This window comes from Pteropus medius, unplaced genomic scaffold (assembly GCF_902729225.1).
Source record: "Pteropus medius unplaced genomic scaffold, Ma_sr-lr_union100, whole genome shotgun sequence".
Lineage (NCBI taxonomy): Eukaryota > Metazoa > Chordata > Mammalia > Chiroptera > Pteropodidae > Pteropus > Pteropus medius.
In genome coordinates this window covers 5,549,949-5,694,127 of record NW_024348533.1, presented here as the reverse complement: position 1 = coordinate 5,694,127, position 144,179 = coordinate 5,549,949, and the positions used below count along the sequence as shown (strand labels likewise).

The following is a 144,179-nucleotide window of genomic DNA, read 5'->3' as shown; positions in this document are numbered from 1 at the left end:
TTCCCACTCACACAGTCTCAAGGGCCTTTGGACACTATCGCCAGCCATCTGAGTCTGTAACAAACACCCAGGGTTGAACAAAGCCTGGCAGGACCATTTCATCAGGGCTAGGGAGGTTTTATGGGATCCCTTTGCTAATTAAAATTCACTCTTTCAGACAGCTGTGATCTTTGGTGTCTTACGCACCTGAAAAATATATCTTGACATTTAAGCCACACTCACTGGGATGGTGCTAGTAGCAGTAATAAGCTACAAATTCCAATCAGAATGAAAATGCTAAATTCTATGTTGGGGCTTGATTTGAAGGGCAAGGACACCCAAACTCCTAAGGTTTGTCGTTAATCTGTCAACACCCAGAGGAACCACCCCTCTCCCTGTCCTTGGGATGATGGGGCCATCAACCCAAGGCCACCGCCCACTCCTGAAATTTGAGGCTGAGATAACAACACACCACCTTTTTGCTCTGTTCACTTTGGGGTGCGGTCGTGGGCCAGCTGGTGTCTGCACAAGCATACAGTTCAGAAATGCACTGGGCCACACCAGGTCAGGAGGCTGGATGAACAGTGCCTCCAGCTCTGCTCCAGACTCAACCCCAAGCCCACAGTGGCAACCAGCCACCACCTCTGCCCAGGGTCCTAGGGGCCCCAGACAGAATCCAAGAGCCTGGGAGCAGTGGAGAGTTTCTGAGCTTGCTGTCGGTTCTCTGCCCTCAGGCATCCCTGCCCTGGGACCCTGGCCTTTCTATGATCCCACACAGCAGGAAGTTCCCAAGGTCCAGTCCCCATCTCCTCCTAGGTGCCCAGGAGGGAGCACCCACGGCAGGGCAGGGGTGGTCTGGAAGTGCAACAGAGCTCTCTTCTGTCTGTGAAGACCCAGGCTATGCACTTCTGACTAAGGTGGCTTTGAAGGATGTCTGAAACATGGGCCTCAAGCATACTCCCCCTTCATGCCTTTGCAGGTGCTGTTGTTAGATGAAAATGCCCCTTCCCCCACGCCCAGACCAGGTACTTCCCCTCACTTGCATCCCACCGGCCACAGAAGATCACCTATTTCCTCTCTGTGGTCCCCTGGTATGGACATCCCGATGGTGTGTCCCCCTGGTCTACCATTGTCTGTCCCTGCATGGAGGGACACAGAGTTGGCTGGGGGTGGGGAGCGGGGGAGACTAAGATCGGAGACACAAAAGGAGCTCTGTCCTGGAGGTTCAGTGAGAAGATCCGCCAGGGCCTCCCAGTCGTATTGGGCCCAGAGGACGCAAGGGACCGAGGTGGTCTTCTAAATGAAGAGGCTGTTCAAGGAAACGCTCTCTCTGTTCTTTCTGCTTCCTCTAGGACAGCGGTCACCAACCTTTCTGGAACCAGGGACCAGTGGTCCTACGAGAATCTAATGCCTGAGGATCTGGGGTGGAGCTGAGGCGGTGAGGCTAGCCCTGAGGAAGCTTCGCTTGCTTGCCCACCGCTCGCCTCTTTCCATGCGGCCTGGTTCCTAACAGGCCACAGCCTGGTACCGGTTCCAGTCCGCTGCCTGAGAGTTGAGGACCCCTGCTCTAGGAGAGCACCACAGAAGGCAGGTCTTGCAGACAGTCAGGGCAGGCCCAGGAACAGGGCAGGGGTAACAGCAACAGAGAGGGACACTGGAACAGGGACCCTAAGACATCAGCAATGCTGGTCCAATCACGCTGCTTCCTACTCTATGCTCTGGGTCCCCTGGACATGTCCCATGAGGCCACACAGGCAGATGTGGTCACGGCCACAGCAACTCCAGGCAGGCAAGATGAAGTGGTCAACTTTTAGCGTGGTCGCTGCTGGGGAGCTTCTTACAGCCTCTACTTAATATTCTCTTTAACTCAAGACATCTCGACTGAGACCGACACAGGGACACCGCACAGTGGAAAGCTGTATAGTGGGTCTGGGGCACCAGCCTGAGGCTTCGACTTTTCTCTGCTCTGTTGCCACGTTTGGGTTGGAACTGAGGCTATTGGAACTGTGACATTTAGAAGTCCCTTGCAAAACAGTCACTGGCTTTGTTAGGCACCCCATATTTTTTTGTTGCTTCTGTAAATTGATTTTTTTTCATTGTTTTTTGGAGCATAAGAAAGGCAATTGATTTGTATTTATTGATTATATATCCAGAGAGCTGCTAAACCACATTACTAATTCCAGCCATCAGTCTGTAAATTTAGAGGTGGGATTCTATTTATACAATCATATCATCAGACAGCCGTTGCTATTTCATTTCCTTCTTTCTAATTCTTATACATCAAATTTCTCTTTATTTTTTGTCTGCGCTGTGAGACCTCTGGGACAGAACTGGGTGAAAATAGCACTGGGTAACTGATGTTGTTTCTGTTGATTAAGGACAACCTCTATCCCTTCGCCCTCAAGGGTCATATTTGCTGTCGATTGTTAGTGTATTTCCTCTTCTACTCTTAATTTGCCAAGAGTTTGGTTTCTCTTTAAATCATGAGTGGCTTTTGAATTTTATCAAATTATTTTTCTGCACTTACTGAGGATAGCCTCTGCTGTTTTCTCCCTCGGCCTATTAATGTGTTGAATTCACTAGTAGACTTGCTAATGTTAAATCAATATTGAGTTTCTGGAACATTACAACCTCGGCATGCATTGTACGTGTGTGTGTGTGTGTGTGTGTGTGTGTGTGTGTGTGTGTGTGTACGGTTTAGATTCAGTTTGCTTTTTACTGAGAAGGTTTTGTATCCTTGTCCAAGAGTAGATTGGCCTATAATTTACTTTTCTCCTGATTTTCTTATCTAGTTACAGTATCTACGTTTTTTTAGTATCATAAACAACTTAGAAAATTTCCTCTTTTTTCCCAGAAGACGATATATGAGATTAAAATGATCATCTTTTAAAGTTACCTCAAACTGTTGTTTCTCTTATAAAAAGTTGTTTACTACCAATGATTTCGTTTCTTTAAATATTATTGAACTATTCATTCAAGTTTTTTATTTCTCCTTGAGCCAATTTTGTTGAATTGTATTTTCTAAATGTTTTTACATAGTTTTGAATTTAAGGGCATCAAGTCATTTATATTAAGTTCCTACTATCATTTTAATCTTTGCTGTATCTTGAGTAGACCTTTTTTGTGTGTATGTGCACCTTTTTTTTTTTACAGCTTTATCAAGGTATATTTCACATACCATAAAATTCACCATTTAAAGTGTACAATTTGGTGGGTTTTAGCATATTGGCAGAATTGCGCAGTCATCACCACTGTGTAACATTAGAACATTTTCGACATCCTTAAAAGAAACCCCATCTACATCTAAGTCATCCCCTGTTCCCACTACCCCCTTACCACCTGAAATGGCTTTTAATATGTTGTACGTTGGTTCAAAATTCAAAATGGCATTAAAAAGTATAAAATAGGTTTTAAAATATACAGAGAATTCTTACTCCCACCCCTCCCAATATGTAGCCATTTTTGTTCACTTTCTGTGTATTTTTTCTGTATCTTTTTATGCAAATGCAAGGAAATACATTTATTCCTATTTTCCATCCTTTCCTTAGAGAAAGATAACATAATTTACAGTGTTCTGCACGTTCTTTTTTTACTCACTATATCCAACAGCTCGTCCTCATTTTTTCTTACAGTAGTAGCTCATGTTTATTTAAGCAGTTCCCTCTTGACAGACCCTTGGCCTCTTTCCAGTCTTCTGCCGTTACAAACAATGCTGTAGTGTATAGCTTCATTCAAGGTCACGTCAGACGTGTGCATATCTACCTGTGGAATAGACTCCCAGAGGTAGGATTGCTGGGTCCAAGGATAAATGCATTTCAATTTTTTATAAGCAATTAATTAATGCCAACCTGCTCTTCACAGGGTTGTACAATCTTGCATTCTCCACAATCAAATCTGTCTCCTACAGTGACCTCCAACTCTGTCCTTTCAGATCTTGAATTTTTACCAATTTGATTTGTAAGAAATATTGTCTACGTATCATTTAATTTGGATTTCTCTTAAGAGTGAGGCTTAGCATCTCTTGATGTTTAAGGACCATTTGTTTTTCTTTCTCTATGAACTATTTCTTTCCTTTGCCAATTTTTTTATTGAGTTCCTGGTCTTTTCCATACAAAAGAAAGATTCTATTTAAATTATCTATTGTTGTGTGTGATGCTATGATTTATAATATGAAATATATGTTGGTTCTTCATCTTTTCTTGCAAGCTCCTAAAACCCTTGGAATTTCCTTAGTGATAACAGCAATAAAGGTATCTTTTTTTACTCATAACAAGCCCCTTCCAACCACACTTGAGTTTATGCTAATGAACTGGTAGCTGGGAGTAAATAGTGCCAAGGTAACCTACCTTGTGATTAAAGGGTTAGAACTTTCAGTCCCTCCCCCTGACCTCCTGGGAGGGGAGACAGGCTGGAGGGTGAATTAATCACCAACAGTCAACATAAGACATGTTAAAAGCCATTTCGGAGGAAGGGGTAATGGGAATCTCCAATTTATATTACCAGTGGACCTGAAGCACAGATGGTAACCTGGACTTGTGACTAGCATCTGAGTGGGTTAGGGGGTGGGGGTCAGTCTTGTGGGACTGAGCCCTTTACCTATAGAATCTGATGCTATCTCTAGGTGGATAGTTTAAATCATTTGCTTGGTGGTGTAGATATAACCCCCACATTGGAATTATTGATCAGAGCCCTTACCATGTAACAAACCACTCCAAAACTTAGAGACTTAAAAGAACAATGATTTATAATTCCTCAGGATTCTGTGGGTTGAATGGGTTCAGCTGGGTGGTTCTTTCCCGATGGCAACCAACTGGGCTTGATGCAGGATGGGGCAAATCCCCCCGGGTGGGGACTCAAGCCCTACACACGCCAAGAGAGGGTCTTTGGCTTCGTGCAGGAAAGAATTCAAGAGCAAGCCAGAGTTAGAGACAAAGAAAAGTTTATTAGAGAAAAAATAATGTTCCATAGACAGAGCGTGGTCCCCTCTCAAAGTCAGAGAATGAGACCCCTAGCGTCTAAAGAGATGAGTTCATATGTGTTTTTTGGGTTTCTGTGAAAGAGTACTGATTATAGGTAATAAAGAATGGAATGAATGATTGGGTTTATCTTTAACTTGTGCAGGTACAGCTTTTCCTGTTTTCCTGTTTTCCTTTCAGGATGTGGGTAAGCATTAAAGGTATGGGTAAGCAGTTGTTAGTAATCTCAGCAAGAATCTTCCTTTCCTGTGTAGGTTCCCTGGGGTCTGGCCCTATGGCTGATCACCAGGTTCTGAGGCAAGTAGCAGGCTCTGAATTCCACTTGGTTTAATATTTAGCCAATCTGTGTAGTTCTCATGCCTCTTCCCTATATTAGGCTTACTCACTAGGCTGTATTCACATGGCAGTGGGGCTGAGCTAGACAATCCAGGAAGACTTCATGCAGTTGTCCAGTGCCTTCATGCTCTCTATGCGGCCTCTTCAAGTGGCTAGCTTGGGCTTCTTCACAGTATGGTGGTCTCAGAGAAGTCAGCCTTTCTGCATGCTGACTGCCTTTCAAGAGGGAGGAAACAGAGGCTGCCGGTCCTCATAAGGCTTGGATTCAGAAGTCATAGAACATCATTTCCATCAGTCACAGAAGGGCACAGGCCAGCGCAGATTCAAGGGACAGGACGTAGACTCCACCCTGGATGGGAGAAGAAGTGGAGGGGTACAGGGAAGGAAAGAACTGCTGGTAGCTGTCTTTCAAGGCTATCTGCCATTTACATCTATGTTAAGTAGTTTATCCCTTTGTGAAATTAGTGAGAAATATTTTTGCCAGTTTGTCCTCTTTGACTTCGCTCTTGCTTATGTGTATGTGTGTATGTTTTTTTTTTAATTTATTTTGAAACCATTACGGGATCCCAGGAAGTTGCAAGGATACCCATCACCCCATTTCTCCACTGATAAAATCTTACATGACAATAGTATAATATTGAAACCAAGAAAATTGACATCAGCACAAGGTGTGTAATTTCATCATGTGTAGAAGCTCATGTAACCACGGCCACAATCATGACACAGAATGGTTCCAGCACCACAAAGCTTCTTCTCTAGAGCTTCTCCATTAGTTAGACCTACCACCCTCTTCTCTCCACAGGCAACCGCTCATCTGTTTTCCACCTCTGCAGGGACTTGAATGTGGCCTCCAGAAAAACATGCCCAACTTCTAATCTCCAGAATCTGTGAATATGACCTTATTTGGAAAAAGGGTTTTTGCAACTATAGTTAGGGTCTCAGCTCTCTGGTACTGTCAGTCTCCCGGGGCACTGTCCTCTGTCTCTCTCTGCCCCAAGTCCTGTGATTGCCGCTGCTTCCTGGAGGCAGATGCTATTATTGCTGCCCCTTAGGTGTCCTTAGAAGAGAAAGGCACAAAGACACAGAGAGGATAGGGCCATGTAAAGATGGAGGCAGAGATTGGAGTTAGACGTCTAGAAGACATAGAACAGAAGGCTCTCTGGTAGCCACCAGAAGCCAAGAGAGAGGCATTCTCCCTCAGAGTCTCCAGAAAGAGCCAACCCTGTGACACCTTAAGTTCAGATCCTGACCTCCAGAACAGTGGGACACAGATTTCTATTGTTTTAAGTCATCCCATTTGTGGTCATTTGTTAGGGTAGCCCTAGGAAACTAATATAATCTCTATAATTCTGACATTTCGAGAATGGCTTTTTTCACTCAGCATAATTCCCTGGAGATCCAAGTCATTCCATGTAACATAGTTCATTCCCAGGTGTAGAGCAGCATCATTTCTCTAACCATTCACCTTTGAGGGACATCTTGGCTGTTTCCAATATTTGGCTATTATCAGTAAAGCTGATCTGAACAACCGGGTACAGGCATTTGGTTGAACATCAGTTTTCATTTCTCTAGGCTACATGCCCAAGAGTGTAATTGCTAGGTCATGTGGCAAGTATATGTTTAGTTTTATAAGAAACTACAAACTGTTTTCCAGCATGACTGTATCATTTCACATCCCCACAAGCGATGTGTGTGATCCAGTTTCTCTGCATCCTCGCCAGCATTTAGCATTTTTATTTTAGCTGCTCTAATGGATGTGCAGCAGCTTCTCATCACATTCTCCATTAGCATTTCCTTGTTGTCTGGTGATGGCGAACACCATTTCATGGGCTTATTTGTCATCTGTATATCTTCTTTGGTGAAATGTCTTATTGTGTCTTTTGCCCATTTTCTAATTGAATGAATTTTTTGCTGTTGAATTACAGACTTCTTAGTATATTTTAGATATCAATCCTTTGCCAAGTATATGCTCTACAAATATTTTCTTCCAGTCTATAGTTTGCCCTTTCATCTTCTTAACAGCATCTTTCACAGAGCAAAGTTTTTAATTTTGATGAAGTTCAATGTGTTCATTTTTTTTTCTGGATTGTGCTTTTAGTGTCAGGTCTAAAAATCTTAACCAAGATTTTGGTCCTGAAGATTTTCTCATGTTATATTCTAAAACTTTAATACTTTTACATTTTACACTTAAATCTATAATTCATACCTTGTCCTAAATCTTACACTTTATAAAAAAGTGCCTTGACCTAAATCTTACACTTTATACAAAAATTAATTCAATATTATTGACTATATTCCCTATGCTGTACTTACATCCCCATGACTATTTTGTAACTGCAAATTTGTGCTTCTTAATTCCCTCACCTTTTTTCACACATTCCCCCAATTTCCCACCCATCTGGCAACCATCGGTTTGTTCTCCATATCTATTAGTTTGTTTTTGTTTTGTTTGTTTGTTTATTTTGTTCTTTAGATTCCACATTTAAGTGAGATCATATGGTATTTGTCCTACTCTGTCTGACTCACTCCACTCAGCAAAATACCCTCTAGAAGTGATACATATATGCAATGGAATAAATAAGAATGAACTCTATTTTCTCTTAAGGTTCTTTTAATTTAGTTTTCATTTCTGAAATGATTCATAGTTCCTTCTCTTTCCTAACTTCTACCAGTCCCTAATGTTCACTCAATATCTGCTGATTTGGCTATTTCTACCATGAGGTCTTAAATTTCTGCTTTCTGGTCTTTCCTTATAGCTGCAACTACTTCACTGAGGTTTGTTTATTATTCTTATTAATATATGTCAGAAGGTTCGGGTACAATCTATCCCCGCGTTTGACATTTTTCTGATGTATTTTCTTCATTTGCAGAAAAACATTGTTCCTTTTCAAAGTCGTTATGGAATTCTTTCTGAATTTTCAGCTATATCTATTATGTTATTGATGCTTTATTATGTTTTATTTTCTTGGACCAGCTATTTGCAGGGAGATCCTGGTGTTGGAGGTGTTGAAGACATGCCTACAGGGTCCCCTCATCTGCGGCTATGAAAGACAGTTTCTTTCACCTATGCCTCTGCAGAGCCAGGCCACCAGTCTGGAAGCATTCCTCTCAAACTCACAGATATGTGGAAATTAAATAACACACTCTTAGGTGACCAATAGGTCAAAGAAGGAATCAAAAGGGAAATCAGAAAATACTTTGAGATGAATGAAAATGAAGGCACAACATACCAAAACTTATGGTATGCAGCTAAAGCTGTGCTTAGAGGGAAATGTAAAGCTGTAAATGCGTATATTAAGAAAGAAGAAAGATCTCAAATCAATAACCTAATGTTCTACCTTAAGACACTTGTAAAAGAAGAGCACACTAAACTCAAAGTGGGTTCTTTCCCAAGCCCTGAGCCCCTCCAGTTCCTTCACTAGCAGCTGCTGTCCCTAAGGGATGTTGCCTTCCAGGGATTCACTCTCTTCCCAAAGGAGTGCTTCCTAGGTTGGCCACTTATGGACCCCCTCCAGGCCCATCCACACCTTCTCTTGACCTCCTTCAGCCAATTTTCAATCTTGCTCACAACAACTTCTCCTCAGGCTGGGACCCTCTCCTTCTAGGACCTTCCCCTTAGACTCCGCCCCACTACCCCTGCTTCTCTGCCAGTCCTGCTGCCCCTCTGTGACTTCCTGTGCATCTTCATCTGGTTTTAAGAGCTTCTGGCCACAAGTAAATGTAGTTTGAGGCTTGGAACTTACTTCTGTCTCCTAGGTTCACTGAGGTGCGGTTTTGTTTTGTTATTGGTAGGGGGAGGTGTGGTTCAGGCTCCTCATTGCTCTGTCTGATTTTTAGAACTGAAAGTGGGAAAGTCTAAAACTAAGCTGATGCCAAGCTCCTGCGTGAGCCACCCCAGGTGCTCCATGGAGCTTTATTACCAAGTAACTCAGTCTTGACCACGACTCATATAAAGAGGCACAGGGGGCTATCTCAGCCCATGGTATTGGGGGGCCCCTAGGTTGCACTGTTGTGGCTTTCTTACCAAGGAACATAGGCTACTTCCCCCTTGAATATTCAGTACATTTTTACTGGGATTACTAAACTGAGACACAACTTTGCAGCTCAGTTCTGATGCTAGCCACTAAGAGCTGGCATCAGACTCGGAGGTGAAAGCACAGACCCCAACAAGCTTTCTCTCACTTGAGACACCCCCTTGGGTTCAGTAACTTACTAGAGGACTCAATACTGGATTACAGTTTTATTATAAAGAATAAAAATCAGTACCAGCCAAATAAAGAGACACATAAAGCAAGGTCTGGGAGAGACCCCAATACAGAGCTTTCATGTCTTCTCCCCTGAAACCAGGACACATCACACTCCTGGCATATTGAGGTGTTCACCAACCAGGAAGCTCACCTGGGCCTCAGTGTCTGAAGTTTTTATTGGGGTTTCATTATATAAACATTATTGATTGAATCACTGGCCATATGGTTAAACTCAATCTCGAGCCCATTTTCCATCCCCAGAGATCGGAGGTTGAGCTGATATCCCACAGCTCAAAGCCCCAGTCCTCTAATCAATCACGTGGTTGATCTTCCTGGCATAACCAGCCCATCCTCAGTCATCTTGTTAGCATAAATTCAGGTATGGCTATCAAGAACAATGAAGACACTCTCGTCACTCAGAAAATTCTGAAGGTTTAGCAGCTTCATCCCAGGAACCAAAGACAAAACCCAGACAAATTCTTTATTATAGAATATAAGGACTTTGGATAAGTGTGCCCAAGACAATGAAAGGCTGAAACCTCTCATCAGAGCAGCTGAGAGGACCAAGAAAGAGGATCTGGGAAAGAGATAGGGAGGCCATGTCCATAAGTAGCAGCATAAAGAGCTGTCAGGATACTTGTTCCTCCAGCCTCATGAGACAAACCAGAATCAGGTGATTCCAGGCCCAGAAGGCAGGCTGTTCACTAGGGAAAATGTTCTCCCTGCTTGAAGCCCTCCAAGAAAGTGATGAGCTAGCTCTGGGCTCCCACAGCATGGGGACTCTGAAAGACTCTGCTCTAAGAAAGGGACCATGTGACTTGTAAGGGTCACAAAAAGTCACAGGGCCCAGCTCAGTGCCCAGACCTCAACGCACACTCAATAAACACTTTGTACTTTGTCGGTCTATGCTAACTGTCCCTCCAGCTCTGGGAGTAATGGAGGAGGGAGGGGCAATGGGGGGGCCACCACCATAGGCAATAGGGTCAGCAGTAGATCAAGTAGCAGACATTGCCTGCAAAAGCCCCACTGGGAAGAGCTCACTGGCTGTCTTTCCCCTTCATGCCTCCTCTCACTGTGAGCTGGGTCTGCACCTCTTTTCTTCTCCCCAGGGCCAGCCTCCAATCCTCAAACTCCTGTGCACAACCCCAAGAAACGCTCCAGGACAACATCTGCTCAACCAGACACTCACCAAGGTGAAACCTAAGCAAAGCGCCAAAGACCCTCAGCCTCCACTTTGGTCCTTCCTTCCTCAGCATCCTCTGGACCCCTCTCAGCAGGGCCCCCCACCAGGGTGGGCTGAGGTGAGGTGTTTCCTCCAGCTCTACCAGCCAGGCCAGGGAAAAAGAGCACCATCCTCCTGGCAGCCCCACGTCTGTCCCTCCACTGCTTACCTAGACTGGCTTCCTGGTGCTCCCTCTGGACTCACCATGCATAAGCTCACTAAGATTCTGCAGAGCAAGGCTCTCTGATGTCCCTTCTCCTGGTTCCCCACTTGTCCTGTCCTCTGTGTATGGTGTCCCCAATCTGCCCTTCTCCCCCCATGTCTGTGATTTTCATACTCTCCTTGGGTGCTTCTGCCAAGTCTCACAGCTTCGCATCTTACCCAAATGCTAAAGACCCTAGGGCCTATTTCCCGTCCAAGCCCCTCCCCGTCTGTGCATGGAGACATAGAAACTCTTAACTGAGGTTTCCTGGGGGAATCCTGCTTATGGACGACTCTGTCAGCTCATCCTGATGGTTCCAGGCTGTTTGGCCCTCACAGCCAGCCCTCCAGATTTCAGATCTGCCTGGGCAGCCATACAATCACATATGCCTTATATAATCTTCTCTCTCTCTCTCTTTTCTCTTCTCTCTTCATATATGCTGATTCTGTTTCTCTGGTACAGCCCTGACTGATATAATACCTAATATCATTAACTTAAACTTATTCTCCTTCTGCCCATACCCTGGTGCCCACCCGGGCACCCTCCCCATGTCGTCATCCTGAATTTCAGGACCTACCATGTCACTGCCCAAGGCAGAAGCCCAGGGATTTGATCTGACCCCTCCCCTCCCACTTCTCCTATGCCCAGGCCACTAGCCGGTCCTAGAGTCACTAGAATTGGTTCCCAGCCCTCCGTCCCCACCCCTACCAACCACCTCACTGGACTCTGTCCCTGTGACAGCCTTCCTTCCCATTCCACCGTCCCCTGTGCCTCACCTGTGCACGGCCTGGAGCCCACTCCCTAAGCTGGTGGCTCTGCCTATCACTCACTACCCTTTTTACTCCAGCGGCTGCCCCATCAGTTCCATGCCTGGAATGGGCCTTCCTCTCTCATTTCTGCATTTTCTTCAACCTTCCCTCCTCCCCAACCACTTCATCTGTCCAAACCCAGATGTCAGGCTATCACCTGGCTGGCTGCTTGCCTCCCTGAATCCCCAGCAAACTCGGCTCCTGAGGGCGAGGGCTGGATCTGTCTTCACTCAGTTTCTATTTCAAAGCTAAAAAGTGGTAAGTGCTCAAAAAATATTTGCCCAAGGAGTCATCAAATGAACTGACTTGCTCTCTCTTCCCTCTGTCCTTCTCCTTTTACTGGTCATAATACAAAACCAAAGAAATGTGTTTAATTAGTTTTGGGCTTACCAAAGGGAATTGCATTGTCTCTGTTCATGACTTAACCGCAGATGATTAAGACAAAGAGTATTTTGCCCCTTAAGAAAACTAAATCTGCTTTGACTCATATAAGGATTTAAATTGTTTTATTTTTTATGTCCCAGTGGTGCTTGATACTAAAAAATGTTCCACTCTGGTGATTCTTCAATGCATCCAAGAAAATGGGTGGCCCAGGCCACTTCTTCAGGATCTCAAGCAGTTAAGATAAACTTCGACCCAGTGGTCCCCGCCCTTCATGCCTTCATGACTGAATTGGATGGAATCCACTCAGAGCATTTTCATTCCCAAGACAGAGTCCTTGTCCCGGACCACAAGTCTTTGTCTCCATCCCTATCATGGAGTTCTTCTGAGTGTTAACTCCCCAGACAAAGCCCTGATCCAGCAGGATCACCCAAGGGCAGAGTCCTGAGTCCAATATCCTCTTTAGGCAGAGCTCAGAGAGTCCTGTGCTTGCGGAGCTGGCCAGTCTCAACACCACAGAGCTGCAGACACAGCAGCTAGAGCCTGCTGACATGGAAACAGGAGGCACGTGCTGAAAAAGCACAGGCGACCTTGGACATGACTTTGACATCCTTCTCCATTTCAGATCCCTCATTTCTCTCCCATGACTCTGAACTTCTAGGAACCCAGAGGTAACTTGTCCTCACTGGAAAACTTTGAGTGATGAGTACAGTGGCATTTGGGGGCTGCAGCAAGGAACTACAACACATACAGCTTTCTGGAGTCAAGTTAGGTAAATAAAGAAATCAGATGAAACAAAGATGGACAGATCACGAATTCTAACAGCCAGGTACCAGTGACATCTGTGAAGACAACGCTGTGGCACCTTTAAGGGGATAAGCCTCTCTTTCCACTACCCCGTGCAGGGAGCTCAGCTGTGGAAATGGGCTTCACTTCTGAGTCTAGACTGGCTGTGGAGAGAGCAGGCATCTCCTGGTACTTTTCCACCCTCGCATTCTGCATTCCTGACTTTCAATTGCTTAGAGATAAAGTCTGCACTTTTTCTAAGCACAGAACTTTAAGGCTCTCTCACACAGAGATCAGACTTATAAAAGGAATAACAAAAGACGTCCAAAAGCGCCAGGAGCCAGGAGGAGCACAAGGGCGGCTGCCAACAGCAGAGCAGGTGAGCCCGCCCCAATCCAGCGAGCCACCTGGCCACCTTCCCGGGGGGGCCTCTGTGGCCACTGCCATGGAAACCGCAGACAGCATCATGGCTCCTGCTCCCTCAAGGTGTCAGGCAACAGTGTGGGCAAGGCCACTCAGCAGGGGTAGAAACAGCTAAGCAAAACCTCGGGAAGCTGGCCTTCTTGGGTCCGCCACCACCTCTTCACAGTGTCTAGGACAAGGGATTACTCTTTAAGGACTGCCCCTTTCTCAAGGTGGGAAATAATATTGCAAGATCAGAGGATAAGAAACCTTGGTGAAAAGAACCAGCCAAGTGCTGAACTTAAAGTGACTCCGAGTCTCGATTACTGTGCGTTGAATGGCAATGATGGGGACAGCCCTTAAGAGGCCTAATGGAAAAGGGCCTTCTTGCCCCTTCCACTCAGAGAGCATAACAGAGGAATTGCCCCTCCTGACTGTGGGGTTCTCCCCTAGAACCTCTCCACTTGATGCAATGGACAACTGCTAAATAGCCACATGACCCATCTTACTACCACAGCAAGCCACAGCAGGGACGTGTACGAACTAAACATGACATCTTTAGTCTCCTCCCCACCCGGCACAAACCACTGGAATTAAAATCTGCCTTGATGGCTAGCTCTACTCATCTCCTTCCTCCACCATGAAACTTTCAGTAGCTACCCGATGCCTGCAGAAAAAATCCAAAGCTCTCGGTGACTGGCAGCCCAAATTCTCCACAATCTGTCCCTGATCTTCCCTCCCACTGCTCAGCAGCTTGCACCTGGACCCCAGCCACCCTGCACTCTACACCATCCCTTCAGCATTCTGGGTTCTCTTCAACAATTCCTCATCTGGCCCACCCCAACACAAGTGTAACACATTGTCTCTTGTGAGTGGTTGCACTTGGCGCTAATACCCGAGAACAAACACAAAAATGCGAGGAAGTATTTGGTACTAGAAGACAAGAAAAGATTAGGAGAAAGAGAGGTGCTCTCAGACCTTGCTGGGAGAGAAAAAGATGGTTTCAGCACTAGAAAAGAGAGCTGGCAAAACCTGCCAAAGCTATAGATGCACATCCCCTTGTCACAGCAGTGCCACTTCTGGAAATCAACTCTGCAAACACCTCTGCGCACACACAAACAGTAGACGTACAACAGTAGGCATTGGAGTGGTCCTTGTAATAGCAAAGATTGGAACCACACCAAGTGGCACTCAGCAGGGACTAGGTGATGTACATTCACCCTGGGGACCACTAAGAGCTGTGAACATCACCAAGGAGGGTGTCTGTGGGCCAATATGAAAATATCTCCAGGATGTATTGGTAGGTATATAACATGCCACCCTGTTCAGGAAGGGAAAATGAAAATATATATTCATGTATAATTTTATAAGGAAACACTAGATGTAGAGACAAGAATTGAATAAAAATGATTACCTAGAGGTGGTAAGAATGGATAGGGATAATTTTTCATATCATTGATTTATGAATCCTGTAATGTTTAGAAATTAAACAATATTTTTAAAATTAAACATAATTTTTAAAGGATTATACCTGTGCAAGCGTAAAATATTTTTAAATTCAGTGACCACGAAAACATGTAAAGTCAGGCTTTTTCCCTGCTCCAGAAAGTTTCCTCAAACGAAAATATTTGGTCCAATTGATCTTTGTGTCTTTAGGACCCAATGCAGAGTAGGCATTTGACAAATATTTGTTGATTAGATGGCTATTGTTTTGTGGAAACTGACAGCCACTGAGAAAATGCCAATTAAGGCACCCATGCGCATAGTCCAGACTGTTCACTTTATTTAACGAGAATCACCATAGTGATAAGAGACAAGTGAGAAATGACTCTGCGGTTGCCAAGAGCAGCAGCCTGAGGCCGATAGGCCCTCTGAGGCAAAGCCGGGCCACACCCGAGAAAGGGCTCGTCACTGGCTTGACCTCTATTCTGTAGGGAGATTTTACTCTAAAATTTTATTTATTTTAACAGTGAATGATGGAAATGTTTAAATCTGCATTAGCTCTTAAAATGTGTAGCTAAAATATAAGAGATTTGGTGTTCTTGCCATTTTTCCTTTGCTGATTAAAAAAAAAAAAACAGGAAATGAAATCTGGTTTATATATAATTTGTCACACATGTAATACATCCAACTTTGTAAGCACTCCAAGTCTTCATTAACTCTGCTAAAATATATTTACATTAAGAAATCTCTCAGCCCTAATGTCGTTAGTTTCAAACTTCCAAACTTAGTTGCTTTGCTAAAAATGCAGATCAGAGCCAGATGGAGGACCAAGAACCCCCATTTGACCTCCCGCCTAACCAAAATTCCATAAGTGACAGAAAAGACTTATTTCATTATAAGAAGCAAAAACAGGCGGCATGGGGGGGGGTGGGGGGAAGGAAAGAGAAAAGAAATCCATAATGGCATAGAAAAATAAGAAAGATTATCATCATTGGACCGCAGCATTTGTCCCCTAGCTAAATCTGAGCATGTGAATATGTGGTCCAGAGAGGCAAGGCCATACTCCAATGTCCCAGGAAGAACAGGGAACTCCTGTACCTCTGAAGAATAGAGCTCGCTTCACACCAAGAATCATCAGAGACAATTATGATAAATAAAATCAGTGAGCTAATAGGAATTCTTAGATTTAAAGATTGGTAGAAGACCAAGAATCTTCAAACATTTGAGAAAAACCAACATCAGTGATAAAAATACATCAAACATAATATGGAAGAACTACAACAAAAGGAAACCAATAGAGAAAATAAAGAAGACATTATAATAACTATAATTTCCATCTTCAGAGAGATAATGGAGATTTCATCCATAAAAATTAATTGCAAATAGTAAAATCTGAAGATTAACTTCAAAATCTCAATAGATGGGATGAATACCAAAATAATCACAGCTAAGGTGACATTAGTGACACGGACAATCAAACCAAGGAAATCTCCTAAAGCTGAATGTGAAATAACAAAGAATTTTTAAATGTGGGTTAAAAGTCATGAGATGTGGAGGATAGATCCAGAAATTCCAATATCTGCGTAACAGGAATTCCAAAAAGAGAGAGAAGATAAAATGGGAGTGAAGAAGGACTCGAAGAAATAATGGAATGGCGGGTGGGGATTCCGGAGCTGAAGAAGCATCAGCCTTCAGACTGATAGAGTTTACTAACAATGAAGCAGAGTGAATGAAAAGTAAAGTAGAATTTAAAAATCTAGGCACATTTTAGTAAAACTCTAGAATACCAAGGATGAAAGGAAAATTCTGCTAGCTTCCGAAGACAGAAAATAGGTTCTCACAAGAGAATGAAAATCAGCTTGATACCAGACATCTCCATCATCAACCCTGAATGCTAGAAGATATTAGAGCAATCTCTCTTACATTGTGATGGGGAAAAAATCACTTTTAACCTAGAATCCAATACCCAGCCAAACTAGCATTCAAGTCGGGATGCAAAATAAAGGCATTTTCAGGCTCATACCACCTATAAACTACCTCCAAAGAATCCAAGAAAGAAGAAGATACATAATGCAATAAATAGTGGATGGGGAAATAGGGTAAAAACTTAAAATTGATGCGTTCAGGTTTTTAAAAAGTTAAATTCAATCTGGAATTAAAATATCAAATGAGGCGAATGAGATAGGGAACTGGTTGCAAAGCTAATAGGATCAGCAGGGAGAGAAAGGCAAAAAATCACACTCTGAGGACATGTGCCACTATCTGATCCCAAGGCCTGCTGCACTTCTGGAAACAACTTAACTTGGGATTTTTAATAAACTGTACTGATTCGCCGAATAAGTGGACAAGTAAACCAGTTTTATTCTTTTAAGTTAATGAAAGTATTTATAAATTTTAGATCTTTGAACTCAGTCAAGGGCAAGAGTCAGGTTGGGAGTACAACCAAAAGATTCATTTAAACAATAACATATCATTTTCAGTGAGTCAGCCGCAGCACTGCCTCGGATGAGAGAGATCTTGTCTGAGCAGGAACTATTCAGAGAAAGCAGTATCCTGACAGGTTCTCTTAAAGGGAGAGCTGAGTTGCTAAAGTATGAAACACAAGAATTACTAATATGTATATATATATTATATGCATTATATTATGTATATTATTCATATGCCAAAAAAATTAAGCTAAAAGAAATCTCTCCTTTATCCTTCCAACTTAAAATGACAGGAAGCAGAGAGTGATAGACTGAAGTATTGGTCACAATTCTTCATCCCTCCCCGCACCTGCACCCTCATTGTGGGTGAGGTGCTTTCCCACCCCTTAACTTTAGGCTCAGACAACAGGATGTTAGCAGGTATGACACAAGCAAAAACTTGAAATGTGTTTGTGCGGTCAGGTGTGCCCTCTCTCAGGGCCCTGCCATCGCCTGGAGGTGAGCATGTCCCTGCTAGCCCCAGAAGGCAATGAGAGCCCCAGAATCATGACATGGAGCCACATCAGCCAACCTGCAAAACTTGACTAGGAAATTAATGTTTATTACTGTATATCATTGACATTTGGGAATGGTTTGTCATGCAGCAAAACTGTGGCAATAGCTAACTGGCTATTGACACTGGGCAGGTGTCAGGTGTCACTGCAACAGATGTGAAGAGTGATTCCTGAGTCACTGCCTAGTAACATGGCTTCTCTCACTGTAAAGAGAACATTGCACTCCAGAAAAAAGTCGCCACTTTCCAGGAAAGGGGTGGTGACAGGGGCACTCTCATATGCCGCCAGTGGGTGGGTTAATGGGGACCTTTTAGAGAGCAACTTGGGAAGAGCTATCAAGATTCTTAAAAATGCTTGCATCTACTGACCTAGTAATTTCACTTCTGGATATCAATCTTAAAGGAGTATCCTGAATAGGAAAAAAACGGTGCTGTGGTTTATAATAGAAAGAGTCATTTACTGCACACTTACTCTTCTAAGGTTTTCACATGCACCTCCTGTGAAGTTCTGCAGAGGCCCAGACAGATCGAGTCACCAGCCCTCTGGCTCCAGGGCCCCTGGTCCTAATCACTGTCCTACACTGCCTAAAACAGCCAAAAGAAAGTTGGTGAGTCACTCGTGTTCTGGAATGTCACACAGCCATTTGAAAATTAAAGTGCATGAGCATTTTTTAAATACTTCAACAATAGATTATGCTATAAGGTTATATAGAAAAAAATAGAACACAAATTAACTGCCTAAAATCCTTAGTATCAGGCAGGATTTCGATGCATCAGCAAAAGTAAATAAAGAAGTATAAAATCGAATCTGCAAATTACAATTATGAGATATTACTACATTACATGCTAAGATGCCCACATTAAAAGCCTGACAAGACCAGGTGTCTGCTAGGATGGCGAGTAACTGGAACACTCATCCGTTGTTGGTATAAATTGATACAAGTGTTATAGAAAACTATTTAGCAGTTTCTCATAATGTTAAACATTCTTCTACCTTATGACCCAGCAATTCCGCCCTAGATATTGACCCAAGAGAAGTGAAAACATGTGTCCACATAGATCCTTGTACAAGAACCTTGACTGAAACTTAATCTGTCATAGAAAAATTAGAAACAACACCGATTTTATCGATAAGAACATGGATAAACAAATTGTAGTGTATTCATCCGGTGGAATACCACCCAACAATTAAAAAAAGAAACAGTTTACTGATGTATGCAAACACACGGAAGGTACCTCAAAAACAGTGTTTTCAGCTAAAGGAGCCAAAATTATCATGAATTACTTTGTGATAATTAATATAAAGTTCAAAACCAGAAAGAAAAAAAAAACCCTAATCTTTTAGAATAGAAATCAGAATAGCGGCTGTCTGGGAAGCAGGGAAGGGTGGGGAGTGGTGTAGACTGGAAAAGGAGAGGCGAGAATTTTCTAGGCAATGTCCTGTATCTTGACTGGGATGTTGGCTACACAGATATATAAATAGTTCTCAAAAATCATTGACCTATAAACTTAAGACCTGTGCATTTGACTGAAGTATACCTCAATTTTAAAATGTGTATGTGTGGCATTGGCTACGGCGTCTTGCTGAAGCCGTTGGGCAGATAGGCCCATCTGTGGGGTTGGACAGTCCCCAAGACGCAGCAGGCTCTGGGCAGAGCAAGCTCGGCGAGCTCATGGAACGTCTGGAACACCTTTCATGGGGTTTGGGGTCTGGCCACACTTCTAGATTTTTTCAGGGCCCAGCTGCACCATGGGAAAGAATCTACTAGGGGAGGAGGCCGAGGAAGGCAAGTAAGCAGAGGAAACAAAAGGGCGTGTGCTGGAGAGAAGTGGACACCATGCAGGCCCACACGGTGCCTGAAAATAGTGTCAACAAGGACAACAGAGTGAGCAAAGATCCGTCAGGGGAGCAGGAGCAGGGTGCCTCAAGGCCAGGACCATCTCACAGGAGGCAGGCAGTTCCCTCCACTCCCCACAAAGTCCAGGAGGAACGGAGACAGGAGAACTGAGGCCTGTGGGTGGCAGGAAAAGGCACCTGGGGGCACACCTTAGCTAGAGCTCACAAGGTGACAATCAGGAAGAGAGTATCAAGGGAGACAGCCACCCCAGCCGCCAAGTTCACGTGTCAGTGTCAGTGGCATTTGGATGGCTGGCTGGTGCATCCTGGGACTCTGAGCTTATTTTCAGAACACATTAACCATGGAGAAATCTGTGCAAAAACTCAACAGGGAGAAAACACGGCAAGCTATTAGTAGCGATTGTCTCTCATCTCTTGGCAATAATATTACAAGTGATTTTCCCCTTGTCTGTACATGTTCTTTATAAATTTATAAGAAAAGAAAAACTTTGAAACATGTCTATGGACCTGTGATTACATATTAGAATAGTGATTGTCAAACATTCATGCTTCAGGATACCTTTCTATTCTTAAAAAACTATTGTAGCCCCTAAAGAACTTTTGTCTACTCATGTAGATAGAGTTCTATCTATCAATTTTAACTGCATTAGATATGAATACTGAGGAGATTTCAAAACATTTGTCTAAAATAGCAACAATAAACCCATTGCATATGAACATAAATAACATTTTAATGAAAAATAACAATATCTTTGAAAAAGTTAGGGAGAAGGGTGGCGTTGTTTTACATTTGCAAATCTCTTTAACGTCTGTCTTAGTAGAAGACAGCTGGATTCTCAGATCTGCTTCAGCCCTCAATCTGTCGCAATGTCACACATCATGTAGTCTCTGGAAAATTCCACTGTATGCTCATGGGAGAAAGAGTGAAAAAAGGCAAAAGACATCTTAGTATTATGAAAATAGTTTTGGCCACACTTTGAGAACTACTAATATAGAGTATAATCACAACTAAATAAAAATAGACAAGTAAAATTTTTGAATAAAAGTGTCACGATGCCACTTAGTGGTATCTCTAATGATTGCAGTTCCTGGTTACCATATGTGTGCGTATGCATGTGTGTATGTGTGTGTGTGTGTGTGTGTGTGTGTGTGTGAACATGGAGGGAGGGTTCTCATGGGTCATGTGTGTTATGTGGTATGTTGTGTGTACATGTGACTCATGTATGTTTGTGGATAGAGTGGAGTATGTACATGTGTTGCATGTATGTGGTGGTGTTTGCATATGGTTATGTGGTGCATGTGTGTTCCTGTTATGCTGCAGGTAGTGTGTGTGCATGTATTGTGTGTCTGGGGGTGCATGCATATGTGGGTGTGTGCATGCACATGTGCATGTGTGTGCTATGTGTTTAGGACTTGCACATGGAAAAAGGGAATTACCAGTTCCCTGCCTTCTGTGTACGTGCCTGGTCCTGTGTGGGGTGCTTTTCTGTTAAGAAAACCTCTATTAAGTTACGCAGCAGGGAGGTACGAGTCCCTGAGAGACTCAGTCCTCTCCACCAGCTTCTTGAGTCAGGCATTGCCTCCACTGACAAGGCAGACTTGGAGGTAGAGTTCCTTACTTCCATGGCTAGTAAGTGGTGGGTCCAGAATTCAAACCTGAATCTCCTATTCAATGAAGAATTTAACCCTTGTACTAATAATTACTTCTAAGTTATAAAAAATCATCTACATGGTGTGATCGGAAATGTGTAAAAAGGCACACAAATTTCTCGATACAAAGAAGAATATGACAGCATTGCCTTGTCATTCTCTCTGCTCCATTACCCTTTCCACTGGTGTGTGTACACATTTTAGGCAACGTGCATAATTAGAAAGACATTAACTAGCACCCACTGGGCACTAACTATACACCAGGCCCTATGCAAGATATTTTCACATTCAAGGATAAACATAATGAGTACAAATTCTCAGTCTCAAAAGTGACATGTACAAACAACTCTCGGTTTCTCATAACTCAATTTTCATTTCTGATTCGTTTCTTTAAATGAAATCTAGTCCCTTGAAAGAAAACTCAGCCCCATCTCTGGTCACTTGGACACTTCAGGCAGATTCATCCCACCCTGTCCTGCCCCTCTCCTTGGGTGCAGCCTGGCTTTAGAGGGTTGATGCCCTGTGCCCCTTCCCCAGCACCCTCCCACGCCACGTGGTGGGCTGGTGTCTTTGCCCACCAGCATCTACTAAAGGTCCCCTGCAGCCATGCCATAGACAACATGCAGGGGGCGGCTTGGTGCTAATTCAACCAAAAAACATATACATAGATAACCTAAGGACAGGGGCCTGGTCCTGTTGGCCAGCTTGCTGTCTTCCCTCGCCTCCACCCCGGGAGAAGGAAGGATTTGCCTCCGTGCCTTTGGGCCAGTGCCCCAGTGCTGCAGCACAGGTCTGGAGGGCCAGGTCTCCGATGTGAGTAGGAAAGCAAAAGCCACAGGCTGTAAGGGCATCCATCCTCAACAGAATCCCCAGGGAGGTGATGAAGATGCACGTTCCTGGGCCCCAGAGATCTGATGCAGGGGTCTAGAGAGGAGCCTGAGAATCTGCTTTTCCAAGAAGCTTCCAGGCAATGTTACTGCCCCCAATCCAGGACCACACTCAGCAGCACTTCTCTGAGGACCCAGCTGAAGGGAAGGGGACAGAAGACAACAAAGCAGGGGGCTCCTGGAAAGGCAAATTTCAGAGTGGAAGAAAGATAGCATTGGGAATCCTTAAGGAGACCGATATACAGATTACAGATATAGAGTAGATACGGGTTATGGATATAGATATAGATACAGAAATAGATTGGATACAAATGTAGTTTATAGATATAGATAGATATAGGTATAGATGATATAGATATAGATATAGATGATATAGATATAGATATAGATAGGTATAGATAGGTATAGATTAGATACAGATATACATTAGATATAGATGTAGATACAGATTTATAATAGATATCTGTTTTTTTGTAATATCTTCTTACTCTCCTTCAGAGTTGTCACTATAGTTATTTTTTAAATTTTTACTATAATTTTAACTTTATTTATACATTTTATGCATTTATCTAATTTATATTCTTTTAAATATATTACATTTTATTTATTTTTATTATTTATTTTATACACATATACATATCTTAATATAAACATATATACATATTATAAAATTCAGTAGATGCAGTAAGAAATAAAATGGATGCTGCCAACACGATCCGAAAGCTCAAAAAGAAAAACTGACATTATCGTAATTATCATCCCCACCTTGTACACACCCCAAACTCTTGCCCCCTCACTACCTTGAACTCTCTTGATGAAAATTCAACTGCATTAAACCTGACTCTTCAGCAGGAGGAGGCCGGGAAAACCACAAGCCTCATGGACCTGACAGGCTCCACTTTAATTCCTGACCACTAAGCTCAAGAGGCCATTCGTCCTGCCCAGGTCACACTGCACATCCCTGCCTGTCCACTTCCCCACACCCCAGAAGGCTGTTTCACACTTTCTTTTCTCTCCAGGCCCCTCCACCAGAATCTGCCCACCTTCTCCACCTTCACCCATTGGCTGAGATGGGATGTCCAGGCTGCTAGCCACAGCCAGTCCCTCTTCGTCTATTTGAGGGCACTATCCTCTCTCCTGCATTATTAGTTGCCATTCTACTAGATCTTCAACAGCATCTAAAAATGCTGTTTCTCCCAGCTGAAATGAGCAAACGAAAACACCTGTGTCTTTAACCTACTTCTGCTGCCAGCATCTTCCTACTTCTTCTCTACACTTGTCTGTAATTCTTCCCTATCTGCCACCTTTCTTCAACTCATTTCAAACTTTGCACATGGCTCTGATAAGTTGTTCTTCCCAAGGTTATAGGTCACTTCTACCTAGAACCCATGGTCAGTCCTCATCATCCCTCCTCCTTGTAACATTTTCCTCCTTGGGTTCCGTGATATCTCCTAGTCCTCCTTCTGCCTCCCTGGGCATTCCTTCTCCATCTCTTTTGCTGATGCATCCTCTCCTACATGACCTTCATTTCTCCTGTATCTACCCTGGCTTCCTTGTTGACTTCACTCATCCATATCTCCTCCTACTCCTTCCCAGCAAGTGGAAGACCACATGTGATTGGCTTGGCCAATGGACTGTGAGCAGAAGAGATAAGTCACTTCCCAGCAAAGCCTGGCACATGACTCTCCAACTGTCTTTTCTCCTGCTGCAGCTATTTGAAGAAATCCTCATGTTGATGTGCAAGACCGAAAACCAGAGCAGCCCGATTGCTGAGTCACTCTGTGAAAGACAGCTGTCCTGAAAGTGAACCCAAACTTACCTCAGCCTTCATGTGACTGAACAATAAACTTCTGTGTGTCCAGCCACTGGGATTTGGGAGTTATCTGTTACTGAGACAGAAGCCTAGCCTATCCTGACCAATAGTTATTCGTTCAGTCTTAAAACACTATCTGTATGCTTATAACTTCCAAATTTAGAGTTTTAGTCAACTTTGTCTCCCAAACTCTAGATTTAAATATACAACTGCCTACTCAACATTTCCACTTGGGATTTTAGACATCTCAAACTTAACATGTGCAAGACCATATTCTTGATTTTACCTGCATAGATTTTACCCCATAGCATTTCTCATTTCGGCTGGTGATGACTCTATTAAACAGTCCACGGCTACCACCCTGATCCCAGTCCCCATTACCTGTTGATAAAGAAGCAGCTTCTCTTAGGTCTCCTGCTTCTACCTGTATGATCTATAACTGTGCAATCTATACCTGTACAATCTATACCTGTACAATCTATATTTGTACAATCTATTCCTATACGACCTATTCTTATACCATCTATACCTGTACCATCTATTCCTGTAAATCTATTCCCATACAATCTATACCAGTATAATCTATTTCTAACAAGTAAGCCAGAGAGACCTTCGTATAACCTAAGTCAGATCATTTCGTTCTTCTGTCTCAAAACCCTACAATGTCTTCCCATTTTAGGCCTACAATATTCTAGAGGATCGAGAGCTGTTACCCATAGGAACACCCCTACCCACTGTGCACCAGTCACACCAGTTTCCTTGTTCTTCACCCAATGTGACAGGCACACTCCCTTATTAGGGACTTTGCACAAGCTGCTTCTGAGAATGTTCCTCCTCCAGGTGCTACAAGGCTCATGCTCTCACCTTGTTTCCTTAAATCACGTCTTCAAAACATCCCATTTCAAATGCAGACTGTCCCCATTCACCACTCCCAGTCCTCTTTACCCTACTCTGCTTATATTTTTCTTCCTTAGGACTTATCACCTTCAAATGGATTATTAGAATCTACTTCTTTGTTTATCATATGTCTCCTCCCACTAAGATGTAAGTTCCCTGAAGGCAGAGTTCTTTTTTTTTCCAGCTTTTAATTTTTTTCATATTAGTTTCAGGTATACAGTACATTGATTAGACATTTATATACTTATAAAGTGATCCCCCTGATTGCTCTATCTGGCTCTACACACAGCCATTACAACACCATTAACTATATTCCCTATGCTGTACTCTATGTCCCCGTGACTATTTTATAACTACTAATTTGTACTTCTTCATCCCTTCACCTTTTTTCCCAGCCTCCCAACCCCTCCCCTCTGGCAGTCACAAGATGGTTCTCTGTATCTGTGAGTCTGTTTTCATTTAATTTGTTCCTTCTGTTCCTTAGATTCCAGTAAAATCATATGGTATTTAACTTTCTCTGACTTATTTCACTCAGCATAATAACCTCTAGGTCCATCCATGTCATTGCAAATGGTAGGATTTCATTTTTTATGGCTGAGTAATATTCCATTGTATATATAAGCCACAACTTCTTTATCCATTCATCTACTGATGGGCATTTAGATTGCTTCCATATCTTGGCTATTGTGAATAGTGCTGCTGTGAACATAATGCATAGATCTTTATGAATTAGTGTTTGGGGTTTTTTTTTGGATAAATACCCAGAGTGCGTTTGCTGGGTCAAAACATAGCTCCATTTTTAATTTTTTGAGGCACCTCCAGGTTGTTTTCCATAGTGGCTGTACCATTTTGCAATCCCACCAACAGTGTACAAAGGTTCCCTTTTCTCCACATCCTCGCCACCTCTTGCTTTTTGATTTATTGATGATAGCCATTCTGATAGGTGTGAGGTGATATCTTACTTTGGTTTTATTTTACATTTTTCTGATAATTAGTGATATTGAGTATCTTTATAAAAATGTCTATTGGCTATCGGTATTTCCTCTTTGGAGAAATACCTATTCAGGTCTTCTGCCCATTTTTCAATTGATCGTTTGTTTTTTTGTTGTTGAGTCATATGAGTTCTTTATAAATTTTGGATATTAACCCCTTATCAGATATACCATAGGAGAATACCTTCTCCCATTTGGTAGGTTTTCTTTTAGTTTTGTTGATGGTTTCTTTTTGCTGTGCAAACACTTTTTAGTTTGATATAGTCTCATTTGTTTATTTTAGCTTTTGTCTCCCTAAGGCAGAGTTCTTAGTATTGTTCCCAACTGCCTAAATTTGGATACACAATATTTGTTGAATACATACATAAATAAATAACTCCCCAAACACAATAAAAGATAAATAAATCATCCATGAAAAGAAAAGCAACATGGAGAACAAGCAATAAAAAACAACAGCTTTAAAATGAAAGAAAGAAAAGATAAAGAAAAGCGATAATACAAGATACAATACATGAAAACGTCCCTTATCTGAAAAAAAAGACTTGAATTTTCTGATTGAAAATGACAAGCTAAGTACCAGGCAGAATTAGTTTTTTTTTAATCATAAATATAGATATTCTGTGTGAAATTTCGAACTACAATGATCAAAAGAAAATCTTAGAAGCTTCCATAAAGAAAGAACACCATACTCACCAAAGAAAATCACACTTCCAACATATTTCTCAGAAAGTCCACCATAAATATGCCCTTTCTGGGGAAATTATTCAAGAATGTATTCTCATTAACATGAAAATTAAATCAGAACAATGACCTCAAGATAAAAGAAAGCAAAGTACAAGAAATCCGGTGAATGATAGATCTAATAAAAATATAACCTACTTTATGAAATGATTATCACAAACTTTCCGCTAGGAACCTGGTGCTATCTGATCCATCAGATCACAAAATTAGGCCTATCCAGGAGCTTTCTATCATAACACAGGAGTGGTATATACAAGATGGGCCTAGGCGGATCCAGGAGGCCCATTTAAACTACCCATGGATCAGATCCCACAGGACCTGTCCCTGCTACCTTGCTGCCAGTACTATGGCCCACACTCATGGCCTCATGCAGAATCTTTATGTCCATGAAATGAAGAGGAACAAAGCTCAACATGCCAGGACCAGCCCGAAGTGGACAGTCACTCAGGAAAGGCCCTGAAAGACAGTGATGATGAGAGACCTCCTCAAAGGCAAAACTTCCAGAAATGTATTCCATGGTCCATGTTGTGAAAAGAAAGATGGCCTGTGACATGGATCTTCCATTTTGAGTTAATATTTGTACACAGTATATTCGTGGGCAGTGGTTAGTTGATTAGGGACTTGGAAAGAAGCCGAATATCCCACAGACGAAGTACCCAGCAGACATCACCCATCTCCTGCAGAGGATGTACTCATGACCTTCTACGGTGTCAGTCAGCCTCTTCCCCAGATGCCCCAACATTTGTTCACTAGCTCTAGGTACAAAGTGGCCATGGAAGAAGGTGGACACCCTCATGTGGACTTTCCTTCATTGAGGCTGTTCTGCTCACAACCACTGCTAAGTGCCCAGCCTGCCAAAGGGAGATGCAATGATGGCGCCACTTTCTAGGGAGAACACCCAGCCCACTCAAGGTGATTACACTCGGCACTTCTGTCATGGAGGGGATGGCAATTTGTCCTCACAGAGACACATATCTTGAGTATGAATTTGCCTGCCTTGACCATAATATTTTGGGGGACTGCTATAATCATGATGCCAAAACTAAACAAACAAGGACATGTTTTCTAAAAAATAGACAGAAGGAGGCAAAGAGTAAAAGAGAAGGAAGGAGAAAGGGAGGGAAAGAAGGAAAGAAGGAAGGAAGGAAGGAAATCACCTTACAAACACAAATGCAAAATTTCTAAATAAAATGTTAGTAAATAGAATCCAGTATTCTATTAAAAGAATAATAATTATAACCAAGTGGAGCTTTTTTCAAGAATATAAGGGACTTCCGGTCAAGATGGAGGAGCAGGTAAATGCTGTGCTCACCTCCTACTGTGACCATATCAAAATTACGACTAAACTACAGAACAACCATCACTGATATTCACCTAAAGTCTAGCTGAACAGAAGTCCTATAACTAAGAACATACAGAAGAAGCCACATTGACACTGATAGGAGGAGCGGAGGTGTGGAACAGGCAGGTCTCACACCCATGAGTGGCAGTTAAGAATCAGGAGGGATATCTCAGTTGCAGAGATTGTCACTGAGGAGTGAGAAGTCCCAGCCCCACACTGGGATTCACAGCCTGGAGCTCAAGTGCCAAGAATAGGAGTCCCCATAACATTGAGCTGTTGTCAACCTAAGACCATGGACTGTGGCTCCACTGGGGTTCATGCCCCAGTGGAGCCACAGTCCATGGTCTATGGCTGTACCACCCTGAACAAGCCCAACATCAGATCTCAGAAGCTAAGCAGGGTCGGGCCTGGTTAGCACTTGGATGGGAGACCGTGTAGGTATGGTATGTTTTTGCAGAAATACCTGCCAAAAAGAGATCCTGGTAGCTACCTAGACTCAAATTTATAAACAGAGCCTAGCAGCTATTTCTAAACAGGGGCCTCTCATGCAAGTCACACTTCAGGAAGAAGCCTGCACTGAGCTGCCTGCCACTTGCATTGCACTGCCTGCCTGCTCTGTGTTCCAGCAGTCTGAGCCTGCCCTTGTGAAGGAGTTCCTGGGATTGCATTTCAGCCAGTAAGACTGAAATTTTTGCCGTCCAATCAGAGCTGCATGGTTATATACCCATTAACCTCTTCACTGACCATTCAAAGTAGCTCCATTCCAACCAATCACTACAGTGTCTTTTGGACCAATCAGTGTGAGATTTGGAGTCTTCATGTGCATGAGAATGGGCAAATCAGAGGCAAGGGTCAGAGACTTCTGTCTATACGAGTCAGCTCCTCTCTGCCTCAAGACACAAAATTTCCCTTTCCACCAAAGACTGAGGACTGAGTTTCTCCAGCTAGAGTTGAAATGCTGAGGACGTCTCCTGGGACCAGAGCAGAGCAGAGCACAGTGGAGCAGACCAGAGAAAAACAGAGCTCTCTAGCTGGAGAGGGGGTCTCACAGCCGTGCTCTATCACAGTTGAGCTATTTTCACTTCTTCACTGCACCCCAGATTAGGGATTCCTGTTGGTGTGAAATTGGTGCCAATGACCATCAGCTGACACTGTGAAAACCAGTGGGGACTGCATTCAAGTGAGATGGGGCACTGCTGGAGACCTAGGCACTCCTCTTGAGGGGTTCAAGCACAGGCTTGCTAGCTCACAAACTCCAGAATTTTGCTCTATGTTTTCTTCTAAGAGTTTTAAAGTTTTAAGTCTTACATTCAGGTCATAGATCCATTTTGAGTTAATATTTGTACACAGTATTAGGTAAGGGTCCAACTTCATTCTTTCGCATGTGGATATCCAGTTTTCTCAGCACCACCTGTTGAAAAGACTCTCTTTTCCCTATTGACTGATCTTGGCACTCTTGTTGAAAATCATTTTTCCCTATTGACTGATCTTGACACTCTTGTTCAGGGGATTTTTCTAAACTCTTTTCTATTCCATTGATCTTTATGTCTGTCTTTATGTAAGTAGCACACTATTTCGATTACTATAGTTTGTAGTAAGTTTTAAAATCAGAAAATGTGAGTTCTCCAGCTTTATTCTTTTTCAGGCTTGTTTTGGCTATGTGGGGTTCTTCGATATTCTGTGAGTTTTAAGATTTTTTTCTATTTCTGCAAAAAAAAATAAAAAACCTTTGGGATTTTGATAGGGATTGCATTAAATCTGGAAATGGGATGTGGTTCCATAGTGTAGTGGTTAGCATGTCTGCTTTATACACAGACGGTCCTGGGTTCATGCCCCAGTGGAGCCACAGTCCATGGTCTATGGCTGTACCACCCTGAACAAGCCCAACATCAGATCTCAGAAGCTAAGCAGGGTCGGGCCTGGTTAGCACTTGGATGGGAGACCGTGTAGGAAGACCAGGTGCTGTAGGCATAAAAAATAATACAAATAATTTTAAAAAATCTGGAGATGGCTTTAAGTAGTACTGACATCTTAATAATATTAAGTCTTCTAGCATATGAACATAAGATGTCTCGCCATTTATTTACATCTTCTTTAATTTCTTTCAGAATGTTTTATGGTTTTCATTATATAGTCTGTCACCTCTACGGTTAATTCCTAAGTATTTTATTCTTTTCGATGCTATTGTAAGTAGAAATTTTTTCTTAATTTCCTTTTTTCATTGTTATTTTATAGAAACACAACTAACTTTATATCCTGCTAACTTGATGAATTTGTTAGCACTATCAGTTTTTTGGTGGAATCTTTAGGGTTTTATGCATATAAGATCATATCATCTGCAAACAGAGATAATTTTACTTCTTTCTTTCCAATTAGGATGACTTTTATTTTGTTTTTTGTTTTGTTTTGTTTTGTTTTGTTTTGCCTAATCCTCTGGCTAGGACTTCCAGTAAAATGCTGAATAGAAGAGGTGAAAGTGGGCAATCTTGCCTTATTCCTGGTCTTAGAGGAAAAGTTTTCAGTCTTTCACTACTATACATGATGTTTGCTGTGGGTTTTTCATATATGTATTTTCTTATTTGAGGTAGTTTTTCTTCTATCTCCAGCTTGTTGAGTTTTTTATAATGAAAGGGCATTGAATTTTGTCAAATTATTTTTCTATGTCAATTGAGATAATTATGTGATTTTTTTTTCCTTCATTCTGTCAGTGTGGTGTATTACATTGGTCAATTTTTATGCATTGAAGTGTCTTTGCATTCCAGTAATATATCCCACTGGTCACAGTGTAGAATCCTTTTAATAGGATTCTTGTGTAATTTATTTTGCTAGTATTTTGTTGAGAATTTTTGCATCAATGTTCGCAAAGATATTGGTTTGCAGTTTTCTTGTAGTGCCTTTGGCTTTGGTATCAGGGTAATGGTGGCCTCACAGAGTGAGTTAGGGAGTATTCTCTCCTTGATTTTTGGGAAAAGTTTGAAAAGGATTGGTGTTAGTTCCTAGATGTTGGAAGAATTCACCAGTGAAATTATTAGATTTAGGGCTTTCCTTTGTTGGGAGATTTTTGATTACTGACTCAATCTATGTACTAGACTTTCTATTTCTTCACAATTTATTCTTGGTAAATTTTATGTGTCTATGAATTTGCCCATTTCATCTAAGTTATTCAAATTTTTTGGCATTCAGTTGTTCATAGAACTCTTCTATAATCTCTTTTATTTCTTTAAAATTGGTGATAATGTCTCTACTTTCATTCTTGAATTTAGTAATTTGATACATGATTTAATTTTTGTAGCTTTATAATAAACTTTTGTGTCATTCCGATTACTCTTCTTCATCATGATTGTCCTGGCTATTCTCAGGCCCTTACCTTTCTGTTAAATTTAGAATTGGTTTGACAATCTACACCAAAAATCTGGGATTTTTATTGGAATTGCATTTTAAAAAAATAAACCAATTTGAAGAGAATTGACATCTATATGATATTAAGACTTCCATCTGCTCCGCTCACTCTGACTGCTAGAAATAATTTATCTGCTTTCTGTCACTGTAATTTTTGCCTTTTTAGACTTTCATATAAATGGAATCATACAGTATGTAGTCTTTGTGTCTGGCTTATTTTAACTAGCATACTGTTTTTGAGATTCATCCATGTTGTTGCATGTGGATCCTTTTTTAATGCTGACTAATATTTCATTGTATAGATATACCAAATATACTTATTTATTAATCAGTTAGGTCATTCCCACCTTTTTGTTATTATGAATAAAGCCTCTCTGAAAGCTTTATTCACAATAATAATATTAAATAATAACAATATTAAATAAATATGTACTTAATTATATTAAAAATTATATATTACATAAAATTAATATATAAAAACAGATTATATATTATATAAAATTAAGGTATATAAAATATATAATTTAATATATAAATACATATAATAGAAAACTATATAATATAATATAAAATATATAATATTATTATTATGAGTAAAGCTAATATGAAAACTTTACTCACAATAACGAAAAGTATTTGTGTGAACATGTTTACATTTCTCATGAATAAACACCTAGGCCTGGGATTTGAGTCACATGTAAGTGTATCTTTACGTGAAACTGCCAGACTGTCTTCCAAGTGGCTGCACCGTCCTATGTTCCCACCAGCAACATATGAGGTTCCAGTTGCTTCGATCCTTTCCAACACTTGGTAGTATCAGTGTTTTTAACTTCAGCCATTTTAGAGAGTGTGTAGTAGTGTCTCATGGTGGTATTTACTTGCATTTTATAAATGCAAATGATATAACTACCCTGGTTTTATTTTTTATTTTTTTCATTAAGACTTTTAAAACTTTTTATTTTGAATAATTTTAGATTTACAGGAGAGTTGTAAAGATAATACAGAGAGTTCTTGTATACCTGTCTCACAGTTTTCTTTAATGTTAATATCTTATATAACCATGGTACAGTTGTCAAAACTAAGAAATTTACATTGCTTCAATACTATTAACTAAAATACAGACTTAATTCATATTCCACCAGTTTGTCCACTAATGTCTTTTTTCTATTGCAGGACCCAACCCAGAACACCACATAACATTTAGTCATTATCTCTCCTTAGTTTCTTCTAATCTGTGATGGGTTTTCAGTCTTTCCATGTTTTTACGACCTTGACACTTTTGAAGAGTACAGGTCAGATATGTTTGTAGAATGTCCACCAATTTGGGTTCCTGTGGTGTTTTCTCATTATTAGAGAGAGTATATAGATTATTGGGGAAATACTAGAGAATTGTGAAGTGTTGTAAAGTGCCCTTCTCATCACATGATGCCAGAGGATACATGATATCAACATGACTTATTAATGATGATATTCACCCTTGATGCCTTGGTTTGAGTTGTGCCTGCCTCCCTGTAAAGTTACTCTTTTTCCTTTCCACATTCTATTGATCTCTGTCACTATATCCAGTGCATACTCCAGGGGGGAATTACACTCCACTTCCTAAAGTAAGGTATATCAAAAAATATGTGGACATATGTTAAAAACACTACAATAATTAATAAATATTATGATTGAGATATCTGAAAGTAGGAAAACATCTTGTTTCTCCTTAAAGTTTTACCAACTCATTTTAGCATTCATTTGTGGGTCTTGTATAGCAATTATTAACATGGTGTTTAGTGGTGATTTTCTATTTCCCTCATTGCTTCTACATTTATTGTTTGGAATTCCTCTATTGGGGAGAGTTGTTCTTTCCTCTTATTTACTTATTTATTTATGTATTTATTTATTTATTTACTCATTTATTCATTCATTCATTCAAATATTTATCCCTATCAATATGAACTCATAGATAGTTATATTTATTCTTTGAGTTACAACCCAACACCATTGTTATTTATCTGTTGAAATTGTTCCACCTTTGGCAATCAGAAACACTTTGGTTTCTTCCTGTGTCGTTTTGGCAAGTTCACATCTTTGAAAAAAAGACATGTTTTATTTCCTGGCACCATAAGATGCTCCATCTACATCTCATATTTTCCCTGCCTCAACCTTACAGTCATTTCTCCAGATTTTCTTTTGATCCATGTTTACATAATATCTTATTTCATTCTTTTACTTTTAACCCATTTTTGTCTTTATATTCAAAGTGGTTGTGTAGTTTGTTCTTGCCAATTTTTTAATCAAACATGAAAATCTGTCTGTTAATTACTATTTGGTTTCTATTGTCTCATCTGCTCTTTATTCTTCTTTGTAAATCACTTGAGTCCATAAGAAAATTTTCCCCCAAAAGGCCCACAAGGGCATATTAATAAATGTTTGGAGTCCAACGGTCCCACAAAATGGGAAACAAAACACACAAATTTCCCCATCCCAGAGTCCCAATACACAGCAACTTTATATGGTGCTGAGACCTCTGGGAGGTAGAAGACTGTGTTTCTAGAGGTTGAACACATGTCTGTGCATAAGAGAGGCAAGGACTCCTCCTCCTCCCTCTCCTTCCCCGTACTTATTTAATGTACCTACTTAAAACATCGCCCTACCCTGCTCTTTGTTGTGTGTGGTAAAAAACACAGAACATAAATTTACCTTCTTGACAACTTTAATAACTTTAAGTGTATAGTACAATATCGTTAACCTTATGCACATAGTTTTACAATAGATCTCTAGAATTTTTTCTTCTCGCATAACTGAAACTCTATATCCATTGAACAAATCCCCGCTTCTGTCTCCCCTAGCCCCTGGCAACCACCATTCTACTTTCTGTCCTTATGAGTTGGATGACTTAGATAACCTCCAATAGGTGAAATCATGCAGTATTTGTCTTTTCGTGACTGGTTTATTTCACTTAGCACAACATCCTCAAGGTTCATCTATGTTGTAGCCTGTTTCAGGATTTCCTTCTTTTTTAAGGTGGAATAATAATATTTCATCGTACATAGATTGTATATATACATATGTAGATTGCATGTCTACATACACACGTATATTGTGTATCTGGTATGTGTCCATTGCGTGTATATACCATATTTTCTTCATCCATTCGTCTGTCCCAGGATACCACATAACATCTAGTCGTTAAGTTTCTTTAGTCTCTTCCAATCCGTATCAATGAACACTTGGCTTGTTTCCACATTTTGGCTATTGTGAATGGTGCTGCTACATGGAGTGCAGATATCTCTCAAGGTCTTGATTTCAAATCCTTTGGATATATACCCAGAAGTGAGATTACTAGAGCACATGATAGTTCTATCTGAGGAATCGCCATTCTGTTTCTTGTAGCTATGGTACCACCCTTACATTCTCATTCACAGTGAACAAGGGTTCCAATTTGTCCACAACTCTGTCAACACTTTCTATCTTTTTCTTTTTTGTATAATGGCCATCTTAACGGGATTTGGGTATTATCTCATTGTGGTTCTGATTTGCATTTCCCTGACAAATGCAATGTTGAGTATCTTTTCAAGTATCAAATGTCCATTTGTGCATCTTCTTTGGAGAAATGTTCAAGTCTTTTGCCCATTTTTTAATCTGGATTTGGTTTTTCTGCTATTGGTTTGTAGGAAATCCTTGTATATATTGGAAATTAACCATTTTATCAGATAAATGGATTGCAAGTATTTTCTTCCAATCCATAAGTTGCTTTTCCATTCTGTTGTGGTTTTTTTTTTTAGGGTATAGAAGCTTTTTAGCTTGACGTAGTCTCACTCATTTATTTTTGTTTTTGTTACCTGTGCTTTTAGTACCATATCCAAGAAATCATTGCCAATACCAATGTTATGAAGTTTTTCCTTTTTTTTATTTTAGGAGTTTTACAGTTTCATGTGTTACATTTAAGTCTTTAATCCATTTTGAGTTAATTTTTGTGTATGGGGTAAGGTAGGGGTTTAGTATTTTGTTTGGTTTTTGGTTTTTGGCTTTCTCGCCATTTGTTGAACAAACTATCCTTATCCCACTGTGTGTTTTTGACACCCTTGTCAAAGATCAATTAACCATATATTTGTGGGTTTATTTCTATGCTCTCTATTCTGTTCCATTGGCTTCTATGTCTGTGTTTATGCCAGTACCATTCAATTTTAATTATTATAGCTTTGCAATATATTTTGAAATCAGTTGTGATCTCTCCAGCTTAATTCTTCTTTCTCAAGAAGATTTTGGCTATTCTGGGTCTTTTGTGGTTCCATATAAGTTTTACCATTTCTTTTTCTATTTTTTTGTAAAAAAATAAATAAATAAAGTATTATTTTGGTGGGAATAACATGAGTCTCTAGATCTCTTTGGGTAGTTGCTGCAGTCCATGGAGCACTGGGCGAACAGTGGGTGTTGGAAGAAGGTTCTCACTAAGCTTTGAGACTGGTTCTCTTCTAGAAAATTCCAGAAAAACAGAGCTTTGAATCCACAGGAGTTGAGGAGTGAAGCTTCTAGGCACCACCCACCCTCAGCCATCCCCAGGTCCCACGGGAGCAGAGGGCAAGAGGGGACTGTAGGGGGATGAGGAAAAGGACTCCCTGGGTGGGACTGGGTGGGAAGAGGTGCTCCCTGGCCAGGAGCCCACAGCCCCACCACACTCCCCCAAGTCACAGGAATGCCAGTGACATGTTCATTCTCTGGAAAGACAGAAAGAAGGCCATATTCAGGAGTACATTTGCCTATGAGGTCTGGGTAGGAGAGAGAGAGAGAGGCAGAGTGGCGGAGGGTACACAGGTTCATGGCCAGCAAGACAAGTAAGACATCCCTGTTTGCACTGTCCCACCAGCAGCCCCTTTGCCCCTGAAAATATGGGTGGGAGAGGATAGACACCTGAGACCTGGGGCAGTCAGGCTGGCTGCAGACCCCAGGCCCAGAGGGTGGGGGTCCCTAGGCCCAGAGGGTGGGGACAGGGATACTCTCTGAGGCCTTTTGGGTGCCCCCCAGTGTGAGGGGAGGGGTCCAGGTAGGGGCTGCTCTGTGCTTCTCCTCCAGGCAGGTGGAGGATGGAGGGCTCCACCTGCTGACCACTGACAAACGGCAAGGCCTGATCTACATGGGCCCCCAGCAGCCAGGTCAGCCTGAGTGGTAAGTGTGGGGGCTGTGGGACTAGGAGGCCAGCGAGGGGCATAGGGGCTCAGAGGGGTGGGTGTTGGCAAGGGGAGACCTCTACCCTAGGCAGCTCAGGTGCCATCACAGACACTGCAGGCCAGGGGCTTGCACAAGAGACACTTTTTTCTCACAGTTCAATGTGCCAGCATGGTGGAGTTCTGGGAAGGGCACTCCACCTGGCTAGCAGATGGGCACCTTCAACCTGGGTCTTGATATAGTGAGGAGGAAGGTCTGGTCTCATTCTCTTCTAAGGGTATCAATCCATATTGAGGCCCCTACTCTCCTGGGATGAAGATCTAAATGTCACCAACTCCAAAGGCCCCATCTTTTAACACCATCTCATTGCCACTCCAAAGTATTGATTCAGGGGACACAAACAGGCACTCCGTGGGAGTCAGTCTCAGCCTGCGGGGTGTAGGCTTGTGAGAGGAGTTAAGTGAGAAAATGGGGCTAGTGGGAATGTGTGAGGGTGGGTGGGCAGACTGTGGGGCCCTGGGTGTCAAGACCACATCAGCAGGTGTCTGAGGTGCCTGCAGCAGGGGTGAGTGGGGAAGACCACGGCAGAGAGGATGTCATAAAGTGAGAGGCTGGGAGTGGGGCCGATTGTCCAGTGGGTGTAGAGCCCCCACCTCCCCCAGGCCTGAAACCAAGAGAGGTTCTGCCCAGGGATGGAAGTGATAAGGGTGAGGAGGGGCAGGAACTCACTTCCAGCACCAATGTGGGGGTCACCGGAGGGCAGGAAATTTCCTGGGGAGTCTCAGTCGAGGTGAGCAGGTACAATAATGCAGCAGGAGGTACAGCAACCCAGATGGCCAAGGGAATTGGTCAGGCAGAGAGAGCTACCCAAGTGATTCTGCCTGTGACCCACCTCCCAAGCCTCCCTGGGGACACACACCTGCCTGGGAACAAAGAGGGAACAGAATGACCTTTCCCACCAGTTGCCATCTTTCCCTTAGCAGCATCCCTTGCCTCTCCATCCTGGATGCTTAGAGGGCATTTCGGTGGCTATGGGGTCTTGTTGTGGGAGGCAGGGGGCAGCCCCAAATGGCCAGAACTGGAAACTGATGTGATTCTGCTTCCCAGCCGCAGGCAGACAGAACATGTTTGGCCTCCTGTTTATGAAGAAATCTGTAGACCTGTGTGAAGCTATGGAGCTCCCGAATGGTGTGGCCATTCTCCCACAGGATGGTAAAATATGGCCAGAAGCCTTCTCAACACCGCTCCTGTCCCACATGCCCGTCCCATTAGAGTGCTGACACATAGGGAGAAAAATACATGGAACGGTGACAATGTCACCTCTGTAAAGATTTGAAGCCACTGGTGCAGGCACATCCATGTGCTTCCCTGTGCCCAACTTCTGGTCTTCAATCAGCATCGGGGCTTGTCACCTTGGCAGTGCCCACACAGGGAGTGGGACGTGGCTCCCAGAGCATCTCTGGGTCTCTGTGCTGTGGTAGGAGGACCAGAAGCTTTATGAATTTGCCCTCTGCAACTCTCCAGACTAGACTATGTGACATCTGGGAGAGCCGGCAAATGGGATCAGGGACAGATATAGCTCTTTTACAGCAGCCTAACCCTCTACTCGCCTCTTTCATCTCCCACAATCCCCTGCTTTTGGTGGGGGCTTGGCCTGTGGTCCTTAAGATCCCTTTATGATCATCAAGAGATGGGGAAAGTAGAGCACATGCTGACTGGGCAGGGAGATGTCAAACCAGGCCCCTTTTACTGTGTCCTCCAGACAACATGGCAGAAAGGTATGGCTGTCTCTCAGCTGCTGTGAAATAGACCTTGGGCAAAATTAATGTCATCCTTGACATGTCCCTTCTCAGTGCTGAGTCAATGCCACCATTCTCTTCATTCCCTGACATCTTACACTTACTCAGGACACCATTATTCACCAAATATGAATAAGAACCTGTTACATTCTAGGCACCATACTAACTGCTGGTGGGGAGTAAGTGACACAGTTCTCACAGAACGGATGCTTTATTCAGAGAGGCGTACGCTGATGCGGTCACCCGAGCACAAAATTACAGACTCAAGAAATCAATCTAAAGGGTCAAGTGCACAGTCCAGGTTGGGGAGGAGGAGTCAGGGAAAGCTTCTTGGAGGAAGTGCCATGTGAGCTGAAAAATGAAGGGTGGTGGGATTAATTGAGTTATGGTGAGGTTGGGTGAGCAGGGCATCCTGGGAGAGAAAACAGCCTTTGAGAAAACCGACAGCATAGTGATGGAGAGTAGGAGCCATTTGGAAGGGCAAGTGATGGATTGGGGGAGGCAGATGAGAGGTGGTCCAATACAGGAGAGAGAACACCAGCCCAGCAGGGGTGGGGCTGAGTCTGGAGTGCCTCTAGGACATCCAAATGGACATGTCACGTAGGGAGCAGAAGTTCAGAGGAGAGATCTGGGAGATGGACATTTTGGAGCCACTGATATATATTTGGTACCATGACAGGCTTGGATAAGGTCACCTAATGAGAAAAAAAAATGGATTGAACCAGTCAACTACTACTGTGTAACAAATAACTGAAATCCCTGTGCTACCAACCAACACATACTGATGGAGCTTTCCACTCTGGGTCAGCAGGGGTCAGCTAACGGAGGCCGTGCTCACTGGGCGGCTCAGCTGGGTTTGTTCTTGCTGTGTGAGGTTGGCAGCAGGTGGGTGGATTGGGGTTAGCTCAGTTGGGGTGCCTGTGCTCCACAAGTACCTCTTCCTTTAATTGGCAACTAACCAAGGCACATGTGTCTCACGACAGTGATAAAGGTACTCATAACAGGCACTCTGTCATTTTTGCCTCATTTTTTTAGTCAGCAAGTCACAGTGCTAAACCCAAAATCCAGAGGCAGAGAGATGTCCTTTGCTTCTCTAGCGGGAGAAACTGCAAAGCCCTTGGCAGAAGGCACAGGTGCAAGAAGGGGTAGAAGCCCAGGCCCCTGCATGCAGTTAGTGCCAGCTTTCAGTTCCAGCCACCATACTTTCTATTTCTTCTACGCATCATCTTGCATCCAGGTTCCCCAATTCTCATCAAATAAGGGGTTAGGCTTGAAGTAGGGATCTTGTGATCTACATCCCCCAGAGGCTCCTCTAGATCGCACACCTTGGAACTACATGGGAAGTTAGATTCCCCATTGTCAGCAGCACCTGTGGTGGGACAGAGACATATGGCTGCAGTCCCATGAGAGAGAAGAATGGGGACAGAGCAGATGTAGTCCAGGGCAATTCTGCAGCCCAATGGGACAATGTTGTCTGGGGGACTCCCTGAATATCATGACTTGGAGTGGCCCCAAGTCTGTTGTTCTCTGAGACTGCCTTTCTTTTTCACTTATTCATCACTTGCTTTGGCCACTTCTGAAGGAGACATTGGGACACTGCAATGTCCTCAGCTGGTTTCCTGCCTGGGGAAAAGGGGGGTCCAGAGATTTTCACCCAAGTGGCACCATCTCAGTCAGGGCTTTTGCCAACACGACTCTTATAAACACTTTGTGGGATTTCCATGTAGTTAATTCTAACTTAATTCAGGTGCCAAAAGCCCCACAGTTGTGTAGAAAAGGACCCTCTTTCTCTCTATTGGATTATTAGAAATCTGAGGCTTTCAGTTTGCTGACAAAGTGCCTTGGGCATCTAAAAGCCCATTTGTCCAGCTCTGGATTCTACCTGGCACAAGTTAATCCTTCCAAGCATTCTGAGGAAAGCCACCACTAACACTGTCTGAACTTGGTGTACTCCCTGAGGCCACATCTGTCTGCAGCAGCTGAGTCTACTTAGTCCCATGTCTTTACTTCAATTGCTATGTCTTATATCAACCTCCCATGGGGTTTGCTTTGGAAATGAGGGCCCCTGAGATTTTGAGGGCAATCGTCCATGTGGGGCTCTTTCTTCTGGGCATCCTCACAGGGACACAGGTGCCCACACCCACGGACACAGAGACACACTGACAGCCCAGCTGGGAATCAGAAGGGCAGTGCACACTGGGGTGATGAGGAAGAGATAAGAAAGAGGGTGGAGGCAGCTCTGCCATGGGGTAGGGACATCTATTCCCTTGGCACCATGCCTGAGGCCATACATGGGACAGAAGAGATACCAGGCTGATTGGGAGGGAGTCCCCAAGTGCCCAGATGACTATGTAGGCCAGGGTAATCCCTACAGCACCTCAAGTGGACGAACTCAGGATCTTGTGTCCTCCACTCTGGACACCTGGATCTAGGAGGATCCCCCTGCTGTGGAGGGGCTTCAGGAGACCAGGCCTCAGCTTACTTCTCTGTAGATAGGGTTGCATAGACAGGGTGTCATCAAGAGTCTGTGGAAGAGTCTGTTGTCCCTGGTTCACCATCCTTCCTTGACCTTCTGTGCTCCAAAGCCTGGAAAATGCTCTCTAACTCCTTAAGATCCTTCTGTGCAGAGGGTAGCATCGGGGCTTGTAGCCTGGGGACATGGGTAGTGCAGAATGTGGCAGAGCGTTGGACCACTTACTCAAGGACCAGGAATGAGACCATCCTTGTTGGAAAATCGGAGTCCTCATTTGGAAGTAGGTGAATTCATTGCCCTGCTGGGGTGAGGAAGTCTCATGAGTGAATAGACCACAGGACAGTGAAAGGAAAGAGGAGAGAAAGAGAGGCTTCTGGGGTCCCTCACATCCCCCTGGGGCCTGCACGTCCAGACCCTTCGCCCCCACAGTCCTGGTGGAACAACTACCTTGAGGACCCAAAACAAAAAAGTGTGTTTTGATTTCTGGTTTCACTGCCTGGGGCTGCACTGCTGGGGCTGACTACCAGGGACTGGCTGTGTCCACTGTGCTCAGGAGGGCAACTGGAAAGGGAAGGGTCACCCACAGTATGAGCTGCTCAGAGACAGGAGAGGTCTCTGAGATCCTCCCAATATTCACTCAGCTAAGATGTCCCCCACATTCACCATGAGCAGGGCTGTTAGGCCTCGGGCAGTGCTGACAGGACCCACATGGTCCCTGCCCTTCAGGAGCTCAAAGTCCAGAGAGGGAAATGGACAAAATCAAAGCAAATTCATGTGGGTAAGAAGAGCAAGTGATGTAGTGAAGGCCAGAGTGCCCAGGTGGGTACAAATGTTTCCAGGGTGACATTTATGCTTTGACCAGAAGGACCAGAGGAACTGCCCTGCACAAGTCTGAGAACAGTGTGCTAGAAAGCGAGGGAGGAGTGCAGGGCTCAAAGATGAAGAGAATCGGAGGCAGAAGAGAGTTTCTCCAGAGGGGAGGTGATAGAAAGTCCAGACTGGCCGGAGAGAGGCTCAGGAGCAGAGGGGGCCGGGTGAGTGCGGCCATGGAGGTGTCTCCAAAACCAAGGTCTAGGAATGGCCAAGGAAGGCCACTAGCCTACACCCTGCCCCAGCAACTCCCCAGCGTCCCGTCCACGCTCTGCCTACAGGTCACCAGCTCAGGCCTTTACCTGGAGTGTCATATCCACATGCCACAGCCTGCTCCTGCTCCCTCCAAGCACAGAGCCATTCCCCTTTGTCAATAAAACACATCGAGGGCAGCTCAGTGCATCACAGGGACCACTCTGAACAAGGTCCATCCGGGTGATGGTCTCAGTTGCAGCATCGGGATCCACTTGAGCTTGTGTGAGCAGAAGCCTTTAAAAAACACAGAGGGGGCTCAAAAAAGCTGCTGGGGCTCAGAGCATGAAGCTCAGGGGTTTGGAGATGGACCAAGTACCCAAACCACATCTAAGGCTCCACTGGGAGCGATCTCTGCCCCTGGCCCTGTGCCAGCTGCTATCCCACATGGCCAGCACATCCAGCTTCTGTGAGAGAAGGGGCTCCGAAGAGACAGCCCTCATCTCCCTCAAAGTCAGGTCGGGAGGTCACTTGGTCTGAGGCTATCAGGTGAGGCCACACTCAGCAACCTGGCATTTGTCTGTACAGAAACGGAGCCCCAAGCAGAGAACATCGGTCCTTTATGGGCCAACTTTCCAGGCTCCACACAGAGGAAGAGAGAGAAGCCCCTGATTGCAGGGAGAGCAGGGTAGAGCGGGGAGGATGGAGAAATTTGAAATTAGCCACCTTGGGCAGAGGGCAGTGCCTTTTATTTCTTTCAATTATAGTTGACATGTGATAGTATATTAGTTTCAGGTTAAAGCACAGTGATTAGATATTTGCATAACTTACGAAGTGATCTCCCCCATAAGACTAGTACCCACCTGTCACTATACATAGTTATTGTAATATTACTGATGATATTCCCCATGCTGTACTTTACATCCCCGTAACTATTTTGTAACTGCCAATTTGTACATTTTAATTCCTTCACTTTTTTTACCCAGTCCCCCAACCCTCCTCCTATTTGGCAATCATCAATTTGTTTTCTGTATCTCTGAGTTTATTTCTGTTTTGTTTATTTTTTTGTTTTTCAGATTCCACATATAAGTAAAACCTCATGGTATTTGTCTTTTTCTGTCTGAATTATTTCTCTTAGGATAACATCCTCTGGGTTCATCCATGTTGTCAAAAATGGCAAGATTTCATTCTTTTTTATAACTAATATTCCATTGTATATATCTACCACTTCTTCTTTATCCAATCGTCTCTCACTGAACACTTAGGTTGCTTCCAAGATCTTGGCTATTATAAATAATGCTGCAATAAATGTAGATTTCTTCTTAGAAATACACAAAAGTGAAATTGCCAAGTCATAAGGTAGTTCTATTATTAATTTTTTGAAAACCTCCATACTGTTTCCCATAGTGGCTGCTCCAATTCACAGTACCACCGACATACACAAAGGTTCACTTTTCTCCACATCCTCGCCAACACTTGTTTGTTGATTTACTGATGATGGTCATTCTGACAGGTTTGAGGTAACATCTCATGGTGGTTTTCAGTTGCAATTCTCTGATGATTAGTGACTATGAGCGTCGTTCACATGTTTATTGGCCCTCTTTATGTCCTCTGAAAAAAAGTCTACTCAGATCCTCTGCTCATTTTTTAATCAGACTATTTTTTTTTTGTTTTTGTCTTAAGTTGTATGAGTTTAAGTTTATTTTTGATATAAACTCTTTATTGGATGCATCACTGGCAAGTATTCTGTGCCATTCAGTAGATTGTCCTTTCATTTTCCTTCACTGTGCAAAAACTTTTTAGTTTGATGTAGTCCCATTTACTTATTTTTTCTTTTGTTTTCCTGTTTGAGGAAATTAATCCAAAAAACATTTGTAAAACCAATACCTTTGCAACAAAAAGAATAAAATACCCAGGAGTAAACCGAACAAAGCATGTAAAGAACCTATACACTGAAAACTATAGGACATTATTAAAATAAATTGAAGAAGACACAAAAAATGGAAAAATATTCTATGTTCATGCTTAGAAGAATCAACTTAGTTAAAATTATCTATTACCCAAAGTAATATACAGATTTCATGCAATCCCCATCAAAATCCCAATGGCAATTTTTTTTTAAAGTAGAACAAAAAATCATCGATTTATATGGAAGCACAAAGGCCTCCAAATAGCCAAAGCAATCCTGAGTAAAAAAAAACAAGGCCAGAGCTATCACTCTGCCTGACTTCAGACTGTAATACAAAGCAACAATAATCAAAACAGCATAGTACTGGCAGAAAAACAGACACACAGACCAATGGAACAGAATTGAGAGACCGGAAATAAACTATCATATACATGGGCAAATAATTTTCAACAAAGGAGCCAAAAACAAATGAAAGCCTCTTCAATAAATAGTGCTGGGAAAATTGGAAAGCCACATGCAAAAGAAAAAACTAGACTGCTATCTGTCACCGTACACCAAAGTTAACTCACAATGGATCAAAGATCTCCATATAAGACCTGAAACAATAAACTGCATAGAAGAAAACAGATACCAAATTCATGGACTTTGGGTTTAGAGAGAGTTTTATGAATTTGACTTCAAAGACAAGGAAAGTAAAAGCAAAAAAAATGGATGGGACTATATCAAACTATAAATCTTCTGCACAGCAAATGAAACCATCAACAAGACAAAAAGGTAACCATCCGAACGGGAAAATACATTTGCAAACAACACCTCTGATAAGGGCCTAGTATTCAAAATATACAAAGAACTCATAATATTCAACAATAAAAAAAAATCTGGTTAAAAAATGGACAGAGGACCTGAACAGGCACTTCTCCCAAGAGGACATACGAATGGCTAGCAAACACATGAAAAGATGCTCAACATCTCTAGCTCTTAGGGAAATGCAAATCAAACCACAATGAGATATCATCTCTCACCTGTTAGAATGGCTATTATCAACAAGACAATTAACAAATATTGGAGGGGTTGTGGGGAAAAAAGAACTTCATACCATACACTGCTGGTAGGAATGTAAATTGGTACAGCCATTGTGGAAAACAGTATGGAGGTTTCTCAAAAAATTAAGACTAGAATTACCATATGACCCAGCAATCCCTCTTCTGAGTATTTACTCCCAAAATTTGAAAACATTTATTTGTAAAGATATATTCACCACAATGTTCACAGCAGCATTATTCACAACAGCTAAGACATGGAAACAACCAGTGTTTTTCAATAGATGATGGGATAAAGAAGATGAAGTACATACATACAATGGAATATTACTTAGTCATAAGAAGAGATGAAATACTGCCATTTGTGACAAAATGGATGGATCTTGAGAGAATCATGCTAAGTGACGTAAGTCAGAGAGAAAAAGTTGAGAACCATATGTTCTTACTCATAGGTGGGATATAAAACTGAAAACAACAGATTAACATGACAAACAAACTGAGACTCATGGACACGGATAACAATTTAGCGGTTTCCAGAGGGAAGGAGGTAGATAGAGGTAAAGAGGGTCACATACATGGTAACAGAAAATAAATTTAACTTTGGGTGGAGAACACACAATACAATATACATATGACATATTATTGAATCATACATTTGAAACTTATATGATTTTATTAACCAATGTCACCCCAACAAATGTAATAAAAAAATATCAATATCAGAGTGTTCATTGTATATTTTCTTCTAGGAGTTTTATGGTTTCAGGTGTTACATTTAAGTCTTTAATTCATTTTGAGTTTGTTCTTGTATATGGTGTAAGAAAGTGGTCTAGTTTCATTTTTTTGCATGTATCTGTTCAGTTTTCCCAACACCTTTTATTGGAGAGACTATCTATACCCTGTCATGATTCTTGCCTCCTGTCATAGACAAATGGACCATATAGGCATGGGTTTATTTCTGTGCTCTGTGTTCTATCCCACTGATTTATGTCCGTTTTTATGCTTGTACCTATCCTTCTTCTAATCTGCTGTTGAGTCCATCGAATGTATTCTTCATTTTGGTTATTGTATTATTCATTTCTGAGTGGTTCTTTTTAATAGATTCTGTATCTTTTGGTAAGTTCTCCTTGAATTCATCTATTCTTCCCCTAAGTTCATTGAACATCCTTATAACCAGTGTTTTGAACCCTGCATCTGGTAGATTCCTTGCCTCCATTTTGTTTAGTTATTTTTCTGGAGCTTTGTTCTCTTCTTCCATATGGGACATGTTTCTTTGTCTCCCCATTTTGGCTGCTTCCCTCTATTTGTTTCTATGGGTTCAGTAGATCTGCTATGTCTCCTGGTCTTTGTAGAGTGGGCTTATGTAGTAGGTGTCCTGTGGGGTCCAGTGGTGCAGTTTCTATGGTCACCTGAGCCAAGCGTTCCAGGTCCCTTGTGTGGGTTGCGTGTGCCCTCCTGTTGTAGTTGAGCCTTGGTTACTGTTGGTACATCATTAGGAGGAGCTGACCTCAGGCTTACTGGCTGTGAGGACTGTCCATGACTGCTCGGACAATCTGATGTGCAGGTGCCGACCCCATGGCTTTAGATTCACTTTAGCAGGTTTCTGTTGCCTGCTGAGTCCATACTTCTGGTGTGTGTGGAGTTAATTGAGCAGATATCTGCTGCATCCTGAAGCTGGCAACTGAGCATATTGGTTCTAGGGCCTCTTGAAAGGGCCTCTGGTGCAGGCCAAGCTCAGCTGCTACCTGTCCCAGCCAGGGGCCATCTGGTATGGGGTACAAAGTGATCTGCTATTCATAGACACTCGTCGGGGGCAGGAGGTGCCTGGAAGAGGCTATGTTTCAAACTGAAGCCCACTGCCACTGGTTCTAGGGGCCACTTACCAAGAAGTACAGAGCATGCCGAGAACACCTGCTGCTTTTTGGGGGGTCGTGGCCTTTGGGAGATTTTAGGAAAGTCCTCAGTGCAAGCTGAGGCTGGCTGTTTATGTGGAAAAGCCTCTGAAAGAAGTTTAATTCGGGTGCATAAACTGGGTGGAGCAGGGTCTTCAGCAAATCACCACGGTGGAGTACATGGTGTTAGTGAGGTTAATAAAGCATTTGGCACCAGGTTTGGCACCCACATGTGCTGAGTGTGAGGGCGGGTGCTCAGCAAAGGAACGATGGCATCTGCCAGCATTCCCACACCTCAGAGACAGCTGCCCTGACCCCTGCCCCTCCAGTTCTTTCCCTGGAGCTTGTCAATTCAGCTCCTCCACGTATGTCCCTGATGCTTTTCTAGCTGCTACCCCCCTGTGCTGGGGCTCAGGATGAGTGAGCTTGTGAACAAGGGAGTCTGTGCATGGTCCCTGTAAGACCTGCAGAGCTCAGGTTTCCAGCAGCCTGTTGTCTTTCTCTGACACAGACCCCATTGGTTTTCACAGCCAGATATTATAGGGGCTTCTCTTCCCGGCACTGGCACCTTGGGGTGGGGAACCTGGTGTGAAACTGGGGCACCTCATGCCTTAGGGGAGACCTCCAAGACTGAGATATTTTTCCAGATTCTTAACCATTACATGTGAGTGAGGGACCAACTCATTCTGCATCTCCACCCCTCCTAATAGTTTTGACGTGGCTTCTTCCTTACATCCTTAGTTATAGGACTTCTGTTCAGCTAGTCTTCAGGTTAATCTCGATGAAAATTTTTCTATAATTTAGTTGTTATTATGATGAGGTCATGGGAGGAGGCGAGTATGTCTCTATCTTGGCCATGACTGAGCAGGAAGTAGCCCAGAAAATAAATTCTGAGAGCAGTGCCATTTAATTGTTAGGGGGACGAGCTCTGAAGTCAGCCAGACCTGGTGACCTTGGAGTGGCTTTACTCTTCAAGCCTCAATTTCCTTACCTGTGAAATGGGGATAACAGCTGACCTTACATGTGGTGTGAAGATAGGTTCAATGAGATTGCATATGGAGTACCCCTGCATATAGGTAGAGCTCAATGGCACTGGAAGAAAAATGGGCCGGGGTCTTTGATCCTCACCTGGCTTGCAGACTGCTCTGTAATAAACCCTCATCTCTTGTAGCCACAGTACTGAGATGGCTGAACATGAAACCCAGAATCTCCTTGGGAAGGCTGAATGACAATAAAAATGAATTCTCAACATCGCAGGCTGTCTACTATTAAAGTGAAGGTGCTGGCTGGGTAGCAATGGGATCCATGTAATTAAAATGGGCACATCTGGGAAGACCCTGAATAAGCTGAGGCTACTGGTCCTTTATCTAATGAGAGTTCCTTGCTGGTAAAAGCAGCCACTTTCCCCATTTGATGTTAACCCTGTCTGACCTGAGGGAACTATAATGACTCCCTGCTGCAGCTGCCTTGCAAGACACTCCTGATTGTCTGCACAGCCCACCCTTACCACCCTCGGGAACAACTTCACCCAGAAAATAGCAACCCAAGAACAATAGCATATTCCTGGAGGAATGGCAGAGAAGAGAATCACCGGAAGAATTTGAACCAGACTCTTCTCATCTATTTGGTATGTGCAGAAGACAATGTATCCTGGGAAAAGGCTGTGGATCACTGAAAGCTTAACCAGGTAGCGACTCCAATTGCAGCTGCTTTGCCAGGTGTGAATTTATTGCTTGAACACACTAATTCATCCCCTGGTACCTGGCATGCAACTCTTGATCTGGCAGATGCCTTTTACTCCATATCTTTTGGCAACAAAAGTGAGTAATACAGCTTCACTGCTCTACCTTAGAAGTGTATCAACTTGCTGCCCTATCTTATAATTTAGTTCACAGGGATGTTGAACACATTTCCCTTCCTCAAGATATCAGACTGGTTTGTAACATTGATGACTACATGCTGACTGGACCCAATAAGTAACAAGTAGCAACTAGCCTAGTCTGGGAGATAACACCCAACTTCAGGGGTCTTCTTTCTCAGTGAAGTTTCTAGGAGTTCAGTGGTGTGGGGCATGGTGAAGTATCCCTTTTAAGGTGAAGGTCACATTGCTGCAGCCGGCCCCTCCTACAACAAGGAAGTGAGGGCTACTTTAAATTGGGAGGACACATATTCCTCTTTGGAGTGTAGTACTCTGGCCCATTATAGTGACTCAAAAAGCTGTTACTGTGACATGAGACCCAGAACAGAAAAAAGTCTCTGCAGTGGCTCCAGGCTGCCATGCAGGCTGCTCTGCCACTTGGGCCACATGACCCAGCAGATCCCATTGTGCTTCAAGTGTCGCTGGAAGATAGAGATGCTGTTTAGAGTCCTAGGTGAGTCACAGAAGCCTTGAGATTTGGGAGCAAAACCCTGCCATCCTCTATGATAACTTTTCTCCTTTTGTGGAATGACTTCTGGTCAGCTACGGGCCTTAGCAGAGACTGAATGCTAATCATGGACCCCTGGTGACTATGCCACCAGAGCTACTTGCCATGAACTGGATATGATCTGAGCCACCAGGTCATGGAGTTGAACACAGAGGGTAGCACTCTGTCACCACATGGAAGTGGTGGATACAATATGGGGCTTGAACAGTCTCTAATGATGTAAGTTACATGACAAAGTGGCCTAAATACCCATAGTTCCACTCCTGCTATAGTGCCTTCTCTCCCAGCCCGCACCTGTGGCCTCATGGGGACTTTCACATGACCAATTGACAGAGGAAGAGAAGCTTGGGCCTGGGTCACACGTGGTTCCGCTTGGAATGCAGGCACTGCCCGGAGGGGACAGTGCAGCATGACAGCCCATTTTAGGAATGTTCCCAATGGACGGTGGTGAAGGAAAATCCCCTCATTGGGCAGGACTTCCCACAGTGCACCTGGTCATTAGGTTTTCTCAGAAGGCAAAATGGCAAGATATGGGATTATATACCAAGTCAGGGGCTATGCTCAGTGGTTTATCTGTATGGTCAGGGACTTGGAAAGAATATGATTGGACAATTAATGAGAGGAGGGCTGGGGTGAAAGTACATGGATAGACCTCTTTGGATGGACAGAAATGTGAAGGTATTTTCATTGCATGTGACTGTCCACCAAAGGGTGACCTGAGCAAAGGAGGATTATAATAATCAAGAGCATAGCATGACCCGTCTGTGGGTACCAGTCGGCCTCTGTCCCCCAGCATTGCTCTCATCGCCTGCTGGGGTCATGGACACAGCAGCCATGGTGGCAGGGGTGGTAGTGATGTATGGGCTCAGCAGCATGGACTCTCACTCACTGAGGATGACCTGGCTGCACCACTGCTGAGAGTCCAAGTCTCCAACAGCAGATACCAACACTGAGGTCCTGACAGAGCCCCTATCCCAGGGGTGACCCTCCATTACCCCATGGCCAGTGGATTACATTATTCCATGTCCATCATGAAATAAACATTACTACAAATATGGACTTGCCTGCCCCACAGGCCATGCCTTGCCAGTACTGCCACCCATAGACTTTCAAAATGTTTTATTGACCATGCTGATGTCCCACATAGCATAGCTTCTGAACAAGGAATTCACTTCACTGCAAATAAAGTGCAGCAATGGGTCCGTTCTCATGCAAGTCACTGGTCTTACCACGTTCCCTACCATCCCGAAGCAACTGGCTTGATAGAAAGGTGGTATGGCCTTTTGATGACTCAGTTACAGGGCTAGCTAGGTGGCAATACCTGGCAGGATAAGGCGAGGGTCTCCAGGAGTTTGTGCATGTCTGAATCAGCATCCGCTATAGTGTGAGGAAGAAGCATAAGGCTCATACACTAAAGACTACAGTAAACTGTCGAAATAAAGGAAGACCTAATTTCATGGGGGGAAAATCCCATATTTGTGGCTCAGAAGACTTAATGCTGTAAAGATAGCAATACTCCACAAATAAATTTAGAGAGTTAACACAATCTCTAGCAAAGTCCTAGCTGGCATTCTGCATAAATTGTCATTCCATCTAAAATTCATGTGGAAAATGCAGGGGAATCAGAAGAGACAAAGGAATCTTGAAAAAGTAGAACAAAGTTGGAAATATGGGGAGCCACACGGAACCCCAATGTTGGTAAGAAGACATTTCAGATTCAATAAGGCAAAAAAAAAAAGAAGAAGCCTAATTGGAGTTTTCCTTATCTAAATAAAAGCAAGAACTTCTGAGGGATGACATCATTCATACATTCCGTGTTCAAAGTTGCTTCTATGCCCAGGACAGAGACCAGGAGTAAGCCTCCCACGAATCCCTCCGTGAGGTGTGTCATTGCCCCACAAGTAGAAAGGCCCCCCCATAACTGTATAGACAAACGATCACAGACTGTCTTATACTCCTCTTTCCAAAGACCCATTTATCTTTCCTAGAGAAACCTATCTTGTTTCTTCCCACAGATGCCATTTCATCCCCCTCCTTTTCCCCTATTAAGTGTAGAAGCCTGTGACTTACACCACGCGATACATCATTCCTTTTCTATTGGCTCCTGCGTGCAGAGAAATGAACCTTCTCTACTATTAACCTGCCTATTGTCAGTTTAATTTGCAGGCCTCTAAACCTAAGAGGGTAAAGGAAGAAAATCTTCTTCTCTTACAGTTCTGGTGAACACAGAGGGAAGGCTGACATACCCCGCTCACTCCGGAGGCTCCTGTTGAAATCTCGGCCAATAAAAGTTGGAAAAAACTAACAAAAGGTACAAATTCTGACCAAGTCAGCCTACCAAATTTCTGCTTTGAATCTGGTTGAATGAGGGCAGAAACAGCCCCCACTCTTGTCTTTTCCTTGCCGAATTTAGATTGGTAGGAGGACATGCTTGGAGGAAGTACTTCTTTGGATGTAGTGATCTTGGTCACTCTCAGTTTTACATACTCTTGAGTGTCCTCTTCCTCATGGTAAAGTGTTGCATTCCTGTTTGTCCCATTTGGTGTCTTGGACCTTGGCTTGGATCAAGTGAGAGCATTGTCTTTCTTGGCTTTCTTTCTGATGGAGGGCAGCAGTTGTATGGCATGTGTTTTCAGACTGCCAGCTGTCAGGTTGGAGGCCCAAGAATTTGCAGTTGGCTGGCCAGAGATGTGGGCTACACTCCACTTGAGGCCGATGTCTACTGAGACCACCAGCTCTCAGGGGTTCTAGTCTTTATTTCTTTGGCTCTCTTTGAGAGTGACTCTGGATCATGCAGGCTGTACCTTTTGCACCCTCTTTAGGGATATCTTTTTGTCCATGGCTAAGTTATAAAGAAGTTTATTGCTCTTGAGTCACGTTTGACAGAGATATACCTTTGAAGATCCTTTGGAGAAACCAAAGGGTTTAATAGTTCCAGGAGAATTCACTGGTTATTTTGGCCTAAAATCTGATAGGAAGATATTTGCAAGGATTTTTTTTAAAGGGCTCTCATCCTAAAACAAATGTCCCATTGGTGCCTATGGGAGGATCAAATTAAAAGAAAGACAGAGGAGTATCATGGACAGGCTAAGAAATGCTCCCTTAACAAAACAAAAGAAATCAGACTTAGAACAAAAATTAAAATCTATTTACACCATTAACCCACCCACCCATATTACACTGTAGTCATGCAGTCTTCCAGACAGGCCCTGGAGCAAATCCTTACCAAGATCACAAATGGCCAGACCCTCTATCAAGCCCTTCTGCTAATGGTCAGAACTTGGCCCAAATGGAGGCTAATATTCAGGGCCTGATAGGAGCTATTTTTTGAGGGCTCCTCTCCTAAGACTAATTGGGCCAAAATGGAGCTAAGTGCTCCAAAGGGGGAAACCTTTGTGGAAGGATCCCACATGCCACACTCTGAAGACACACAGCTCTACATCTAGGCATAGGAACTCTTTGATTTCCACTTTAGGTGGAAGTCTGCTCCTTGATATAAACAAGCAAAATCAAGAAGATTTAGTTAGATGGGCAGGTCAGACCTGATATCATCAGTGAGATTGAGATGCAATTCTTTAAAGAACTAAAAACAATGTCCTTGTTTTACTTATCTCATCTATATGAAAACAGTGCAGTTCCAAGAGTAATTCAAAGCCCACCCATCCTCATTACTGATCCCAAAGCCTTCTCTTCCACCTCAGGATGCTGCTGATGCTGTAAAAATTCAGGGCATTAGAAAAAGTACCGTTCTACACTCAAGAAAAAGAAAAAACTTACACAGCAATTTCTTTAGGCCTCTGATAATAGGCAAATGTGCCCTAGAATTCCATATTTTAAATGCTTACATCCTTTCTCATATATGCCTTGCAGATATAAATCTTCCATCAACCAGAACTGTCTTCTCCAGGTCCTGAGAACCCTCTTTAGGTACAGACATCCAAGGAAATGACTTTAGTCTGAGAGCACCTGCATACTACTTAGCTCCCGACATAAAATATGAGAAATGTGTTTCTGCACCTAAGTGCAATTCACACTCCCCCCAGCAAACAACCAATGCCTTTTCCTGTCTTTATTTTAAAGTATTTTTCTTTTACTAATTTTTTCACCCATTCCCTCAATCTCCTCTGCTTGGACAACCATCAGCTTGTTCTCTATATCTATGGAGGGTCCTCAAAAATAAAAAAAACAGAACTGCCATATGACTCAGCAATTCCACTTCTGGATATTTATCTAAATAAACCAAAAAAAATTGATTTGAAAAGATATGTGCACCCATATGTTCACTGCAGCATTATTTACAATAGCCAAGATATGATAGATGAATGGATAAAGAAGATGTGGTACATATATCCAATGGAATATTACTCAGCCATAAAAAGGAATGAAATCTTGCCATTTGGGACAACATGAATGGACCTAGAGGGTACTATACTAAGTGAAATAAGTCAGACAAAGGAAGACAAATATCATATCATTTCATTTATAGGTAGAGTCTAAATAAACTAAATGAACAAACAGAAACAAACTCATAGATATTGAGAACAAACTGATGGTTGCCAGATGGGCTGGGTGAAAAAGATGAAGGCATTAATATGTACAAATTGCCAGTTATAAAAACAGTTATGGTGATATAAAAAGTACAGCATAGGGAATATAGTCAATAATATTGTAATAACTGGGTATGGTGCCAGGTGGTGCCGGACTTATCGGGGGATCAGATCCCTTTTTGAAATCCCACAGTTTTGGCCTCGGTGCTAGCCTCTCACCTACATGACCCTGATGGTTCCCCATTTGGCCCGCCTCTTTGATCTCATCTGCCCTTGAGCCATGCTGCCTGCCACCAGACTCTAATTTCTACAACATACCTCTGAACATGTCCCTACCTACAAGCGTCACTGTCCCTGTTACTTACAGAACAAAGTCTAGACTCCCTAGAGCCTCCTTTGGCACCCTCCAGCATCTGTACTCAGGCCACTTTGCAGATAGGCCATTACCCACTCAGCCCCGCAAAGCCCACACCCCATTCTGTAGCAGATGCGGGTGTCAGCACCATTCAGACCTCCCTACTTTGCTCTGGCTGCTTCTCCCACCCCAGCTTCCCTCGCAGGTGAGCAGCTGCTCACACTTCAAGGCTCAGGCCACATGAAGTTCCCTACAAACCCTGTTGGCACTTATCACTGCCACACCAGAGGACCTACCGCTGGCTCTTTTGTGTATCATGAGGTATCATGCTCTGCCATCACTTCCAGCCCAGCCCCTCACGTTTGCCTCTCCGAGGTGGAAGCCATTAGGCTTGGTCACCTCCAGTTCTGGTTCTTGTCCTAGGTACATGGTGGGGTTGTGCTTCCCACCCCCTCCCCCATTGAAGGTAGGCATAGCCATGTGTCAGCTCCAGCCAATGCAATGTGAGCACAAGAGCATGGTCACCACTGTAAAGAAGGCTTTAGGAGCAGGTCGCTTTTTTCTCTGTTCCCTCGCCCTGCCGAGGCAGTAAAGGAAGTTCCGGAGAACAGGGGCTCAGCCAGCAGGGTCATTCTAAATGAGAAGACTGGGCAGCAACTCTGCCAACCAAGGTGGCTGTGTGCTGTGAGCATGACATAAGCTTTTGTTTTTTAGAGTCACTATTACACAGGGGTAGTTTGTTCTGAGCACTGGAGATCCAGCAAGACGAAGGCAAGCTTCCTTCTGAGCTACATTCCAGAGAGGGGAGGCAGTCAACACCAAATAAACTCCAGCAGGAAGAGACAAGTACCATGTCACTTCACCCAGTGACAAAGAGGCTGGAGACTGGGACAACTGTGTATTTCACAGTGGTTAAGGCAGGTCTCTCTGAAAAGTTGAATTGAGCTTGGAAATGGAGGATGATGAGAAAAAGTTGATCAGGCTAAGACTGGGGGAAAAAATCATTGCAAGAAGAGCAGGAAGTATATGCAAAGAATAAGCTTGGTGTGTTTAAGGAACAGAAAGAAATCATGTGAGCTTAACAAATCCACATATGATGACATGAAATGGGGTCAGAAAGGTTAGATGGGAGAATGAATACAGATAGACAAAACAATGGAAGGATCGAAGGAGGAAAAGATGGGAGAATGGAAGGAAGGATGGAAGAATGGAAAGAAGGGTGGGAGGATGGATGGGAAGAAGGATAGATATGGATGGACTGAAGGATGGATGGGAAGATAGAAGGAAGGATGTAAAGAAAGGAAGAAAAGATGGAAAGGATAGGAGAATGAAAGGATGGAAGGATAGGAGGATAGAAGGATAAGAGGATGGAAGGATGAAAGGATGGAATAAAGGATGGAAGGGCAGATGGATGGATGGATGGATATAGATGAACTGAAGGATGATAAGAATAAATAGATGAATAAGAATGAATGGATAGATGGATGGAAACTCAAATGCTGGATGGCTAGAAACTCAAATCCATTTTAAACCACTAGATGGAGCCAAACACCAACAGTATTTCTTACACAGTTGTGTCTTGACTTTTGGCACACACTTAAAAGCACACGATATTCCTCCCTGGGAAACAGACAAACCTCCTTAGAGCAGAGCAGAGCTTCTCCACTAGTAAAGCTATTTGGCTATTAGCTCTGAAGATACACTGTACCCTTGGTTCAGGGGTGACCAGGTAAAGTCTAGGGAAGTCAGACACCCCAAGTGTGTCCTCTTCAGCAAGAAGCCTCCATTCATTGACGATGCTTGTTATACAATAAACACCATCATGTTCTAAGTCGGTCATAATGTGAAAAAGAGTAGGAGGCACAGTTTTAGAGAATGGGAATCTCTGGTTCTGATAAAGAAATAATGACCAAAAGTTTGAGAATACTGGTTCAGGAAAGTAAATATCCTAGAAAGTAAATATTCACCCTAGACTCCCCATTTAAAAAGTAATTTGCTTATGGAATTAAATTACATCACTTACTTCTTCAAAACAGACTCAGTGAGCACCCAATCCATGTCTGCTCTGACATGGAAGTGAGTGTTAGTGCTCGATAGCCCCTGTCATAAGGAACTTCCACTATGGAGAGGAGACAGACAGGCAGACCAAGAACTGTCACACAGCAGGATGCACATCACGGCCAAATAGCACACAAAATGAAGTTCCACCTCATCAGGAATGTCGTTTATGAATACTCACAAGTAAGAGATTTCCTGTGGCTTATACAGAGTTATTTAGCAGGACTATTCCCTCAGGCTGGTCACAATATTATGGCAAAATGGTTGCACTAGCTCCAGGCATCATGTCTATATTCAAGGCAGGAAGAAAGGGAAAAGGACAGAAATCATCAGCTGTACTTTGTCATCTTTTGGGAAAAGCAAAAGACTTCCTAGAAACCCCAACACACTCTAGTTATAGCTCATTGGTCAGAACGAGACCACATGGCACCCCTGGCCTCCAGGAGGATGGAAACACAAGTACCTCACCTAGGGCTGATCCTACTAACAAAATCAGGGTTTAATTAGCAAGAGAGAAGAGGGAATTTATATTGGGCATGCAATTAACAGTGTGTCTCATACACTAATAATCAAAGAAATGCAAATTAAAAAGAGAGACCTCATTGCTTATTAAATTGGGCCAGATTTTAAAAGGTTGACAACATTTACTGTTGGGAAGGTGGAGGAAAGTTGGTAGAAGTGCACAATATTCATTTGAAACTATACTGCAAATCAAAATTTTTTTCAATGTTAGTATTTTAGCCCAATAACTCCGCTCCTAGAAAGTTATGCTAAGGAGATAAGTGTAAGAGTGTTGTCTAGATACTAAAAATTAGGAAACTGCCTACATATCCAACAATAGGGAATTGGCAAAACGAAGGAAAATACCTCAATACTAATGATCTAGTACAATCATTTTTTTTAATTAAGAATTCATACAAATGCAAGATTATATAAAAGTATCTTTTTTGGATCATTTTCTGTAGCAATATGCTTTGATTCCTTTTTCTTTCTCTTCGTGTATCTACCATGGATTTCTGTTTTGCAGTCACCATGAGGCTTACAGAAAACCTCTTCTACTTATAACAGTCTATTTTTAGGTGATAATAACAACTTTGATAGAACATGGAAACTCCATGCTTTTTGTCCTCCACCGTGTTTTCGATGTCACGATTTATATCTTTTTATATTGTGTATCCATTAACAAATTGTCGTAACTATAGTTATCTTTAATACTTCTGTCTCAACCTTTCTACTAGATTTGTAAGTGATTTATTCACCATTACAAAAGTAGAATATTCCAAATTGCACCAGTTACCTTCACCAGTGAGTTACACTTTATGTTTTCATGTTTATAATGTCATTTCATTTCGATCTGAAGAAACTTCTTCAGTAGTTCTTGTAAGGCAGCTCAAGATCAAAAGAATCTTATTAAAAATATGTTTCAATACTAAACATACTGAAGTTGACAACTTTACCACAGTTGTGTGAGAGAATATCTCAATTCTCAAGAAATATATCCTGAAGGATTTAAGTCCAAAGGGTCATAGTTTACCCTCAAAAGGCCCAGGGGGGAGGTGCACATATTTAACACAGATTTAGAGAGAGCACATACAAATGATAAAGCAAATCGAGTGAAATGTTAATGGCAGGGGAATCTGGGTAAAGAGTACAGTTTGCTTTGTGCTATCTTTATTCTTGCATCTTTCCTGTAATTCTAAATAAAAAAGTTTTTAAAGTATTAATAAATTTCCTTTGACATACATCGAACAGTAAGATGGATTAATGGATGGATACAGGGATGAACACATAGATTAATGTGGCAAATGCTATACTCCATGTTACAGGGCAGGCAGAAGCACTAGACAAATTTGTATGATCTATTATGGGGAAATGTTACCAAATCAGAAAATCCACTGTTTTAAAGCCACTGGAGGGGGATTTAATTCTCACCTTCTTGGTCCTGCTGTCTCGGTATTTTCTCCGAAAGTGTGAGTTGGGCTGCACTCAAGATTCTCTCTGCTACCCAAGGTTACTCCAAGGTGCCAAGCAAAAAGGGTCAGGTTGCTCAGGGGACATGACAAAGCTTCTATTAGGGACATATTATGCAGATTTATATGCAAATAGTCAGGTTAACATTTTCTCAAGTGAGATATATATTTCTGAGATAATTTTCATAAAATAACTCACCAGATTTCCTTTTCATTTATTTTTATTAAGGAAATGTTTCCTGAAACCACAAAAGACAAAACAGAATTAGAATTAAATTTAGACTTAAGGTAGGAAGGGTTGGGGAGGATAGGCCTGAAGCCTCTTTTCTTTTATTTATATTTTAAATCTCTACAGAAACTGAGTTTTACCCATAGAGAAACATCTTCACCTAAATCTCTATATTTTCCTTTGTTTCATTTGGCTTCTGAAATAATTCTTGAGTTCTCAAGAAGTTAATATTTTGCTCAAGTCTAAGCTTCCTTCCCTGAATTTTATCTAATTAAAAAAAAATTAACGACTAATCTGATTCCTCAAAATGAAATGTTCCAATGAGGACTCTCCTAACATCCACTTGCACAGGGATGCATTGCTTCCAGGTGGTGCCTCTCCAGGGACCTGGCTTGTCAGTGCTTGTTTTTTGTTGTTGTTGTTTTGTTTTGTTTTTATTTATTTTAATTAGTTTCAAGTATACAGTACATTGGTTAGACATCTATATAGTTCATAAAACAATCCCCCCAATTGCACACTCCCTCCCCTGACCCTCCACTTAGCCAACATATTAATGCTAACTGCATTTCCTCTGCTGTGCTCCCCATCTCTGTGACCATCCATCAGCTACTAATTTGTACTTCTTTAACCCTTCACCCCATTCTCCCATCCCCCCAAAACCCTCTCCCCTTTGTCCATCATCAAATTGTCCACTATATTTGTGTCTGTTTTTGATTAGTTTGTTCTTTTTATTCCTCAGATTTCACATATAACTGAAATCATATAGTGTTTATCTTTCTCTGTCTGACTTAAATACCTTCCAGGTCCATCAAAGCAATATCTTTTTTCATTCCTTTCCTTTTCATATGTAGGGGTCTTGTTTTCTTATCTTTTCAGACACTCGATCTTTTGGTTGGAGCACTTAATTCTTTTCCATTTAAGGTTCTTATTGATAGGAGTGTAGTTGTTACCATTCTTTATTCTTGTTTTTGATACATGTTTTTTCTTCTTAAAGAAGTCCCTCCAACATTTCCTGTAATACTGGCTTGGTGGTGATAAATTCCTTTAGCTTATTTTCGTCTGGGTAGCTCTTTATCTGTCCTTCAACTCTAAATGATAGCTTTGCTGGATAAATTACTCTTGGTTGTAGATCCTGGGTCTTCATCCTGTCGAATATTTTTTTGCCAAGCCCTTCTGTTCTGCACAGTTTCTTTCGAGAAATCAACTGCTAGTCTTATGGGTGTTCTCTTATAAGTATCTGTTTTTCTCTTGCTGCTTTTAATATTCCTTCTTTGTATTTAATCTTTGGCATTTTGATTATGATGTGTCTTGGTATGGGACTCTTTGGATCCCTGATTTTTAGAATTCTCTGAACTTCCTGGAGTTTTTATGTCCATTTCCTTCGCCAGGTTAGGGAAGTTTTCCCTATTTCCTCAAACAGCTGTTCAACATCTTTTCTTCAGTTACGTTGATCAGACGGATATTTGGACCCTTAATAGTGTCTCATATGCTCCTTAAATTATTTTTATACTCTTGGCATCTTATCTCTTGCCATTCTGACTGCGTGTCCTTGGCTTTCCCGTTCTCTAGATAGGGCATTTGATCCTTTGCTTTATTCACTTTGTTTATTCGTTTATTCCATTTAATATACTTCTCATCTCAGATGTGTTCATTTCAGACTGTTCTCTTTTATAATTTCCATTTCCATTTTTGTTTTTTATCTCTTTATTGAAGTTCTCACTGAATTCATCTACACTTCCCAAAAGTTCATTGACCATCTCTACAACCAGTGTTTTGAACTCTACATCTGTTAGATTACTTGACTCCATTATACCTGGATCTCTGTTCTATTCTCTCATATGATTTCTGCTTCCTTGTCTTCCCATTTTGGCCGCCTTGTCATGTCTATGTCTATGTACTAAGCAAAGCTCCTAAGTCTCTCGGTCTTATTACTATGGATTTGTGAGTAGGTGTCCAATGGCACAGTCCTGAGAGGGGTTCAGGCACAGGCCAAATTTAGTCCAAGCCTCTGTCCATCCGGGGCCACCTATTAAGATTCAGCAAGCAATCCACAGATGCTGTGCTTATAGTTACCTCAAAAGGCCACACCAGAAACAAAGGCCAGCTGCCTCTAGTGTGTGTCTAGGCGCTGCTCAGCAAGGAGCACCTGACTCACTGAGGATATACCTGGATGTGGCTTGGGTAAGGCCGCGAGTTGAGAGAGACAGGGTTTCAGGGAATCTTCTGGGCAAAGCAATCTCTGTTATCCAGTTTGATGACATCATGGCTATGGTGGCGCTGTGTCTGCACACTAGGAGGAGGGAGGGCTCAACAGGGAACAATGGATACCGCTCACACTTCTGTACAGAGTGAGTCTCGCCTAGGCTCTCACTCCGACAATGTCCCCCTGTAAGTCCCTGGTGCCCCTGCGTGCAGCCCATTCAGCGCTGGTGCTCAGAGCGAGCAGGTCCGTCATTGCGAAAATCCACTCGCAGACATGGCCCCTTTAAGAGGCGTCTGCCGCTGCAGCAGCCTCCATCTCACTCAGCCACTTGAGATCAGGCAGCCCCGCGTCCTCGCCCCATCCTACCTTCTGCCGTTGCAGGGTGATTTCCTGGACTTTTCTCTAGTTATATGGCTTGTTCATCTAGAACTCAGGTGATTTTTCCTTGCTGCTGCTCCTTTTTATCGTCACAACTTTTGATTTGGTCACCAGAGGGATGAACAGAGCCTCTATCATCTACACCATTTTTTTCCTCCAGTGCTTGGTTTTTAACACCTGTAAATTTGCATGGATTCTGTGCTCTTGTACTGGATTTTCCTGTGGGTTTCTGTATCATCCCTTCTGTGACTACTTCATGCCCTCCCTTCACGTGTTGTCCTTTTTGGAGGGTGGCTTGTTGCTAAAGGCGTATAAAAGACACCTGAATCTCCTCCCAAGATTTGTGCCATGGTTGCATTTTCCCTTCTTAAACATTAGATTTGCAATTCATGTTACAGTCCTTTGTTCCAGATGTAGAATATCTGTTAGTAACATTTGTGGTTGCTACTCTAAATACAGAGGCAATTTCTGTTAGCTCTGTAATCAGATAGAAAAAAGAACATGATTTGTGTGGTATGATTCATTAATAAATGATGGATAGATTAAGAAAAATAAAGAGGAGAAAGGGGAGGAGGAGGAGGAGAAATAATATTTGGTCTCTGCTCCTCATTTTCCTGAGTAGCAGGGGAGTTGCAATTGTTATTTTGAATAAGCGCCTTTCAATCATACCTGAACTGATGCTCATGCAGTGACCCCAAGAGCATGAGGGCTGGTTGCCAGAGGAACCATGTAATTAGAGGGCTGGAACTTTCATCCCTACCCCCAGACCTCCAAGGACAGGAGACGGGCTGGGGATTGAGTTCACTCACCCATGGCCAATGATTTCATCAGTCATGCCCAGGGAATGGAACCTCCATAAACGCCCTAAATTACAGGATCCCAAGCCCTTCCAGAGTGCTGAACATGTCAAGGTGCTGGGCAGGGGACACGTCCAGAGGGCACGGAAGCTCCACATCCCTTACCACAAACCTGGCCCCACGCATCTATTCTCTTTGGCTGTTCCTGAGTTGTATCCTTTGTCATCAATGGTGATAGTAAGTAATGTGCCCTGCTGAGTTACTGAGTCACTCTAGCAAATGACCAAACACAAGGAAGGGTGCATGGAACTCCCCAAGTGACAACCAGGCCCCTGATATGGGGTCGGATGGTGGCAGTCTTCCATTGTCTGCACCACTCTGAGCAAGTAGTGTCATGAGTGTGGTGAGTAGGGACAGTTTCCATTTAAGGTGATAAACCTTTAAACTGCCAGGCTTTGATGTCATCTCAGCAACAGTCCCTACATTTCATTCAGTTACAACCACCACAACAGGCTCCACATTCTGAACTCAAAATAGTGATATTTTCAGCTGTGGATATTTCACTGAAGTCCCTGCAGATACAAGGCCATTTAGAAAAGCAAAACTCTTCATAATGTTAAAATATTCACTTATAGCATTTCCCCTTATAAATTCGATTACCACTTATAAAATCACTCCCTACTCAAAGCTCACTTCCTGCTGAACTCCAAGGCACCATTCCCCACTTGTGGCACAGATGGCCAGCCAGTCCCTAGCTGCTCTCAGATGTCTACAATGAAAACCACTTGTGCAGTGAAACTTGATCATACTCAAGATGCACAATTTCATGAGTAAACAAAAGCAATGCTCAGGTCCCACTCTATTCCCACAAAGCCACTGACACATGATGTTGGCAGAAGAAAAAGTCAACACTGACGAACGAATAGGAGCTTTAAAACAAGATGGTTGAAAATATAATGAATTTACAACTTGTGTTAAAAATACACCATGAGTTTTATTTTTATTAGATAGCCTTAAAGTATGAAGTAATAATACCATAAAGTGGCTTCCGTTTTCCTATGAGCCATCCACGGAAGCATCCAGAAGGATGAACAGCATGGTAAATGATGGGATAATTTCTTTACCACTTTGGCCAATTAGCCTGAGTACTAACTAGCTACATGTAAAGACATACAAATAATATGGAAATGTGGCCACAAAAAAGGGTATGATTGTCTATCAACAGATTGAAGAGGCCTTGAGAAATAAGATGAAGCTTAAATAGCTTTGGATCCTCTTTCTGAGTCCACCATAAATCAGATGTAAAATGAATGATGCTATATCTTGATATCATGTACTTTTTCAGAAAAATTGTGTGGAAAATCACCATTTATTCATTCTGTATTCATATGCGATAGGGTAGGCAATTGAGTGTGCACATGGTTGCAAACATTCTAAATGTTAAATGTGAGATAAATCATACTTATTTTATTGTTTTTATTTTTCAAAAAAAAAAATCTCAATCCAGCCTTTTGTAAGGATTTTTTACTCTTTTGAAATATCAGCTCCTGTTACATATGGATTCATTTTTTTTACATTTTACTTTTTCTTATGAAAATAGACATTCAGAAAGGTAGAAGGAATATGTAGTAATTATCTTGTACTTGTTACCTAGATTTTAAAAATTGTCAGGCTCTTGCCACATCTGCATCATCTATTTTCTTTGCTGAAGCATTTTAAAGTTATAGACATATGACAAGTTACCACTTGATACTTTAATGCAGCTCTAAAAAATAAAGGTCTTTTCCTATGCACTCATAATCCATTATCATACTTAAAAAATTAACAATAATTCTGTAATATCTCATAGCCAGTCCATATTCAAATTTCCCCAACTGACAAAAACCAGTCTTTCCCAGCATGTTACCCAGCAGGTAATTCCAGTCCCATCAGGTTGCCTCTTCAGCCAGATCCAGAGGACACTGCCTCTAGAAGAATCTTGTTTACTACAGGGCTGTTTCACTTCCTCCTTTCTCCCCTCTATTTTCTGTAACCTCCAAGTTAGATCTAAAGCTGTGTTGTCCAACACAATAGCCAGTGGTCACACAGAGCTATCTGAATTTCAGTTTAACTATAGTAAATATTCTATTTCTCAGTCTCATGAGCCACACTGCCAGTGCTGAGGGGCCACCTGGGACTGGTGACCCCAGACAGGACAGCGCAGACCTAGAACATCTCCATCACCTCAGAGGGTCATAGCCAATGGGTGTGTTTCATATTGCACTGTTCAGAAAAGTGATTAGACTTTAACTGGCCGTTCCTGGCACCAAGGTACTATGTCCTGACAGGCAGGATCTCCGAGATTATAACATGCCAAACACAACGTAAACTGTGTACATGTGGGAAAACTAGTAAAGCCCCAGGCACTCTGAGCTGATGGGCCAACTTGAAGTACCAATGAGGCCAGGAGGATCCATGTCTTTGTGAACTGCTTTGGGCTCAGGCAAATCACCAAACCACCCTGGGGTGCTGTGTAGCTCAATTGCTAGACCACGCAAAGCAGAAGTGAGCAATCCACACCTGCAGCACACAGACAAGACCAAGCCTCCTGCAATAGGGAAGCAAAGGGAGGTTTGGAAGCAGGAAGGTGACAACCAGCTCTAAGCCTTTGGGAGTCCAAGGGCTGGGGTTTCAGGGACAGAACGGAGGCAATGCAGCCCCAACACACAAGGAAACACCCTGGAGGGTGACTGCAAACACAGGTATCCATTTGGGCAGTGGCACTTGGAGTAGCAGGACAGGGCCAGATTTGAGAGATAAGAATCCTCCAAAAGATTAGAAAGAAAAGCAAGAGTGACAGGCGATGGGCAAAGTGTGGAATCACATTCAGGAGAAGGCAGCAGGCAGATGAACCCCAAGGCATAAGAAACAGGGCCCAAGCAGAGAGGAGAAAGGAGCTAGGGGACAAACACACAGAGGGCAATGGAAAAAAAAAAATGGGGGGGGCATGAGGAGGGAAGATCAGGCCACATGTTTTGGGGGTGGGATTTTTATTGTAGAAACTTTTGAGCATATCGTAAATTATAGAAAATAATATATGTGAAGGTGTCTTCAATATTTTACTATTTGGGCCTAAAGTAATCAAACACATCCTCTTCACCAAAACTCCTCTTACCAAGCTTTCTCCAAAGGTGATCTCAGATAAAGTAAAAATTGAAAGAACTTAGAATTGCTATTTGTTGCTAGGAGAATTAAGATAATTTCCTGCACACTCAATTGTCTACCCTATCATATATTTTATAGTGCCCCATTTACAATTCTGAAATGAAATTCTGAAATACATAATAAACCTATCAACACTCAAAATTTCAAAATATTAACATGGGAGAAGGTAGATGGAGTAAAAGGGGTCAAATATGTGGTGACAGAAAGAAATCTAACTATGAGAGGTGAATACACAATGTAAATATATATACCTTACTGTTAAAATGTACAGCTGAAATTTACCAGATTTTATTAACCAATGTCACCATAAAAATATTAAAATATAATGTCCTAACTGTAATAAGAGAAATGTCTATAATATGTATTTCAATATGCAAATGAGGCACAACTACCACTAAAAGAAATGTAACCAGACATTTGTACCTTTACATAAAATACCCATGATTGTGACAGCACAGGCATTGTCTTAACATCCCAAATACCAAAAGCAACATAATTCTGGGTGACCAGTTTTCTAAATTGGTAAATAATTACTAGGTTTTGAACAAATCAACTTTGTTGCATTCTGAAAAAATTCAGAGTACATTTATAGTAGTCATCGTACTGCTCACCAATATTCCCAGACACCAGTAGGATGGAACTTTCTAACTCTCTTGAAGTTAAAGGTGGCATATGACTTGCTTTGGCCAATGAAATGTGTATAAGCAAAGTCTGTCACTTCAGAGCTGGGCATTTAAATGTTGATGCAAAATTGCTCTGAGTTATGGGACCTCCAACAGCCCGGATCCCCCAGTGAAGCATGATGTAAAACAAACTTGTTACGTTAAGCCACATACAATACTAAAACTCTCCCCCAACCTGGAAAAAAAAAAGTTTGTTTTTGTGCAAAATGGAATTAGGCTCCAGGCTCTGATCATTATAAAACTTTTCACTTAGGTGATTGTCCAGGCACTGCAGAGTCCTAAAGGATCCTGACAATTGCTTGTCATTCCGGACTACCTATCACTCATGTCCACCCCACTCCTTGATCACTGTGACAAGTCAAACACCATCCCCAACAATTCCCCACTCACTCCCCTCCCCACTGTAAACAGCTGGCCTTAAACGACCAGGCAGATGATGAAAACTAATAAATAGGGTTGGACCAAGATGCCTAGAGAACCTGGTCTTCTAAAGGAACTGCCACTGCCCACTCCACCGTTGCCAAATCTTCCGATTTTTCGAAAAGACCCAAATCCAGATTTCATGCAAAATCTTTGGATTTCTAAATATCTGCAACTTAAAATTTTTAAATTTAAATTTTAAGCTCTCTGGGAGTCAAACCAAACAGTCCTATTGGTTTGTTGAGGTCCCTGTGCAGCACTTTGCAAAGTGTCAAATACTAGTGAAACTTGAGTCTCTACTTTGCAAAATTTTCTATTCCAAGCGACAAAACAGACCATAACTCCTTACTAGTGTCTTGCCCAAACCGCATTAATTGGGTAACAGCCATTACAATTACTAACGTCTGCCTTGTGCTCCTTACTGCAAAATCTTATAATGAGGTAAGTTCTGTCATTGTCCCCATTTAGCTAATAGCAAACTCGAGACTTTCTGATTTCCAACCCACCACAATGTGCTCCTAACTACAAAGTTGTCCTGGTTATTTCATTTTTTAAATCCTGTTTCCTGCCTCACCTGCTTCCTTACCCACCCTTTTCAGGGCTTGTTCCGAAGACCGCTGCAGAAAAATGACTAAGTAGAATAAGTAAAATATGAAATGAAAATGAAGAGGAACCAGTGTCAAGAAGAAAACTGAGGCCCTGGGGGCTGTGATCAGGGCGGGCGTCCCGCTGCAGAGAAACGCGGGAGAATAACTTCCTGAGAACAAGTCCACCCGCTGGTGGGCACCGGGCGCTTCCCGGGTGAGGACTGGTGTCATCCCAAACCTACTTAGAGTGGAAGGAAGGAAAGGAGGATGGAGAAGGAGGACTTGGCGAACAGGAAGCGGGGCAACGAGGGCGCGGGAGCTCACGCCCGTCCGCCGCGGACACGTGACGCGGCCAAGATGGCCGATGGGGGAGACGGTTCCCCGGCCGGGCGGGAGCCAGGGCCGGGGCCGGGGCCGGAACCGGAGCCGGGAGAAGAGTTCGAGATCGTGGACCGGAGCCAGGTGCCGGGCCCGGGCGAGCTGCGGAGCGCCGGGAGGAGGCGGGCGGCAGCAGAGGGCTGGTCGGGGCCCATCCTGACTCTGGCGCGCAGAGCTACCGGCAACCTGTCGGCGAGTTGCGGGAGCGCGCTGCGCGCGGCCGCGGGGCTGGGCGGTGCGGACGGCGGCGCGGATGGCGCGGCGCACGCAGGTAGGTCCGGCGGGCACGCCCCTCCTCCCCTCAGGGCCCGAGGCAGTTGGCTGTGATAGACTGGCTGGCGCGAACCTGGTAGACGAGTTGTACGAAACTCACGTGTCCACATGCCTGACTTCTGTGTTTTCTTTGCACCGGGTGGCGGCCGCGGATATCCACACATGGGGTGAGGTGGACTGGGGTGGCGAATTTCACTCTGTTCCCCAGACAGCATCTTTCTTCTCATTGGTGGACCTTAAGGAAATGTGCGAGTTTGAGCTTAGCTGATCCGTATGCATTTTAAAAGCACTTAAGTTCTCTGCTCTCAGTCTCAAAATTCCAGCGCGGTGACAGCGCACCACACGCCCTATTGAGTCAAGGCACCAAGGCGGAAGTCAGGAGGTGTGGTTGCAGGCAACTTAGCTATGTACTGGACACAGCAGCGCACTTCCCAGCCTGTAATGTGGTGACTTTTGATTCACCCAGTGATCTGTCATGGTCCTTTTCAGCCCTGTGTCTAGAATAATTTCAGCACATTAGTGAGAAGGACGGAAACAATGTGTGACTCGGTAGCCCACATGTGGCTTGTGGCCGCACATGGCATAGCACACAGAACACTTTCTTCTCCATGGCAGTACTGACTAAACACTGGAGCCTGTCTAAGAAGCAACAATGTGCCCTGGAGGTTTCTTGATTCTGTCCTGTCCACTGGACAATTTGCTACAGAAGTCAGCACTAACACAGAAACAGTGAATTGTGAGAATTTCAGTGGTTAAGAAAGATTAATGAGTAGAGTTTAGAATCTGACTTCTTTTGAGATTCTGGCAATGGAAAGTAGGTGGAGAAGGTAACGAGAGGGCCTGTTCAACCGAAGATCTGGTTCCCTCTAGCTCCCCACATTTTTATGGGTCAGTGGGGTGTCTGTGTACCCACCCACTGGCAGACAGTCCCCTGAGTCAGGCCTGGGGTCTTCTGGAGGCCTCTTGGATAGTTCATGGCATGTAGTAAGCAAATAATAAATGTTAGTTGTTCAGTGATAAATAAAATGTGCCAGTGCCTAGAACAGTGCCTAACACAATAATAAATATTCGAACGAATGCATATTTGAAAAATACTTGTTTTCCATTTATGATGGTGCTATGAATAATAGCCAACACTTATATTGTGTTTCCTAGGTGCCAGATCTTAGTCTTAGATCTGTGCATTCATTAATTCATTTAATCTTCAATAATTTTATAGCAGGACTGGCTTTATAGTGTGTAATCAATGCAGGCTTTGGTTAATGTGGTCACACAAGGCCAGGCACTGAGAAGTGACCCATGCTTGATATTCTTAGTAATTATATGCCCAAATTTGTGTTTTTAAGTGAAGTCCGGTGGAACAAAGCAATGTGTGGGGGTCTGGGAGCCAGGCTCGTGTGGTCCCACCTTCCACTGCCTTCTTGGGACAGATTCTCGGCTGCCCTGACTCACTCGAACTGCCCTGGGGCTTCTCCCTACACCTCCCTGACCCCACTCCATGACCACTGCTGGCCCAGGGAGGATCGACTCACACCTTCTGAATCTCAGGGTAGGGCAGGGTATCCACTGCCATGCCCCAGGCTGGCAGCACCACAGCACACTAGGCAGGCAATTGGGCAGGGGCCTCTCACCCACCCCAACCATATACAGATAGCATCCCTGCAGGAATGCCTGAGGACCCGGAAAGGGAGACTGACTTCCTACCTCCACCCACGAGCCCGCCCCATATGATAGGTGCCATTATTATCCCCTCTTTATAAAGAAGAAGACCAAATTAAAGGGAAGTGACTTGACCCAGTTACTCGGAAATGGCAGAGCCAGTACTTAACCAAGACATCTGCCTCTCGAGCCCACGCTCTTAGTCATGACACCTTGATGCCTCAACTTCTCTAATTTTATAAGTAAAATGTCGTAACGTACATATGGATTTTTTTAATTTAGACAATGTAAAAAAATATATTAAGTAACTGCCTCTTGAATCTGGCAAAAATCATGAACATGGCTTACCAAAGGCTGATATGTGGGGAACAGCTGGGAGGAGCTGTGTGGCTAGCCCCTAAAGGTAACCGGAATTAGAAGCCATCCGGTAGGACGACAGTGCGGGTGGGGAGAGGAAATGGACCCTGGGCATTGCTCTGGGCATCGTGCTGGGCAGAGGCCTCAGAACAGCAGGTCAGGGGAAGACGTGGCCCTGGCGTCAGCCAGGTCGTAGGTCTCTGTCCCATTGATCTGCTGCCACAGCAGTGAGGACAGAGCTTTTTCAGAGGGAACAGTGAAGGAGCAAAGGTCAAATGTTAGCACTCTTGCCAGATAAAATTTTTTGGTGATCTAAGTTAAAGGAAAATGCTGTGGAATGTCGTGGAATGCTCTGAATGTTTGTTTTACAGTGTTATCCCACTTGCGGTCTGGAAGCTCAGCATATCACAGCAATTGTGTTCACTTAGTTGTCTTGTTTGATTTTTTGGTTGGTTGGTTGGTTGGTTTGTTTTAAGATAAATGCCTGTGGTAAAACAAACAAAAAAATCAATCCATACTAAAGAAGATTCCGTGTGGAGGCAGTCCTCCATCCCAGACACTGTCTCCAAGCCTGTCGTGTCTTACAGAGTGTCTGTGCTTGTAAACATCCTTTCGTCTCTACACACACACACACACACGGGTTTCACACAAACCACAGGACATACACACCAGGTTCCACATCTTGCTTTCTAGAGTGATGCCTCCTCCTAAAACAAAACACATTTATGGAATTAATGTACCTGCCACAATGTCTTGCACATGGGTACTCACCAAAGACGGCATTCTTTGATTTTAAAATTATGTATTTGCCATTAGGTAGGTGATACATATTATGCCTTTCTCTGTTCTCTTCCATGGGAAATTTTATTTTGTGGTGCAGCTCCTTCCAAAATGAAGCACAATAACTTTTCCTACTTCACATTGCTGAACCTCTTAAGTTAGCCATTGAGATGGTAATGAAAATCTCTGAAAATTAGGAAAGTATAAAATAATGGTTTTTTCCTTGTCAGGACAAAATAACACCATACTGAATTGTAAGATCTTTTGAGAAACCTACAGTCTATTCATAACTAAAGCTCAACTCTGTAAGAATCTAATCACTTCTCTATAATTCAAATCCAAACCCAGCAACAACAAAAAAAACCTATACAGCCCATTTCCCCTCCTGAGTACTTATTATCTCAACCAAACATTACAACAAACCATCAGCCCTTTGAGCTGTTTGCAACTGGTAGTTGCGTTTTTTTTCCTACCCTGCACAGTATGAAAGCATTAAACAAAATTTTTTAAGGCAATTAGCAGGTTTCACATAAAAATCCAGATCACCAGCTTCACTTGAAAACTCTGATCTGACACTGTTGACAGCATTCCTCCAGCAAGAGGGTGGCTGGCTTCATGTGTTACAGGAAGCGACCCGACGGAGGAATTCAGACACTCAGACAACTTTGTTAGAAGAAGGAGAATTTATTAGGCCGGTGGAGCACATGGAGTAACAGCTCCATGCACGAGCTCGCTCTAGTTAGATTTATTACAGTTTATATACTTCTGCAGTGTCCATGCAAGGGGCACGTGATTCCTTTGTCTGAGGCTTCACATGTGCCTAATCCTTACTCAGATGGAGAGGAGGAGCTTTGGGTGGAGGGCTACAAGCAGGGAGGAATTTCCAGACCATTGGTCTTACAGGTTGTTTGTTTTGTAGAACCTGCGACCTTGGCATTATAAGCTCCATTATAGGATTCTTGAACAGAGAGACGGGACACCTAGGCTATAATAAGCAGGGTGCAGCACTTATTGATGCCGGCACCTGCTCAGTGGATTCCTAGCCAAAGGCTGAGCTCCATTTGTAACATAACAAGCTGTTTTACACAGTCTTGTTATTTCTACACAGCTACAGAGCTAAGGAAGAACATTAGTTGGTTGGCAAGCCATGAATCAACAGATGTGAGCTGGAGAGTCCTTGAGGTGGGGGAGGTAGTTATGGGAAAACATGTTAGCTGGAAAGCACTGGGCAGAATGAGGGGAGAGAGCAGTTTTAACTTGCTGAGTCTGACATTTCTGCAGGCCCTTTCCTTTGTATTTTTTCAGATGCCTCCTCTCCTCTCTCACATGTTCTCTCCAGCTCATCCTCTCTCTGCGACACTCTATAGGTTACAGGCCTGGCCTCTCTTCTATGAGGGTCAAGGTCAAGATCCCTGATCAGACCATTTATTTGGCAATTCAATTAGTGTAGAATTTTATGACTTCTCTTTGTGTGTTGAACTATTATTAATTAAGCTTAGAGATGTGACTAGCTTGGCCAAGGTCACAAAGCTAGTAAAATTGAGAAATGGAACAGCTTAAAGATCCTTCCAGCTCAAACTTTCCTTAACTCTCTAAATTGAGCATGAGTAGGAATAGGTGACTAATTCAGCAGGGATGTGGATGGTGGCTACGTGGCTGTGTTCCCAGTGGTAGGAACAACTGCCACCCAACTTGGACCACCTACAACACATATTTTGCTCACATGACCCCCTAAAAAAACTTCAACTTTTAAAGTTGACATATACAATTCTTCATAATTTTAAATTTTAGAATACATTTTCTGGCTTATTGTAAATACTGACTTTTTAAAATAAAACTGTTACATCACTTTTAAGTGTATCAAGTGGTATGTAAATAATGATTTGATAAGCACTACATTCATCTTAAAAATAAACAAGTTATTTAATTTTAATTTTACATTTAATTTTACATTAATTTTACATTTTTCCCTTTTTTTATTCCTTGAATTTCCATTCCACTTTAACGTTTTTAAATTTTTTATTGGTCATCTTCCCATATGTCTCAGCCAACAATATGTAAATAAATTAAAATTTAATAAACTTTTCTTGTGACTAAAGCTCTAAGTGTATAAAAATTTTCTGGAATGAATTACCATTAAAATTATTAGTAAAACTCAGTTGATAAAAGGCATATAATTTTATAAACATACATAAATTTTTCTTGGAATTGCTTAATTAGCTAAATGGTATTTTTTTTTCATTAGCACATATCCATAGCTGAGTATATATGATTTACTGATAAGATGTGCTAGCACTCAATATCAATTTTATTTCATTTTCTTTATAAATATGACCCCAGAGAAATCTCCTTCATGTAAATATAAATGGATAGTTTTGTTAGAGCAATATTGCTCAAGTCTGTGATCTCCTAAAGTTATATGCCACAAATCATGTTGATATGTCAGTAATTATTATTTTTTGTTTATTTTTGTTCAAAGCAAATGAAAATTATTTGACTTGCAAAAAAGGATGGAACCGCGTCATATTAAGTAAATTTCTCAACCTCTGGGAAATTCTCCCCCAAAAAAGGCTTTTCCAAGACATCAAATGATAATTATACTTCTCATTCTTTCACTTAAATTACCTTGTTTAACCCAGAACACTCAGAATGGTTGGGGACATCTAAATATTGCTGATTTCATTACACCTTTTGCCGATAAAATCTTTTTTACAAAAAGATTTATTTTACTTCAAATCCATTTTCATGAAAACCTTGGAGCTACAGTTTGGTTGGGCTCATTTAATTCATAGAACTTGTCCATCAAGTTAATGGCACATTAACTAGGGTATTGAGTACTGAGACTGGCCGGAAATAATTACATATATTTGTATTTGTGGGGGGAAATGTTTTTAACTTTATAAATTAAGGATACCCCGCAGAGGTCTAGAGGTCACCTCCACCCTACACCCCACCACAGCTAGGTTTCCTTATCTAATTGCAATAAAACGAGATTGGAAGCTTTTCCTGTTGTTGGTGACTCCATTGATCATCAAAGGAAGCTTCACCATGTGGTGTTGTGGGACTTTTCCCCACCCCAGGTCAATGCATCAAGAAGATATGGGATAGAGAGAGATTTGACGCTCTTCTGTAAACTAGGAGAAAAAAGTGCCTGTGAAACTGAAGACCTGGAAATCGATTTCTTTAAAATATGTGGGCCTCCCTAGCCCTGGTGAACTTCCTTGGATAATCTGACTGGAAGACCACTGGGTTTATAGAGCAGGGTCCAGGGTCTTTAAAGTTAAATCTTTACAAATTGCTGCTATTGATCTGATTCAAGTTATTGATCTGATTCAAGTCTCTCCTTCCTCTTGATGAAGTTTTACAATATCATTTCCTTTGCCAATCATCCATGTCATTCAAGTTTGAAACTTAAAAATTAATACATGGAATTCTCTCAAAATTTAAAAATAAACCACCCCCACCCAAAAGCTTTACTTAACCCATTTTTCTGTCCCACAACCAAGGAAACGTTTAGACAGATTTTTCTTTTCCAGTAGCTGTCTTCTTAGAGTTTGCTAAGAGAATTGAGAATATTTAATCCCAGAATATCACGTCTCAATATTATTAATGCCTTTATCGTAAATTGTCATACTATCGTTCTTTTTGATTTAGCTACACATATATATGCTCTTTTAACTACTTCCATTTTAATGCCCATGAAATAAAAACAAGTAAAAGATTAACATCCAGAATATACAGATCAATACAAGATTTAACAAGCAAGTCACAGAATACTAGGAAACAATATACATGACAATTAACCTCTGCAGAAATCTGACAACAGCAAACTAAGACTGTGCGATTCCCCCGTCACCTCCCTCCCTCCGTCCTAATTGGCAGATGTTTGAAAGATGGAAGTTGGGGCGCGCCGCCGGGTCAGGGCCTCCTCCGCGCCCCGCGTTATTTTTCCCGCCAAGACTTTATTTGGGATCTACATTTTTACCACATTTCTAGAATGAATTTCTTGAGTTTGAAGGGAACATTTAGTAAGCATTTGTCACGGATATCTAATACTGATTGAAGACAACGTTTATAACCCTCAAAACAAAGTGACAGGGTTAGAGTTGAAGAGGAAAGACGGCTGAGTTTTACTCTAACGGTTTAACAAAAATAAAACTGTAAAACTTGTAATTGTCCACTAACTGTGGGCGAAAGGTCGGCAACAACTGAGAGGCAGACGCTCCCCCAAAGGAACTAAGGGGGGCACTCTCAGGCAAAAGAGCGGACCCCAGCAGCCGCCTGGGAAAACGGGGACCACTGCTACCGGTGTTGAGCGCGAAATGGCGGCCGCGAGCTCCGTGGGCGTGGCCTCGGGCTGGGCTCGCCCAATAGGAGCGTTCGGGGGCGGAACACTTTCCCAGCCCGCCCCTAGCTTGGGGTAGGGCCTCGCGGAGTTTGTGCTCTTCGGTGGGTTGGAAATGGGATGCCGCGTGTAAAAGAGGCCAATCGCGGCGAGTTTTGGTAGGGCCGTCGCCCTAGCAACCCGCAGAGCCGCGGGAGAGAGGCCTCTCGAGTCTGACCCAACGCCCAGGCTGTACAGGTGCGGCTGTCACCTCCAGGAATCCGGTACCGAGTGACTGCGACCCCCAGTTATCCGCACATCGGCGTTCCTGGCCCCCGCTTGGCTGGTCTTGCCTTCGTTGCCCTGCTTCCAACCTCCTCACCCTAGCACGCATTCAGTCCACTAACGAAGCTCTCCTCGCTTCTGCCCCACAGCTTCCAAGTGCCAGATGATGGAGGAGCGGGCCAACTTGATGCACATGATGAAACTCAGCATTAAGGTCTTGCTCCAGTCCGCCCTGAGCCTGGGCCGCAGCCTAGATGCTGAGCATGCCCCCTTGCAGCAATTCTTTGTGGTGATGGAGCACTGCCTCAAACATGGGCTGAAAGGTGAGCCTGGAGGGGGAGTGGGGAGGTCCAGACGGAGAAGACTGGGCCAGCTGTTGCTCAGCATGTATTCATCAGTGTCACACATTGTTCTGGCTGCTGGGATAACAGCAATGAACATAATAGACAAGGTCCCAGCCTACAAGACTCGACATTCTTGAGCAGCACTGTCCAATAGAAACTGCCATGCAAGCCACATGTGCAATTTTTAATGTTCAAGTAGCTACGTGAAAAAGAAAGTAAAAAGAAATAAGTGAAATTAATTTTTATGTTATATTTTATCGAACGAAATATATCTACAGAAATATCATTTTGACATAATCAGCATTAAAAAGCCTTATTAATGAGATTTTGTATTCTTTTTTATAGTAAGGCTTAAAAATCCACTGTGTGTTACATTTCAGCACATCTCAATTGTACTAGATACATTTCAAGTCCTCAGGAGTACATGTGGCTAGTAAGTACCTTGGACAGCGTAGTTCTAGAGGTGGAGACACAATAAATGGAGAAACAAACCAATGTAATTACAAAATGCTACAAATTCAAGGAAGTAAAATGAGTTAAATGATAGAGAATCATGGAAAACACATTTCAGCTAGGATTAGAGGGGAAGTTCTTTCCAGAGATGTGAAATTGTGAGCTGAGACCTACGGGAGGAGACAGCCATGCAAAGATATGGGGAAACCAAAACAACAACAAAACAGGTGCAGAGGTCCTCAGTGGGACCACCTTGTTTTGAGGAAGACACCAGGTAACTGAGGTGTGCTGAGGGGGCAAAAGTGAGGTCAGGGAAGTGGGAAGGGCTGAATCACGTAGGCCATTATAGATCAGGTGAGGAACTGGATTTTATCCTAAGAGTATTTGGAGGATTTTAAACGAGGGAAAAAACAAGACCTGGCTTAACATTTTTAAAAGAACTTCCAGCTATGTGGAGCACAGATTGTCAGAGTAGGGAGGTGACAATGTTAGGAGCAGGGAAACTCATTAGGAGATTATTGCAGCAGTTCAGATGAGCGATGGTGGTGGTGTTTGTTTGAAATCAAATATTGATTTCAGCATTGAGCAGGAAGGAGAAAGAGAAAGGATCTCACTAGTGATCATATGAGACACTTGTTTTATTTCATGGGCAAAAAATACTTGGAGAAACAGCATAGTAGGTACATCGGAGAGTCCCTGTCTCCAGAGGAAGGGAGAGCCCATTTCTTACCTGGCCTCTCCCTGTCCCCAGAACTAAATCAGAAGGATTAAGTGAAAAGATTAAATCTGAAGCATTCATGTGGCTTTTGAAAGAGACTGTGGGCCCCTGCAAGCATTTGCAACCTGTTTTCACAAATAACACTTGTTTTCCCTTTTAGTTAAGAAGAGTTTTATTGGCCAAAATAAATCTTTCTTTGGTCCTTTGGAACTGGTGGAGAAACTTTGCCCAGAAGCATCAGATATCGCCACTAGCGTCAGAAATCTGCCAGAATTAAAGTGAGTGAGAAGTCGTTACAGTGATTGGATGTTTCAAAAAACTCCCTCGTATTTACATATTTCTCAATTCCTTGCTGAAAAACATGTTTTATTTTAGAACAAAGTGTAGCATGAGCCACACTCTGCTTAGACTTTAGTCCAGCTCTGCTGCTCATTATCCAGATGCAAGATTTACCCCTTTCTGAGCCTCAGTTTCCTTTTCTTTAAAATGGAGACAGTGATTCCTGCTTGTAACACAAGGTCAAATAGGTTGCAAAGGCATTGTCACGTGAGGAGCCATGACAGAAGAAAAGGAGTCCATGTTACACTCCTGGAATTACTGCTTCCAATACATCAGGACAGTTTCCTGGATAATATGATTCAGGCCAGGTATTAGACTCCAAGACAATGGACATTTGTGAAAAGGCTGAGACTAACAAATCATTTGCCATGTCTGGATTTGCCCTTCGGGTCCCAATCATAGGCTCAAAATCAAAAACTGGACAGAACACAAAGAAAGTGCCATCATGGAGTCTGCATTTAGAAGGGGTCCTAGAGTTCCTTGGCCGATGCAACAGAGCCCCTGTGACTGTCCCGCCTCTGTCTGACCCTTCTTCTGAGGAGCCAGCTGGTTCCATTTTCAGGTGATAATAATAGCCAACATTGGCTAAGGGTGTGCCGTGTGCCAGGCATTATGCTAAGGACATTTCATTATCTCATTTAGTCATATACAAAAGCCTCTAGGAAAGCTGTTAGTATCCCCATTGACAAACATGGAAACTGAGACTTAGGACAGGTGAATAACTTGCCCAAGATCCCTTGGCAAGATGTGAATGGTGGCCAGGAAGAGGACACAGGTCTGTTCAACTCTGAAACCGCCCTAAATCCTGCTGAGACCTTTGCTGCGGAGCCCTGTGACATAAGCAAGTTGCGGGACATTGTAACACGTTAATTTTCTTTTTATAAAAAGGGAAAAAAATAAGAATTGATATTTGTTTTCATGTTCATAAAAGTGTTTTGGAAGTAAACTTAAACTAAAAACAGTATATCAATGTATAGGGAAGGGAAGCAGGGGAAAAACTTAAGTATTAAACTGTACATATTGTTTTGTGGCCTTTTTTCCATTTAATGTTAGATTTTTAAACCCTTTTCCATACCAAATACTCATCTACAACATCATTTTTGAAATGGGCACATAGCAGTCTATTGTACAGCTCATTTGTTTAATGTCCCTGTGGGCTTTGTAGTTGTCTTCAAATTCTCAGTATCCAAACAGTGCGGTGGTGACCACCCCCAAACTTACCTCTTATGGACATTCTAAACTATTCCCTAGGACACCTTACTAGATGCAGGGTTTGGGTAACCAGCAGCCATCAAATTGACTGCTAGACTTGTGCCAGTCTACACTCTCACTGAGCAGCATGTGTCAGTGCCCATTTTCCACATCATGTTAACATTAAACACCGTTTTTTCCTACTTTATTTCCTCTCCTTTTGACTCTGGTTTAACATCATTTATTTGTGGGGAGTGCGGAGTCGTTCAGAGCCTTTGCGTTGAAGTTAGATTAACCCTTCCAGGCCTGGCTCCTGCAACCACCCAGGACACACTGCAAGGCTTCAGGCCTGAGAGCCCCATCTGCTGCGGTGGCTCCACACTGTCCTGGATGTTACACATGTGGTTACTCTGCAGAGAACAGGATCTTCTTCTGAAACCATGTTAGATCTAAACTTGGGAGGCTTTTTTTCCTTCTAATGTTTAAAGCCGGCCTTTTCAAAATTACACCTCTGAGACTGGTTGCACAGCAGTGAGAATGTACTTAACACTACTGAACAATACACTTAAAAAGTAGATTTTATGTTATGTGTGTTTCACCACAATTTTTTTAAAATTGCACCTTTGAGTTAATGCCTTAGAAACCCTGTGAGACTTCAGCACTTAACAAGAACTAACAATGTTCTATCTATTAATCTTTTGAGAGACTATCTATTATACAAAGCTAATCTAATATTTCCTGGCTCCCTGTGAAATCTTATTAACATACTCAGAGTTTTATCTGATTGTATTTGTTCCAGAAATCAGACTTTTGTGGCTTAAGATTTTTTTTCTCTTTTGTCAGGAAAAACAAATACATGCCCATGATACAAAATTCAAACAGTACCCAAAGGTAGGCCATGAGCTGTGTCTTGGCCTTCCCAGACAGTGTACTCACCAGCCTCCAGAGCAGCTATTCTTACCACATTCTCTGCATTCACAAGTGTGAATATGTTTCTCTCTTTGGCTAAATCAGTTCTTTTTCTTTGTTTTCTGTTGTTATTGTTATGCCACAACAGTTCGATTCTCTCTTTGAATTCTAGGACAGCTGTGGGAAGGGGCAGAGCTTGGCTTTACCTCGCACTCATGCAAAAGAAACTGGCAGATTATCTGAAAGTGCTGATTGACAATAAACATCTCTTAAGGTATTTCATCACCTGTCTTTGCTTGTCTTTTGCTAAGGAATTCGAACATAGTTCTGTAGTTCATTTTAAATTAAACCAAGGGTCTATAAGGTACAGGGCTTTTATTCAAATTATTGTTTTCATACCATGGCCTCTTATTGAATGTATCTTTACATGATGAATACTGATTTCAAATATTTCTGTCCTTTGTACTTTGAGCACAGTTACACTGAGTAACTTTTGAGTTACAGATTTTGTCATCAGGAACTAATTCTTAAGACAATAAGTTCCCATGCATCCATCCACACACACACACAGTAGTGACCAAGCAGATCATTGGAGACCAGAAGCAGTCATAGGCAGGGGATGGAGCCCCAGTGCAAACTTCTGCAGTGACTGGCGGTAAGGAAATAAAAGCCACCAGTCTTGCCCCATGGGGCACATAGAAGAGGGAGGAATTTTATTCTTGGATGTGGGGGAACTGCGGGTTCCCACTTCTGTTGACCCGAGAGTAAGTGTAGAAATAGGAGCCAAGAGGAGATGAGAAGGACTGGAGTCTGGGGTCCCAATGTGGGAGTTACCCTTAGATAAGAGGCAGGGAGCCCATTCTAAGCCACAGGAACAGAGGCGAGGCCAGAAAAGAAACAGCAGCACTAGCAGCAGGAGAGAAATGAAAGGCCGAAGGAAATCCACCACCGAGGGAGCTTCTGGCAGCCAGACCACCAGCTGGGAAATGAAAATAGGGCTTGGTGGGTGGAGGCAGCACCTGAGCAGCCCCTGCCTTCAATCTCTTTCAGTGAGTTCTATGAACCCGAGGCACTGATGATGGAGGAAGAGGGGATGGTGATCGTCGGTCTGCTGGTGGGACTCAATGTACTAGATGCCAACCTCTGCTTAAAAGGGGAAGACTTGGATTCGCAGGTAAAGCAGCAATTTGGGCTCCATGTGAAATGCTTTCTTTAGGCCGGAGGATCTGCAGACAGTGCTGAACCTAAGAAGGGGACAAAGGGCGTCTGATAGAGGGCTGTGCGAGGCTGCGTGGGGCAGAGGGGGCATGGGATGAAGAGATTATGGGCAGAGGCACAGAGGTACACAGAAGCACAGCACATTTGGGAACAGAAAATGTTCCTCTGTGGCTGGGTTACAGGATGTTCCGTGAGTGAGGAGAAGTTGGAGGCCGGGCCCAGCTTTGGGCCATCAGTGCCATGCTAAAGGGCTTCACATTGTCCCTTGAGTTCTGGGAAGCTGATGGAGGTTTTCGAGCAGCAGACTGAAATGATCAGGCTGGGGTTTGAGAAGGATCACTCCAGCAACATTTAGGTCATGGCCGAGAGAGAGACAGCAAAAACATGGAGCAGGCACGTCTAGGAATCCCAAGGTTGGATGGGCAGCAGGGAGATAGAGTCAGGGGATTTGGGAAGTCAGGTTGATAAAATGGGGTGCAAAGGAAAGTAGTGAGGTACAGAGTACTTCGTGGGGTGGGGCAACCTTCTTAGGATGGTCTTTCCTCCTGCATGGGAGCAGGTGACAGGGGCTGAGGCCTGATCTTCTGGCGGTGGGGACTATAAAACTATCAGGGAGACAGACATCCTGACCCGTCCCTACCTCCAAGCCTCTTCAGGCCATTTGTAGCCATGGTTGGGCCGCTGCTTGGCCTTTTTCCCACCACGTATTTGGATCTGAAGAATCTAAAGCTTCAAGTCTTTTTTTTTTTTTTTTTTTTTTTTTTTTTTTTTTTTTGGCAACCTCTCCTTTCTTTTTTTTCAATAGTCTTGTGGTTTTTGCATGTTGAAAGTTTTTCAAAAAATGCAGAGATGTATATTTGAAAAGAAACTAAACATATAATCCCATTACTCAGAGACAGCAAATTCAGTGTTACATTTTGGTATACAGCCTTCTAGCATGTAAATAAGCAGGGGGGGTGTGTGTGAGAGAGAGAGAAAGATGTTTAGAGTTTCCTTTTTTTTATTAAACCAAAACATAATTATTCCAAGCACACTATTTTATAATTTTTTAATAGTATTTCTCACATAGCTCTCAATGTCACTAGAGATGTAAGCCATTTTAAATGGCTGCATAGTATTCCATTTTATGAATGTACCATAATCAATTTAATCAATACTTATTAACTTAGGGTGTTTCCACATTACAACAACAATATTATACACATCCTCATACCTCTTTGTACTCTTGTCCAATTATTTCCCTAAGACAAATTTAGGGATTGCTGCGTCAAAGTAGCCACATTCTGCATGAGTGCTATGTTGTTACAATGAACGTTCTTGGTCTTTTTCAGTCTGACAGACAAAACAATGCTTCTCAACTTTACATTTTTGAAAACTAGAGAGGTCAAGTATTTTTTTCACGTTTTATTTGCCATTGGTGGTTCAGCTTTTGTGACTACCTGTTTATATCTTTTGCCCATTTTTTCTGAGTTTTCCATCTTTGTTGTTTCCATCTTTCACTCCTTTGTTGCAGATTAAGGATATTAATTGTCTTTTGGGATTTTTTGTTGTAATTTTTTTTTCTGGTTTCTCAGAGTAGATTTTCTCTGGACTATATATATATATATATATATATATATATATATATATATATATATATTTGGCAATCAAATTTAATGGTTTTTTTCTTTATACCTTCTGAGGTATTCTGCTTAGAAGATCTTTCCCCATCAAAAAATTATTTTTTAAATCAACTGTGTGTTTGGTTTTTTACATTTAAATAATCTGCCTGTCACTCATTTTGACATAATGTGCAATGTGAGTCTAGATTTCTTTACAAATAGTAAACCAGTTTTCTCAATATCGTTGCGATGTTATTTTTCTACTAATTTGAAATTGCACCTTTATCATGTGTGAAATATCCATAATATGCTGAGGTTTATTTCTGGACTCTGTTTAGTCCCTGGATCTCATTATTCCTATGCCAGCAGCTCGGTCTTTTCATGAGTAGAGCCACATAGTATGCTTTACACTCTAATAGTGCACCTCTTGCCCACTTCATTATACCTCTTTTTCACATACAGTTCACATTGTCCATTCTGTCAGATGAACTTGAATATCATTTAGTCAAGTTCCGAAATAAATGCTGGGAATTTTATTAAATAATAGATGTGATCGAGCCCCCAACCTGTTCTTCAATGCAATGGCCTGTCATCTGTCATCATAAAGTATGAGTGTTTACTCTTGATGTCTGAGGAGTCTTCATGTTTAGAAAGTACTGTTTTATTCTAATTTACTTTGTATTTTTATTTAAAAACGTTGAATCTGTCAAATATTTTTTTTTGGCATCTATTGAAATGTCATATTTATCCTTAACCCATAAATATAATTGAATTAATTCATAGGTTTCCTGTTGTGATAGTTTGCCTGCATCTCTAAAATTAGCTCTGCTTTGTCACCCTGCATTATTCTTTGAGTGTCCTAGATTTAACATGCCTACGGTTTATTTGGGATTTTTATGTTTCCATTTATTAGTGACACTGTTCTGGATTTTTTCTGTACTATCTTTGTCACTTTCCTCTGTCAGCATTGTATAAACTTCATCAAATAAGCTGGATGATATTCTTCCTTTTTGTTGTTTTCCACAGCAGTTTATTAGAACAGGAATTATTTTTTTCTTCGAAGTTTTGTCAGAATGACCACTTCAGCTTTATGCCTTTTTTGATTCCAGTTCTTTGACCACATTAAGTTTTTTCATAGCTCTTGGTCAATTTATTGTCTTAGTCTTAAGTCTTAGGACAGTTTTTTAGTCATTTATATTTTTCTAGAAGTCATGTGTTTCATTCAGATCTGTTATATGAGCAGATTCTCTTACAGCTTCTTAAAAGCTCACCTTTCTCATTTGTAATATTGTGTACTTGCTAAATACTGATCATACTTGATGGAGGTCAATCTCTTTTTTTGAACTTAAAGAACCTGCTCTTGCTTTTATTAATCACTTCTCCTCTGGAAGGTGGGCTTTATTTGCTCTCTAATCCATTAATTTCTACTTCAGGTATTCTTATGCTTTCTATTGCTGGTGTTTTTCCAGTTGAATATATATGTATTTTTTTAATTTCAAAGAAAATGTATACTTGTTGGAAAAACTGGAGGAGGAAATCTTTCTAGAACTCTTTCTACTTTTTATGCATTTATGTACACATAGGTTTTGTTTTGGATTAAATCATTTCTGGTTTTCCATTTCTGTTTAACAAGTCAATGAGCACATAACCATAACAGTCTCTGTACCTCTCATAGTTGGGGGTTGATTGGGCTCAGCACGGCACTTCTTTCTTAAGAGCCACAGTGACTGCATGTAGTCAGTTGGTGGCCAGGGCAGAAATCACTAGAGGATTGCCGTCACTTGGCTGTCATCTGGACTGAGAGGCTCCATGGACTGGGGGCTTCTCAGCATCTCTGTCCAGATGTGGACTCTACACTTGGTCTCCAGCATGGTGGCTTCGAGGTGCCCATATTTCTCTCATGGCAGCTCAGAATTTCAAAGATACATGTGCTGGGAAGAAGCCTGCGTCGCCCCATTAACCTGGATGCAGTGGTCATAGCATCACTTCTGCTGCTTTCTAACATCAACACGGCACTGAGGCTGCCCAGGTTCAGGGGTGGGGACTATAGATCAGTAGGAGGTGTGACAGAGAAGTTGCAGAAACCATTCCACATAGCTCTGTCATTACCTTCAGTGGGTTACTATAAGGAGTTAGTGCTGGACTTACTCCTCTTTGGCCTAACATTTTATCTTGGCTCTTCTTTCTTGTTGTTGTGTATTCATCTACTCTGTTCTTTGCTATGGTCACCTCGGGGTCTACAATAGGACTAGTGATTGATTAAAACCTTTCTCCTATTTCAAATAGGAATGGCTCCACTTAGTCACGCTGCCAAGGATGGTGGCACACTAGGACCCTCACTCACTCTCTCTCAAATGCTTTATGTCCGGACAAAGACCTTGACGTTGAGCTATGTAGGGGGTCTTGGTCCTCCCTAGGTCCACACAGCAGCAGAGAATTTTCCCTGGAGTACCAATTGGGCCGTTTTGCCACAACCCGGGGAAAGGTAGGGTCAGTGTCAGCCAAGGCACCACTCTAGTCTAGAGGTCCAGGTCTCTCTCTCTCTCTTTTTTTTAATATTACTTTGTACCCAAAGAACTTCACTGATAAACAACTCGATTTTATTGAATAAAGACACAAATATAATCTTAACTAGGTGGTGGCAAAATCTCAGACTATTCCCTTACATTCTGATTTTTAGTAAGTTTTTCTTCTAGAAGATAGTGAGGTTGTTTTCCTCTTGGTTTGTTTGATTGCTGTTTTATAAAGCTGATTAGCCTAACTAAACATTTGTAGGAAAGAGATAGGAATGTAAATACCCAGAATTTTAAAAATCATAAGGTTTATGTGGAAAGTGGGAAAGTTATTTTTTATTTAAACTTGTGCATTTTGTTTGGATCAGGTTGGAGTGATCGATTTTTCCCTCTACCTTAAGGATGTGCAAGACCTGGAAGGAGGCAAAGAGTAAGTACTGCGTCATGCGCTGCTATTCTCCACGTTTTTAATGCAGTTCTGGCAAAGGATGCTACATTTGATTTTGCTTTATTTGAAATTTTAGTTTTTATTTAGCTGTTTTTAATTACAGAGGTAATACATTGATTTTCCCCTTGTTTAAGGAATTAAGCTCTCAGAATACAGAATACTAGTAAAATGTCCCCATTCACACTGTCCCCTTGTCCCCCTCTCAACCCTCCTCCCACCCCCTCCCTCAGAGGAAGCCACTCACATCTCCTTCCAAGCTTTTTTTAATGCCCACAGGTGTATCTTCATTGGTCCTGTATTTTGCTGCAGTTTGTTTGAATGTAAGTGGGATGGTACTAGTGTATCTATAGGTTGCCCTTGGACTTGTTCTTTGATCCCAGTGCATCTTGGATGTCTTTCATCCCTTGTGCAGTTCTTCCTATACTTGTTAACCAGAGCATTCTTTTAACAGAAGGTATCCTGGGGCAGTGGCGGGGGAGGCCAACAATGTAAATGACATGCTACCATTTACGTTATAATAAAAAAGAATATTCACCCAACCCTTTTTACATGTCATGCTTTGTGCTCATGGGCTATTTCTGGAGTGGCACATAGACCTGACAGTAGCACTGCCTGTGGAGATGATGAGAGGAGGGCATTTCAGGATAAACCCCTGGGTTGTGTTTGACTGCTTTACCCATGCATCTGTTACCTGTCTTTCAAACATCTCCCCCATCTCAGTGCCCTGGCAGCACACCTTACCAAGGACGGCACCAGTGGGAACCCCATTAATGCTTCATGCACCCTAAGTACAATGATTCACCTACTTTAAACTTAAACTATATTCTTAATGTCAAAAAAAAACTGGAAATAAACAGATTATCTATCAGTAAAGGAATAATTGAATGAATTATGGAACATCCATAATATTACATGTTGATATATCATGCAGACCTAACAAGAACAGGTTAGACCTACTGGTATAGTGGATTTAGGAGGATTTCCATGGGTATTATTCCCCCACCACCACCGCACACAGGTATTAATGAGTGAAAAATGTATGATACTAAGAAATATATATGTCTCATTTTTTAAAACAAACCCACAAGATCCCTAGCATATATTTTATATTTTAATTGCATATACTTTGTATATACGTGTGTGTATGTATACACACACAAGATGGATAAATAGTTAGTGATGATGATTATATGCATACATAGGATACTCACCAGGCTATGAGTTTGGGTCACCTGGGAGAGCTATGTAAGGGCAGAGCAGATAAAAGGAAAAAAAATGACAGCTCTGGAAAACAAGTGTGGTACCTGTGGCGTGAACCCGTGTAGAATGATCCTGCTTATGTACATCTGTACATATGTATGTGAAGAAAGGGTGAGGGGCGAACTTTAAAATGTTAAAGTTCTTTTTTTTAACCCAGACTAGTCAGCTTTGGGATTTGAAAAGTCACGCAGTCTCCTTTTCTGAGCCAGCCTTCCTCCACTATTACAAGGGCTGTTTCATCTGCCACCTCGAAGCTATTTGCATGTGGATGTTGGTGTTTTCTTTCACCTTGCACCCAATGGCATTCTCTCCTCTTCCCAAGTGCCCCGCCAGCCACAGGATTGAGGGCATGTGCAAGGAGCCTGCTGCTCTCAGGCGTGTGTTTCCACGTCTCCCAGGCCCGGTCTGCTGTCCTCCTGCCAGCCTTGCTCTGCAGACATTTCTGAGTTCTGACTATCTCTTGGTTTCCTGATGACATTGCGCCTCCTACAAGGAGATTGGAAGGTTGGGGGACAGTGGCAAAGTGTTAACCTTCAGTAAAAAGGATTTCTTTTTATGTTCTTTTTAAAAGGCACGAAAGAATTACTGATGTCCTTGATCAAAAAAATTATGTGGAAGAACTTAACCGGCACTTAAGGTAGGGCCGACTCCTTCCATGTCACAGTTCGTTCTTAGTACCAGATAATTGCTTCATGGAACTTTTTTGAGTTGCCATATATTTATAACTTTTTTTCCAAACCAAGAAAAAAAATTATCATTCCATGCTCACGTGTACAGGCTGTAGAAGTATGATTTTTTGGTAAAGAGCTTTGGAGAATTCTTTGGTTCTTTGTTTTGTGCAGTTATACAATTTAGAAAGTAAATGAATAAAACCTTGACTCTCCACCTGTCAGCCCCTTAGTTGGAAGTCATTGCCATGGAAAGCACTGTTGCCACTGGGAGGCAGCACAGATCCCCGAAGGGTGTTGGGGCAGCAATAAAGGGTTGGAAACCACAGGGCTCAACCTTCGAGAGCAGTTCAGTAGCCATAGTAGTCATCTTTCTCTTCATTTTGTATTTTAATGAGGAAGCTACCTCTGTGTCACATGAAACACTAGTCTCTGGAGGTGTTGGTGGGAACTTAGTGAGGATCATCGGTCCGGTGTGCTGGGGAACGCTGTCCTCTCTCTGAAGCCCCTCAGAGGGTGCACAGAGCACACTAGCAGTGCTTCACAGCAGCTGCCTCTCTGGCCCCAAAGCCAGTGAAACAGGCGAGGAGCTGGCACACCACATGTACCTAGGGCAGTGCGGCTCTGATTTCTCACATGTAATGTTGGCCATCACTTTGGATGACAGAGTCTTGATGAGTTCCTAGTTCATTGTGTTTTTATAAGGAACAGATGCTGGATTTTATCAAATGCCTTCTAGAATCTGTTCAGGCCTTGGTCCCCAACTCCCGGGCCACAGACCAATATCGGTCTGTGGCCTGTTAGGAACCAGCCCATACAGCAGGAGGTAAGCAGCAGGCTAGCGAGCGAAGCTTCATCTGTCTTTGAAGCCACTCCCCAGCGCTAGCGTCACCACCTCAGCTCCACCTCAGATCATCAGGCATTAGATTCTCGTAGGAGCACCGGTCCCTGGTGCCAAAAAGGTTGGGGACCGCCGTATTAAGGTAATCATACTCTTATCCCTTCATCTGTTCATGTGATCTATTTTATTAATGGATTTCTTCATCTTGAGCCATTCCTGTATCACAGGAATAAACTTACTTGATCACAGCCTTAGTAATTTAATTGTCTTCCGAACATGTCACCTGACCTAATTGTTATGTAGTTCTCTGCGGGTAGCATTGTGTCAGGGTCACGCAACTTCACGGAATGAGTTAGGGAGCTTGGCCTTATTTCAAGGTCTGGGAACACCCACCAGCATGTGGGCATGCTTTGCTCCTGGGACATTTGGAGCTCAGAGCCAATATGGAGATGCAACCTTGCCAGCATCTCATTTTTCCCTCAGTTGTTAATACAGCTAGGTTTTCTTCTCTGCAGGATCTGTCTTTTTTGGTAATTTATGTTTTCTAAGAAAAATATAAATTTTATTAATATTTCCTAAGTTATACAGTTGTTATATAACTGACAAGTTTATAACCTTAAACTTTTAATTCCCTCCATATCTTCTGTTTTGTTCCCTTTTTCATTTTGTGTTGTTGTATTTTCATTTTTGTTTCACTCAGCATTTTTCTGGGATGGGAGCGTGAATCAAACCATCTTATTGAATGGCCTCGGGGGAGGGTCAAAGGGCTGGAAGGACCATGAGATCCAGCATCTTTGGCCAGGCCTAATCTCCCCAGCTTCATGGTGCCAAATGCTCCCTCCGGCTTTGAGCCCCACCTCACTAGCTGAGCATGTTTCTGGGCCCCCCCTTGCAGGCAGAAGGCCCCGGTTTGGGCAGGAGGGTCTGTCGCCTCAGGTGCAGCTCTGGAGCCAGACCACCTGGGCTTAGGTCCTGGGACCCCCTCAGAAGGGATGTGAACTTGAGTGAGTTTTCAGTACAAAGTTATGGCTCTTGCCTGTAAAGTAGGTGAACAATAAGATTTACCTCACAGAATTTTAGGGAGCATTGCAAGAGACGATAACCTTAAGGTGCTTAGAACACATAGGGCCTGGCATGTTGTACCATGTGGCTGCTGTGGTTATTGCTAGTGTCACTTATCAAGTCTACATTAGCTTGTTCCATATTTTTCAGTATGAAAGTGTACATATTGAAGAATATTTGAAAAATGGGGCAAAATATATGATTTCAAAATCACCTTTGACTCTGCTACCCAAAAATATCAATATCTTGTCATGAATATTACTTTAGATCTATGACTGCTACACATTTTGGTTCCTATTTATTGTGTTGGGGGAAAAAAACTATTTTCTTTCCAGTTGACTAAAAAAATTGGTAGCATATTTTGGGGAGGAAGCTGAAAACTTTGCAATAAATGTATACACTCGTGTGTGTATATACATAGTTAGAATTCTCACCTCTGGGTTCATTAGAGACCCTTTGCCTCTCCACTTCATACAGGAAGTCTAGTCATCGCTTATTGTCATACAGGGTGGGAAAACAGCTATTATAAGTTCACGTTTACTTAATGTTGTATTTTCTATAGCTGCACAGTTGGGGATCTTCAAACCAAGATAGACAGCTTGGAAAAGACTAATTCAAAGCTTCAAGAAGAGGTTTGTAATTTATTGAAATTCTTAAAAGAGACCAGCCCACAGTTAAGAGAGACGGCGTAATTGGTGTGTGTGGCCAGAGCCTCTCACTGGTCGGAATGGGAACGGTTGGCCTGGGTTGAGCTGCACAGGGGACAGGCCCCCCCACAATGTGTCTGTTCAGCCCTGTGCAGGGCTCCCACAGTCCAGCGCAGCCGACCGTGAGCCAGTTCTCGGTGACTTTGGTTTTATGACTTGACAGTGACCCTCACTGGACAGCGTAGCTCCTAGGGTGGACATGCCCTCTCTTCCTCGTCCCCACCTTCCCTGTGGTGCACTAGCTCCCTGCTGCCGGGAGGGCTCAGGTCTGCTCCAAGGTCCGAGCACCCTCACCAACCCCTCCTGTGTTTCGGCCTCTCCAGAGCATGGAGCCAGTCTCCCCACAGTGTGGTCTTTCTCTGCTTTCTCACTAGGAAGAGAGAGATGAGAGGACAGGAAGAAGGCTCGCTGCCTGCTGCCCGGCAGTCCCCTTGGTGGACACGTCTGGTCTCCCGTTAGCAGGAGGGGGGTTGCCCCGCCTTTCTGAGGCTTTCCACAGGTAGCGGTCCCCGGCTGCTCGGGCCTCCCCATCAAGTGTCGCTGGGGAGGAGCGGGCTGTGAGGGGCCCGGGGAGCGGATCCCCGCTGTGTACAGGCAGGTGACAGCCCAGAGTTGCAGAGCACATCTTTGGGATGGAGGACCCAGTGTAAGGTCCACTTTCAACTGACTGCTCTCTCCTGAGAGGTCAGCTTTGTGTGAGGAGAGGGACAGCAAAAGGCGACATCCATAGAAAGGGTCACAGGAGCTGCCTCACCACACTTGGAGCTGGAGGGCTCGCCTTCACCATGGACGGTGGCCTTTGGGCCTCCAGTTAGGTGACCAGTGTTTGAATTCTCATCCCCAAATTGGATGGTAATTCATACCTTACACTATTATTGGAAAGATTAAATTAGAGTAATATTACATAAATGTGCCTAATACAGCACTTGGCATGTGGAAGTCACTGGGGAGATGTTCGTTGATTTTAGGACAAGCAGATTCACTCTGTTCTCCCAGAGGAAGCGACAGGCTTTGAGAGAAGGCCTAATTTAGCTTTTGAAACTAAACAACTGGGTTATTTTTTTCTTCAAAGGCAAACAATTGTAATAGAAAATGTACTTTAAAGAAAAGCGTACCCCGCTTCCGGGTGCACTCTCTGCATCTTCAGAGAGTGGAACGGGAATTAGTTTATGAATTTGGCCGCATTTTCCCTTGTAGCAACTGGCACCTCCTGTAAAGACTTCAGGTCCTTACTGGGCACAGCGGTGGTGTTTAGAAACCCAGTTCTGAGTTCTGAGTTCTGAGTCTGAGCAGACACAGACACTGTTGGCTGGGAGGAGATGAGGAGCCCAGTGCGTCACAGCCCGTTAGTGAATGGTGCTGGCAGCACAGCCCAGGACCACGGGCAGACGTCTCGCTTCTTGCTCCTTCTCCAGCCTCACCTTCTCTCCTGGCTGCATTCAGAGCTGCATAAGGAAGGGTTGGTCTGTGCACTTCTCTGCCTTGCCTCTCCTGATAGCCTCCCCTCAAGCAGGTCCACGGGGCATCCTGCTTCTGTACGCTTCTCGAAACTATGATAACTCATTCAGGAAAGGGATGATGTCCTCCTCAGTCACGTCTTTGATGGTGTGGTTGTGATTTCTACCCCAGAATTCTTTCGTTTTCCCTCTTGTGATGAAATACCTTTTTGCTCATTGGCTAGAAAAACTGAAAAGAATGAAGAATCAGAAAAAAAGCCCATTATTCCTTGGCTAAGTGACAGCTGTTTTTATCATGTGGTATATAAAGTCCCCATCTTTTCTTAAGGGTTTTTAACATAGTTGCTTTTTGTTAGTTAGGGATGAGAAGATAGTATATAACCTATTTCATTTCCATATTGATATTGTAAGTATGTTCTCAAGTTATTAAAAGCTTTACAAACATGTTAATAACTACATATTTGTTTTATGCTTCCACTATAAATTATTAAACCATTTCCCTAATATTGGATATTCAGGCTGTTTCTAACACTTTGTGTCTAAATCTTTGCCCACATTATATAATATTTTATTTTTGTAAAAGGAGAAAATTTGGCAAGGGCAGAGATGGGTAGGAGTGGGAGAGAGATTTTACTATATACATTTTTATTTTTTTGGAATTTTGTACCATGTGACCATATTACCTATTCAAAATAAGGAAATAAAATTTTAAAAAATATCAAATATCAAATAAGTGAAAATATATCATTGATTGTGAAAATGTCAAATGTTAGATTTTAATTTGAAGAGTAAGATTTATTGTGATGTTAAGAAATATAAAAATCTTTTTTAATCAGCTTTCAGCTGCAACAGACCGGATTTGTTCACTTCAAGAAGAACAGCAACAATTAAGAGAACAAAATGAATTAATTCGTGAAAGAAGTGAAAAGAGTGTAGAAGTAAGCAATCGACCTCACAATTGGGCAGCATGTTTCTCAGACACGTCCGTCACAAACCTCAAAGTCATGGTTTAATAATGACCCAGTCCTCAGAAAGTGCCTCCTTCTGCTGTGCCCTCCCTTGTTACTCTCAGGCCACCTGGACCACTTGGGGTTTGCCAGAACCACAGCTTCCTCACCTTTGGGCCTTTGCACGTGAAGTTCCTGTGTAGTCTTCACCTTCCAGTCACGTGCCGGGTCCTCTGTGACGCCGCCCCCAGCGCCATCCCTGCACCTGGACCCTCCTTCTCCCGTGTTCCCATCGCCCTGTGCACCTCCCTCCTTGTAGAAACCATTGGCCATTTTGTAGAATTGCAGGCTTGCAGCTGTCTCACCTAATGACTTGCTGATAGAGACTATATCTGATTCATCTCAAAATCTACCCAGTGCTAAAAATATGATTGATAAATACTGAGTGATGGGGGCCTTTCCCACTCAGAATGATTGTTCTGTTTAAAAGAAAAGTAAATATAAATTGTTTTCTGAACCTAAATTTTCTTTTAAAAAATCTTTTGGCTTGTTCTCATCCTCAAAGATATTTCAAAATATCTTTAAAATTTTAACTTTTTTCTATTAGGCTTAAAAATTGAAATCATGCTGTACTTTTTTAAATTATGGTATATTTTTAAATACTTTGCAGTTAACTTGCTTTCCATAAGCAAACCTTTCCTCTGGGTGTTCTTCTTGGATACAGATAACAAAGCAGGATACAAAAGTTGAGCTGGAGACTTACAAGCAAACTCGGCAAGGTCTGGATGAGATGTACAGCGACGTGTGGAAGCAGCTGAAGGAGGAGAAGAAAGTCCGCTTGGTGAGTGTCTTTATTTTTTCAATTTTTTTTATTTTGAATTTTTTTTTATGGTGACATTGGTTAACGAAATCTAGTAAGTTTCAGCTGTACACTTTAATAGTAAGGCATATATATATATATCTACACTGTGTGTTCACCCCCCTAGTTAGATTTCTTTCTGTCACCACATATATGACACCCTTTACCCCGTCTACCCCGCTCCCCCCACCCCGTACCCTCTGGTAACCATATGGACATAGTCTATTGTCCATGTCCATGAGTCTCTGTTTGTTTGTCCTGTTCATTTGTTGCTTTTAGGTTTATATCCCACATACAAGTGATACCATGTGATTTTCAATTTTTTCTGTCTGGCTTATTTCATTTAGCATGATCATCTCGAGGTCCATCCATGTTGTCACAAATGGCAGTATCTCATCTCTTCTTATGGTTGAGTAATATTCCATTGTATATTTGTACCATAGTTTCTTTATCCAATCATCTATTATAGGACACTTTGATTCCTTCCATGTCCTATCTATGGTGAATGTCTTTAGAAAGGGTTCCCCAGAAGCCCCGTAAGTTATTTCAGTCAGTGCTTTTCACATCTGTGCTTAAACCTGCTGACACTCACAGAAAATCCAAAATTGTCCCTTTAAAAAAAAAAAAAGCTATGTTTACCAGCCCATTCTGCATTGTCACTTATATTTTTTTCAATTTTATAAACCTTTTTCAGAAATTGCTGTGAAACCAGATGCCTGGTCTCTTTGACAGTACATTTCCCTCAGTCAGAGCCTCTAGTCTGTTTATTTTGGCCCAAGCTACATGTCAGTGACTTTATTTACTGTTTGTTAATAAACAAACAGTTCTTGTACCTGCTTTGACTGGATGTGGAGAACATGTCTCCTGAATTGTCCAGGACAGAACTGCTTCAAAATTGTTACATCTTTTTTGCCATAAATTAGCAAACCATTCCAGAAATTCTAACATTGCAACATCAAATGGCTTTAGCACTGAAACAAGACAGATACTCTTTCAGGCCATGGGCTCTGATCCTAGAGTTTGAAGAACAGGGCTGCTGGGCCTCTAGGCTCATATTGCCATCTACCAGCTTTTGTCTACTTGATGCAGAGCCAATTGTCATTGTAAAATGAGAAAAGGGAAAAAGCTTAATCCACTTATGCTTTAGACAGACTTTTCTAAATCTCCCTAACCTGTTCTGACTTTGGTTTACATTTTAGGTGTTTCCCAGGATATAACCCCAGTAAAACCATTTCTATGACTTACTTTAGTAATATTTTCCTTGTTACTGTTATTTTAAGGAACTAGAAAAAGAACTGGAGTTACAAATCGGAATGAAAACCGAAATGGAAATTGCGATGAAGTTACTGGAAAAGGACACCCACGAGAAGCAGGACACTCTGGTTGCCCTCCGCCAGCAGCTGGAAGAAGTCAAAGCGATTAATCTGCAAATGTTCCACAAAGTTCAGGTGGGGATTGGCTTTGTGTCCACGTCACAACCTGGTTCCCTGTTGCCGTCTACAACGGTCAAGCTTGTAACAGACTCCCGTTCAGTCTTATCACAGTCTGCTTTTCAGTCTTCCGTCATTCCTCCTGCAGAAAGAGAGACTAGACACATCTTTGAGGTCCTGGTGTGTGGCAGACCTGATCCGAGGCCCTACACAATGTTATTGCATTTATTTTATTTGAGTCTCCCAGCAGTCCCTGAGAAAGTTTATAAAATGGGGAAAATGTGACAAGGCAGAACTGAGCGGCTAAATCACATGCCCCTGGTGACACAGGTCATAAATAGAACTGAAATCGAACTGTGTCTTTTGATTCCAAACCTTACCCTTCTCCCTGCTGTCTGTTTCCTTCTGCTTCAGTGGCTATTGTTTACCCCCACGAAATGGAGAAATAGATTAATGATAGAAGTTGGTATCGTCTTTTCAAGGTTTGCCATTAAATTAATCTTGCTGAGTCTCCAGGCCACACAAGCCACTTACTTCACCTCACCTGTCATTTCAGAGTGGTCAAGGGAGCTATCTCAGACAGAATCCGCCATGCCAGAGTTTGAAAGATAGCATTTAAAACTGTCAGGCTTCCTTGCCCAGAAGCTATCCAGAAGGATCTCATTCTGTATCCTTCTCAAAACTTTTCTTTTTGAAGTTCTGTTTCCTATTTTATTGCCAAAATAGTCTCACTTCCTTTTCCATAGATGTGGTTTCAGTCTCACTTGCAGTAACATCATCGTCAAAGACAATGTGAGTGCAGAGTTTAAGTAAACTGTTATTTTGTCCTGTCTTTTTAAAATGTACATGATCGTCTACGGCCGTGCCACCCTGAATAAGCCTGATCCCGTCTGATCTCGGAAGCTAAGCAGGGTTGGGCCTGGTTAGTACTTGGATGGGAGACCACCTTGGAAGACCAGGTGCCGTAGGTGTAAAAAATAAAAAATAAGGGATTGTAAGCTGACAAGGTCCTTGCAATTGGTGAAGTCAACCAAGGGTTGCCTCGCCTAAAATAAAAATTTACATGATCATATTATAATAGCAACAGTGAAAATGGAAGTAAAAAGACAAAAGGAGAAAAAGAGTTTCACCCTCCTAACAAATTATCTGTTTTAATTTTTTCATGTTTTCTTCTGGTTTGGGTCAGTATATAGACAGAATGTGAAAGTATGTTAGGGTAAACTAAACTACCCTACTAACTTAGCAGATCCTAAAATAGAATGGCTTAAAACTATGAAAGTTTGTGTCTGTTACATAATAGCTCCAAGGAGAGCATCAGGGACCCAGGCTAATGGCAGCTCCAGCTCTCAAGGCCACTCTTATTGTCATCATTCTTGTCAGTGAAAGGTGGGCGTGAGAAGCAAAAGTCCAGCGCCAGGATTCTTGCTCAAACCGTGAGACACAGTAGCACACACCCTGCCATTCTATCACACAGAGCAGGGCTAGTCAGCCAGTCTTCTCCAGGCCCTGCATCCTCAAAATCTGCACCCCCCCCTGGGCCTTGGGCAGCAGTCCCCATTGGGTCACATGGCCTGTGTTTGAACCAGAATACCCTCTGTCCTTCTCACATTAACCTGGCCCTCCCAGCAGCAAATGGTAGAGCATAAATGGGGTAACCACAGAGAAGTGCCTGTTTGGACAGGGAAACAAGGAGAACAGCCCATGACAATCACACATCCCCTGGGCAGGAAGTGTGAAGGCTGCCCAGTGGTCAGGGGCACCTTTTCTTAGCCTGTCTGGCTACCCTGCTTTTGCCTTCTAAAGAACTTGTCAACCTTCCCATGTGGCCCCTGAGAGGTCTACCATCATCTGTGGCACATCTGTGGCACATTAGAGGGTTCTTGGGAAGAACAGCATTCGGCAGCTACACAGCTTTTATGGCCAGCTTCTTAGGTCAGTTTGCCGGCCTGGGCGATGTATTAGGGGTCAGCTACAGATAATTTTCAGGCCTGGCTCGTGGTTTTGACAATACATGTCCTCAGTCATAGCCTCTGGACTGTTTATTTCCATTCTCCGTGTGTCAATGACCACAGTTTATCGATTGATTTATTAAGCACAGTTGTTGTGCCTGCTTCATTTCCTTGCTCTATCAGCCTCTCCCTCTCCTATTGCTGTCCAGGCATCCTCACCCAACCTCTCCTGCAGGGCGTCGGGGGCCTCCACTGCTCGGTCTTCAGTCTCACTTCTCTCAGGGTCAGAAGCAGCTTGCTTTTCTCAGCTGTGAGGCCCCCGCCTTTGGCCTCTCTGTCCTGGTCCATCTCTCTGCAAACCCCTTGCATGCCTTGCTTGTTCAAACCGCTGGAACCATGGCACAGCTGGCACAGATTCTGTTTTCTGAGTTTAGGCAAGTGACAGTTTTACTGTTTGCCATAACTAACAAGGGTCACCAGCTCTCACCTGCTTGACAGTGCCAGACCCCTGACTGCTGAGTCGGTGCTGCATGCGTTAGACTTCCTGTGGCGGCCCCGGCCCCGGCCCCACACCCTCTGGTAGTTCCTGTTTTCGCTTTTCACCCTCCCCCCAGGCTTCACATGCACAGGGGTCAGATGTGTCCCTCAGTATGGGACACATTATAATAAAAGATCTCTCATTTTCTCATTTTCCTTTATTCTCAATCCCAACTCTCATCTTCTTTCCTCTATACCAACAATCTAAAGTGTTCATACTTGTCATTCTAAAACATCTTGTATCATTTTGAGTACGTGAATTTTTTTAATTTTAATTATAGTTGACATATATTGGTTTCAGGTGTACGGCATAGTGATTAGACCTTACAAGATGATCCCGCAATACCTGTCATTTCAGAGTGGTCAAGCCTGGCACCATACATAGTTACGACAATATTACTAATGATTTTCTCCATACTGTACTTTGCACCCCCATGACTATTTTGTAACTGCCAGTTTGTACTTCTTAATCTGGTTCCCTTTTTCACTCAGCCCCTAACCTCCTTTCTATCTGGCAACCATCAATTCATTCTCTGTATCTGATTTTGTTTCTGTTTTGTTTCTTGGTTTATTTTGTGTTTTAGATTCTGCATATAAGTGGAATCCTGTGTCTTCATATAAGTGAAATATTTGCCTTTCTCTGCCTGACTTATTTCACTAAGCATACCATTCTCTAGGTCCATCCATTTTGTCGCAAATGATAAAATTTCATTTTCTTTATGGCTGAGTAATATCTCATTGTATATATGTTCCACTTCTTTATCTATTTATCTATTGATGGACGCAGGTTGCTTCTATATCTTGGCTATTGTAAATAATGCTGCAGTGAACACAGGGATGCATATATCTTTTTAAATTAGTGTTTTAGATTTCTTGTTATCAATGCCCAGAAATGGGATTGCTGGGTCATAAGGGAGTAGTATTTTTATTTTTTTGAGGAAACTCCATACTGTTTTCCATAGTGGCTGCACCAATTTGCAGTCCTACCAACAGTGCTCGAGGGTTCCCTTCTTTCCACATCCTCGCCACCACTTTTTGTTTGTCAATTTTTTGATAATAGCAGTGCTAACGTGTGTGAGGTGATACCTCATTGTGGTTTCAATTTGCATTTCTCTAATAATAAGTGACATTGAGCATCTTTTCACCTGTCTATTGTCATATGTATGTCTTCTTTGGAGAAATGGCTATCCGGATCCTCTGTTCATTCTTTAATCAGATTGTTTGTCTTTTGGGTATTAAGTTGTATGAATTCTATGTATATTTTGGATATTTACCCCTTATCAGAGGTGTCATTTGCCAATATCGCCTCTCATTCAGTTGGTTGCCTCAAACAAATTAACAAAACAAAAACAAACTCATAGACACAGACCACGGTATGATGGTTACCGGAGGGAAGGGATGATAGAGGGAGGGTGAAAAGGGAAAAGGGGATCAAACATATGGTGACGGACAGAAACTAGACTTCGGGTGGGGAGCATGCAATAGAGTACACAGATGTCAAATTATAATCTTGTACACCTGAAAATTATATAATGTTATTAACCGATATTATTATAATACATTTTATTTAAAAAACAATTTTTTTAAGTTAAAAATTACCTTCAAGTACTGCTTTAGCTGTGGCCCTCAAATTTTGACAAAAATATTTCATCTAAGAAGTACAGTTTTCATTTTAGCATCTCTGAAATTAAGATTTTATCTTTTAGTTAGTGGCATGACATGTTTCCAGTAGCAGTTTTTTTCTTTTTAGTGATTTATAGAATTTGAGTACATCTTAACGTTAATGTCTGATTTTGTTACATTAAGGTCAGAAAATACAGTCTGTATATTATCTCCTAGGAATTTATTAGGACTTGCTTCTGTCTTCAGCCTTTCTGTGCCCTTTTATTTTAAGAGCCGCAGACACCCCAGAACACAGTGCTTTTTTGTCCCGTCCTGGGCACTCAGAATGTGCCACGGTTAAAAGCCTGGGCTCAGGAAGTCACACAGTCTTGGGTATGGACTCAGCTTCCCCCGCATTTGCACACAAACCTTCACCCAGGTGCCTTCCCTTTTTGAGCCTCCCTTCTTGTTCAGAGAAGTGAGCTAACAACCCCACAGTGAGAGCCTTGCAGGATCACATGAGCTCACGAGTGTGCCGGCACATGCGAACAGCTCCAGCTGAATCAGATCCAACTCTAAAGGTCCTTTTCGAAAAGGACCCTGGACCTTCAGAGGAAACAAAAGCTTCGCTGCCTCCCTCTTTGCCGCTCTTTCTGTTGGTAGCGCTGAGAGCCTTGATCCGGCAAGGGCTCTGGGGAAGAACAGCAATTAACCAAACACTCTTGAAAGTGTTATGAAAGTACCAAACCCTACTTAACTGGGCATGAGGGAAACGCAGAGCCTTACCCCCTTGCCTTGCTTTTGCAGGATGCAGAGAGCAGTTTACAGCAAAAGAATGAAACCATCACATCTCTTGAAGAAAAAATCAATCAGGTTATGTCCAGCATGAAACAAATGGAACAAAGGTAACCACTCTCCCCCATCAGGTGATCCCCAGAATGTGTGAGCATTCTCTAGACCTGGGGATTTAGAATCTCTCTCAAAAGTACAGATTGGTTGGGATGGCTAACCTTCGGTCTGTGGCCTTGCCCAGCAAGAGGGCTCGATTCCCCACTTGCCTAAGCGTGTAGTCACTTAATCAGCCTTTGGGCTGCTGTGTCACATTGACCTGTCAGGGAGTCAGGACTCTACAGTGAGCTCCTTGTCACTATCATATTTAAATATCAGATTAGTAGCGGATCAGAATAGAGTCTAGAAAGAGACCCACACAAACATGGGCAACTGATTTTTTACAAAAGTGCAAAAGCAGATAAACAAACAGGAACTCTGTACACTGAAGTAGCGCTCAGCTATAGAAGGAGTGAACCACCGCTACACACAAACACGTGGATTGATCTCAAATTTATTATGCTGAGAGAAAAAAGTCTCAGAGGTTGTATGAAGTATAATTCCATTTCCACAACATTCTAGAAAAGACAAAGCCATGGTGTCAGCAGTTACCAGGGATCAGGGGTGGCAAAAGCGTGTGGCTTCTGGGGGCAGCACCAGGGAGTGTCCTGGGGTGACTATGCTGTCCTTGTAGCCGTGGTGATTAAAACTCATGGACTGCACACATACATGAGCCAGTTTTACTGTGGACTTAAAGGAAAATCTCAAGCCAGCATGAATATGAGAAACTCCTGCCTTAGTCTTGCCTTACGAAGCTCTGCCATCTGGCCCAGGGTGCAGCACTCAGAGAGGGCGAGGCAGGGCGCTGAGGCACGGAGCCACGAGCTGCAGCGGGAGCTGGGCGGCAGGAGCCATGAGCTTCAGCGGGAGCTGTCCCAGGCACATGGGCACTGGTAAGGCACCAGCCCACATGTCCTGAGCCAAGGCCGGGGTGGGGTGGAGCGTGTGCTCTTAGTGAAAGTGACAGAGCCAACAGAGCACCGGCCCCAAAGGGTTCGGGACTGTCCCCAGGGCTGCTCAGTTGAGGTGCACTCCTGACCCTCGGTTCCCACCCTGTCTCCTGGTCTCCTTCCTGGTCAGCTCACTCTGAGAGGGAAGGCAGCATAAGCATTGTGCGCTTTGTCCCCTCCTCTCTGGCGAGTTATGCATGTGCTCGGGTGTGTGAGAGCTCACTCCTTTCTCTCCATCGCTGACCGGCCAGGTGTGCCACTTGCCTTCTCCCACATGTCCCTGGTCTTCCTTACAGAGCCGCAGGGGACCCTGGGGAGAGGGGGCCCTGTTTCCATGCTTTGTTGAAGGGCCTGGAGGCCCACGTGGCACCTCAGAATCCCATGACTTCCCCATTTCCTGGGCAGTGAACTGGGTTGTGAATTTTCCGGGGAAATGTCTCATCAAGGCTCATTCACATTTGTTTTGGGAAACAGCTCAAGCCTAGAGAAAGAGCTGAAATCTGAGAAAGAGCAAAGACAGGCCCTGCAGCGAGAACTGCAGCATGAGAAAGACACCTCGTCCCTCCTCCGAACAGAGCTGCAGCAAGTGGAAGGATTAAAAAAGGTGAGGCAGACTCTCCTTGGGAGGAAAAGAGCTTTCAGCATCTCCAGGAAGTTCTGCTCAAGAGCCTGTCGGCACACTCGGCCCCAACACCAGCAGCTTGGGGCCTGGGAGTGCTGTCCCTGCACCCTCATAGCCTGTCCCTACAGTGCAGCGGAGTGATCTGAGAGTGGCAGGCTGAAACTGACAGGATGAGCAAGGCATAGCCGAGCAGATTGGGGCCGACACACCAAGACATGCAAGGCTCGCTCGTCGTGGAGACGCAGAAAGAAGGCAGCGTGGCTGCAGGGTGTCGGGCAGAGGGAGGAGGCGCTGGGGCTGAGGCCTTGGGCAGACAGAGCTGACCGGGGCCTTCAGAGCTATGAACGAACTCCGCTTTAAGACCATCACCTGCACTTGTGTGCAGAGCGGGTAGTGAGCTGGCAAGAGAGAAAACTGGGAGTAACTGGTAAACATGGTCCACAAATGCCAGACCTTCACCTGAGGTGGGTCGACCACTCTGCCAAGGGCCAGGGATCCTGAGTCCCAAGACCCACCTGGTCCTGGGCCATCCCTGGGAAGCCGACTGGACCAGGGCCCTAAGTCTCCCTTAGAGTAGACCCAGAGGCACTTTGCCCCTCTGGAGGCCTTGCCTCATCTAAAGGTGTGTCCTAGATCCTGTGGTGAAGCTACAGAGAGCAAGGATGTGGGGGTGCCACCATGGCATTGTCATCTGGTTGTGGAGAGGTACTTCTCATGAAATCCAGTCAGTCTGCAGTTCTTCCCAGACTATAAAATCACCAAGCATCTCCCCAGAAGGCAGGAGGAGTCTGGCAGTTCTGGTTACAGCAGGCTGCCGCGTGGCGGGTTAGGGATGCCTCTGGCCTCCATGGCTTTTCCGGGTGGCACTGGTACCAGGCTCAGGGGACTGCCAAGCCGCAGGTGGCTTCCCACACATCACCTTCTCCGGAGGAGGATCACTGGGGCTAGGACAGTGGTAGTGGGTACCCCCACATGATTTAGTTTCTGTTGCAGAAGTGCCTAGCGCCTCTCATGAGAGCCTCCTAGGGATTGCTAGGGGTGGGGATCGCTAAGGAGGGGACAGGTACCTAAGGGCCACTCAGGCTTGGAGAGAGGAGGAGAGGAAACAGAGGGCAGAAGAGGACTTCTAGAAAGTTCTGCCACATCATGGAACAGGCCCTCTTTACTCCGCTTCAAAATACTTTGGCCTAAGGTTTGAATTCCGCACCCTCTCTTCACCACATGCACAAAAATAAAGTGACGTGTCTAACATCACCGGTCTGTCTTGGTGCCGTGTGCCTGAGTGAACCCCACCGCTGCCCACGGTCAGCCCTGGACCCAACTTGCCATTCTGCTCTTCGTCTTGGGCCTCATCAGCCTGTGCCTTGCAGGCATACCGGCCCCAGATTACACACATCAACATTGTCATCCCCTCGCGAGCCTTGCTCCCCAAGCGCATGGCTCATACACAGGGTCTCGCTTCCAGGTCTTGCCACACTCTGGCCATGGTGAGACCCCAGATCTTGGCCTCCATCAGTCTTGCTCATCCATTCTCAAGAACTGTGACCAGCTCCTTGCAAAGAGTTTATTCAGTAAACCAGCTCTTTACTGATGTAAGCTTCATATGATTTTGCCAAGCTCCATCTGTGTATTTTTTGAGGTAGTTGTATGTATTTTTTTTTAAATCTTTTAATAGAAATTCAGACAAAGCTTTGTTTGCCCTGTGAGGGGGACTGTTCTGGATATGCCTGGTGAACACAGCCGCTTCCTTCCCACATCTCCGTCCCTGCTGCAGAGCTGCTCACCTCCCTGTCACTCATTCTGGAGAACCCTTGAAAGAAGTTAACACAACAAAACTACCTTTTGCTCCTAGAAAATATTCTGACCTACTTGTCGCTGTGATTGCTAAACCTTAAAAAAGGACTTTGTCAATCATGTGGTTTGTTCATTGTAGGAGCTACGGGAGCTCCAGGACGAGAAGGCAGAGTTACAGAAGGTTTGTGACGAGCAGGAGCAAGCCCTCCAGGAAATGGGACTGCATCTCAGCCAGTAAGAACCTGCTCCCACCCCATGAAGAGTCACACCAGCCTGCCCACCACATGCTCGAGCCCTACACCTGTGTCCTGCTATCAGAGGAGGGAGAGTCAGAAAGGGAGGCTTGCCAGCTGTTCAAGGGTGACACCCCTCAGGAAGCCAGGCCTCAGAGACAGTGCTGATTTAATTATTTCATTAATAACCTTTTCTAGTGACTGGAACCCTCATGTTCACTAGCTCAGTGTGTAGGTCCTAAGGGAACCAGATAGGAGCTGAGGCTCGCTCGTTCAGCCTGCAGTCAACCACAGGGAGCACTGCGAGTCGAGCGTTGAGGCTCATACGCTGTACCCCCATGTCTCTCCGCCAGGTAGTGCTGAGGGAGCACAGACCCTGGGACAGTTCTCCCTGGTGTCCCAGCCCTGCCAGCACAGCCTGATAGGTCACACGACAGGTTGTACAATTTGTCCATTTGTGTGGTTATTGCATTTCCAAACCCAGTGAGCGGCTTTGTCTCCTTTGTCAGAACTCTTGGTTAGTTGCAGATGATAGAAAGCCATCTCAAACTGACTTAAGCAAAAAAAGCCATCCAGAATCAGTCTCTGCCTCCCACCTTGGCTATTCCATCTGTTGCTTACCTGACAGGTGAGCCTAGCCCTCACTAGGGCAGGATGGCATCCAGCAGGGCCGTCTCTGAGAGGAACAAAGTTCCTCTTATTCTATCGCTCTCAGACCCCAGGTCAACTCACCGCTGCCGAGTCCTGGCACAAGTATGGTAACCAAAGAGATGGGAGTCTCGTGACCAGCACAGCGCTATAGACCTGTGACCAGAAAGGCCCAGAGGTGGGGACTAACATGGGAATTCACTGTAAGCACAATAGAGAGGACACATGGGCACAAACCATGGGGTCTTTCTCAGTCTGGAAAGGTGGGTGTCTAGACAAAGCAGTGGTCTGGGTGAGGGAAGGGGTCCCTGGACAGATCGATAAGATGAGCGAGGGCTTGGTGGGAATGTGAGCTGAAGACCCTGTCCCCCTCCCCATGTCCTTCTAGACCAGCTCAGGACTGCTGACCCATCCCTTCCAAAGGCCCTGCACTGGTCTCTTCTGGCCGGTACTTGCCCGTCTCCAGCTTGAGGGGCTCCTGGAAAGTGGGCAATGCCAGCTCTGGGGTGTCTGAGACTAAACGAGCACCATGCATGGAGGCTGCTATACAGCCAGCTCCTGGGGTTTGTGGTGCTGTTCAGACAGAGGAACACCTGGGCATGGTCTGCTGTGGCCTGGTGCACATCCCCTTCTTACGTGGGTAGTGCTATTTTCTCTCCTGCTTGTCCGCTCCATGTCACACAGCTGGCGAGCAGTCAAAGAGCACCCTATCCTGGGGCCACAGGCCTCAGAAACATGGGTGGGCCCTGGTCTGGAAAAGGACCCTGCTGCTACTGCCTTACCAATTGCCAAATGCTCCCCAGCCAGCCTTGGTTCTGTCTCCCCTCTTCCTCGTGAGCCCACACCCGGAAACAGAAGGGAAGGCCTGCCCACTACAGACACAGCTGCCCAGTCGTTGCAGAAACATCCGGGTTCTTTCCCAGGTTGTTGCCCAGGGAAGCCCTTGTGTGCTCAGGCTGCCATCTTGACCTTGGTCTGTGGCAAGTTGTGGCAGGGGTGGAGAGAAAGGAAAGGAGGAAAGGAAGGGGCTCCTGAGTTCATTTCTGAAGGCCCCATGGTTTCCCTGATGCTGGGTTTCCTAAGTCCTCCCCAGAAGTCGAGCCTGTGTCTGAGCCCTGATGCTTTGACCCTTAGATTAAGCTAATCCAATGACAGTTTAGGCTAATCTCAGCTTTTAGGAAAGGCCTCAGACCATTCTCAAATTACAAATAGTTTGATTTTATCGGGTTTAATTCTGCCAGTTTAGACCATGTTCAGTCTTGTTGCATATGGGCAATAAGTTGGAGCAAGAACAAATAATGGCCACGGCCTCTGTGCCTCCGTATTCTAGATGGAGCAAGAATAAATGGCCATGGCCTCTGCACCTCAGTATTCTAGATGGAGCAGTCAGCAGGAAAGGGGCCAGGTAGAGAGCCCTGCAGATTTGAGTTCCTGTCATGAGGGGAGGGGAGATCACACCTCCCTCTCCCAAAGCAGGTCACATGCAGGAATGGTTGCCCAAAGAAGCCAGAATCCTGGGCTTTTGAGAGATAATTGCAGTCATTTAAAAACTGATTTTAGCCTATGTGCTGCCAAAGCAAGCACCATGTAAAATTTCGAAGTCATTTTCAACCCTTACAGGCTAAACAGTCTGTTTTTGGCCAGATTCAGTCCCCAGGCTCAGCTTCAGACCTCAGCATACATGAGCCAATGAAAGTTGAGGTGACTGGGATTATAAAAAGGAAAAAAGAAAGCATTTGGAAACAACTTGGGTGGTTGTACTCCTTTGAAGTTGGTACCCTCACAAAGCCAGTTGCTATGAGTTTGCTTTGTTAAAGAGCCTCTCACTGCTATGAGTGATCTCTACTTTTTTTAAGGTCAAAGCTGAAGATGGAAGACATCAAGGAAGTCAATAAGGCACTGAAGGTACTGAATTGTTCATGTTATTAGCGTAAGAAGCACTCCTTGTGTCAGTCAGCTCACACTGACACTCTGCATACGCCTGGGTTTTTTCCCAACGATGGGCACCACTGAAGCCCTGAGCAGGGCAAGTGTCTGGACCATTTGGAGGAGGGCAGAATTACACACCACTTAAGGAGCATGCGGACCAGGTGACCCAGTGCAGGTGCAAAGCTGGGCTGCTAGGGTGCGGACAGTGGAAAAGGAGCCCGAGCTACCTCCCCCTCCAGGGCAGTTCAGAGAAGAGACCTGTGGTGGGAGCTTCAGCCCTGGGGCCTCAGCTGGGTGGTGACGGCTGTGCTTGACAGCCACTTAACTGAGGTGCCCCCTGCTAACACCAGACCTAATCACTAGGTGACTCACGACTCGCCTCCTGAGTGCATGCAGGTCAGAGGCAGCAAAGGCTAACAGCACCTGGTAGCACCTGGACTTGGCATCACCATCCACGTGTCTTTTACCAGCCCTTGTAGCATGAAAGCTCATTGTGACTGCTGAGGTGCCTGTATGTCCCTGCACTGACGGCTGACAGCACCAAAGGACAGAAATCACATGAGACTCAAGCCTTTCTCAAAGCCTCAGCTGCCTCCCACGTTGCTCTGAGCCTCAGAGGCATTGGTGCATGTGGGCAGCAGCTTCCCAGGCACATGGCCCTGTCCCAGCAGGGACTACTGTGCCAGATTGTCCTAGTCGGACTGACAGGGTTGGCCCCTTTCCCTCCATGTTCAGCCAGGGATTGGGGTTGCAAGCAGACCCTGATTCTGGTTATCTCAGCTGTTTCCTGAAAGGGGGTGGGCAAGTCTTAGGCCAACAGGAGGTTGTGGAAGCTGGGAGCCTGGAGCCACAAGGCAGGGCCCCTCTGCAGTCCTGAGTTCTAGCTGTGCTCGGTCCTGAGGCCACACCAGAAGCAGAAGGCAGTCCTTCAAAAGGAATCCAGGTGCTATGAGGGACAGCAGCTACTGGGAACAGAGCCATCGATGTTCTTTTCTTTCCTAGGGCCACACTTGGCTGAAAGATGATGAAGCAACACAATGTAAGCAGTGTGAGAAGGAGTTCTCCATCTCTCGGAGGAAGGTATGTGGGCTGGCCCCTGCATCCACCCAAGGCCCCACTGGTGCCCGCTGGACCTCCCTCTTAAAGGACCCTTGGGGCCAGGCCCACCGCACTACGGTCACACCCACTGGCCCATGCAGACAGCTTCCTCCCAGCCTGCCCCCTTTCAGAGGGATCTGTCCAGTCAGTCATAGGCTTTGTCCCCACCAGTCCTTTCAATGATTGGCAGATTTCTTTAGGAGTTAGGGCTGCTTGTGTGCAGAACTGTCCCAGGTAAATGTTATCATTGAAAATTCTGTCATCAACAGGACTAAAATCTGCCTAAGTTAGTCAAAATCAGGACTTAGGAGCAGCCAGGCATCCAAGTGGCACCAAAAGCTCCCAGGCCACCTGGGCGGGATACTCGCTCCCTGTGAATCTGCCTCTGCCTGTGTAGCCTGCCATAATGTTCCAAGAACAGAAAGTCCCCGGCCCAGCCTTGGGTCCAAGATTAACGGTCTTAACTGACCAATTGAGCAGGACAGGGGCAGGGTACAGATCCTAAGCAAAATTGGGCCACACTACCATCACCACCCCATCCCCTACTACGTGGGTACATGTTCTCACTTGCCTATTAAAAGCCTCTAGAAAAGAGGAAGCAAACCTCCCAAATTTTAACCAGAACTAGAAGCAGCCCTCCTGAGGCTGCCTTGGCAATCATCCCTGTTCACAAGGCCTGGCTGTCCCCACACCTGACTGGCCCAGTCCATAGTCTATCTACTAGCCCAGTGGGGATGGGGCCAGGCCAGTTGGCAGGAGTGATGCACAGAGCAGGGAGGAGCAGAGGCCACAAAGGTCCTGGGCTTGGCATCAGCCATACATGGTGCCAGGTTTGTGGCAGCTCTGCTTACCTAGCATGATGCCCCCTCAAGAGGGGCCTGTGAGGCAGCCGTGGGTCAGCACCACCAACGCAGCAACCACAAGATAACCTGGGCTGTCAAGTCTAATAACTTTAATCCTGCAAGTGCACTCTCTGGATTTTACAGGAACATAAATATGGAAACGAGAGGTTTAGAACTCCTTCCAAATTGGGACATGCCTCTGGGGAAAGGGTTGGAAATCTGGAGTAGGTGTGGGGACTCCAGGAGTGTGGCATGTCTCTCTTTTTTGTCCTCTAGCACCACTGCAGAAACTGTGGCCACATCTTCTGCAACACATGTTCCAGCAATGAGCTGGCTCTACCCTCCTACCCCAAGCCCGTGCGTGTTTGCGACAGTTGCCACACCCTGCTCCTGCAGCGCTGCTCCTCCACTGGCTCCTAGGGCCTTGGGACAGTGCCAGACTCATCGGGGCTCAGGATACTTGTTTCCCAAGAGAATCAAAGGGAACAGTAAGGTCCTTGGCCTGCTGCTGGCACTCTGAAACACACTGCAGGCCACCGGAGGTGTGCACCTTTCTTTCAGAGTCCTAAGGAATCAGCTGGAGTGATACGGCCTTCTCACTTGGCTACATTACTGGTTTAGTGTCAAGTGTAACTTCGTGGTTTTGCTACCATCATTTTTCACTTTTCAAAGAATTAACCTATTGGGCAGCAGTCGTACTGGTGTAGTGAGTAATCCAATCCTCTCTGCCACTGCCCAGTGTGCCTTCCCTGCTCCAGAGTCAAGATGTGCCATTTCACACCCTCATCAAGATCTATCATTGGTCCTGCAATAAAGTCATTTTTCACTCTGGTGCAGAAAATGTCAGAGCTTGCATTAACTTCACAGTGTTAGGGGACACCTCAGAGCAATCTAGGAGCCTGCGAGTTCTGGGGTACAGGTTATACTCTGCCCAGGTGAGCCAATGACAAGTTGGGCCATTATGTTCAACAGGCACAGGGAAAAGTAACCTTAAACCTATCACTGAAGCTCAAAAATTGCCCCCTTACCTACTAGGGAACTGGTAATAGATGACAGATGGGGATGCCTATGGGGAAGCACCTGTGGTTTGTATTTCAGAAGCAGTGCTAGGACAGGTGTTCTCTGTGAACTAAAAACTGGCTCAGAGCCTTCTCCATCTGGAGCCCCACCTGAGCACAGGCTCACTGCCAGACGGGAGTCGATAGCCCTGGATGTTCAGTTTAAAAAACCGAAACCCACCACCCCTAACCCACCACCCATCCCTACCTCCCACCAGTCCTCTGGCCTCTTCCTTCTCGGGCAGGCACTCCCTACAGAAGGCTCAGGTTCCCCACCTGCTGCTCTCCCCTGGACACAGGAGACATAGGCAGTCCCCTGATATTAGCTACCAAGATCTGGTGCAGCCAGCCTCCCCAATCCATGCTCCAAAGCCACGTGACTTGCAAGCTGCAGGTTTTCTAACCCTGGTGGGGGCTGCAAGGGGGCCCAATTTTTCCCAAATAATTTACATACTGCTACACGACCCCAGCCCATCTGGCATCAGATACACCTATGTCTTCAAGGCACTCCATTTGGACTCCAGCTTCCTGGGGGGTTCCCTTAAGCAAGTCACTTCTGCACCTTAGCTCTCATCTGTACATACAAAAGCAAAGTGACACCTTCCTACTTCTGGCTGTTCTGACAGCTCAGTATGACGTCCCCATCACCTGCCATACTGCTCTTCCCTCTATCGCACCCATTTTCTCCCAACTTCACCTCCTACCCCATCCCCAAATGTCCAACAAGCATTTCTTGCAGTCTTTGTGCAAGTTGCCAATATTTGACTGCATAGGAGGAAACTTTCTACTCAGACATCAAATATTCTAGTCTGGTAACCTCCCTAACCCCCCTTTCCCAGAGGAACAGTTGGTCTAAGGCAGTGCTTCTCAAGTTTAAGTTGGTTACCTGGGGGCAGACAGGGAGCTTTGTATTAAAATGCAGGTAAGAGGGAAGAATCCAGTCATTTCTAACATACTCACAGGTAGAGATGCTGGTCCATAGAGCACGAGGTTTCTAAGCTGCTTTTCAAAACCTAAATGGTTCTGAATTAGCTCATCAGCCTTACTAGTTCTTCTCTTCCATGTTTTCCAACAAAAATGTCCCTTATATAAAATAAGTTACTTGAAGGATTCAGAAGGGATCCCTGAACCTGCTAACACCAGGCACCTCCGATCCAGATGAGTAACTCGGCCAAGATCTAGCGGGGGGGCAGGGGTGCAGTACCACTACCATGTAGCTCACCACCACATTCACACTGTGCTCTTGAAAATTACTTTCAACCTGCTGGAGAAGCAGCATGGTGCACTCCAAGTACCACCTGCTCTGTAGCCAGAGCCGACAGTGTAGAGCAGTGCTCACCAGCAGGGGGCACGCACAGGTAAGTGTCTGCAGGGCCTCTGTAATCATACAGCCCCCATTATTCTCACCCAGAGAGAAGCGCTTTGGCACCATCACAGCAGTAAGATGTACACATGGAACTTCAAACAGTCCAGGCCTATCTGTATCTGCAGCTCAAATTCCAGATTCTACTCTCAATACAGCTACCTTGAGTGGAGGAATGAATGGCAGCTTCCCAACTGCAGTTTAACTAGCTACTGAAGGGCTTTCTGCAACTACACCTTCAACTTCCTAACGCCAGCGTTATTTCACAGCAAATGTCAAATGTGAGTTTTAATCTGCCAAAACAAATAGATCTCTATTACTGATTTAAACTAGTCACTTTTACTCTCAAATGCATAGTAGTTTACCTTAAAAACTTTATAAGAAATGAATTTAAGTGGACGTGATATTTAAGAATATTATTCAAACCTCAACTTGAAAGGCTTCTATGAGCTGGCTCCTAAAAGAGGCCTCATATAAACAAAATGCCATGCGAATGGGAAGGGTGGCTCCCACCACCCCTTGCCTCTGGCACCTCCTCCTCAGTCATGCCTGGAGGCCTCCATGGACATGCAGAGCATGCAGTGAGGGAACTTCCACCTCTGCTTTGTGCAAGTACTTAGCAAGTCAAAGGCTGTACAGAGACTGTGGCCTGTGCAGCCAGACCAGACACCCGGCCTCTTCCACATGGCCCCAGTGCTGTTTACCTTCAGTCGTACCGGAGGGAAGTCTGAAGACATCTACAACAGCCTCAACTGCCGGCCTCTCTGCCACAGCCAGATACGTGGGCCACTGTCACCTATGCCCTAGGCAGGAATAGAGCACCAAGAAACAGTCCACGTGACACTGAAGCACAGACAAGACAAAGTGCAATTTTTAAAAGGTTTATTTGACAAGTTTCACTTAGCGCAATACACCTAAAAGGAAATCACAATACAATGTAAAGATTTAAATCAAGGCCTCAGAATTTCATACAAACACCAAGACCAAAATCCTAAAGTATTGGTATTGCGTCTCAAATTTCCCCATTAACTTAAAAAAAAAAAGCTTAAACTTACGTGCCTTAGAAGTTATTAAATGAAACTAGAATTAACAAACATGCCAAATGTTTCACTTTTAATTGTAGACACAGCTCCTATAGTTTTACAAAAAAAGCATGTCTTATTCAACATGCACCCAAACAGTGTTCAATGTAATGTGATGTAAGAGCAACATTTAACATAATTCAACTGCTTTAACCTAAATACACTTACTGCTTAAGTACATCCTACAATAGAACTAACTTGAGAAAAGCTAAAAATTGTTTAACAGTTCTAGTTTACTCAACTTAGCTATTACATCCGAGATGAATGTTTGTGTTCAAAAATACTGAACCTTAAGTCTTTAAAACAATCCTGATTTCCACTGAGAGTAAGCATAAATCACAAGCTGGTATTGCAAAACTGTTAAACTTGAAGTTTTTTTTTTTCTTTTAAAAAAATGCTGCCCAAGAGTCAGTGATCGGGGTCAGTTACATCCCCCACCCAGCACTCATACTAGACACGCCAGACACCCCCCCCATCCCATTCACCCCCACCGAGGCACGGCTCTCGCTGCTGTAGTAGCTGCTGCTCACCGCTTCCTGGCTGCCTGCAAAGAGATCAATTTGACAAGTCAGAAGTTTCACATTGTTAGGCCAAGAAAAATATAGCATTCCATAATAAAAAGATTTAAAAAGTATACGAGTACAAACGGCTGCTGTCCAAGTGGCGAGAAGCATGTTTGGGAAAGGGGACTCCCGACTCCAAACAAGTCTCAATTAACCCCTTTTCTCTGCAGTACCAACTTGTCAGACTTGTGCTATCATTTAAGCGGACGCTTCAAGATCAACATGGAAAATTAAGTTTAAAGGAAAACTAGTGTTTTTCAAAAATTGCAAAATTACTTTGTTTTTAAAAGCTAAAACAAGGCATTTTAAAAATAATTTACCATAAGCATTCACAATGTGTCCATCAAATGGCATGTATAAATAGGGAGCACAGGGGCAGTCTCTTGCTTTTCCTATTCATGGTGGGCAGAAAGTGAGACGACAAAGTGGGCTAAAGGCAACTCACTGTACCCAAAATGGCAGCCACCATGGAGTTAAGTCAGAGCCATTGACTGCTATAGAAAAATGTTATCAAAACATATCAGTATTTGCTATGGGGAATTGATATTTTTTGAGAAAATATTTACCTATGCAATGTTTGATTGAAAATCACTGGAGTTTTCCTGTAAAACTTGGTCTGCAAAAGGATTTTGTAGGGTAAGACTATAATACCAAATCACCATTTAGACCAATTGAAAAAATAAAACCAATCCTAAGTTAACTACTAAATACAGTCCTGAACCCAACCACCATTATTTTAAATTCTCCCTCCATCTAAAATGGATTTAATGCTAAACAAAAAAAAGTGTACTGTTTTAAATAAATGCAAGCAGATATATTCTAGCTCAACCTTATTCCAAGTTGTAACAATGACTATTCATAATTTATAAAACACTTTCCCCACCCAATCATTGGTTCTGAAAATTAACCTATTAAATTCTATTAGAATCAAAAAGCATCCATTTTAACAACCCAATTTCACTAAAAAAGGAGCCTGCATATTCCCAACTAAAGAAACCCATCTAAAATTTATTCCAAGTATATTAAAAACACACTTACCATATCCGCTCATGCTGCTCTGGCCACCATAGCCACCTCCATAGCCACCACTCAGCTGCTGGCTGGCCGGGCCACCGTAACTGGACTGGTTTGCTGTTAAGTTAAGAGAACATTAGAACCTTGTTTCCTATGTAATGTGGTACCTGGTGGTACCGGGCTTGTAACTCTAAAATCTATAATTTTCCAGTCTTGACCTTACTATAACCCTTAACCTATTTTCTACAACCACTCTCTCTTTCTAGTCATCACTTGAACTAGTCAAACATTTTTAAAGGAAATGGTCAAAGGTATACATCAGCAGGACTAAATCCACGATTCCATAGAGGCATTTTGAGACCTTATGAAACTGCTTAACTGGATTTAGTGGGTTGTTCCCCATGATATATTAAGGCTATGTCAATACATGGGTTCTCGCTGAACACCTGATTATGCCCACCAAATTATACCCAGAAATTTGTTATTTCGATTCTGTGCTCTTTACTAAATATTAATTTTAGACTTATACTTTACAGACAATTCAACTAGTTTCTTTCTGTAACGCCCTCCCCCAAAAATACTTAAAAATTATCTAGTCTAAGCTTTATGTAACTCACAAGAATTTAAGCCAGATAAAATTCAAATCCAAACTTCCTTTGCCTTAATTATGCTAAACTCATTAAATAACTTACATATTCGACTTATAGATATAAATGTTTTGGTTTTTAAAAAAACTAACGATATTTACACAAGCCCATGCCTCCCATCATTTGGCTACCATAAGCACCACCGCTTGCTCCTGCTGTAGAATTCAAGAAGAGTTCTACATATCTGTGTTCTGAAATGAGAGAAAAGGTATACAAGGTTAGCTTAAAAAAAGGACACTAAAGTGATATTTACACAAACCCATGCCTCCTAGCATTTGGCTACCGTAAGCACCACCGCTTGCTCCTGCTGTAGAATTCAAGAAGAGCTCTACATATCTGTGTTCTGAAATGAGAGAAAAAAAGTTTGAAAGTGCGTTGGTGAAAGAAAACAAGCAAAGGTCTTAAAACAAGTAGATTGGTGAACTTGAAATACTCTTTTGGGAAGTCTAGTAGTCTAGCTGCTTCTCTCAAGTAGTTTACTTGAGCTACGTATACAGCTTTCAAAAACTAGCCTTTCGTTTTAAAGGTTCCCCTACATTGCTTTAATTAAGAATATACTTTAAATCAATGTTCATAAATCCTTCACACTAATTTTAAAAACCTAAAACTTTTTAACACATCCAAGAGCTCACCTATTATCAGTGAATTTTTCATACACCCTATTTCTCTATCGCAAATGTTAGTCACACAACCACCACACCTGTGTAGAGTCCCCAAGATACTTAAATCACTTACGCATGTTTGCTTTGTCTTTCGACATAGCTGCCACAGCATCTTCATGAGTTGCAAACTCAACATCTGCTTCACCAGTTACTCTGCCATCAGGACCAATTTCAATATGTACTCTCACAGGGTTGAGCGGTGAAAAAAACTAAATACAAGGTATTTCAGAGAATCCAGTCAACTTTCGAATGTTACCAAAAAACTTTAACAGTTTCACTTAAGCAGACTAAGAACTAAATTTTTACTGCTATACTGAAATAGCTAACTTGTGAGTTCATCTTACACTTACATTATAAATGTCATTCTCGGTGGCTCTGTAAGGTAATCCCCGCATGTGTACACAGTGTCCTGTTGTGCTCTGGAAAGTAGAGCCACCATCCCCGTATCTGTGGTCAGACATTCCTGAAAAACAATAATTGAGGTCTAGATGGACAAGTGTGTAAGTATCCTTCAGTTGAGAAATTCAATTCTTACCTTACCTCTTCCAAATCTATCTGACCCAAATCCATAGCCATCATTATAGCCATTATAATCATCATAGCCTCCATAACCTGAAAGACAAAGAGTACAATCAATCAAACGAAAACACACATAGAACCACTCTCCTGACACCTGCATATTCTCACATACCTCCACCATAAGCACCACGCCTCATCCTTTCAAAGCCAGCTCCCCTGCCGATGCTGTTATACCCTCTGCCAGCCCCAGGCCTGTCATAGGGACCTGGCCGCTGCATGGCCATAAGCTTTCGTGGTGGGTCATAGTGAGTTCTAACTTCAGCTCGACTGCTCTTAAAGATTTCGATATACCTAAAGCATTGTTCACGAGGGAAGGGAAGGGGGAGGGGAGAAAAAACATTAGTTCACATCATACAGGTATTTAATTACACAAGAAAACAATGTAGTCATAGCCATGAAACTGACTAATATTTAAAGCCAGATTTCTTATTTGCACAGGCAATGACCAGAAATTCACTCAATTGTACAATTATTTTATGTAATCTTTACAGAAAACTCACTCCTCTAAGGCAGAGAGCCCAACCTTAGGGGTAAGAGAGGAGTTACTGTCACTTGTCTTAGGAGGGAAAGAATTCCACTCAACTTTCAACTGTGTCTTAAATCCTTTGGCAGCATGTATAGCAAGTGGGCTAAAAAGCCAGCCTCCACCAACCTTCTAAAGCCCACACTACACATTTCCTTTCGCCAATACCCCAGCCTATGCTTTTAGTAGGAATCAGCATAGGTAAGCGCATGCTTCAATGAAAAATAGTCACAAGCAGAGAGAATAAAACCTTTTGTGACAATTTCTTGAAAGCTATGCTTATTAATACATATGCAGAATATTTATACAGCAAGAAAAAGTTTGTTGCATTTCAACTTTAAAAACAAGATCAGAAAGTATCACATTTTCTTATGGTAATATTAATTTACTAGGTGGGTGTTATTACAGCTAAAGCCAGGTTTGCATTACATTTTTTTTAAAGCCATAGTCTCTCAACTACATCGATTAGGGTTATTTAGAAACCTTACAAATTGTAAAGCAGACCAAATTAACTGAGAATTTCAAAACCTAAAATTTAATCTAAATGCATTATGGGACTTTGACATAGGAAAAGTTTGATAACTGTGGCCAAACATCAATTAATTGGGACTAGAAATAGATTTCCTTCTTCTAAGCAGAGAGAATATGGATTTAATTGTTTACCATAAGAAAAGTGACAAATCCAACCAACCATCCATCCCCACCTGTGCCCTATTCTTTCCTTGTGTTTCTTTAGAGCCTTTTCAGCTATTTCCTGTGAAGCAAACTGCACGAAGGCCTCCCCCGTACTCCTCCCCTGGAAGTCCACCGGCAATGTTATCCCATTTGGCACGATTTCCAACCCTTCAACCCAAGGACAAATAACCCCAGTAGGGGGGCAATATTAACATCACAAGCCCAGAAATGATTCTTCTTATAGCTTTAAATAAACCAGAATTTTAACTTAGGTGAACGGTATGTTTTCAACAAGTACTCGTTAAATATGCATTGCAGTAATATGAAGTTCCATTATTACTAAGTATAACTCAATTCTTAACACATCCCATGGTATGATATATAAGAAAACACTTGCTGGACGGACACAGGATGCATTAAGAATTCAACAATCATGAACACTTATCTATGCAACTTAATGTTGAGAATTATACAAGGATTTAATAAAATTTCAAGCATTAAATACAACAGTTTTACTAAATTCAACACACCTTTTACCTTATTTTATAATTTAATGTTTAAGTTAGTGGAACTTCAAGTACAAAAAAATTTACACATTTAAACATTTTATATACAAATTGAAACAATGCTTAAAGTAATATCATTGACAAACATACAATCTAAACTTTCAACAAACAACTGATCTACACAGCACAATCATGCACTCTTATGCTCTAACAGTAGTATGATTCACTTCTGGAAATTCCGTCTATGAAAAATCCTTTCCGTGGATACATTCCCAAGCTTACAAAAAGGGCTTAAAGCACTTTCCTAGAAGATATGAAATTATGTTCATATTTAACGTTGACAGATAGCATTCAATTCTCACCAATTTAGACAAAACAATCAAAACAGACTTGATTTCAAAAATTCTGGCAAAATACAGGACTTGATACATATCTAAAAGAATTTTAATACATACTACACTAAACCATGAAAGGATTTCTTGTTCTTAATTCCAATTTATCACATCATAAATATCAATAGTATAAGATACGATCTAACACTCTGCTAAACATGCAATTTTATCAGCTCTTCAGCATAAAAACATTCAAATACTTTAGGCCCAGAACAATTTCAAAACACTTTCTATATTTTAGATACTAAAATTATACATTTAACCTACTCTTAGGCTGACTCTAAGTTTGTAATTCCCTGGCTAAACCAGTTGCTTCCTTAAGAGTTTTTCTGCATAGAAAGTTAAAGATACTGTGTCTTACAACACAGACACCTGCCATAAATTACAACCGCCTAACTCGTACTAATCTAATGTTAAGGGATCTTACCTTTAACTTGAAGTACTTTGCTGAACAGCATTGTGAAGAAAGTAGTTAAGCTGTTGAGGACAATCCTCAAAGATCTACTCTGAACTACAATACTAAATATAGGCAAAGTTAGCATTTTGGAAGTACTTAATTTCCACCTTTAAGATGGGCTTAAATTATTTGAAGGTCTCCAGGAAGAAGAAAACATTTATTCATCTGCATATATATACATATATACTCATAACCTCTTTATCTAAACTACTCAACTTTTAGGAAGCTAGCCGGAACTCACTGCTCAGCAACAAACACGCCTACATACCTGAGAAGAACTGAACAATTTCTTCCTTGCTACATCCAAAGGGGAGTCCTCTAAGCCGCACAAAGCCATCATTGGCCGTGTCAGGACTATTTGGACCAGTATGCTTCAACACCCAATCCATTTCAACGTTGTTTGACTTGAATACTGAAAGAGGTGCTTAGAATTAGTCAATTTTGGAAAATTAGAGAACACAGTTCAGACTTCCTGGGTCTTTAGATAATCTAGGAAGAGCTGCCACAAACTCCCTTAGATGACCATTTCCATGCGGTCAAATACCTAAAATTCAGAAGGGGTAAGATAGAGTTCTATGTAATATTTATTTACTGTTACTAGGGCAACATAAATCAAACCTTCAACATATCTGTGTCCCATAGTTTCTCTGTCTTTTTTCAGGGCCAATTTGACTTCATCTTCTGATTCAAGTTCAACAAAAGCCTCGCCACTCGGTCTGCCTTCTCTGGTGTAGATGAAACGAATACCTTGAGCCCCATTTTGAATTTTGCAGTCTGGAAAGAAAACAACCGTTAATACAGAATTTAATACTAAAAACCACCTCTGGGTGATACAGATGAAATGCCTATTCAATGCCCCCACTACAAAGCAGATCAAAAGCATAGCCTGCCAGAACCAAGCAGTTACCAACTCCTAGGGTCTCTGCACTAATTAAGCAGTTAGCCTCTCCAGATCAAACTTTACTCCCTAGATGATAGTCCCAATCCTTCAATGAAACCCATTATTCAAAGCAGTTACTTAACGAATTTGACTCTAAGTTCTTTCTATCCAAATGTCTCCATTAACATCATTTGTAACTTTTCAACAAATTAAGTCTGGACCCTGTTTTTTTAAAGCATTTCCTGGATACGGTTTCAAGTTTTGGTCCTGGGGCCTTTGATCTTTAATACATTACTAGCAACATAACTCCTTCAAATCCAAATTGCAGGTCCAATACTCACCTGAAAGGGGATCAATGTTACCAAGCTAAAATGCTCCAAGTTCCACAGCTGAAGCCAAACCCAGTCTTGCCCCTTGCAAGGTGGCTTCCAGTGTACTTGGTTCTTGTTTTACAGGTCGTTTTCCGTTACCAACGCTTAATTCAGATAGTAAGTCAATACTACAAGTGTCATTCCAAAACCTGTAATTTCTTCCAAATCAATCTTTATTAGTCTAATCTTACACTAATAATGAGAACAAGGACATTTTGGTAGAAATTATTCAGGAAACCTACGTACCGGGAGAGGAAAAAAAAACTACACAGGCAAGTAAACTTCCCTGGGCAGATCAAGAACTAAATGAACTCTTCGATTACCAAATCTTGTTAGGAAAGTTTCTGCAATTAAGAAGTGACGATTGAACTTGCCTCTTTTTTAGGCCGTATCAAAATTTGAAAGTTAAAAAGATTTTGAATAGCATTATTATTATTTGCCCAGCTACTAGGCAAATTTTCTTAAGATTGAGGAGGAAAACTCATTTATCATTTCGAAGTGAATCACAAAGGATTAGCTACTGCTTAAAAGTAAACAAAAAACCCGCCAGAGGCGAACTCCCCCCCAGAGAGCCCCGAGAGCCGGAAGGCGGGGCTTTTGTAATTTCCATTGCGTAACAGCGGCCTCCCGGGCTCGAGCAGCCCAGAAGGAACCGCTGATGCCCGCGCCCCGCCAGGGGGCGCCCCAGGGCCGGGCCCGGCGGGCCCGGCGGGCCCGGCCCTGCCCGGCCGCCCCGCCGCCCGCCCTCCAGCAGAGACCCGGGCTGCGAACTCCCGCCTCCGCTTCAAACTCACCAGAAAAAAAACGCTGCACTTCGTCAGCTGAGCAAGACCAGGGCAAGCCCCGAACCTTCACCACGAATCCCTCTCCGCCTTCGGTACCCAGCATCATTGTCTCAAATGGGTACTCGGTCGAAAAAGACTACAAAGCAGGAATAAAAATCAGACCTAGGAAATGTTAATCCGCCCGCGAGACGCCCCGCGAGTCCACAGCGCCTCAATAAAAGTCGAGCCCGTGCGCACATCCCAACCTTGACGACTCCGACACCCAACGTCCCCCTTGGCCAGCGAGCGGGCCGCCAGTGCAGCCCTGGGCACCAGTTACCCGAAACCCAAACCGCAGGGGGCCCGGCCTGGCGCCAGCGTGGAGGCAGGGAAATGGCGGCCGCGCTTCCGCTCCGCCTCCTCCATCTCACACAATAGAGTCGGCGCGGCCTGCAGGCCCCAGCGGCCCTGCTACCGCTCCGCAAGCCATTCCTGGCTCCAAGCGGCAGGCCGCGCCTTGCCAAGGCCCTCCGCCAGCCTCTACGGAGGGCTAGGGACAAGCAATCCTCGCAAAAACAGCATCTTCAGCAGCCACTGGGCGGCAAAAATCGAACAAACACTCACCGGAATGGACGGCTTCAGCGTGGCTGAAAAGAAATGGCCAGCGGGCGCCTGCGCAACCTAAATAAGGCCCTTTGAACAAGCTCTGCGCATGCGCATCCAGGTGGCCGCACCACCCCCTTGCGTCACACAGAGCTCACACGCATGCGTACTTTCAGGAGCCAGCCCATCTCCAGCCAGCAAGTTATTATGCACAAGCGTTTGTGGCTCAGCCCCTCCCACCTGCATAAACGCGCCAGGCTTTTTTGCGCCTGCGCCTTGCGCGATTATTGAACATCGGGCCTCAGCGGTTTACAATTTAATTTCATGCGCATGCGTCTTCCTTCAAACCGTTCTTTCGCGGTACCCGCCAGACTGGGGGAGGGGAATGGCGGCAGTTAGTTTCCTATGGGGACCGAATGGTAGTTCCGGGCTCTGGGTTGGACTGAGGCAGCTGTCTTTCTATCATTACCCTCTGCCTATTCGCGCTCCTGGCAGACCCAAAGGGACAGGCGCTCCCCGCCCTTGGTACTCTCTTTCTCCCCAGAGTCCGCCCGTGACTACCTGCGCCTCTCCTGGGGACAGCGGAACTGCGCACCCCCCGTGCCCGAAGCCACCCCCGCGGCGCCGGGATCATGTCCAGGAGAGTGTGCCTCCACTTGCCCCTACCTGCCGCCGACGGGCCTGGGGCCGCGGCCCGCGCAGGGTCCCGGTGCCCGTGACTTCTGCCCCTACCCCGTTTTTGCCCTAACGAACTCGCACCCGGCGACCCCGCCCTAGAGTCGGCAGGCCCTGAACACCGCCGGGCGCTCGCACGAGCTGTGGCTCGATGCAGCGTCCGACGGCGCCTCGTGAGCGCAGAGTGAGGCGCCGCTGCGCGCTGGACTCTGCTTTCTGGAGCGGGTTCCCCTTAATGCTTAATGCTATAGATACGGTTACGTCGGTTTCCCAAGTGGAGGCTGTGAGTTCGGCGAGCCCCCAGGATCACCCCGTGTACGCATATGGCACGACATAGTGATGTTCGTGGTTTTGGGCAGCACTGCGGGAAACCAACGATTCCCGCAGCCTCCCAGGCTTCCCCTTGTGTAATCCTGGCCGCCCGCCCCACTCAGGCTTGGTGGACAAAGGCTAAAAACAACAATAAGGCAGTGTTGGACAGTGCCACAGGGATACTACAGTTAGGGAAGGGAAGACACTGGCGAAATATGTTCCCACTCATGCCGTGGTCTGGAGGCCGAATCCAGGTTTGAAAGGTTGGAGAAAACTGGAGAGGACCTCAATGAAATAAAGGGGGAGTGTGATCTAAGATAAGATCTCAGAGGTTGGCAGGGCCTGATTTTGAAAGACCACTTAGGCTTTGAAAGAAGTGTTATCTACAAGCGCCTGGGAGGCATTGGCAAGTCTTGAGCAGCGAGCACGTGATAGGAGTTGTTCGTGAGGAAAACTGCGAGGTGGAGCAAGTGGAACAGGCTGGGGGAATGATCCTCAACTGCAAACGGAGCTCGAGGAAATAGAAGGCATTTTGGCTGAAGTCACCAAGCAAGAACACTTTTTGTTCTTGGGTACTCTCCGGGACATCACAAAGACACCTCTTGGAGGTGTCTTCATAGGTTACAGTATTTGAGAGCTCTGGTTCTACTAAATGATCTAAGAACAATGATTTCTAATTAGAAATGAAAAAAAACCCTGATCCCCTTCGTAGTGCATTGAAAAAAAAGTTTTTACTTTTTAATAACATGGCACTTTTAAGGTTTTTTTCCTTAAAATGTTTCTATAGTTTTCTGGGATTTTCTTCCATAATAAGATTAAATGTATAATCACAGAAAAATTAGATCATTTCCTCAAGATAGATTTCTAGGAATAAAATTATTCCATTAAAGGATCCGAGTATTTTTAGTGCTACTAATAATAGAATAGTATTTAACAACCTGGTATGTGAAGATTCTATGTCCCCTTGTTTTGCTGGCACTGAAAATTTCCTTTCCTCTAATCTTTGCTAATTTCATACTGAGAAAAAAAATATCTAATTTGTATGTTTGATTACTAGTGAGGTAGAAGTCAAAGCCATGACTTTCCTTTGATTTTATTGGACTTTAGAAAGCCCTTTCGCATACACGATGAAGCACATATTTATTCATTTATCTTTTTCATCGTAAAACACATTCTTTTTCACAGTTTAACCTCGCTAAAATAGGGATGTGTCTTAAAGACCAATGGCATGTCAGTTTAATAGCCAGCCTTTTTTACCTAGTGGTATGTAAAATAATGGTGTGTCTTAAAATCGATGACATCTTAGACTTAATGGAAACTGGTATATTCTGTTTTTAATTTTTGTGATGACACATTGCGGCCATTAAAATTATATTTTTACAGATTTCATTGTGAAGAAATGTTTGTGATAAAATAGAGCATGAGAAAACAGCAGAATCCAAAACTGACAAGTGAAAAAGAAAAAAGAAACAAAATTAACAGTGGTATACCTACCACGAAAAATTATGTTAATATTATATTAAAACACTGTGGCACCAGCACAGAAAGAGAGCACTCAATGAGGCAAAATCTAGAAACAGGTCCAAGGTATATTTGGGAATTCAGCATTCAGTAAGGTGACATTTCATATCAGAATGGTGTTAAAACCAATGACTAGCAATTTGGGAAAAAAATAGCATTAGAGGTCTATTTCACACCATATGTCAAAATAAACTCTAAATAGATTTAAAAGATTTAAACTAGAGTTTAAAAGTATGCAAAACTAAAGGTACTAAAATGAAATGTACATATGAATTTATAAATGTTTAGGTGAGGAAGACATTTCAAAGCATGAAATCAAAGATATAACCAGAAAGGGAAGACTGGTACATTTGACTACATAAAAATTATTTTGAAAATTCTGTATTGAATAAAGTGGGAGAATTAAAAGGCAAACAAACAGAAAAAAAATTGCAATACATGAAACACAAAGGAGGGGTGTGTGGTGTGTGAAATATATACACATATACAAAGTGCTTACTCTGTCCCAGTGTAATCTCTCAAACAATCCAATGGGACATATGTACTAATATTATCCCCATATTACAAATAGACAAACTATAGCTTAAAGAGAAATTTGCTCTGGTGTACAGCCGGTAAACAGTGGAATGGGGACTGATCAGCTAGTCTGCTGGGACCCCCAGACTATTCCTCACCATACAACTGCCAAGGAATAGGATATGCAAATGATCAATATAAATAAAAAGTATCCCCTTGATGGTAACCCAAGAAAAGCAAATTAAATAATGCAATGTTTTTTGCTACGAATTTTCAAATGAACAAACATTTAAAAAATAACAGAGATGGAAAGGATGTGGGAAGGTGTCATAGGTGTACATGGAGGCTGGAATGTAAATCGATAACTCTGGAGAGTTTTGCAATATATATTTGAAATCTTAAAAATATACATTCCACTTCCACTTTTGCACGGATTTAAATTACATGAATGTTCATTGAAGCATGAAATATGGAAATTTTATAAAACAATTTAAAGATTTGTCTAATATTTTGAATAAATTGTGGTACATCTTTATTATACATTCTCATCTGGGGCAATATCACCCCGCAGGGGGCAAAAATTGGTTCTTGAGTGTGAATACATCTTAGCTATTATAATGGTTTGTGGCCCTTCTAAGGGCACAGTACAAAAAAAGATACGCAGTATATCTATGCTATTAGAATTTCATGTGGGGGAGGTAATTAGGGGAAAATTGTCTAAAAAGACTCCTTTGAATGGCAATCATGAAAAAAAAATTGAGAAAAACTGATCTGTATAATAGAATATTCTGCAGTTATTAGAAATGGTGACATAAAAGTTTATCTCTGACTGGAAATATGTTTACGACATTCTTTGAATTAAAAAAAAAGCAATTTATGAAACAACACAGTATGGCTCAGTCGTCTGCAATATGTACGATTACACCCATGAAGAGAAAAAAATATGTGTATATTATATATATATGTGTGGAAAAAATATAATCAAATGTTTTCAGGGACTTACTCTGTAAGTGGTAGGAGCATGGGTTAATTTTTTTTTTCTTTTCGGCATTTTCACTTGTTTTAATGCTAAACAGTCATCACTCGTGGATACAAACTACAATTCTCTTAGTGGCAAAGGCTGAGAACTTCGTGACGTAAGCTTCCTCGCATCTTACCAGCAACGCAGCAGCAGCACGTTTTGAAGCTGGAGGCTGCAAAGGCCGCCACGGTCGACAAGCGGTTAGAGTTCAGAATGGGGTTCCAAGCCCACCCCAGCCCCCTGCGACGTGGCTGTGCCCTTCAAGCCCTGTGATCATGGCCTTGTTAAATAAGATTACTCTTCCCACGCCCCGTGAGGGCTCCGTAATCATTTAAACCACTCAATGTGAATTCAGATACTTTGTGCGTCGGAAACAAAGGGACCACAACGCGCCGGCACTGCAGGCGGAGCGTCCCCACTGAGGGGCTGGCGCTCCCGGAGCGGGTGGGGTCTGCAGCTGACAGCGACCTGGAAAGGGATCTTAACACGCCCCCTTCAGTCCGCTCTGCGCATCTTCGGACAGTGTGATAGCCATGAACTTTAGAGCCAGGTACTGGCCCTGGCTTCCCAAGGATTCAGTCAGGTCCCTCACTGTAGTTGAATTCTTCAGCCATGCGTTCAATATAAGTGACTAATAGCATTTAAATTTTTCTTATTATGGTAAACATACATAACCTAAAAGTTACCATTTTAACCATTTTTAAGTATACAATTCAGTGGTGTTATCTACATTCACAATCTTGCAAATATCACCACTATCCACTTCCAGAACTTTTTCATATTCTCCAAGGGAAAATCTGTCCCCATTAAACACCAACATTCAGTCCCCCTTCTTTAGCGCCTGGTAACCTCTATTCTACTATATGTCTCTAGAAATTTGCCTGTACTAGGTATCTAACATCAGTGAAATTGTACAGTATTTGAACTTTCGCGTGTGATCCATTTTACTTAACACAATGTTTTCAAGGTCTATGGTTGTCATAGTATGTGTCAGAATTTCATCATTTTTAAGGCAGAATAATATTTCATTGTTTGCATATACGCCAGTTGTTTATCCATCTTCGATAGACATCTGGGTTAGTTTTACCTCTTAACTACTGTGAGTAACTTGGGTGTACAAGTATCTGTTTGACTCCCTGCTTTTCATCCTTTCTGGTATATAGCTAGGAGTAAAATTGCTGGTTCATATGGTAATTTTATGTTTAACTTTTTCAAAAACCGCCCAACTATTTTCCACAGAGGTTGAACCATTTTACATTCCCGTCAGCAATGAAAGAAGCTTCCATTTCTTCACATTCTTGCCAACACTTGTTATTTATTTTTTTTTTGTATAGTAGCCATCCTAATGAATATAAAATGGTATCTCATTGTGGTTTTGACTTGCGTAACCCTAATGATTAGTGATGTTGACCACCTTTTCATGTGCTTATTGGCCATTTGTATATATACTTTTGGAGAAATGTCCAAAAATGTCCTTTGTCCGTTTTTGAATTGGGTTGTACGTTGTTTTTGTGTTGTTAAGTTATAGGAGTTCTCTATATATTCCAGATACTAATCTCTTTTCAGATATGATTTGCAAATGTTTTCTCTCATTCTGTGGGTGGCTCCTTATGTTCTTGGGTCTTTGTAATTTCATTTCCCTTTTGGAAGGTTCCTCGATCCACTGTTTACTAGCTACATTTTATGCATTCTCTCACCCAGCAAATGCTCCAGCCTATTCGTTGTGCCATGCTCTGGGCTAAGCACTGGAGGCGTGATCACAGAAGAGATCCCTGCCGGAGAGGAGCTTGCATTCTGGTCAGGCAGGTGAACGAAAAAGGAATAATTATGCAATTCAGCCCATGACTACAGATTTTAGCAAGTGCTATGCAGGATAGCAAGAGCCCCTAACTGTAACTTGGGAGTTGGAGAAAGTTGCTGAAAAAGTGGTGTTTAAACTGAGATTTGACAGGTGAAAAGGCCTGGGTAGAGCAGAGGGAACCTGGCTTTGAGGCCGGAAGGCCAGGGGCAGGAATGGAGCCCCAGAGCTGAAAGGGTGGGGAGGGGTTTGATGGGTTCTATTTGGCGTGGGAAACCACTGATGGCTCAAACAGCAGAGGGACATGATTCAATTTATATCTTTCAAAGATTATTCTCTCTGCTGTGCTGAGGACAGTTTGATAAAGAGTCCTTCTTCCTCCCCCTACCCCATCCCATTCACCACATCCTGCCTAGTAGCCATGGGCACCACTCTGTCTCAGGCTCCATGTCCCTCTGTCATCTGATGTATGTGGTTGATCACCCCAGTTAGACCCTTGTCCTTTGCCTGCTCATTCTCACAACAGTCACAATAATTTTTTTTCTGCTAACAGCTTTACCGAGATATAATTCACATACCATACAATTTTTGTTAGTATATTCACAGAGTTGTGCAACCATCACCACATTCTAAGTTTAGAACGTTTTCATCGCCCACAAAAAGAAACCCTTCACCCATTATCAGTTGAGAGAGATCTTTCAAAACAAATTAGAGCAGTAATTCTCCTGCTTTAAATCCTTCAGGTAAATCAGCTAATGCTTCGGGTCAGCCTTTTTTTTTTTTCTTTTTTCCCTATCCCTATCCTCATTGCTTCTTCCCCTTTCTTCTCTCTGCTTCAGCCATACTGACCTCCTTTTTGCTCTTTTCCATGCACTGGCCTTTGCAAATAGTGTTTCTTCTGCCTGGAGCACTTTTCCCCCAATGCTAGTTATTACCAGCAACTTCTTCAGGTCTCCCTCTACCGAACTCCTCTATCCTTTTCCTTCATGATGTTTCTTCAGTCTGCGACTGTCTTGTTGACCTATGGGCTTACTCTTTCTTATTTTTCAACTACAGTGGATGTACAATACTATGTTAGTTTTGGGTGATAGCATAGTGATTAGACATTTATAATCATTATGATAAATCCAGTACCCACCTGACACTATGTGTAGTTATAATATTATTGACTATATTCCCTATGCTGTACTTTACATCCCTGTGACTTTTTTTATAACTGACAATTTGTACTTCTTAATCCTTTCACCTTTTTTCATCCAGTCCCTTTGTGGGCTTATTCTTTATTGCTTGGTCCCCACATGAGAATGTCAGTTATATTGCTAGCACTGGACAGAGTGCCTGTCATGTAGTAGGCATCAACAAGTAAGTGTTGGATGAGAGGATTAAGGAAAGGAGGGAGAAGTATATGTGAAGTTCAGTGCCCTGGAATGAGTGAAGGGGCCACTTGCTAAGATAGGAGGAGCTGGAGGCAAGAAGAAGGGAGGGAACATTACAGTAGATCTATTCCAAACACATTAAATTTGAGATGCCTCCAAGATATCCAAGTAGAGATGTCATGTAAGGAGCTGGAGTTTTCTAAGTTTACAGCTAAAAAGAGTCGCCTAGGCTGGGTATATAAATCTGGGTATTACTGGATAGATGGTATTGAAAAACCTTAGGGATGAATGAAGGGGCTCATCTTTGAGAAGAGGCCCTTAAGGATTCCGACACCAGACATCACGCACTTTACAGATTGGGAGAGTGTGTCAATGAGACAATGAATGAAGGAACAAATGAATGAATGAATGAATGAATGAATGGGAAAAAACAGCAAAGGAGGCTGAACAGGAATGGCCAGAGAAATGGGCAAAACCTGGGAAGCATTACGGTGACATGGGAAACAAAAGGACAGGGTTTTAGGTGAAAGAGTGTGGTCAGCATCAAATTCTGGTGAGAGGACTCAGAAGCTCAAGAGGAATGGAGGCCCTGGAATTTGGCAATGCGAAGGCCTCCGGCACCCCTTTAGCAACAGCGGAAGGAGTGGAAGCCAGATTAGAGACCAGAGACCATTAAGGGAAGACAAATGTAACAGTGGCACACCCTTCTTAGGATGTAATGTAACAAATTTGTGTTGGTTTAAGCCACTAAATTTGTGGTCATTTGTTACAACAGTAACAGGGAATGAATACAGGGTTTATTCTAAGAAATAAAAAGGCTAATTCATTTTCTCACAAATTAAGAAGAAAAATCATGTGATATCCATGGATATTCAAAAAGGCACTCAATAAATTCTGTCTATTCCTAATAAAATCATAAGATAAATGGAAATAGAAGGAAAATACTTAAATATGATAATGACTTTTTACCGAAATCCAAAAGTATAATGAAAATATCAGAGTTGGATCCACTCAAATCAGGATCGAGACAAGGATGCACACTTTCATTTAAGATTGTGTTGGAGGGTCTAGCTAGACAGTGCAATAAGAACTGGTTTAAATGACTTTAAAGTTCAACTGGAAGAAGAAATATCTGAATAGATCCCAGAATATTTTGAATAGAAGAATGGTGGTGGAGCAGGTCATTCTTCTACTAGACAAGCAGAATTCAGAAATAGCTGCAGATGTATATGGGAAATTAATATACAGCTCAGATGGCATTTCTGTTGAGTGGAAAAAAAGATGATTTATTTGATGGATGGTGCTGATGTTATTGATCATCCTTATGGGGGGAAAAACAAAAGCTAGACTCTAACACATTAGTTCTCAACTAGGAGGGATTTGCCCCCAGCAGACAGTTGGCAATTTCTGGTGACATTTTGGTTATCCAAACTAAGGGGCACTATTGCCATATGGTTGGTAGAGGGCAGGGATCCTGCTAAACATCCTTCACTGCAGAGGCTAGTCCTCCACAACAAAAAATTATCTGGCCCCAAATGTCAATAGTGTCACGGTTGAGAAACCTTACTCTAAAATAACACGAAACACTGAGATATCTTTCTGATGTGTTAAAGATTTCATAACAAATATTTAAATATAAAACAAATTAAGACATTAGAAGAAAAAAACAAAATATTTATATAACTTTGGGGTGGAAAAAAGCTCCCTAAGAAAGTCTGGAAACCAAGAAGCTAAAAAGAAATATATATTTGACTACATACAAATTTTAAATTTTTCTTAAAAAGGGCATAATGAGAAAATAGGCTAAGAAAATATTTATAAAATATGTGAAAGGCAGTCAAAAGCCTTAATAATACAGCAGTACCTACAATTTTTAACAGAACAGTAAGAAAACAAGACATATGAATGGCCAGAGAGTTATGAATAGCAGTTCGATCACACAAATTGTCAGAGAAATGCAAGTTAAAGCAGCAGTAGAATTGGCAAAGATTAAAGAGTGAGTTGTGTCCACAGTCCCTTATCCCCAATCCAAAATTCATAAAGTTCTAAATATCAGAAAGCGGTTTGGAATTCATTAACTTTAAGGCCCATTCATTTAGCGACAAGACTTCACCAGAACTTGTCTGAGGCTGTTTTCAGTCTTGAATCATCTTTTTTGCAGAGAATATTTTTTATATTCTGCTGCAGAACCATTAATGAATGTGTTTGAATAGGAGGTGCTGCCTCAGAGCCCACTGGGAATGTCATATAATTTCCTAAAATCCAGGGAATTCTACATTCTGAAACATATGTAAGGATTTTGAGTAAGAGCTTATAGATCTATAATCTCCAGTGCTGGCAAGGATGCAGAGTGAGAGAAGCATGCACTGACTGTTTTTCGAATATGAAAACAGCCTTGCATCCCTGAAATAAAGCCTGCTCAGCCGTGATGTATTATCTTTCTATATAATGTCAGGTTTGATTGACGAATATTTTATCAGGATGTTTAAGTCTATATTCACAAAAATTTTATTTTTATGATGACTTCTCCAGGATTCTGTCCTAGGTAATGCTGGCCTCAAAAAAGGAACTTCCTCCTTCCTCTGTTTTCTGCAAGTGTTTGTATGTGATTGGTGTTTATTTCCGCTTAATAAAATGGATCAGCGAAATCATCTGGGCCTAGATTTTTCTTTTGGGGAAGATTTGGATAACAAATTCAATTTCTTTACCTGTGTTTCTTTTTACAACAAGCCCCATGGCAAACATCCCCACGTCTAGTCTCCATGGTCAGACCTTGGTCATGTGCTTAGCCCCAGCCAACCAAGGCAAGGGTGGCTCTTTTGCTTAAGTCAAGATTTATCCCTGAACCAGATCAAGGACACCTCTGAAGGTGGAACCTAGTCACAGTTCTGTTGATAAAGAAGCACTGAATAAAGTTATTCAGGCAAACAAGGGTCTGCTACAGAAAGGCAGAGGGAAATAAGAAAAATTCAGAAGACGGAGGAATTACCTAAAAGACTAAATTAAATTCAGATTCTCACCATTAAAGAGCAAGTTTGCTCTGTTCCCCTCCAGTAAGAATGGGGCTCAAAGCAGGATATACTCACAAGTCAAAAACATAGTTGTGACTCTGTCTCTGAGAGGAGACCACACTCTGTGGAGTGTTACCCCTTTTCAGATAAACTTTCTTTTAACCCTAGGAAAAAAAAAATAGTTGTTTTTTTCCCATTTGAGTTGAGTGTGTACGTATTACCCCACTTGTTCCCAGCCCTTCCCTTATACACCTATTGGTGCAGATAGATGACAATGTTTAGTAAAGGCTGCAACTTCCACTTGTGAATATGTAACAGAAAATTAAACAGGATAGGGAAGAGGCTGAATGACAGGGCTAGAGGCACAAAGCCGTCGGGGAGGGAGAGGCAAGCTCTCCCAGAGCACTGTGGGATGGCCGAAAGCCACTGAGGGAATCCATCTGCCACCCTCAGCGGAGCAGTGACAGGATAGCCCTAACAGAAGAGCTGTGACCTCAGCCCCAGGGCCGGAACAGGTGACTGCACAACATCGTCAGCTCGGTATAGATGTGAGACTGCTAGCCTCCGCTGAAGGACACTGTCCTGCCATCTATCCTTCAAAAATAAATTCTGGATCCTCCAAGCACACAGTCCAATTCATAACTTGCTTAAGAAAGCCAACTAGATCTTCAAATTTACTTGGTTGATTTAGAGAAATAAACTGTCTGTCTGCCTGTTGGCTAGTTTGCTGGTACCCTGTTTTGTCTCAGAAAGGATTTAGGATGCATTTGTCAGGATGGGCTAGGTTGTGCTACAATATCAACCCCCAAATCTCAGTGGCTTTGCACGACAAAGTTGATTTCTCACTGCTCATACTACATGTCCATCTTGGGTCAGAGGGGCTCTGCTCCCTCTTGCTTCTCTCAAGGACCCAGGCTGATGGAACCTCCACCATCCAGAACCACCGCTGTGGCCCTGGGAAGCTTCTGCCCAGATGTGTTGCATATACCTGTTTAAAAAAAAAAAAATCAACCAAGTAAATTTGAAGATCTAATTGGCTTTCTTAAGCAAGTTATGAATCGGGCAGCATCCCACCTAACAAGTAGAGGGTGCTCCAAGGGGTTGTACACAGTGGACAGTTTCTATAGGCAGAAAAAGGGTGGGACTAAGAAATTAAGAAAGATTATTTCAGACAGGAGACCTTCCTTTAGGGAAAGGCAGGGAGTTTTATCAGACAGATTACCTCACTAGTGTGGTTTAGGAAATTCCAAACTGAGTTGTTTAAAATTCCACTCCTGGGAGAGACTGAAACTGCAGTTGTGTTAGGTGTTATTAAATCTAGGTTTGGTATCATGTGCTTTTAGCACAACTGATGCCATTTTGGGCTGGCGGCCTTTCTTTTTAACATACTTCTGCCAATAGTTCATTAACCAAGTGGCCAAACTCTCTCTCAGGAGGCCAGGAAATAAAGCCTGCTCAGAAACCTGGAAGGAGAAGAAACATAAATGTCTGTAAACAAAAGAACAGCCACCCCAGGTGGAGTGTCTGTGCTTACACACACGCACACACAGAAGAGCAAATGCCTCTGATAGTAAAAATAGATCACCAACTTGTTAGGCCCCTACGTTTCATTTAGCCTGTGAACAATTCATCTAGGTCAGTGACTGCACAGTCAATCAATCAGTCAGGAGACAGGCAGTATCCACAACCTTGCAACATAAAGCCCTAGCTTCCTCACCTTCCACACCCTTCCCCTAGGTTTTCCCCATTCAGGGCCTGAGTCTGTCAACTCATAACACCTGGTGTTTTAGTCCTGGAATTTGACAGTTATTTTAGAGTCCAGTGAGTCTGAGAAATGTAAGACTTCACCATGACCCTGGGCTAGTATGAAAGATAAAGGGAAGCCATAGTTGGGCCCGAGGGCAGGGCAAAGTCACTCAGAGTGGTGGGGGGAGTGGGTTAAAGGTACCTTCCAGTTGAGCAGAAGGAACCAAACAGTCACAAGTCACAAGGAGGGACTTTCAGAAGCTGATAAACCGGGTTGGGGAGGGTATGCAAGTTCAGGCAGTTGGGTCAGTGACTATTTCAGGGCTAGACACAGATGCTGGATGATTCACTATCTCTGTTTCGCTCGGACCTTTCAGCAATCCTAAATCTGCAAGACGCAGGCTCAGAGACGCACACAGTCACGGATCCTGTGAGCGGGCAGGGTGGAAGGAACAAGACTCCAGGCCAGGTCCAACTCCAGTGCCCTTGCACCACTCCAGCTAGTGGATGGGCCAAGGGCACCTGGCCAAAACTGACCCTAGAGGAGGTGTAAACTCCAGCGATGAAGATGAGATTACACTCCTGGGCTGCAGCTGGAGGAGAAGCCCTGAGCTCCTGGCTGGGGAGGAACCCAAGAGAGAAGAGTCCCCCAGACTCTCAAAGCAGTCTCAAGAGCACGTGGGAGCAAACCAATCTCTAGCCCTACCGGGGAGGGGTAGGGGGTGGGGCGGCGCAACCCACACAGGGTTTTGTATTACCAGCCCGGGGTGCCCTATGCCCGTGCTCCCAACCAAACCCTGGAGAAGGCCATGAGTGGGCTGGACCTGGAATGGTGATTCAGCCCAGCGAAGTCCTTTCCGAGTTTGTGCAATGAAAGTAGTTAAAACTATTATCACTGGTTCCCACGTGGAATTGCATTGGGACAGCATAAAAGACCTTTGCTTTTCCTTTTAAACCCTGCTCTTTAAATACTAAACATATTGAATGACACATTTGTAAACTTGTGTTAATTTGATCCAGTACAGGGTTCTGTATCTGATTTGGCCTGGGTCTCCCTGAAAGCAGGGCCTGTGGGGAGTTGATTTAGGAGGTGATGGCAAACCCATGTTACCAGGGTGATCGCCCACTCAGTCTCTGGGGATACTCGGATACTCTGGGACATGTTATGAAATGCCTCTCAGAACTATCCACCGGACTAGGAAAGAAGGAAATTATCCCAACTCCCGACACACTCCTCCACACAGGCCTAAGGGGAGATTCCGTCCAATCATCCAATCACACCGGGCTAAGCCTGCCCAGGATGTGTTTGAGATGGTTCTGGGGAGTGGGATGGCTTGGTTAGAGGGTAAAGGCATATGCTGCGTGTTGTCATATCTTCATAAACAGTAGGTTGTACCATTTTGCATTTTCCCCAGTAACTTATGTGAATGCCTGCTGCCCCCAGTCTCGCCAACGAATATGTTTTAGCTGAGAAATGACATCTTAGTGCATTTCTTTTTTTTGCATTTTTGTTATTAGAATCAAAATTGAGCATCCAACCTTGTGCAGAAGGTTTTTCATTGTAATATTAATTGTATTACCAAATTACGAGAAACACAAAACCACAATGAGATACCACCTCACACTCATTAGGATGGCTACTATTAAAAAAAAGTATTGATGAGGATGTGGAGAAATTAGAACCCTCGTGCACTCTTGGTGGGAATGTAAAATGATGGAGCCACTATGAAAAACAGTATGACATATCCTAAAAATCTTTTTTACAATACAATTCTCATATGATCCAGCAATTCCACTTCTGGGTATATACCCAAAAGAATTGGAAGCGGGAGCTCAAACTGATATTTGCATATTCATGTTTGTAGCACCACCATCCACGATAGCCAGAAGGTGAAAGCAACCCCTGAGCCACTGACAGGTAGATGGATGAACGAAATGTGGTATAGCCATACAAGGAAATATTATTCATTCTTAAAAGCAAGGAACTACTGACACATGCTACAACATGACCTTGAGGATATTATGTTAAGGGAAATCAACCAGCCACAAAAAGACTAATACTGTATGATTCCACTTATATGAGATACTTAGTCAAATTCATAGAGTCAGAAAATAGAGTGGTGGTTATCAGGAGCTGGGGGAGGGTGAAATGGGAAGTTGTTATTTAACGGACACAGAATTTCAGTTTTGCAACATGAAAAGAGTTCTGGAGGTGGATGTTGGTAATGGTTGCACAACAATGTGAATATATTTTGTGCCACTGAACTGTGCACATAAAGATGGTCATGATGGTAAATTTATTATGTATATTTCACCACAATTAAAAAAACAAACAAACAATCCAGACATTGAATAAATAATGGAATAGATTACACTACGCTCACCCAGTAGATTACAATACAGCTATGAAAAAGAATGAGGAGTATCTCTATGTCCTGCTGAGGTGTGGCCTCTAGGATATGTCCCTAAATGAGGGGCTTTACATGTTCACAATATCCTACAGGATCCAAAAAAGGGAGTAAATACAAATATATATGCTTATATTTTCAAATGGAAACAATGGACAGATAAATAAAAATTAATATAATATTTACCTAGAGAAAGAGAAAAGATCAGGGTAGAAGAGACAGGGGTGCAGCTAGACCTCTCTGTACATACTTGCTTTATAGTTTTGTCTTAGGAAATATGTAAAAGTGAGTGCACACAATCTTTTAAAAAATTAATCAATATAGAGTTAGTTGGATTGATTTCTCTGCAATCCTAATAAGCATAGCCTGAGAGGAGGATAGATGGTGACTTTTGAAGTTTCTTCCACTCAGATGGATATAACTTTTTTAAAAGAAAATAGCAAGTATTGGTGAGGCTGTGGAGAAATTGGAACTATAAAAAGAAAATAATAAATGGAGCCGAAGGTCAAAAAAATGGGGGAAGTTGAGCAGCTGGGAGGGTTCCTTAATGGGTGAGTGTTCATTTGATTGTGCTCTTCTGTTTCCTTTTCTTGTCTCTGTCATGTTGCTTGTCATAAGAAAGAGACTTCATAAGGAGAGAATCCAAACCTCTTGGGAGCAATGGAATACATTTTTTAATTAATAAGCAGAAGTTTCTACAAGACAAAATGACTTCTTTAAATGAAACTTAGGCCATCTGAGCAGGTGCTTTAAAATTTCCTACTGTTTGTCCTGACTGAAACCTGACAAGATATTTCAGACAATTTAATAACTCTATGATCAGATATTTGGCAAAATGAGAAGTCTAATAAGATTTTTTTTTTAATCTCCTTGGTAACTTCCAAGGTCTTCCTACTGATAATCAGAAATATAAATCAAGCCCACAAGTACCTGAGACTAAACAAACCAAAGGAAAAAAAATGGGAGAAGAAAGCTTTTTAAAAACACAAACAGCTAAAAAGGTTCCCTTGCCTAAGCAGCCCTCTTCCCAGTCTCTTTAAATAATTGATTATCAAAAAATAAAAATAAAAAATAAAAAGATAATAATTGTTCATCAAGGACAAATGGGTTTTTGCCTTATTGTACCTGTCCCATGGCTAATTTTTTTTTTAATGAAATTATCAGGTCTCTGATTGTGTCTATCTATATATATGTATGTATGTATGCTTATTTCTGGAGGAAATTATTAGAAGTGGTTTATATAAAGACTTTGTTTAATTGGCTTAAAGAATTATGTTTTTATATAAACTAAGAACTGAAAACTAATTCAAATGCTTTTCATTATCACACAATCTGGAAAATTATTTGAAAATTAAAGCTGATTTAAGTGTGTTGGTTAAAACAGACATGACTTTAGAGTTACCAACTTTAATATAATATTGTTGCTTTATCTGAGTTTACAAAAGAATAAGTTCATATTATCTCTGTTACAGGGTTTGTCAGCAGCAAAATAGCTTGGGATAATAACTGACTAGATATCTCATAGAGTTTTGATGGGTAACCTAAAAATAATTGATAAGAACAAATAAATCGATGTAAATAAAATAAAAAGCATTTTGGTGAAACTTTTCAGCAATATTTGTTTTATGGTATATGTACTTAAACATGGTCACCCAGCTTCAGGTCACGATGATGGAGTAGGTGAATGCTATTCTTGTCTCCTCTCACAACTACATCAAAATCACAACAAAAATAATCTGTATATAGATATGTATATCAGCTTTATTCATTGTAGCCCAAAACTGAAAATGACCCAGATTCAATGGATAAATTATAAGTAAACTGTGCTACATTTGTACCAATAAATTTTTGAATTAACTACTGATACATGCAATAACTTGGATGAACCTCCAGGGAATTACACTAAGTGAAAAAAAAAATCTGAAATGGCTACATACTGCATAATTCCAATTTTATATCATTCTTTAAATGGCAGTTATAACAATAGAGAAGAAATTACTGACTGACAGGGATTAGGAAAAGGGGGAGCTAAGAGAAACAGTTTTTAAACAAATTACAACTAAATTACAGAATAGCCATTGTTGGGAGTAGTCTGAAGTCTAGCTGAATAGAAGTCCTACAACTGAGGACACACAGAAGAGGCCACCTCAAGACTGGGAGGAGAGGAGGAGACGTGGAACAGGCTGGTCCCACACCTGTGTGTGGTGGTTGAGAATCAGGAGAAATATCTTGGCTGTGACAGTCCCCCTGGAAGAGCGAGGTGTCCTGGTTCCACCTGGAGTTTCCCAGCCCAGGGCTCCTGTGTCAGGAAGAGAAGTCCCAACAACTTCTGGCTATGAAAACCAGGAGATTGTGGCTGAACGAGACGGAGGGCTGAAGGAGTCACAGACATTCTTCTTAAAGGATCCGCTCATGGACTTACTCAGTGACAAACTCACTCGCTCTGAGCTCCAGCACTGGGGCAGCAGCTCAAAAGCCACCAGGCATGTGTGGGGAGATACTGAGTTGTCTGGCTCCAGGGCAAGGGCTGGAGGGGCAGCTTTCTCTCAGACAGAGGTGCTGGCAGAGAGCACTGTTCCTTTGTTGACCCTCCCTTGCTAGGCTTGCAGACCCAGGCAGGAGCTGTATCTGAGTCTCCATCAACCTGGCCAACACAGGTCATCCTTCCCAGGTGAGTCCCTGAGACACGACCCCTCCCGATGTGCAGGTCCACCGAAGCTGCTTCCAGTAGATTTTCCATACAAACGGACTGTCTTGGTTCATGCTGTGGCTTTTCCTAAAATCTCTCAAATGTGCACAAAACCCAAAGCAGCAGCATCTGGCCTCAGTGTGCTCCATACCTCTTGCTGAGCTGCCCAAAGCCCGTAAGCAGCAGCTAGCCTTGGTTCCGAGCTTGACCTCTCGAGACACTTCCAAGCCTAGGTGGGTGGCAGCCATCTGTGGATTGTTTGGTGGCTCATGCCAGGTGGCCCTGGGCAGGGCACAGGCTGCAGCTGAACCTGGCTTCTGGCAGGGCCCCTCGCAGGAGGCCCCAGCCTGCACACTTATGGCCAGCTTCGGTCTGAGCCTGAGCACCACCCAGGATCACACATGAGGACGAAACACCTAAAGGGCAGACAAGGTAGGCACAAGAGCCCTGCTAAAGCAAATCCTGCTCTGTAGGGTCAGCCCTTGCACAACAGCTCTTCCACTAATCACAGCCAGTCATCACAACCAATCAGCCCGAGAGTCAATCCCTCCCATTGACAAGCAAACAACAACCAAGGCTCAACTACAACAGAAGGGCATGCACAACTCATACCAGAGACATACCTGGAGCACCCAGCTCAGGTGACCAGGGAAGACTGTGCCACTGGGACCCACAGCACACCTACTATATCAGGCCACTCTCTTAAGACCATGAGACATAGCAGCTCTACCTAATACATAGAAACAAACACAAGTAGACAGCTAAAATGGGAAGACAAAGAACCATGTCCCAAATGAAAGAACTGAGCAAAGCTCCAGAAAAAGAACTAAACAAAATGGATATAAGCAATCTACCAGATGCAGAGTTCAAAACACTGTGATAAGGAAGCTCAGTGAACTTAAGGGAAGAGTAGATGATCTCAGCGAGAACTTTAATGAAGAGATAGAAAACACAAAAGTGGAGATAGAAAACATAAAAAAAAACCCAAAAAACCCAGTCCAAAATGAAGAATACCCGAGGAGGAATTAACAGTAGATTAGATGGAACAAGGACTGAATCAGTGATTTAGAAGATAAGGTAACAGAAAACACCCAATTATAACAGCAACAAGAAAAAAGAATCCAAAAAGATGAGGATACTTTAAGAGACCTCTGGGACAACATCAAGCATACCAACATTCACATCATAGGGATACCAGAAGGAGATGAGAGAGAGCAAAGAATTATTCAAGAAATAATGACCAAAAACTTCCCTAACCTGGTGAAGGAAATAGGGAAGAGAGTTCCAAACAAGATGAACCCAAAGAGGCCCACACCAAGACACATTATCATTAAAATGCCAAAAACAAAGAGAGAATCTTAAAAGCAGCAAGAGAAAAGCAGTTAGTTACCAACTTAAGGGAGCTCCCATAAGACTGTCAGCTGATTTCTCAACAGAAACTTTGCAGGTCAGAAGGGACTGGCAGGAAATATTCAAAGTGATGAAAAAACAAGGGCCTACAACCAAGAGTATTCCACCCACCAAGGCTATCATTTAGAATCAAAAGACAGATAAAAAGCTTCCCAGGTAAGAAAAAGCTAAAGGAATTCATCATCACTAAACCAATATTACAGATTTTAGAGGGACTTCTTTAAGAAGAAGAAAAAAGAAAAAAAGTTTTTAAAATGGTATTTTATATCTAGCAACAATTACTTTAAATGTAAATAGATTAAATGCTCCAATCAAAAGATAGGGTGACTGAATGGATAAGAAAACAAGACCCTTAGATATGCTGCCTACAAGAGACTCACTTCAGATTCAAAGCCACGCACAGACCGAAAGTAAACAGATGATAGAATATGTTTCATGAAAGTGGAAACAAATAAACAAAAAGCTGGAGTAGTAATACTTAAACCAGAAAAAATAAACTTTAAAAAGGAGGCTGTTACAAAAGACAAAGAAGGATCCAGTTATCCCACTTCTGGATATTTATCCCATGAAACCCAAAACACTACTTTGAAGGAAAATGTGAATCCATATGTTCATTGCCACATTATTTACAGTAGCCAAGATATGGAGGCATCCTGGGTGTCCATCAATAGATGAATGGATAAAGAAGAGATGGTACATATATACAATGGAATATTACTCAGCCATAAAAAAAGAATGAAATCTTGCCATTTGCAATAACACGGATGGACCTAGAGTATGGTATTGTGCTGAGTAGAGTAAGTCACACTGAGGAAGACGACTGACATATATGAAATCTAGAGAACAGGATAAACAAACAAACAACAGAATCAAGTTCATATATACAGAGAGCATTTTGATGGTTGTCAGATTAGGGGTGGGGGATGGGTGAAGGGGGAGGGGATTAAGTGGTATAAATTGGTGTTATACAAGTCATGCGAATATAGAATATAGCATGGGGAATATAGTTGATAACATTGCAATAACTATGTATGGTGTCAGATAGGTACTAGATTTATGATCACTTCATAAGTTATATAAATGTCTAATCACTGTGTTGTACACCTGAAACTAATGTAATATTGTATGTCAACTATAATTGAAAAAAATAAAATATAAAAATTTAAAAAAGGACGTGGTTCCATAGTGTAGCGGTTAGCACATCTGCCTTACATGCAGAAGGTCCTGGGTTCGCAGCCCAGTGAAGCCACCGCCCATGGTCTATGACCATGCCACCCTGAACAAGCTCGATCCCATCTGATCCTGAAAGCTAAGCAGGATCGGGCCTGGTTAGTATTTGCATGGGAGACCACCTAGGAAGACCAGGTGTGCTGTAGGCACAAAAAAAAAGGGGGGGTTGTAAGCTGACAAGGTCCTTGCAATCTGTGAGGTCAAACAAGGGTGCCTCGCCTAAAAAAATTAAAAATAAAATAAAATATTTTGGTGACTTGAAAACTTTGAGTTTTACTAAGTTAAAAGATGAAAATTACTGAATATCTAGAACATTTCCAAGTCAGATAAAATACTGAAACATCAACTGCTAAATTAATTTAGTTTACTTACTTTTGGCTTATTAATACAGAAAAACTAAAGATATTTGGATTTTGTTAATAAAAATATCTTATGCTATGTCGAGGAAGAACATATTTATAAAAATTGTGAAATATATTTACCAAAGATCCTATGTTTCTACAGGTTATGAAATGTCCAATCTAGAGAATGCTAATTGCTCACTTTTAGTTGTCACTAAAATTAAGGTTTCTAAGAGTTAAGAATTCTAATTAACACAAAAGAAATTAACATATGTTTTAAATATAAGATGGTATAAGGTATAGATATGTTTTCATTAAGGGAAATGAAAATAATTTTGTTCCGGTTATTTCAGAATTTTACCTCTTATAATCAAGCTGGCTAAACTTGAGTTATTATGATGTTTTTTAAAGTTAAGTTTTAATATCAATGGTGTGTTTATATAAAGTTAAGACTTAATGTTATTTCTTAACTAAAAGAACAAAATTTTCCTGTACTATTTATATACTCTACTAAGGGATTATAAGAGAAAAGCAAAGATTTTATTTTATTTAAATGATTTCCTCTACTTTTTATCATCTGGTCTTTAATTGCTCGAATAAGTTGAGCCTTCTTAATATTAAAAAAGCTGACATTTTGCCTACAACTATGTAACCATCTGTATTTGTCTTTAAAATTTTTTATTGCCACCCTAAGCCACTGACTGGCCTTCCACTTTCTCCCAGTAGAGGTGTGGGACTGAAGTGTGGGACTGCGGGTGTAGCTCAAGGACATGGATCTCAATAGAGGATACCCAGCCCCACCCTGCTGAGCACAGGGCAGCCCCACCACCCTCTTCACTTACTTCAGTTCCGCCCTGGTTGATTAGAGATAGTGATATTAAATACATTCACATTGGACAGGGATCAGTTGAAAACAGACTGAGTATTTGATAATACAAAGTACTGTTAAATTTTGCAAGTGCAATATATTAGGAGGGACCAGGGAGCAGCAGACATGTCATGGGTGGTGGCTCCCAAGGGGGCGGGGCAAAGGCTTCTGCTCTGTGGCTCCAAGGGCAGCCAGTGCCAGGCCCAGCTATAAGCCACTCCTGCTTCCAAGGTCCTACTTGAGGCTCCATATCTCCTGAATGGCACTGTTCCTAGTGACCCAGCAGACTCTGTGGGCCTTTGGTCCCTGTCCAGTCCCCTCTGGTCACCACAGTCTTCTGTAGTCATCCTGTCCCACACATGTGCAGATGCACATGGAACACAACTAGCTCAAGCTTCTAAGTGATCTCGTCCTTGTGCTAGACATGTATAAGAATCGACAACAGGCAAGGCAGTGCCCTACTGGCCTCCCAAACTGCCTGGGCAATGGGGATCCTGGCAGGAGCAGTCTCAGGAGCACAGCCCCATGTCACAACTGATATGAGGCAGGAGCAAGGTTATGTAACCACCGGAAGCTGTTCAGAGCTCAGCTAGATGGGAGCAGGAAAGGTAGACAGATGGGGCAAGGCGGTGAGCACTTTGCTCCTGGCCAGATACAGCTATGATCTGACAGCTGAGTCCTCTACAAAAGGCAGGAAGGCACAACGCCCCCCACCCCACCCCTAGCCAATGCAAAGCCAATGCATTAGTCCCCCCGGACACGTGACCATCGCCTGCGCCCGCTAGGCAGTCACATCTGCACCTCTCCCCTTTTAACCTACATGCGTTCTCTCAAGCGCATCCGTCCTGGGATTTGTAGGTTGTTTTCTGAACAGATACTGGTCTGTTTTTCCTCTTGATAGCTGTGCTGCTTCTTACATTCCTCTAGCTAATATTCCATTCTGGACCTTAATTTCTACATAGTCACCACTAACCATTTCTTCTTCCTTCTTCTATTGTGGTAAAGTACACATGACATACAATTTACCATCTTAACCATTTTTAAGTGTAAAGTTCAGTGGTATTAAATATATTCCCGTTGTCGTGCAGCCATACTCATACGTCTTTTAATCTTGTAAAACTGAAACCACTGACCGTTTTTACTGGCCTATGTTACAGTCCCCGCTTTTACCTGTGTTAGTGGGGTGGGTTGTGGTGCAGAGTGCGGTGGTGCAGGTAGGTAGGGGTCCCGGTCTCATCACTGCTGCCTGCTTAGTCTGCTTCTGATTCTGGGACTTTCCTCCTGTATCCCCCCAAAATTCATGTCAAAAGTTCAACCTCTCCCCCCGCCTCCAATATGATGGTATTAGGGAGGTAAATTTCTCTGGGAGATGATTAGGATTAGATGAAGTCTTGGGATGGAGGCCTCATGATGGGATTAGTGCCCTTATTGGAGGCATCCACTCTGCTCTCCACCAGGTGAGGACACAATGAGAAGTTGGCCATCAGCAAGAGCGCCCTCACCTGACTGTGCTGGCACCTTGATCTCGGACTTCCAGCCTCCAGAACTGTAACAGATATCTGTTGTTTATAGGCTACCAAATCTATGGTATTTTGTTATAGCAGCCTGAACAAGGACACCCCAAAAGGTCCGTATTTGATCAGTCACGGTCACATTCACTTCTCTGTGTGCTGGACCTCAGCATCTCATACTGCAAACTTAACTTCTGTCAATTAGGAACTTTCCCTACCTTCCTTTCCCTTAGATGTGTCTGAACTGACCTAATACAAAGGCATTTTAACAGAAATCTGCCAGATCTCTGCTGGCCTGCCTCTCATCCTCATCCCCTGAACCTCCCTATGATTTGCTCTCTGCCTCCCTGGCTGCGCGTTTGTTTTGTCCTTGTGAACATCATGGCCTATTGTTGTTATTGCCACAGATCTCTAAGAAGCAAGGTCCCCCTAGTTGACATTCTGATTTTGCTGCAGAGCCTGGTAAGAAAGCCCTCCTGGCTCTGATGCATGGCTAGCACCATCTGGAATTATTCCAGAATCCCATCGTCCCCAATGACACTAGGGAGCCCAGTTCCACAGCAACTTCTGCTGTCAACCCTGGCCTACAGGGGGCAGCCACCGACAGCTTCTCAGTGATGCAATGTCCCTATCACTGTCACATTTTCTACTGCCTTAGTGAAGGGGGAGTTCTCTGGGCAGCTCCTGGGGAATAGGATCAAATGGTGAATCTCATTTTCATGAAATAAGCCCATTCTAACATTCCTACTCCCCTAAGCCTTCGATTCCTTCTTCAGAACTTAGCCAAGGCAGTTCTGGCAACTCCACCTCATTGACTGTAGGCTGCCATCATGTTCAAGTTTCCAGAGTCATCCAGTAGCACATTAGGACAAGCTCTGTGTCTTGGCAGGAATTTGTGTCTTCAGTCATGAGAAGTGCTCCCACATCAATCAACTCCTACCTAGACTTATATACCCCCCAATCAAGTCTGGTACCCTCAAGATCCACTCCTATGTGTGTTCCCTCAGGTCTTGCTGTTAGACACGGCCTTTGTGGGTGATCGAGCTATTTCCTCCTAGAGTACGGACTGTGCTTCACTGCTCGGGCTATGCTGAGACCTGATTCTAGTTATTGGTCTGGAGGCAATGAGAAGAGGTGATCTTGAGAAGGACTGGCGCATATTGTAAGGTGTTCATCTCAGGGGAGACCTTTGCGTTGTCTCTAGGCCAAATGTCATGGGGAAGGAGGTAGCTTATGGCCAGGAGTATCACAGGACACTGTGGGCTCAACACTCATAGGTATATTCACCCAAACATCCCATACTAAGCCTTGGGGCCCCATTTCTTCCCTTTAAAAGCCCCGACTTCAGTACAGGAAAACTGTTACAGGTGTGTATTCTCCTTCGGAGTTATGCTGACTTTAGGATTATATCTTGGGCGTTTTCAGCACTCTGCCTCCTGGCTGCAAAAGTGTTGCTTTGGGAGACTTTTCTGCTAGCATAGCATGCCCTTAGTTGAGTGGGCTAACCTGAGTCTTTCATTCTCTCTTCAAAGCTTCTAAGGCAATTAGGAAAGCTTGTCACCTCCAATAATCCTTGTAATTACAACTGCCTCCATATATTTCAAGTGCCAAAGCTACTGCCTAAGCTAAGGTTTCCCTTCAACTTCTGATGCAGGACAGGGCAAATTTCCCCAAGTGACAGGGAGACCAAGCCCTGTACCGAGAGAAGAGGGACCTTTGGCAGAGAGTGTAGAAAGAATTCAATACACATGCCAAAGTTGGAGTCAAAAAGAAAGTTTATTAGAAAAGGGATAACACTCCACAGTGTGGTCTCTTCTCAGCGGCAGAGAGTGAGGGGGACCGCGAGAAAGACAGAGAGAGAGACAGAGTAAAGGCTCTGAGAGGGACCCTGAGTGTTCAGGGAATTCAGTTCATATGTCATTCTTTAGTTCCCATTTCCTTTGATACGATGAGGACATACAGTGAGGAAGGGGAAGAGTATGTAGAGTGAAAAGGTAAGAATATGTAGAATGAAAGGCCTGCTGGCAGTTTCCAGCCTTTAATCCTCAGGTTCCCCAAGGTTTTAGCCATAGGGAATGATTCTCGGTCTCTGGTTCCACCACCCCCTCCCCGTCCCGGCTGTCCCCCCACCCCGGACACACACACACACACACACAGGTGTGGAGAGTGGGTTGTTAGCAACTCCAGCAAAAATTTGTCCTTCTGGCCTGGATGCAGGGTTGCTCAGCACATTGCAGTCTCTGAATGTGGCTTAACATTTTAATTCTCTTGCTTCCTCTCTGCATTAATTCCAACAGCACCAGAGGTAAGATCTGGTGCTTCAGAACACTAGAGGTATCACCAGCACCCTCACCAACAGTGAGGAGAGGCCTCTGTTCCCTTCTGAACAGTAGGCAATCTAGTTCTCACTTCTCACCCTATTATTTGTCTTCTAGTGCTACTTCCTGCTAGCTGCCTTAGCTTGAATCCCCATAAAAGCAGAGCCTGAGCCTAGAACTTGGGTGGTTTATTTGATGAGTCCAGGAAATGAGAGAGGAATGAGGAGGACAACACAGGGTAGAGGGAAAATTCAACTGTGTTTTGACTTCTGTCCCTTACTGGTTGGAGGTTGCCCCAGAAGGCATTAATTAACTCTTCTGCACACCTAGGCTATGCCTGTGGATTGAGAGAGCTCCTGAAGCAGAAAGCAGATACTTGAAAAGAGGCACCGGTAGTGTATACAGCCATCCACCACAGCTGCGGTAAAATCAGAGGTGGCCTGATCAGATGTATCTAGAAATTCCAAAGTATCTGGTACACTTTCCTCACCTTCTAGGGGACAATCTGTGATGATACCAAAGGCCAAGCACCTTCTGCTCCCTGGGACTCATGTACCTGTTTCTTGTGGAACTTTGTTCATTCTAGAAATATTTGGAGAGGGCCTAGTAAGTGTTAAGCACTTTCCTACACTGAGATACAGGAGAGAAA

The 144,179-nt window shown here is 43.0% G+C and overlaps 2 protein-coding genes, 2 long non-coding RNA genes, 1 other non-coding gene and 1 pseudogene across 16 annotated transcripts; 3 read left to right on the top strand and 3 right to left on the bottom strand.

Moving 5' to 3' along the window:
• Positions 1–38,489: 38,489 nt before the first annotated feature.
• Positions 38,490–58,119, bottom strand: LOC120616630 (uncharacterized). 2 transcript variants are annotated; one of them, XR_005656643.1, is made up of 4 exons: positions 57,989–58,119; positions 56,238–56,344; positions 41,940–42,126; positions 38,490–41,068 (listed from the first exon to the last, which is right to left on the bottom strand). It is a non-coding gene; the product is annotated as an uncharacterized LOC120616630 (long non-coding RNA). The 2 variants fall into 2 exon arrangements; XR_005656644.1 differs by lacking the exon at positions 41,940–42,126.
• Positions 58,120–65,162: 7,043 nt separating this feature from the next.
• LOC120616628 (uncharacterized) lies at positions 65,163–69,765 on the bottom strand. The gene is made up of 2 exons (XR_005656642.1): positions 69,186–69,765; positions 65,163–67,413 (listed from the first exon to the last, which is right to left on the bottom strand). It is a non-coding gene; the product is annotated as an uncharacterized LOC120616628 (long non-coding RNA).
• RUFY1 (RUN and FYVE domain containing 1) lies at positions 66,858–107,481 on the top strand. 4 transcript variants are annotated; one of them, XM_039880258.1, is made up of 18 exons: positions 66,858–67,176; positions 74,733–74,906; positions 76,259–76,376; positions 78,710–78,811; positions 79,588–79,711; positions 84,238–84,299; positions 86,149–86,214; positions 88,711–88,780; positions 91,149–91,250; positions 91,984–92,100; positions 93,399–93,566; positions 98,444–98,541; positions 99,298–99,417; positions 99,949–100,078; positions 102,030–102,124; positions 104,628–104,676; positions 105,703–105,739; positions 106,917–107,481. In XM_039880258.1, the coding sequence occupies exons 1-18, from the start codon at positions 66,885–66,887 to the stop codon at positions 106,967–106,969; spliced, it is 1,977 nt and encodes a 658-aa protein (XP_039736192.1). In that variant the 5' UTR covers positions 66,858–66,884; the 3' UTR covers positions 106,970–107,481. The 4 variants fall into 4 exon arrangements, with proteins under 4 accessions (XP_039736192.1, XP_039736191.1, XP_039736190.1 ...); XM_039880256.1 differs by having other exon boundaries at positions 66,859–67,176; positions 105,703–105,780; XM_039880260.1 differs by lacking the exon at positions 66,858–67,176 and adding an exon at positions 74,431–74,556 and having other exon boundaries at positions 105,703–105,780; positions 106,917–107,474.
• LOC120616719 (5S ribosomal RNA) lies at positions 94,401–94,519 on the top strand. Its single transcript, XR_005656667.1, has one exon. It is a non-coding gene; the product is annotated as a 5S ribosomal RNA (ribosomal RNA).
• A 2,445-nt stretch (positions 107,482–109,926) lies between the features above and the next one.
• Positions 109,927–118,950, bottom strand: HNRNPH1 (heterogeneous nuclear ribonucleoprotein H1). Of its 8 annotated transcripts, none has more exons than XM_039880264.1 (14): positions 118,801–118,950; positions 118,207–118,333; positions 116,780–116,935; positions 116,430–116,573; positions 114,836–114,974; positions 113,721–113,899; positions 113,570–113,641; positions 113,380–113,513; positions 113,103–113,238; positions 112,651–112,710; positions 112,469–112,558; positions 111,745–111,837; positions 111,273–111,322; positions 109,927–110,687 (listed from the first exon to the last, which is right to left on the bottom strand). In XM_039880264.1, exons 2-13 carry the CDS (start codon positions 118,301–118,303, stop codon positions 111,273–111,275), a joined length of 1,350 nt encoding a protein of 449 aa, XP_039736198.1. In that variant the 5' UTR covers positions 118,304–118,333; positions 118,801–118,950; the 3' UTR covers positions 109,927–110,687. The 8 variants fall into 8 exon arrangements, with proteins under 8 accessions (XP_039736198.1, XP_039736199.1, XP_039736200.1 ...); XM_039880265.1 differs by having other exon boundaries at positions 112,499–112,558; XM_039880266.1 differs by lacking the exon at positions 112,469–112,558 and having other exon boundaries at positions 112,621–112,710.
• A 19,570-nt stretch (positions 118,951–138,520) lies between these two features.
• LOC120616745 (uncharacterized) lies at positions 138,521–138,641 on the top strand (annotated as a pseudogene).
• The last annotated feature ends 5,538 nt before the right edge of the window (positions 138,642–144,179 follow it).

Excerpts from the sequence above, each read along its gene's own strand:
- RUFY1 (XM_039880256.1), top strand. The coding sequence starts at position 66,885 with ATGGCCGATGGGGGAGACGGTTCCCCGGCCGGGCGGGAGCCAGGGCCG. Across the intron at positions 92,101-93,398 it reads AGGAGAAGAAAGTCCGCTTG|GAACTAGAAAAAGAACTGGA; the intron begins GTGAGTGTCTTT and ends TGTTATTTTAAG. Across the intron at positions 105,781-106,916 it reads TCTCCATCTCTCGGAGGAAG|CACCACTGCAGAAACTGTGG; the intron begins GTATGTGGGCTG and ends TTTGTCCTCTAG.
- HNRNPH1 (XM_039880261.1), bottom strand. The coding sequence starts at position 118,303 with ATGATGCTGGGTACCGAAGGCGGAGAGGGATTCGTGGTGAAGGTTCGG. Across the intron at positions 116,936-118,206 it reads AGTGCAGCGTTTTTTTTCTG|ACTGCAAAATTCAAAATGGG; the intron begins GTGAGTTTGAAG and ends TTTTCTTTCCAG. Across the intron at positions 113,900-114,835 it reads AAGGAAAGAATAGGGCACAG|GTATATCGAAATCTTTAAGA; the intron begins GTGGGGATGGAT and ends ACAATGCTTTAG.